The sequence below is a fragment of the Anopheles cruzii genome, chromosome 3 (genome assembly GCF_943734635.1).
Source record: "Anopheles cruzii chromosome 3, idAnoCruzAS_RS32_06, whole genome shotgun sequence".
Taxonomy (NCBI): domain Eukaryota; kingdom Metazoa; phylum Arthropoda; class Insecta; order Diptera; family Culicidae; genus Anopheles; species Anopheles cruzii.
In genome coordinates this window covers 21,295,004-21,421,708 of record NC_069145.1, presented here as the reverse complement: position 1 = coordinate 21,421,708, position 126,705 = coordinate 21,295,004, and the positions used below count along the sequence as shown (strand labels likewise).

General features: G+C 51.1%; 13 protein-coding genes across 16 annotated transcripts; 7 read left to right on the top strand and 6 right to left on the bottom strand.

Moving 5' to 3' along the window:
- Window positions 1–15,940: 15,940 nt before the first annotated feature.
- On the bottom strand, window positions 15,941–17,295 carry LOC128273005 (uncharacterized). Its single transcript, XM_053010907.1, has 2 exons — window positions 17,131–17,295; window positions 15,941–17,056 (listed from the first exon to the last, which is right to left on the bottom strand). The coding sequence occupies exons 1-2, from the start codon at window positions 17,164–17,166 to the stop codon at window positions 15,953–15,955; spliced, it is 1,140 nt and encodes a 379-aa protein (XP_052866867.1). The 5' UTR covers window positions 17,167–17,295; the 3' UTR covers window positions 15,941–15,952.
- Window positions 17,296–17,537: 242 nt separating this feature from the next.
- LOC128270040 (cadherin-89D) lies at window positions 17,538–38,833 on the top strand. Its single transcript, XM_053007443.1, has 11 exons — window positions 17,538–17,604; window positions 31,627–31,946; window positions 32,141–32,590; window positions 32,659–32,912; window positions 32,973–33,105; window positions 33,176–36,991; window positions 37,057–37,427; window positions 37,495–37,563; window positions 37,630–37,833; window positions 38,419–38,700; window positions 38,779–38,833. Exons 1-11 carry the CDS (start codon window positions 17,538–17,540, stop codon window positions 38,831–38,833), a joined length of 6,021 nt encoding a protein of 2,006 aa, XP_052863403.1.
- Window positions 38,834–39,090: 257 nt separating this feature from the next.
- On the bottom strand, window positions 39,091–39,723 carry LOC128275530 (glutathione S-transferase 2-like). The gene has a single exon (XM_053014070.1). It carries the CDS (start codon window positions 39,721–39,723, stop codon window positions 39,091–39,093), a length of 633 nt encoding a protein of 210 aa, XP_052870030.1.
- Window positions 39,724–40,783: 1,060 nt separating this feature from the next.
- LOC128272149 (glutathione S-transferase 1) lies at window positions 40,784–44,597 on the bottom strand. Of its 4 annotated transcripts, none has more exons than XM_053009903.1 (3): window positions 44,485–44,597; window positions 44,243–44,396; window positions 40,784–41,357 (listed from the first exon to the last, which is right to left on the bottom strand). In XM_053009903.1, the coding sequence occupies exons 2-3, from the start codon at window positions 44,375–44,377 to the stop codon at window positions 40,863–40,865; spliced, it is 630 nt and encodes a 209-aa protein (XP_052865863.1). In that variant the 5' UTR covers window positions 44,378–44,396; window positions 44,485–44,597; the 3' UTR covers window positions 40,784–40,862. The 4 variants fall into 4 exon arrangements, with proteins under 4 accessions (XP_052865863.1, XP_052865860.1, XP_052865862.1 ...); XM_053009900.1 differs by lacking the exon at window positions 40,784–41,357 and adding an exon at window positions 41,480–42,001; XM_053009902.1 differs by lacking the exon at window positions 40,784–41,357 and adding an exon at window positions 42,142–42,789.
- Window positions 44,598–47,213: 2,616 nt separating this feature from the next.
- LOC128272150 (glutathione S-transferase D7) lies at window positions 47,214–49,770 on the top strand. Its single transcript, XM_053009904.1, has 4 exons — window positions 47,214–47,723; window positions 48,018–48,230; window positions 49,166–49,307; window positions 49,375–49,770. Exons 2-4 carry the CDS (start codon window positions 48,031–48,033, stop codon window positions 49,687–49,689), a joined length of 657 nt encoding a protein of 218 aa, XP_052865864.1. The 5' UTR covers window positions 47,214–47,723; window positions 48,018–48,030; the 3' UTR covers window positions 49,690–49,770.
- A 1,139-nt stretch (window positions 49,771–50,909) lies between these two features.
- Window positions 50,910–51,629, top strand: LOC128270039 (uncharacterized). Its single transcript, XM_053007442.1, has one exon. It carries the CDS (start codon window positions 50,910–50,912, stop codon window positions 51,627–51,629), a length of 720 nt encoding a protein of 239 aa, XP_052863402.1.
- A 391-nt stretch (window positions 51,630–52,020) lies between these two features.
- On the top strand, window positions 52,021–53,897 carry LOC128272152 (myosin regulatory light chain sqh). Its single transcript, XM_053009906.1, has 3 exons — window positions 52,021–52,209; window positions 53,186–53,322; window positions 53,697–53,897. The coding sequence occupies exons 1-3, from the start codon at window positions 52,039–52,041 to the stop codon at window positions 53,878–53,880; spliced, it is 492 nt and encodes a 163-aa protein (XP_052865866.1). The 5' UTR covers window positions 52,021–52,038; the 3' UTR covers window positions 53,881–53,897.
- A 2,898-nt stretch (window positions 53,898–56,795) lies between these two features.
- On the top strand, window positions 56,796–59,025 carry LOC128270038 (histone-lysine N-methyltransferase Suv4-20). The gene is made up of 3 exons (XM_053007441.1): window positions 56,796–57,059; window positions 57,160–57,601; window positions 59,015–59,025. The coding sequence occupies exons 1-3, from the start codon at window positions 56,796–56,798 to the stop codon at window positions 59,023–59,025; spliced, it is 717 nt and encodes a 238-aa protein (XP_052863401.1).
- A 4,774-nt stretch (window positions 59,026–63,799) lies between these two features.
- On the top strand, window positions 63,800–80,751 carry LOC128272147 (suppressor of lurcher protein 1). The gene is made up of 8 exons (XM_053009897.1): window positions 63,800–64,001; window positions 76,540–76,691; window positions 76,757–76,828; window positions 77,852–78,017; window positions 78,173–78,290; window positions 78,948–79,037; window positions 79,126–79,388; window positions 79,853–80,751. Exons 1-8 carry the CDS (start codon window positions 63,800–63,802, stop codon window positions 79,981–79,983), a joined length of 1,194 nt encoding a protein of 397 aa, XP_052865857.1. The 3' UTR covers window positions 79,984–80,751.
- LOC128272153 (uncharacterized) lies at window positions 70,719–75,259 on the bottom strand. The gene is made up of 4 exons (XM_053009907.1): window positions 75,101–75,259; window positions 72,578–72,703; window positions 72,327–72,514; window positions 70,719–71,614 (listed from the first exon to the last, which is right to left on the bottom strand). The coding sequence occupies exons 2-4, from the start codon at window positions 72,666–72,668 to the stop codon at window positions 71,609–71,611; spliced, it is 285 nt and encodes a 94-aa protein (XP_052865867.1). The 5' UTR covers window positions 72,669–72,703; window positions 75,101–75,259; the 3' UTR covers window positions 70,719–71,608.
- A 1,991-nt stretch (window positions 80,752–82,742) lies between the features above and the next one.
- Window positions 82,743–88,062, top strand: LOC128272146 (NADP-dependent malic enzyme). Its single transcript, XM_053009896.1, has 3 exons — window positions 82,743–83,021; window positions 85,554–87,250; window positions 87,323–88,062. The coding sequence occupies exons 1-3, from the start codon at window positions 83,002–83,004 to the stop codon at window positions 87,484–87,486; spliced, it is 1,881 nt and encodes a 626-aa protein (XP_052865856.1). The 5' UTR covers window positions 82,743–83,001; the 3' UTR covers window positions 87,487–88,062.
- A 3-nt stretch (window positions 88,063–88,065) lies between these two features.
- On the bottom strand, window positions 88,066–89,051 carry LOC128272151 (uridine diphosphate glucose pyrophosphatase NUDT14-like). The gene is made up of 3 exons (XM_053009905.1): window positions 89,037–89,051; window positions 88,681–88,923; window positions 88,066–88,608 (listed from the first exon to the last, which is right to left on the bottom strand). Exons 2-3 carry the CDS (start codon window positions 88,871–88,873, stop codon window positions 88,163–88,165), a joined length of 639 nt encoding a protein of 212 aa, XP_052865865.1. The 5' UTR covers window positions 88,874–88,923; window positions 89,037–89,051; the 3' UTR covers window positions 88,066–88,162.
- Window positions 89,052–89,385: 334 nt separating this feature from the next.
- On the bottom strand, window positions 89,386–91,120 carry LOC128272148 (synaptic vesicle glycoprotein 2B-like). The gene is made up of 5 exons (XM_053009898.1): window positions 90,946–91,120; window positions 90,591–90,875; window positions 90,109–90,526; window positions 89,624–90,037; window positions 89,386–89,558 (listed from the first exon to the last, which is right to left on the bottom strand). Exons 1-5 carry the CDS (start codon window positions 91,058–91,060, stop codon window positions 89,393–89,395), a joined length of 1,398 nt encoding a protein of 465 aa, XP_052865858.1. The 5' UTR covers window positions 91,061–91,120; the 3' UTR covers window positions 89,386–89,392.
- Window positions 91,121–126,705: the final 35,585 nt, after the last annotated feature.

The following is a 126,705-nucleotide window of genomic DNA, read 5'->3' as shown; positions in this document are numbered from 1 at the left end:
TGGCCGTAACCTGGTATCTTTCACCAGAATATTGATGGTTTGAAGCTTTTTTTGCTCGATTGACAAGGGGTAACAGTAGAGATGGATTCGAAACACTCTCTCTGACCGTCAGCGGGTGATGCTGGCACGTTAATGGGTAGATGTAATAATAATCGTACTCCATCATTGAGGAGATTCTGTTTATTAGTACAATTTCGAGACTGACACATGGATTGACTGGTTTTGAACAATTAATAAGTTAACTGAATGAAAAAAACCCCATACATTCATTTGCCCCAAAGTCCCATTTTATAAACGACAGATGGCTAAATCTACTTAAAGAAATGAAATAAGTTATAATAAATAACAGGACTATGCGATTATTGACATTGCCTAACTACCCAGCACAACATGATGGGAAATATTGAAACGGGAAGTATGTTTAAGCCTTATAAGTTCCATAACAAGATAAATGGTAGAGAAAGAGTAAGAGTAATTAAGATCATTATTGATATTTGAAAAGTACGTTTCTTTCAAAAATTGCCAGAATAAAGCGTATTTAACAACCCGAAACATTCGTTCATACGGCTCATCAACGATGGCCGTAACGTGTGTTCGTAACACAACATAAAGCAAAATCCGCCCTCAAAAATCATATTTCAACCGAGAGCGGCACGTCTATTAAGAGTAATTTAAAAAGGAAATTGTTCAATCCGATAAGCATCAGAAAGGCCGGAGCGCTGGGCAATCAGCGGCGCGTTTCCGCGCGTACCATTCCAACAACATTCGGACAAATCCCTGGCCGCTCGGTGTCAGCGTAGGTTCTCAAGCGCACGTATCACCCGACGCCGACGACGAGCTGCGGTCTGTTTTGATCAGTCACACGATCGTCCCATCGAGGAAGAGATCTCCAGGGGCCCTCTAGAGGCCCTGGAGACTCTGTAGCACTTGCACCGTTCTGCCGCAGCCGCCGCCATCGTAAGTGGCCACTTCCCTCTCAATTGTTGAACGCGGAGCGGAACCTAAATTAACGAGACCGGTGACATCGGCTCGGCGTACGCTCGGCGTGGCATTTTAACGCAACGCATCCTAATGGGTGTTTAAAAGGAGTATCTCCGCTCCGTGGAGTACCGGTTAGCGGACCGGCCGTAGATGCTATCTCCAAATTCTGAAAAACCATATACACACGGGAGAACTGGCCAGGGAAGTAACCAGAGTACCCTGCCCTGAGTACCACGAGGCGATACGACCCGCTTCGAGGGGTCCAGACCGCGGTCGGCCAACAAGCCTCTCAATTACGACATTTATTCGTGCGGTCAGTGCCGGCCGTGGCACACGCACACCAGGGCCGCGGGGACGGAAGAACATCCAAACATCATAAACAGCCTGCCCGCATAATTAGACTCTATTCAATGGCGGTGCTGACATTTTTATCCCGTCTATCGCAATCAACCCCGCGGGCCGCGGTTGAGGGTGACTTCGGGCGGTGGAGTAGCATGAGTCGACTTCATGAAGCCGACCGACCGACCGAGCTCTGAGGCCGCGACAGTCCACAGTGTGCGGGATAGAGTCGATCCACCGGCACGACGACTGTACCCTGGCCACATCATAATTCATTCGCCAGCCCACCCGCTGGCACTTTTCGGGCCGGTTTTTCGGAGGGACCACACCGAGACGATGGCCTGCGCCTACGCAAGAACTTGTGGGTGTGTGTGTGTGTTTGGGTGAGTGTGGTTTGCGAAATGACAACCGCAGCTTCCGCAAAGGCACGCGCGCGCCCGACAGAAGCGGTACGACCGCACCGCTCAGGAAACTCCTCAAGATGCTGGTAAACAACAGCGTTCCACCGAATTTTCTGGCTTAGCATCCTTCTCCGCCTCACCGTACCGTATGGCTCTCTGGCTCTGCCGGTCTTTCATGTGGGCCGCCCGGAAAGCGGAAGTGCGGAATGGCATTGTTTATACGCATTTTTATGCTCACCAACCCGTCTAAACGCTCCGCAGTCAGCAGCTTCGGCGGGCGGCCGGGTGCCCGGGCGCAACGTATTAGCGGAACGGAGGAACTTGTTCACGAAGTTGGTGCCGTATCCTCTCTCTTTGTTCTTCGGCTTTCCTTCGGGCTCTCTCTCTCTTTCACCGTGTCACTCGATCTGCGTATTGTTCGGATAAAAATCACCATAATTCATCGTTTCGTCCTACGCCACGCGACTTGGTATTCGCGTGAATGGCTCCGCAAGCACGGTGGCACATTCTGAATGGTGGTCAAAATTGAGTGACGTTACCAGAGAATTACTAACCAAGTCACCATTCAGTACCTCTCTGTGTGCCTGGGTTAATCTACGTCAATCAATCACCATCAATGTCTGTAATAATTAATTAACGACGAATTTTATGATTCACCGATCAGAATTCATACACATTCATACATTTGGTGTAAGTACAGTTAATTGGAATCAAGGCCCTTAGCAAGTTGATGGAGATACGGTCTCCATTCTGAATAGTTCATACATTGCGAGTATAGCATAGTTCAAAGGCAAAGGTGTGTGCCTTCAAGCTAGAAGTTAGGTGTAATGTAAATCTAAGAACCAAACATTAAATGTATTTTTTACGTCATTCGACTGTATCATTCTTTGTTTGGTCCGAAGTTGACGAATCTTAACTCAAATAAAACTTAGAAAAGCTTATTACGATAGTCTTTCCAAAATGGAAGTAAAAAAAAGTCAACTGATCAACTGAACTAAAGTGAACTGAGTTTTGAAAATGTTAAAATGCGGGACATGTCATGTCTTTAACGAGATTTGTCAATATTTACAACCGAACAAATAGCATTCGTTGGAAGAAATATCGCAGAACCATCATCCATATGCACTCCATTGTTGTCTGAGATTCTGTCCATTGGTTGGGCCACTTGTCATCCCGTCGTGCCGTGGGCCCCGTGGGTAAGGACACTGTCGACGAAGTTAGGCACCCTAATCTGAAGCAGTTGTACCATAACTCTTCGTTACCAGGGTGCGCCTGTAATTGGTTTCGTCTCCAGCCGCAGCATAGTGACGTGCTGTGCCGTGGCGCAGCCTCCCGTACGCAGCAAGGTAAAGGTCGCGATAACTTTAATGAATTTTGGTTTCGCTTGCACGCGTGCGCTTCCCACTGCGAGCGGCCACGGCCCACAGGCCGCGGGAACAGCGAGCACATGTATGCTAATTAAATTTTAAAGTTTCTAAAATACTTTCTTATCGCCCGGACCCGGAGGAAATGGTGTGTCGCGGGAAGGCATGGCACCCACCATGGCTTGAGACCGGCCCCGGAGGCGGGCGTTTATCAACTTCTAAGCCACCTTTCAGCCGACCGCTTATGGGCCGTAGCTGAAGTGGAAAAATTTCTCTTCTCAACACACACACACTCGAGGTACAAGTGGGAAGCTTATATCTCCTGCTCTGTATAGTTAGTCTTTCTCAACGTGTCCGCCCCCCGCACACTCAAAACGGGTTGAAAGGATACTCCCGGGGCGCAAGGACGCAACTTAGACCAACCTTATTTGCATTCTAACGACAATGCAATTATTTCGTGCTAGACTAGAGACGAACCTTGTTGGCCGCCGTATGAACGAACCTAAAAAGTCCATTAAATACAAATACCACAGCAACGATGGCGGAGCCCCACCGCTCCGTTCCCAGTCCGATCCGGCTTTCGGTTTTATCCAATGTCTTAGCTTTCGCTGACAGAACATTGGCGGTGGCGAAAACTTTCCGACTACTGAGCGACGCGGTCCCTCAAAGTGTCGATTCATTTCTACACTTTGGGCGTCGACGTAGAGCGGACCAATGGAAAAGAAAAGAAAAATGTGCGAGAAAACTAAAGCAACAGCATCGCGGCAATGAAAAGTAATTATAGTTATTCTGAGCCTGAGGGCTACCTAGGCGGGGAACTACGGGCGAGGATGAAGTTGGCACTGATAAACGAGTGTCGGTTGACAATGATAAAACTCCCAGATAAACCCCCCGGTGCGCCAGAAGAGTTCCACTCCACTTGAAGAGCGCGCAGCTCACAGACGGAATGCGGAGACAAATAGCTCTCGCTCGTAGTAAATACAATTAATGAAAAGTTTATAGAATTTACCGAACAAATTATCCTAACCAAAACAGTTTAATCGTCCGAAACTATGCTCATCTATCGTGTGGACTCCGTTGTCTGGATACAGTTGGAAACGTTTGCCGAAAGCTCAAGTCGCTCATCGTCACTTTTGAAGACTGAAGCGCTTGTTGCGTCCAAAGCAGCAGTTGTTTGTAGCATTGAACTAATCACACTGATTACTATAACCATGGACCTGGTGCCGTCAATTGATGGACTAATAAGAATAACTGCCAATTATTGTGATCATTGTAATTGCAAAAGAAAATGGTACTACTGTCCTTTTTGGAAACATTGACATTGACAGACTTTTTCAGAGAACAGAAAATCACAACTTGAAGATCAATTGTAGGAAGATCCTATAACCTTTTAGCCCAGAGGAAAATGTAGCTGATCAAGTTGAATCATGCATCGTTCCTAAAGCACATGGAAAAATCTTTACCTGTAGTAACCTTTAAGGAAGTACAAACACAATAACAGTTCGATTCATATGAAAATTGTAATATAATAGATTTTCTCCAACAGCGATCAAGTTTTCCCCAAAACTTCACAAGGCATCTGACTAAGTCACATAAAAATGTTAAATTCATTATGACCAACGAACAAAATTCTCTTTCGCATGTCCTTAAAAATCAAAGCCTGATAATTGCATAGATTCCCAGATGTTTGTTTCATTTTAAGGTGATCAACTAAAGTTAGAGGGCTTTTGTAAGCGACATTGGGATGCCTATACCAACAAGTATGTAGACTGCTAGTTAATGAAATCGTTAGCAATACCTATCGTCCTTCCTCCAAGCATTTGTTTGATTCCTAAGTGGAAGTGCTGTATGCCCGTTGGTCCCTATTCTTTAGCCGTGTATTGTGGCATTTGCTTTAACATTTCTTGATCCAACACTATTTATAGATGTTTGTACGAGGGGTGTTCCGGTAACAGTGCCCGGGTTCAGAATCAAGTCCGATTAGGTTCATAACCTAGCAACCATCCAGGGATGCTTTGCTCAGAGTTACAAATTTTGCTCCTTGCGAGTAGTGGAACTACAACTAGCCCTACAGCTCTCTAAATATGAAAGCTAGAAACTTTGTTAATCACCCATTAATTTAACCTACGAGAATTTAACGCAACACCGCGGCCGGCGTACTGAAGCTACTGTTTGGTGTCGTGGGCTCCAACTTCCCACCCAGGCCTGTGCGTAGCCTGCGGAAAAGTTTTCCAAAAAGCTCGCCCAACTCTCCACAAAACCCAAAACTCTCCGCCTAAGCCTGCGGCGCCCGTCTTCCGGAAAAGCCCCGAGCCTCGCGCTCGCGAAAGCTTTCGGGCGTGCGCTCGTTTGAGAAAAGTGCGCACTTTTCCCCAATCGCACGCCCTCTCTCTTTCGCGCGCGGCCACAATTCACCGGGAAGCTTTCTCTCGCGCTCGCTGCTTTCTCGCCCCATTCCCTCTTTCGCTCCCGTGTGTGCTTTTCTCTCGAAGGCTCGCAAGCCACATTGACGCAACGCAAACGGCACAGGTGGTGACCGTGGCCCACGGGCCGCAGCATTCGCGCATCGTCAATCGGACCGATCGCACACGGCGGGCCGTGCTCTTCGACTGCAGTTTTCGCGTTTCTTCGGTTCCACGGTGTTTGTGTCTGGTGGTGAGTGCATTACGGTTCCTGAAGTGAAGTTCCCGGAGTAAGAATGCGATCGGAAGTTGGCTGCTGAGTGTGTGCGAGGCGAGGCGCAGTGATTACGCGAAACGTGGGCCGTTGCGCGAAAAGCTTGTTTGCGGCCGTGCAGTGATGCCGAAAGCCGAAAGTTCGATATTCGGTGCGAACCGGGAAGTGAAATGAAGTGATCTCCCGTTGGTGGCTGCACGACGGCGGTGCACTATTGGCACTCTGGTATTGGTGTTAGTGTTGGTGGTGCGTGTCAGTGCGTTCGGCTTAGGCCCTTGTGCGCCATTTGCATCGCTTTCTTCGGCCAGCGGCCAACACTCCAGCCAGCCAGGGCCCCAGCATTGGCCGCATCGGGCGGGAATTCAAGGCGAAAATGAGCTTCATCAGCAGGATCAGCGTGTTTCTGTTGCTGCTCCTGGCGGGCGTAACCAAACCGAATCAAGGTTAGTATCGCCCCGAAACGGGGACACGCCAGCTTCGCGCACTCGCTCGCTCACCCGCGGTGGGACCGTACGGGTGCCAAACCAGTTCTTCCCGCAGGAAGAACGCGCGCGCCACTCGTAAGTGTGTCACATTTTTCCTTTCGTTCGCGTCACCCGTCCCGGGTGCTGCAGTGACGATGGCCGTTTCCGTAAGACCTGCTCCGGGCGCACTCGCGCGTGTGTGTGCCCGGACCGGAATTGCAAACCGATGACGGCGGTGGCGACGCACTGTACTGTTATGTTTTCTCCTTAAACTGTTGTTTTTATCTTCGGGGTTCATTTGCTCGCTCTGCTCCAGGCCAGCTCCAGGCCAGCTCCACACACACGTGACCCGATTTCGGAGCCTCATTTCGGAGGCCGGGAAGCGGTTGTCACCGGGAGACGGGACAGGAAACGATGCAATAAATTGTGCGTAATTAATTGCTCGCCGACGACCACACGACGGGCCGGTCCGGCTCGCGGCATCTTCTAAAAACCCGGCGAAAAGTACATTTCGCCTGTTTTCCAATTTTCCCCGGTTTTCCCAAAAATGTGGCAATTGCGATTGCCGGGGCTTCGGTGGGCAGTCCGGTGGGCGGTTCTGGTGGCGCAACGCACGGTCGGTTCAATTTCGGAACCGGCACCACCTTTTTCACGTTCGCGCGGAGGGTCCGGCGGGCGGACGGACGGATAGTGGTGCCGCCCCCCGGCGGGAACGCTCCCGGCACGAAATGTAATCAAAATAAAATACGAAACGTGTCGTCGTGCCGAGGGCCGCGTCTGGCCAGGGTTATCCTCGTAAGGATCCTCGCTTGATGAGGCGCTACGATTGTTTCCGGCGCGGCGGCTGGTTCGTTGAACCACCACACAACTCCTTTGGATCGCACGCACACAAGAATCCTCCATCAAGAGGCCACCATTATCGGTGGCAGCGGCAAACATCATCATTACTCCAACTTCGCCAACAAAACTCCCACAAAACTCCCATAGAAAACATGGCGCGATCATATCAACCGTTTGCACGTTCCCTCTTATCGTTCCCTCCCGAAATGTGCCGTGCCGTTGACTCCGGTTGCCGTTTTTCGGGGCGTAATTTTTGCTTCTGCGCGTCTCCGGCGCGTAGCGGTGGTCGAAGGCTTAAAGCCAGGCCAGGCCCGCCGCACTATCAGCAGGTGGGAAACTAATTACTTTCTCCCGCGGCCAAAGCGGAAACACAGCCTCCCCCCGTGTTGGCCGGCCTAACGGTTCCTGCTGACCGTTGTTCTGTTGTTCTTGGCCCCACGGCCCAGCGTTCTAGCCTCGGACTCGGAGTTTCGATTCGCCTTCTCCGATCCGGTCAGGCCGAGGAGGCTGGGCGAAATTAAAATGGCCACCTTTTCGAATTCAATTACCTCTAATCATGAAGTTTACTTTCGATCGATTTCGTATCGGGCGCTCTTGTTTGGGAGTGGCCGCCGCGGACCGGTACTTCCCTCCCCCGGGGGCCGCTGCTGCTGCCCCTGCTGCTGTGCGCGGAAGTCATCCGGAAGTCGTGATAAATGGTGCGCTTTAACTCAGCGTACTTACTTGCCGCTGGTTTACTGCCGCTCGGAAGGGCGCACCAGAAACAAAAAACAAACAAACAGGGACACGTCTATGAATGGATGGAACTTACATTTTTTTACCTTTTTTGTGGGACGTAAATTTTCGCCTGGGGGGGTTGGGTTTTCGGAAAATAGATGGATTTCAGCTCATGAATACAACATGAGCGCCGTGTGCACCTTTCCGTACGTACTGTGGTCCCTTCGTGCTGCGTGAACAAATAAAAACAAACCAATTCAAGGATTCAGAATAAATGACTTTAGTTTTTACTAGGTTTCATTGAAACAAACAGGACTCCGTCGAAGCTTAATTTGCGCGCCACTTGGAATGCTACACAGCATATATTTGTGTGTGTGTGTCTAAAAACTGGTAACACTATCCGCATGTTTGCTGATTAGTTCACAAATTGGTTAACAGAAGGAACAAGAGTTCTGATAGGTTTTCCCAGGATTACTCTCTTACTGGTTGTACACCAAGAGCCGGCTAGCTCGGCCCAGATTCGTTAGCGAAATTCCAAGAACCAACATAACTGCATAACTGTGTGGTGTGCTGTGCTGCTGTTTAGTGAAGCCAATGGGGTGTTAGTTGGAAAAAAGGGGTTATAAATGAAACTTAAATTCTATTCCCTCATGTTGTGGCTTATTAATTTAGTTTTATTTCTCATCGCCGTCTCTGGAAATAGTTTTCAATCCACTCAAAACAACGTGGAATAGAATATTGACAGCCATGACGACAGTTCGTGGAATTGGTTAATACTTTTTTAACGAGCCTAGCCCAAGCCAGCCGGCTCTTGGTACCGACCTAATTAGAGAGGTCTTAGTTTTTCCCAAAACCTGTGTAAAACTGACGCCGACGGCGTAATCTTTATGGCGATGATGATGAAGATGGCTTACGGTGATTTTTATGCGACTTCGCCGATTTCATTGTCTTCCTCAGTTGATTTGATGTCGTTTAAATTACTTTCAGTGCCTGCAATGATTTGTTTTGCGAAAGGTTCTAAACCTTGAGGTTCTTAATGATTGCATCCAACAGTGAAAAACGGTTCTGGTTGTTACTTTCTCAATGATTAATTGCCCTTCTTTCGTTCTGTTTTGCGTTTGAAGTGCTAACTTGGAATCGCAATCTTCCTGTCCGATTTCGCACCATGCCATAGAACGCTTATCGTTCGGAGCTATGATGCTGCGTTAAATTAAATTAACTTCAAATCACACTTTGGAAACATGGCTGGGGCTGTTTGTCATCAACCGGAAAGGGCAATGTCTCATTTCTCGAATACTCGATCCGGTTTGGCTCTACTAGACTCTAACTCTAACAATGCCCCGTTCTGTGCCAACGAATGACTCATCCGTGGTACAGTTCGACCAGTGAGTGGGTTGCTTGCGATACATTCTGGCCACCGTCTGGCTACCCTGCCCGGAACGGTACAGAACGAGAACGCTACCCAACGGTCCACCAAACAAAAACATGTTCTAACGCCGTAATTTGTTTCGCGCGCCGCGAAAGTACCACTTACTGGCAAATACATTAATTAATCAACACCTCCAACGGGCAAGAACGGCGCACCCCCAGCAATGCTCTCGATTAAAGAATCCCGATTTCGGTACTCAAGTGCCCGGAGTTCCCGGAGTTATGTTCTACGATGGGTGGGCGATAAAACGACGGCAGAACGCGTGGGGCCTTGGGGCAGCCGCGCCAACAGCTGTTGCGATAAATAATGGCTTAAAAAGTGGAGCTAAAATAAGTAGCGCCTGGGGCGGCGGAGAAGCCCCGGTGCGCTCCTCGGCTTGTGGGCGCTACGGAGAGAAAGTTCAGATCGTGATGATTGATTCCGGAGAAGCCGGGCGAAGCCATTTGAGCGAGATCCCGGCCCGGCTCCCCCCCACCCGGGACGGGAGCGGACAGGTGTTCATAATTACAAGATATGCTACACAGTGCATTGTGTTGGCCACCCCCCGTCCCACACACACACACACACGCACAACACTCCCACATTATGGGGCTTTCCATTCTCACATTCCTGAGATTAGTATGCGCACCCGTGCGCGTATGTGTGTGTGTGTGTGTGGGTCCTTTTGTTTTCCGCGCCGGAACGTCGGGATGGTCGAGGAAAATTCGCGACGGATCCCAGCGGAGGTCCCAGCCCGGCATCATGTTGCACCCACCGGATGAGGTAGTGCGCTGCGAAGCCAATTTCTCCGTCGTTGCATTGTGCACGGCAACATATGCGCACGGGGAGCGAGAGTGAATTTGTCACAAACGCAGCGGGGACTGGGTTAATGAAATACCGCACCCAGTGCCGTGTGGCGATGCCCAAAATGGGCGCTAATGAGGTACAGAGATTAGAGCGGATAGAGCGCGCGCGTTGCCACATAATTGCGCAAAAAAGATCGCGCCAATGTGACGACGAGCGGCGTGCGCAAGTAGAATCGCGTTACTTTCCATTTTTTTCTGTGGAGGGCGCGTCGTGAGTGTCGCGAGGGGCGGCCACTTTCTTCGAGAGCACTTTTCCTTTCTCCTGTCAAAATATTTCGGCATCTTTCAGCTTCTCGAACTCCCAAATCAGCGAACGGGGCGCACGCTTCTAAGCGCCTCTTGGGCGGCGTCCCTTTCGGCTTTGTCTTAGTTTTCCCGCGGTTAATTAGCAAAGGAAAGTAAACGCAGTCCGCACCCGGTCAGGGTACGGGGGAACTCTAGGACTAGGGGCACTTTCAAGCCAACCGCTCCATCCCCCGAGGAGTGATAAGTGGCGATGGGAAGCGTTCGGCGACGTACTAACCGCCACAATTTGGGACCCTTTTACGGTGGCTGCCAGGGCGTTCACAGTATGTCGGAGTGATGATTTTATGAGTCCCAATGAGGCTCGGCCTACCTATCAAAATGTGAGACAAGTTTGACGAGAGATTTTGGTTTCGTCCCCTCGTGCGCCCGTGCGGTATACATTACCCCTTTCGGTTAATTAAATTAAGTTTAATCTTTATGTAGGGGTCGCTTTAAGAAAGATCACTTGGCCATCGGCGAAGCAGATCGTTGGCTGAAAGCGAGCAGTGCGCGAGGTACAGACTACTATCTATGAATGTACAACAAATGGACGACTGTTTGGACCCGCAAAACTATTTCAGCCGACTGACTTCACGGCGTAGGGTCATGTCTTTCGCCGCCCATTGCTACAATGTTAATTAAGGGCAGCCGTTAGAACTGGTTGAAAAGATTTTATTAAAAAGCATCATTTTATGACCATCCACTTTTTATTCCGACCGTCCATCGTTCTCACTTCATTCACATTAATTCATGAGGTGAATGTTGATTTACGTCTTTTGTAATTGCTGCGCTAGAAGTGGCGAAAGGCAGAGTTTCAATCAGCAGCATCTTTCAAAGATCATTCTTAAATTTAAAATAAACTTGGTCAAACCTCAAATTGACCTCAAATTTTTACCGGGGAAGAAGGTTTGTTTAAAAGTGAATTTTATATGTTTATATTACTATGTTTATATTATATTACTAACATTACTGAAACATTTTCTCGAAATATGTTTGTAATAAGAAAAGGCAATAGGTCTTTGCGTGGTTAGGACTATGTTTTTGTTAAATTATTATTTTGTTCTGAAATACAAACAATTGTTTTAGGAGGAAACACAATCGAAGTAAAATGACTCCTGTTTTTTTGAGCAAATTACATATTTTATTTAAAGCTAACAAAAAGATTGTGCAAATATTGAAACAAGTTACAGATAAGGCAGTGACCCGTAGAAACAATACACACAATGTCACTGATTTTCAGGAGGTACATTGTTTCATTGATTTTTGCACATGTTTTGACTGGTTTGTTAATTCATGCGGTACCAAAATAACGGAACTGTTATCTAAAGAGCATTTTTATTGACCACTTTATTGAAAATTGTTTCGTAAGTTGCACGAAAGATAGAAGGCAGACATTTGCGACCTTTGCTTTCTCTTCTTTTATTCTACCATTTCATTTCCTTGCATGTCTTTACAATGTTCTTAACGTTTTTTAGCAAACAAATGTCGTTTACGGACTCAAAGTCATACTTCAATTTAAAATTGACTATACTTTATGTTATCAACTCAGAGCAAGAAAAGTACATTTTTCCACGAATTGAATAGTCGCTGTATAAGTGTTTTAGATAAACCCATAACTGCAACCTCTTCCCAGAACGGCTGCCAGGTTGTTGTTCAGCTTGATGTTTGACGAAGGTGCTCATAAACGCTGTGGCCACCGCTCCGAACAGATGTGTTTTATATTTTCCACAGTTCAAACGTGCTCCTTCGAGGAAAAACGAAAAGATATTTTCCAACCACTGAACCGACCTTTCAATCGACCGACCGAGCCTCGTAATTACACTTTTCTCTCATCGCGTGGACGTTGGGCGTAAAATGGGAAAAAGGCGAAACGCTTCGTTTGCCTGGACAGCAAATTGGACAGCGTTTGACCCGAAAAGAAACGGCGTAAACCGCCGCGAGCTGGTCACTAGGTGGCATACCGACTAGGACACTAAATAAAGCTTCCACGCGGCTCTGGGTGGTAATTTACGACCCACCCCCCGGGGGTTGGAGAGCACGAAGACTCGAAAGCAGTTATGCCATTGGCCATCGGCTCATCGTCTCCGCCGGCCGCCAAATCAGCCACACCGAAACCCGACCGTCCGCTACGCAGGCGGACCTGGGGCCCTCCGAAAAGGACGCCACTTCTGGTGACAAATGAAAGCGGTGACCGAGGTGGCCTCCGCCAAGTGGCCCGACACTCCCCGGTTCCAAGTCCGCGCCAAGTCTAGGGGAAAATAAAAGCCTCCGAAAAAACACTGGACACTAAACAACCTAACCCGGGGACATGTCAACTCCGTGTTCTCGTAACACAAGACAACACAACACCGCCGGGTGCGTTTTGGTGGGAAAATGAAAATTAAAATCCAAACCCTCCCCAACGGGCCATTTGCCTTGGACTGGGCCATGGATTGTGCCGGAGCCAAGCGCCGACGGGGCCGGCGAAATGGCGAGACGCACTGTGAACTGGGTTAAATTTATGTACAAAACCGAAATTTGTAATCAACCGGTCCCCTCCCGGTAGGGGAAGAGAGGGACTCCGGCTGAGACTGACCAGCGTCGGACCGACCGAAGAGTCGAGTACCGCCCTGGCGAGAGGTCATAAAGAGCGGTCCCAAAGTCTGCTGGAGCAAGCAAATTTTATTATTGAAGAAGGTGTAAACCCGTGTTCCGTAAGCTGAAGTTTGTTTTGGTTGAAAAAAAAGGTTATGGCCCAAGAAAGAACTCCCGACCAGAGATCTGCTGTTCCTTTAACTTGCTGTTGAGCTGCTTGGCTGACGATGAACGATGTACTCTGCAGAACAAGCGAGTGATGTCGAATCTTTTTTACTCTTATTACTGCGGCTCTGGGTTTGCCGGTCGAAGGTGGAACACTCTTATGGAATAGTTGGAACAAATGCTTCCTTGCATTGCTTTCTTCTTTTTCGTGTAGTTCCTTTTTAATGCTGGTGAAGAACGAGCCGCGAATATTTCAATCATTATTTAAAGTATTTAATAGTCAAGAAGAATGTCTATCAATAAGATTTCCATAGAGCTTAAGGCAATTAAACTGCAAACTAACAGTCTTAGAGCAGAGTGTGTGCCTGTGCTACAGCTTCAACTTCAAGAATTCAAGAAAAAGGCTAATTTAACAAACGAAGCTACAAACATGGCGTAGAATTGACATGAATGAATCACATAAGTCTCCTCTTCGTAATATCTTTTGTGTTTTCAATTAACACTGACTTTTGAGTTGAAATAAAACCAATGCTCCGCAGTTCCAAATAGCTCTATAGAGTTGAGTTTTAAAATGAGTCCAACTAGCAGCAAAAATGAGCATCATTCTCGACATCGGTTCACTTTCTTACGATGCTTAAAAGGTGATCCACCTTAGAACTCCCTTGGTAGAATAGACTAGAAAAAGTTACTTTTTCCCACCCGAGAACGAGTGGAACCGGGTGGCGGCTAAGGGTGCCCCGGTGGCCGTTAGGCGCGCCCCGGTGCGGCACCGACGTAAGCATCGCCATCATCACGCCCGATTCACCGATGATATACGGTGGTGATGAATGAAGTTCCGCGTTCTGTGCCGTTCTGTTCCGCGGTCCGCAGGCCTTGGGAAGGCCGCCTCGGGAAAGTGCGCGCCATCGGACCACGGACAGGAAGGAAGGGACTGGGGGCTCCATGCACGTAACCATTCATCTGTTCGGTAACGATTTCTTTCCATCATCGAAACGAATTAGTTGGATGTACCTTTCCGGGTGAAACGGCCTGCAGTAACTAGGGCTCCAGTCCCTGATCAACAGGCCTCAACACGCCACGGTAAGGTTCTGCCGACCCTCTGCCCTTCATCATCCGCCAGCCTCGCTCACTGACCGGGTTTTCTTTTTTCTCACTGCTCGTGCTCCTTCTCATTTCGCTCCAGTTCAAGGGTTCATCGGGGCCCTCCGGCACTCACCGAAGGCCCCGTTAGCGCCCGGCGACGGCGATCCAGAGTTGATTTTCTTTTCCAGCCTTCGGCAGCGACGCTTCGTGCTCCGCGTCATGACCCATATCCTCCTCGGCTTCCGTTAGCGTTCCGCGAGGAAAAGCCGCGTGGCTCGCAATCTGCAAATCGATAACTTGCTCCTGACGACTGCGAATCTCGAGCTCATTTAGGATATTCCATTTTTTTCCAACCTTTTGCCCCCTTCTCTCTTGCCGGCGGAGGGAGGTCTGAAATTACGTCAATCCTGCTGGCCGGCCGTTGGAGCTGAGGAGCTACCGGTTGAGCGTCACGCAGCACACCGGAAGAGGTCTACGTTTGCGAAAATTTCCATCTGTTCCATTTGGGCCACTTAATGACATTACAATATTCCGCTTTGGATTCACCCTTGGTGTCTGTTTCGTGCATAAGATACTCACCGAGGGGCGAATGCTTTCGCATGTCTGAGAGATGAGCCAATGAGACACACAATTCTGGGCTGCTGGGTACATTAACTAAAAATAACCGACTGATGAAGTACCCTTTCGGGGTTCGTTCCGCTTCGAAAGCGCCAAGAACTGACAAGAAGCACTCCAAACCCTGTGCTCTGTGCTCTGTGATCCTTCGCTGCACAACAAGAAAGATGCATTTTAATCCGACGCGAGCACCGGCGAGCTCCATTTGATACATTCAGCCGCTGGCGCCGCATCATCACCCGCCCGGTGCAATCACAGCCCTGACTCGTTTGCAGCACAAACTGCGCAACAAAGAAAGGAATCTGGCGCTCCTTCCCGAACGGTCCGGACGTTTGTGTCTTCGGCGAGCAGAAAAGCAGCTATCAAACTGAGTCGGGTTTTGTCGTGCGCTTCCTTTAACCGGTAGAAAAAGGAAAAAATGGCCCGGATTTTAGCACACAGAAGAGATACAACTCTAAACCCAACACCGGTCCTCGGTCCCTCGGTGTTTGCCTTCCGTGCGCGCTCGGGGAGGGCAAGATAACACCCGTGTAGGTGGTGAAAATTGGGCAGCAGGACACTGATACCGATGGAAAGGAAGACTGGCACCCGACACGGCCGTCGATGCGCGCGACCAACCGACACACAATGTCTATTCAGAGGGAAAAGCGGAAAAACAGGAAGCAACACCCGGCTTCCTCTGCGTTCGGACCCCTTTGGAAAACTCCGTCCCGCGGCCCTCGGCAGCCGGAGTGCAGCCATAAAGAGCGCGCGTTGTGCAAGCATTCCGATGCCAGCCACCGACACGGCTAACTCGTCGTCGTCGGATGACCGACCACCGAACGACAGCCAGCTCAGCCCCGCCAACCTCACAAAATCGTCGTCTTCCGTCAAAATGGCCGCAGTGTCTTTTTGGTGCTGCGGTCCACTTTGGCGATATCGTCGGCTACATAACCCGAACGAGGACAAACACAAACGAGCTGGGAAGATGTGAAAACTCTGTCGCCGTGCCGTGCCATGGGAAGCACACGGGGAGGGAGGGCGCATTTGCAAACCTGAAGTGGGACACCGCTTTTTCCCGGACTCTCTCGCGTTACGAGTGTCCACATAACGCCCGTGAGGTGCCGCGGCTGACAAATGGTGTGATGAAAACGAAACCATGAGTAGTTTCGAGCATTTATTGTGGCGCTCATCGTCACTCGTAGTCCAGCATGACCCGACACTGGGGCAATACCGTCCGCAGCTCCTCGATATCATCGTAATGGATCGGGTGGAACCCGGACTGGCGGTGGAACAGGGAGCACCCATCGAAGCACAGTAGCCGCAACCGACCCAGTTTCGCACTCAGCTCGTCCAGCATCATCGATTCCAGGTGGCAGGACACGAAGATCAGCTTCTGAAGCCCGTTGGCCGGGCTTAGGTGTTTCAGGACGTCCACGGGCAGCGCAACACCGGCCAGCTCGAGGGCGGCCAGGTTTGGGAAGCGCTCCAGCCACCCGAAAATCACTTCCGCCTGGATGGAGCGGGCCGTAAAGTGGAGACACAGCCGGGACACACCGGTGATGTTCTGCGTGATGAACTCCATCGTGCGCGGTGCGTCCGTGCCGGTGGAGTGGATGAAGAAGCGCTTCAGGTGATCCACCCGAAAGTAGTGGCACGACTCGTCCGTTACCTTGATCAGCGACAAGTTCTCCAGGGCGGGTAAATTGATCGGCGGAGCCGGCGGTTTGACGTACGGATAGTAGTCGCTAATCAGCAGCAACCGGAGACAGCGCAACGACGACAGCGGTTCCAGTGCCCGCGGGTTGTTGATGTTCATCTCGGCGATCACCAGGTCGACCAGATCGACGGCGTACTCGCAGATGGCGGCCAGCATCGACTCCTTCAGACACATCCCGAGCGGAATGTACTTGGCGCGCGTGTCAACGATCTGCAACCGGCGGCCGCGCAGCAACCGTTCCGACGCGCACGACTCGATCCGGAAGTCGGCCATGTTGAAGTACAGAGAGTCGGCACTGTGCGCCAGCAGGCGTATCATCAGCTTGACGATCCGCAACCGGGCGTCCGTCAGCGGGCTGCCCAGGTTCGCCCGCAGCACCACGCTGTAATACTCCCGGTCGCTCTGCTCGAGCAGCGCGGCCATCTGTTTCAGTGCCGGCAGCGATTGGTCGAGGTTCACCAGCAGCCGGAAGCGGTGGATGTACACCGCGGAGAAGATGATATCGTACCAGTGGCGGCACACCAGGGCCGCATTCTTGATGTCCCGCAGCGTCAGGTAGTCGAAAATTTCGCACATCAGCTACGGAGACACAACAACAACACCGAGGAACTGTCAACGATCGGTGCCTCATACACAGCTGGCCGATTGCTTACCTCGAACGGTAGATCGTGGAAGTGGAGACCGCTCATTGTGTTAAATCGTTCTCCGAGGGAAGTCACTAGGACTCAACAACAGCAACCTGCAAGAACGGACACGTTTCGTAACAGTAAAAATCCTCCGGAAAAATCACGCTCTTCGGGAACTGTGAACCTCCGAAACAATGCCCAAAGCGCAAGTGCGTCAATGTCAAGTTCGTTTGACACGATCGCAGAGCGGCAGATCACGTAATGCTCGCCAGCGCGCATGTCAGGGCAAGTGCATTTTGTTTGCAAATAAAACGCTCGTGGACGGTCTTCTGGCTGTGTCGCGGCCGCTTATTACGCTCCCCACGGTGTGACGCGTCGTCTCTTCGGTTCCGCTGGTTGGTTGGTGTTTATTTTTACTTTCAATCTCGGAAACCATGGCTACGGTCGGAGGAGGCGGCGGCGACGGCGGCCACGGTGCCGGGCTCACCAGAGGGCCCGCTTGTAAACAGTTCTCATGTGCGTTGTATTTGTTCAGCTGAGCTGTCAACTTTCACGCACTGCCTTCAGATCTTCGTGATCGTTTAGAGATGACATGGACTGCGGTATTCGCTAGAATACTTTCGAGGCACCATGCGCTGAAATTCTGGAATCATTACCGGATGATACGGCACGTAGCGGATTCTTCGTCAGACTGCAATAAAATTGACACATGTCCCGGATGTTATTGACAGCAATCTATAAACAATCAGATTTATTTGCTGGGCCCCCCTTTTTTTCTACGTCTGACTTTTTGTTTAGATCATAGTCTAAGAGGGTTTTCTGATGAGTTCGTCAATTGTTCTACGTGCAGAGTACAGCGCCAGCATCGAGGATACGGTCGGAGATAACTATCCGACAAGTGTTTATTATTTAGATAGAATATTTCTTCAAGAACACTATTTTTGAGAAGTGAGTCATCTCTCGCTCATGAATTTTATCGTATTCCGAGATTATTTGAGTAGAATGCTGTGTTATTAACTGTACCTGTGTATTCGAAATATATTAATAAATTACGAGATACTCTAAAATAGTAATTCTCGTTTGAAAGTGGTTTTGTAATTTATCTGACAGCATTGTTCTGTGTCATGTGGATGACGATCCCAGGAAGGCCCTCCTGCTAAGGCACTTCAAAAGTTTCATACTTGATTATAACATTGTGAGCACGATCAGCCACAAATTAAGCCTCCGTGCTTAAAAGAGCAACCGTGGATGACTCATACCGGCATTTTTGTTTCAGGATTACTTTTAAAAGAATATCTCACCAATAAACCCCGTTTATGGACTTTTCAAAAGATTGTTCGTGTTTCAAGCATAATTTCAAATTTGTCCGCCTCAAAATCTGCACCTTACAGCTCGTGAAAAGAGTTGCAACATGCCCCATGCCGTAGCCATTATTATTATGCGATGTAATGTAATTGAAATGCAACGATAATTGTGGGCGATGCCATAGACATGAGAAACACCAAGGGCTCGGGCCCGTGTACCGGATCAATCTTTCATAATAACGGAAAATCATCGAAACAGTTTAGCAAATTTACTGCCTTCAGCAGCCTTCTGTACAATTTCTAACGCTCCGCAGACCCGGAAACGACTGGATGGATTATAATATTTATTACATGGACTGCAAGTCCGGGACCCCCGAGCACATGGGTTCTAGTGTTGCACCCGTTCCTTCACCGAGCGACCCACAGATATGGACCGGAAGTTCCATATCTCTAGAGAAAGCAGCCAGGCCAGGCCACTCTACTTGAGAGACCGCCTGAAGCACCGCCGGGTCTTGGCGGCGTGCCGGCTTAGGATACCCCGCAGCCCGACAGGATGCGGGGAACACCATTTACATTGATTTCCTCGGACAATTCAACTCGGCCGAACAATCTGCTGGTGGTGGCACACACTTCAGTACAGGACGGGCACCATTACGTTCCATTTCCGTCGCCCGGATCTCACCGGAAAGCCCATCGTATAGGCCGGCCAGTGCGTGACACACAGCCATTCGGAGGAGCCTCCGGGGTGGTGCCCGGAGTTCCCGATTTGCGTTGACATTTTGGGAACCACGCCATACGGAGGGTCCTCCAAGGGAGACGCATTACACCTCGCTGCACATTGCACACTAATGTGTTGAGGTTGTTTTTTTACTCACTTTTCCTTGTGTCGTGTCCTTGTGGTCCTTATGACGCCATCCATTAAAAGCCACGCTTATTTACCCATGAATCATCAGGCGGGATTGCTGGCGAATGCTTTCAAGAAAAGTTTTCCCAATTTCCAGCCGCGGCAAATGCGTTATGTTTTCTGATTTAATGTAGACCATTGCGTGGTTGAAAGCTGTTTGCAAATGGCGCCGAATCCTGAATCGATTGCGGGCTGAGCGAAAAACAAAAATGGGTGAGCTATTTTAAAACTGCCAAACCGACTGCGCCCTTTTTTGGAATTATTGTACCGAACAGAACAATGTGCGAATGTGCCTTGCGAGTAAACAACACACACCCACCCAACCACGGGCGGCTCTATTGTTTTTTGCGCGATTTTTGGGCCACCCGTTTACGCGGCGGTGGCCTTACACAATGTTTATTCGCTTGATTGTTGAAGCTTGAAGCGCCTCGATGCACAATATTTACGCGAAATGAAAGATCAATGGTTGATTGGATTGTGCCAAAACGAGGAGCATCAGTAGAGAGAGAGAGAGAGAGAAAAACATGTGGGGCTCCTTTTTCCTGGGGCTGGCCGATAATTCGGGTGAATTTAATCAACGTCGGCGGATGTATCAGCGGTGGCTTAATTGGCACGCGGATTTGTTGCCATCTTTTTTTTTGCCGGATTCGATCGATCGAAGCGGATCGGATGAAACCGAAATCGTGCCCGCAACCGAGTGATGCAACCGCTGGCCCGTGCCGCAGGCTCCAGGGTGCGTGTTGAGGACGCCACTAGCGCCGGGTGGAGCAGCATTAGCTCCGTTTACCATTTCGTTAGCATCCGGCAAACTGAGTCCAGCGGGGAGCGGGCAGGGACCCGAAAAAGGAAAGCCAACAGCATTGTGCAACACAATTATTGGCTTAACCCACTCTCTGTTAGTTGGCGAAGATTCGGAAGATGGTGGCGCGAATTCGGGCGACGAATGGTCGCGGATAGGCAAACACCGATGTGGCGACCAGTGAAAGGCCGAGGACCGGTCGGGAAAGGAGCAAAACGAAACAAATCGAACCTCTGTCGGAGTCGGAGGGCCCTCCGAAAAGCAGTAAAAAGCCCCCAAAAAAGCCTCTCACAAGCTCTCTCCCTGAAACACACACCCAAATGCCACTGCACCGCGACAGGGAAAAACAAACGAAAATGACGAAATAACTATAACGGGGGATAATTATGATTTCACACTTGGACGGCTGCGGGCGGCCGAGCGGGCGGATGAAGGAGTGGCTCTGATTTTCGAGTTTGTTTTTCAAGCACCCGGTTCAGTGGGTTTTTTTTTGTTCGTTGTGGGGTGTATTGCTTTGTTATTGTTATGGCATCGATGATCAAGCGCCCCGATGGAAAAGGTACACCACGGTCCGGCGTCGTAAAACAAAGCAAACCGAAGAGCTGCGCCGCCCGATAGGATGTGGTGATGATCGCAGGCTGATCGATGTGTTCGATCCATTTACGTCACGTCACGAGGAAATTAAGTAATGGCCGCTTCCCTTGCGCGGATTTATGACTACCCTTTTTCGGCCGCGCCCAAGCATTATATGACGCCGGCGAGGAAAGTGCCGCTCTCGGAGGGCGGCTTTCTAAAGGGTGATGGTTATTAAGCCCACATCGATCAACAACAAGCTGAACGATCGTGATGAATGCGCTTTCGATCAAGGGGCCCCGAAAACGGCACATTCCTGCGAGGAAAACTCTCCAGGCACAGATCCACCCACCGGCGGGTGCGCGTCCCGTTAAAGAGCGCCGTCCCACCACCCTCCCCCCCTCGGCGATTGTTTTCGCAGCCGCAGCGGCACAATTGGTTCCACGGAAATGGCGCTAAAGATTGAAAATTTTGGCCCGGCCCGCATCACGCGGTACCGCTAATCGGCCGATAAGCCATGGAAAACGGGAGATCATGTTGGGGGCGATGAGGGTTGCGTTTTTAGGGCGGCATCCCGGAGGATCTATCGAAATCGGCACGCGGGCGGCCGATGGGCCCATTAACATGGTGGCCCATCTTGAGCCGGCCGTGCGCAATTGCGGCTTCGGCCGCAGAACGAATCGCTCGCCACGGTCCTGATCACCGCACGCGGAGAGGACTATGAGACTGACCGTACTTGAACATGTCAATCGAACTTTTCGGCTCTTTGTCCTCCAACTCCGACGCCGAAAAGTTGTCCAACGGCGACCACAGGTTTATGGAGGGTAACCCACTCGATGTCACGCATTTAATGCCAGCGCGCGCGCCTCTGACATGGTGGCGTGAAATTTCTCTTCGCTCCGCCAGCTCAGCTCATTTGTTTGTTAATTTTTCCGCACTTTTTTATTTCCTATTGGTTGGCTCATCAGCCATTAACCCGCTCCCGGTGGTGGTGTTAAAACGAAGGCAGTAATGCGTCGAAAAGTTGTCGTATTGCGCTGACAGCGGGCCACTTGATGATGTCCAGCGTCACGAAGCCCTGTCTTGGGATGGGATGTCCAGGACGACGGCACTGCGGTACTACGTTGATGGCAGAGTGGCGAGTCTGACAAGGAAAACAAATCAATTTGTTCATTGTGTCATCATTTTCTGATTCAATTGGACGTTGGACTTTTGCAAAACAATAAGCAATTGGGATCCAATCCTAAAAAAGACTAAGGCCTTTCCGATAGAATTTCAGGTATTGCAGAGTTTCATGTTGGTATGTTGATTGGCATCGATCTCTGACTCATAGATGCCTCACAAATAGACTCCTTAACTACCAACAACAGGAACGCAATGAAACGTCATGCAAGGACATCGAATTGCTCATGTAACGTTTCTAGACAACGGACGGGACTTGACCAAAACTGCTCCGAAGCTAAGCTCACCCGTTTCCCAACCATGTAGCAAGTGAAAATGAAGGAGAAGAAGCAGAAAACAACGAACAAACGTTTCTGATTCCCGCGGGTGTCGTTACGCGGCTGTTTGCATTTTCCCTGCTACAGAGTGGTGCGGACATTAATCGTACACGTGGACGGGCTGAGGGGATCGCAGCGCAGCCGTGAGATGTCATCTTTTCGGCTTCTCGGACGTGTCAGACCAGAAGCAAAAACTGTATATTCACATAACGAATGACCCGGAGGAAGACCTGGGGGGCGAGTCCGGCGAGGGCTGGGTGGAGACTGCTTAAGTGCTTATGTTTTCGCTCATCAAAACAAACGCGGGAACACCCCGGGTGCCTTAATTCGTTGCCACTTCAGCACGAGATTCGCCGCAATCGTATAAATCGTTGCTGGAGAGAAAAAAGGGAAAACCCTGGGTGTGGTCCGGGTGTGTCGCGGGAGGATTGGGACCTGCTTTTAATAACCTTCGCTGCCCGGCTTGACTTGACGGTTGACGTTTGCTTTTAATTGAACGTGGTGTCGCTCGCTGGTTTACGGCAGCCTTCGTCACGCCGGACAAAGAATTGGGCCAAGAATGGTGATTCAATTGGGGAAAAAAAACATTCGGAAAGTGTCCCCATTTATGTGGGCGCGGGTTATGAAACGTTACGACGGGGTTCCGAGGTTCGGGGCTGAGTGGTTTCCATATTTATGACCCGAGCGCGGGTGAGTAATCGATTTTTCCTCGAAGACACGTAAGTGCTGTTAATTGTAAATAGCCCTATGATTCATATTTAAAAAACTGCAAAACTTGTGCACGAAAGGTTCAATAAAAAGGATTTGATAACACTAACAACATTTGAATTACGGAACAAGTCTATGGAATGATTGAGCCAAGACTGTTCCAAATTTCGGAAAGGGTCCGAAAAGTTCTTTTTTGAGATAGTCTTCAGCACATTCTTCTGTTCCTTTAACTGAAATAAATTGCATATCCCTGAACTCAACTATGGCTAACTTAAAGATAGCTTCGTTAGTTTGGGCCCATTGAACATTGGGCCAAAATTGAAATAAAATACCCAAATACGCAAAACAGACTCTGATCCTTTTGGAAACAAATGAAAAACAAAGTAATAAACAGGAAATAGACAAATTAGAGCTAGAAAAAGAAAATAGCTAAGAAGAAACTAAGAAATCACCATAAAAAAGTAAAAACTATAAATATGAATAGCAAAAGATTCGATCGCTGCTAAGCGTCTTCTTTCAGTTTGCAAAAAAGTACCATTTACATACACAATATGATTTATTTGATGCAACTGTAACTATAGGTCATATTCCGTTCCATTCCCGTGTGTACCGCATCACAAAAAAACCTCAGCACAGTGTGACTATTTTTATCCAGTTTCATCACCCGAAAACAATGGCATGTACGAAACCGCTCTTAACAGCCACCAAAAGCCATTAACAACACCCATCGGCAGCATCTTCCCAAAATGAATCTCACTATTACACTGCGTTGAATGGCGTCTTTATTTGCATAGCTGGTAAGCCTCACCCAAACGTTGAGGCGTCGTGCCACCGCAAGGGACCACCAAGGGAAGCGTCAAACCGGAGGCCACGGGGAGCCCAGGAACAACATTTGGACAGCAGCGTCGTCGTCGTCGCGTTAAGGCACGCACGCAACGTCAATTATCCACGCAACGCCCGACAGCGAAGGGCTTTCCCAGCACTTCGCATTGACACCACCGCTCGGAGCTTCTCACGGCAGCCAAAAGAAAATGGGACCCCAGCCGCAGGAAAACCCCCTTCTTTCGCTTTCTTTTCGCTGGTGGCGCGACGCTGCTTCCCGGGGTCCTTCGCTGCCGAGCGCCCCCTGGCGGGGGTCGGACTATTTGTCTTCAAAAGTTTAGTCAGCTGCGTGGCCCTGCTTGTGCGGTAGATCACTAGCCAGCCAGCCGGCCCTCTTCGTTTTTTCGGGTTGTCCAAATATTTTTCTTTCTTTCATCTCACGCTGGTTACGTGCGCTGTTCGGCGAACCCTCTCGGGAACACGCTGGAGTAGGACGCCGGCCTTCGAGGGTCGTCCGAGGGGGTTTATTAATAGAGCGTGGTGAGCATGGTAATTTCCCTGACGCGGCCTTTTTTCTGCCCCCCACTCTGCTGCCGCCTCTTCTTCCCTTCTGCGTGGCGGGCTCCGCGGGCAGTGTCTTAAGACTCCATTACTCATACGGGACCCGGGCGCGGGTACGGGCTTTTGCCGGCTGGCTTGCCCACTCCGAGCCCGCCACATGTGGTTTTGAGGTTTATCGGTATTTAATCTTAAACCGTGCGCACAGTAGCCTGGCCGGCACGGAGCAGCAGCGAGGCCACTTCCGAGGCTGGAAAGTGTTTTTGGGCTGTCCGCGATACGGCCTAATAGCCTGACCGACCGACTGGGCTTAATGTTGGGCCGGTACGGCACACACCGAGAGACCTAAATCTGGTTCGGTTTCACACAAAGAAGCGGTGTTTCAGTTGTTTTTCCCTTAAACCTAATGTGGTCGAGAATGGAAACGGGCGAAGCACTATCTATTGGTCAGGTGTTACCGAATACGATACGACCAAAGGTAATTAATCAATTGTCCAAATGATCAATGGGCTAGAACGTGAAGTAAAGGGCCTATGCATCTGCAATAAACATCCCCATATTTGTGATGTCTTTTGTTCACAATTCTCTAACAAAACCATAAAAAAGTTAATAAGTAGAGAAAATAGAAAAAAACAACCCAGAAGCCAAAACATAGAAGCCATAGAAGCCAAAACAAAACATTGAAAAAGAAAAACATTGAGACAGACATTTAAAAAACATAGGAAATCAAAACGCAAGAGAAAAGGAACAAAAACGAATAAACACATTAACTTGGAGACTCTTTATTTTCTTTAACAAATAGTTTTCCAGACACGTAACCCGCAGCTTCAAAATGAGTTGTCACACATCAACACAAACTTATTCCGTATGAGTGCACTATCTAGCGGTCTTAATGACACATCATTTAAAAGTTGTGCCAAAGTTTAAGTAAAGTTAGTTAGATTTGTATTAGAAATCGAGTTCCAGTCACGATCAAGTACAAGCTTTTACACGAGGTGGAGATCATGTCTGTGTAGTACCAATCAAGTGTCTTTGAATGTTTCTAAACATTAGTAGATCTTCGAGCAGAGTTGTTACGCTTCCACGGCGCCGATGGGCATTCTTGTTCATCTCGTTCCCATAAACTTGTCAGCAGATTGCCGATCCAGCAAGTTGTACTTCCTTCAATTGTCTGCCAAACGTTACACTTAGAACCGATGGGTTGTTAATTTTACGGCCAACGCCTCACGTGATTCATCTCGACGCACACGTTAACCCAACGACTTCCCGAGAGACCCATAAAGGGAAGGGGGCCTCTGGTTTCCTCGAAGTGCCGTATTCGGCGAACGACAACTCAATTTTTGCCAGCAAACCTCCAGCACACTCTTCTCCCGGGTCGCCTAATAACTGCCAGGCTCCAACTCGAGATTTGATTACCTTAGGCGTGCCGTGCGGTGGTGCGCATATCGCACCCGGCATTGTTTTCACCCCCATTACGGTGCTCCCCGAAATTCCCACAACTGGGTCATCAGTATGTTGCATTTTTTGCCTTGGACCCCTACGAAAATCCCTCCGTTGGAGGAAAACCCACGGACAAGAAGCGTCGCTTCCCGCAGCCTCTTGGCGTACAAAAAAAACGGTGCGCCGCTTTCGACCGGCGTCCGACGGGGCCCCACCCTACACCTTCCCTGGAGGGAAAAATGCGCACCTAAATGCTGAGCGCCACGATTCGGTGCGTGGCCGTTTTTTCCGGCCGGCACACGGTTTTTCGACGGTCGGCGATGAAGAATGTTGATTGATTGCCGGACGCGCGCGCCCAAGGCGAAGCGTATCTGGCGGCCACCGTCGATCGAGATCCGCCTGCCGCGTCTTCTGGCGCGGAGTTCTGGGAAAGTCGCCCGGGCGGAAGCGGAAGAAAGTGTAAACGAACTAATCGATTCCCATTAATTGCCACCTGTTGTTGTGTGCCGTGTGCTGGATGCAGGTCATGTGCCACGCTCAATGACCGACCACACGTCGGGCGGTGTTCTGGCCACGGCCATTAATCCACACGGAACCGCGGTGAACCGGGGCCCGTAAATCGTGATCGTGAGGAGGAGAAATTGGTACAAGGTCAATTAAACCCAGGTTTCGCAGATCTATCTGCCACGCTGATCGTGAAGCAATAAAGATTTGTGTCGAAAGATACACCTTAATAACCGGGGGGGCATTAAACGGTGCCGCGCAACGGTGGAGGAAGCTACCCGTTTGGCATCCGAATCGACATCACGCGTCCGGACACCAGTTGGTAAGCCTAATTTTAGTTATTTTCGAGCTTAAAGTAGGGTTTTCGTCTATTGATTAAGAACCCAACAAACGATGATTGTTAGCATTCGATAATTGGTTAGGTGATCGATTTTTCACCATTCGACGAGCATTCTGGTGATCTCTCGCCTACATTGCGGAAGTCTAACGTTTCTTTTGCCGTTTTTCGCTTTCTTTATATCCAATTTGTTTAGTTTTCTCATTTGTGTCACTTTTCTCAACTCTTTGGCACGATTTGCGCTTCGAGTGAGCTCTTCAAATGGAGTTCACAAACTTAACTGATTTTAGTTTGTGTTTTTGGGTTTGAACATTTCGATTTCCCGTTAGACTCTCTCAATTACTGGGCTATGGTCTACGAGAAAATAGGTTTTTCCCTTTTTTCCCGACAGGCTGTTGTGTGCCAAAACCGATTATGTTTTAGTTTCACCGATCAGCCGTGTGCTAATCTACAGTGCAAACATCGATATCCGCCACCGGCAGCTAATTTCCGGAGGGTGTGACCCACTCTGCCGCCCGGGGGGAGTCCACTGGCCCCCAACAAACGTGGTGAGGTCAACGGCGCCGAGTCCGCGCGGGGTCTAATCTAATTTGCACCATCCTCGGCCACACTCCCCAGGTGGTACTAGCCGGAGGCCGTCACGGGAGTCGTCACCGTCGTGGCGCGCTACCCTGGTAACCTATAGCCGGCGGGCGTAGCGTTCCCGTAGCGCACCGTGCAGCAGAAGCAGCAGTGCGCATCCATCGTGAAAACGTTTCCTTTCGAACCCAGCCACCCATCCGCCCCCGGTCTCCAGCCCAATTCTCTCTGGAAACGGTGGCGCTGAAAGAGAAACCGCCAGCCCTGGGCTGGAAGCGCCACCTAACGCTTCATTATCGCTGACAAAACGAACTTCCAGCCTGGGAAAAACGCAGCCACAGGTTTCTGGCTCACCCACCCACACACACACACGCGCGCGCGCACACGCACAATAATCCATAAATATTCATAATTTTCCATCGAGATTTTCCTTTCATTTTCCCGCGCCCTCCCGGCGGCGAGCGAAAGTGGCGTCGCCGAGGGTAAACGAGCTCTTCACACAGACCCCCGACGACGGGGTCACGTAGGGGGGCGAGGCGAAGCGAACAATAAAAATCCTACCCCTCCGCTCCTTTCTGTGAGCTCCCCACCAATTAATGACAATGACATCGGGGCCGGCCGGGGAAAAGGGGCACCGTTCTGCGTTTTCACGCATCTCGGTCCTTCTGTACGAAGCACACGTCGCCAGCCGGTAGGGAAGCCGACAACGGTGACGGAGGTGGAACACCTTTATGATGTTGCAAGCGTTCCGTAAACTGGGAGCCTTTCGAGACGTGTAGCAATTCTCTCTAAACAATTTTCTCTAATTTTCAATTCGTCAATACTTCAACATAGGCAAGACTATTTCGTTGTTCGAATACCTTGGTATCCGTATTCTATTGCAAAGGCGACAGACAGCCCAGGCGTTATTTGTTGGCAGATTGTTCACAGCGTGAAACGACCCGTCGTTTTTGTTTTCCTTCATACAACTTGCGGTTTCAGTTCGACGCTGGCAGAAATTTGGAAAATATTAAAAACTTATTTCCAAAGTGCTGGTGTCTTCAACTCAAACTGTACGAAATTTGAAAAACCTATTCCGTTTAAGCTAATTTCTAACACATCGTTCAATAAGTCCCGAGACTAGCGTAGAAATGGCGCTAATAATGCCATCTATATACCGACGTTCGGAAGTACCAACCTTCAGATGAGGTGTGTCAAAATTTGATGTAATTCGAAGCATAACCAAGAAAGCTATAGTGGTTAAAGTGACGCTACTTTTGCAATCCTGAAAAAATGGACCAAAGCGAGTTTCGTGTTTTGATAAAACATTGTTTTCTAATGGTAAAAAAACACTGTTCAAGCTCAGCAATGGCTTGAAAAACGTTATCTGGACTCTACTCCGTCGAAACCAACCATTTTTCGGAGGTATGCTGACTTTTATGCGGTCGTGCTGATACAAATGATGCGGAACGTTCGGGTCGGCCAAATGAGGCAGTAACTCCCGAAAACATCAAGCAAGTATTGAAAACCGTGATGGGAGACCGCAAAATGAAAGCGCACGAGATAGCTGAGATGGTGAACAATCAACTGGTAGTGCATTTACTATTTTCCATCAAAAATTGGCTATGAAAAAGGGTTTTCCCACATGGGTGCCGCGTTTGCTCACAATGGAACAAAATCCACCATGGCACAATTCAATCAAAACGATGACCAAATTCAACGAATTAGGCCTTCAACTGTTCCTCATCCTCCGTACTCGCCAGATCTTGCCCCCAGCGACTACTGGCTCTTTACGGATCTCAAAAAGATGTTCCAGGGAAAAAGATATGGCTCGATTGAGGACGTGATCGCTGCTACTGAGGCTCATTTTGAGTCAAAAAACAAATCGTGCTACAAACATGGAATTGAAAAAATAGAGAAGTGTGGAATGGTTGTATTGCACTTTAAGAAGATTATGTTGATGAATAATAAAGAATTTTGCCGATAAAATGTTGTTTTCATAGTTAGTCTCGGGACTTATTGAACGATGTGTTACCTCGATGGTTATGCTAACCAGCAGAACTGTCGTGTTCGGGGCTCGTAAAACCCACACGTCCTTCAACAGAAGCCAATGCACTCACAACGAGTGACTGTTTGGTGCAGATTTTGGTCTCGAGGCCGAACATCGGCCCATTTTTCATCGAAAATGAAGTAGGAGCCGTACCGGTTAATGTTGGCTCATTAGCTCTTCGGCGAAATTGAAGCTGAAACTTGGACGACCAGTAAACTCGACATCTGAAGACCAACTAAGAAGCTTTTTAGATAAGCCCACAAAATTGTGTTTTCATTTATCATCTGCTGTTGCTCAAAGTTCCTGTTCTGTAGCTCACTTTTGAGCTCACTTTTACCAGCCAGCCAACCAGCATGTCCTAAGCCCTCCGCAGGTGATCCACCTTCATCCCGGTACGCGGAACGCATTCCGTGGCTTTTTACTGGTAATAAAATTTCGCTTCGCACCGCGCAATATGCCCGTAATGAATTGCTTGGAGCAACGCCGAGCCGACCACCTGATCACCTGAGCGACCGTGTGCGTACCCAGAACGGACGTCCCTGCCTTGCCCCACAACACCGCCGCTCGACCGACCGTCCGACGTGTGTATGCCATTTTCATGCTCGATGAGTTGGAAAATGGTTCCCTTGTTGCTGTTTGCTGTTGCTGCTGCCCTCACGCGGGCACACGGACCCTTAATGGGGTTTTAGACCTTCTTGGAAGCGACGTGCACCTGTCGTGATCCGCGGTCGTCCGGACGACATTTGCCATTTTCCCGACAACCCGGTCTTTCGCCAACGTCGCCCAGCGCACAGTCGTAATGGGGAAATGATGAGCTGCCAACTCGCTCCCTCGGTTCCCACTCGGCCCCGACCGACCGCAGGAGCTTTTCTCCGGCACTCCGGCATTGATCATTGTTTGCTAATGCGAACGGGCGGCAGCCACCCAGCCAGCCAGCTTCACTTTCATGTGCTAATAAGCGCAGCGCGAGTAGACGTGGGTGTTTTGCGCGGGCCGCGAGACGCCATTTGCATACCGCGAGATCTGCGAGAAGTCGTACGAAGGCAACCCGCCCAAATGGCTGCCCGTCGGGATTAGTGGAGTGAAAACCGCGCGATGCCAACGAACTTGCCGCGGATAGCTCAACGAATAAATGGGAAAACGACGCCGAGACCGGGTTTTATTATATCCAACTCCCCGGTGCCGGTGTCTTGTTCTAACGAATCCCCCAGAATTCCCCGAAACGAGCTGCTGACGACGGCTCGACGGTAATCTGATTAATGAATCACTCCGGAGTGCGCGACTGCCAGTTAATGAGATAGAAAGTATCAACCACTTCTCGGGCTTGTTGTGACCCTGTCCCAATATCTCCCGCGGGGAGCACTTTCGATTCTGCGGTCAGCTAAATGGCGCAACTTTGCAAGCGCTCCCGAACCCGTCGTCGTCGTCGGCAGTCGTCTGATCTGATTAATTTCCCGGTGATAAATTGGAAAGCACCCACCCGGCCCAGCGGGACCCCAAAAGGAGGCAATCTAACACTGGGACTGTCCGCCATTGTTTGGCCCGACCGGTAGGTCTAGCTACATTTTTATCATTAGACGCGCCGCGAGTGGCGCTCTCACGATTGTTTGCCTTCGAAAGTGGTCAGCTCCGCGAGGCAGACGACCGGTGGCTTCCCCTAAACCGGCGCGGCACGGATTGTTTCAATTGGTAGCGGCAGCGTTCCGGAGACATCTCAATTTAGGCGTCCCAGTCCCGCTAGTTGGCCATTCCTGCGCGGTTGTGAGTGTGTTCTAACAGGCTCCACTTGGCCCGGCCTCGAACGGAACCTTGACGCTGATGGTGAACGGAGGTGATTAGAGTGTCGTTCGGTTCGATGTTTCCAAATTTTATTGCTCCACATTCCGCACCATCCTGACGAGCGGCCACTTAATTAATATTAATTTTATTCCCTCACACACACGCACGGGGAATTGATACGCCGTGCTGTTTGTTGCTAGAGTCTAGAGTCTTGAGTCTGTTTGCGCAACGGGATCGGAAGAACCGATTGGCTTGATGGGCCGGACAGCCTCCGTTCATCGTCGACCCCTAGCGGAGGGGACGGCCTATCAAATTTACATACCTGAAAAGGGTACCCCCACCTCCCCGGGGGGGACACCTGTGAATCTGGTGCATTCGATGGGGAATGGAAGCCCAGAAACCGGTTCGTCTACTTTGGCCGCGTTCCATTTTATTCCTCGATTTCTACTTCGAAGGTTGTGCTAGCCAATTCCGCCGCGGTCCCACCAGCTTATCCGGGCCAAATCCCCAGGATTTGCTGGCGGAAATATACGCAGCAATAAATCGCTATGCCTCACGTCCCCCGTAATTCGCTAAATCTTGAAATCGCGAAAAGAAAGTGAACTAGTTTGTGGGGCCAACATTAGAAAGGGACTCACGGGAACTGGATTTTGACACTGACGCCGATTCATTTCTCCGACATTCGCAGCCTGCAAACTGTACTCGAAGAGCAACCTGCGCACCAAGTCCGATGGCGTTCAGTTCCTGCGGCTGAAGGAGGACTTCCCGGTTGGCGGGGAGATTGTCTCGCTGTACGCGTACCCGCGCAACTCGATCCTCATTCCGCGCACAGAAAACTCGAGCGACTACGAGTACTTCAAGCTGAAGGAGATCAACAGCACGGTGGTCAGCGTGATCCTAAACCGCAGCCTGGACAGTCTCGTCGACTCGCCGGATCCACAGAGTATCCTCAAGTTTAGCGTGTTCTGCAGCGGCACCTCGTCCGCCTCGAGCATGAAGCAGGACAACGTAAGTCCGTGGGATTTGGTGCTTTGGGAGTTTTTCGGGGGCTAATTTCGTTCCGTTTCGTTTCCATTCGGGTCCGTCCGTTCGTTCGTTTGTTGTACCGCCCGCTGACACCGACTTCCAACATTGTTGGAACCGTAACCGTTGTTCGTAACGGGCCCCGCCTTCAACACCACCACGATCGTGGCGACCGGCAGCAGTCATCATTTTTTACAATTACTGTTTACATTGAAGACATTAACGATAATGATCCCGAATTTATCAATCTACCGTACGTGGTGACGCTGGACGAATCAACGCCAATTGAGACGGTGGTGTTTAATAGAATTAAGGCAATTGATCGTGATAAGCCGAACACGCCGAACGCCGACATCGAGTACGCGCTGGCGGCGAAGCACATGAAGAGCGGCGACTTCCCGTTCCGCCTCGAGGGCTCCCAGCAGCCGGCGCTCATCCTGCAGCGGCCGCTCGACTACGACGCCGGCTGGCGCTCGATGAGCGTCCAGATCGTGGCCAGCGATCGGGGCAACCCGCCCCGCACCGCCAACACTACGATCCGGGTGAACCTGCGCGACGTCGACGATCTGCCGCCGGTCTTCACGCGGCCCGCTTACCGGACGCGCATCAAGGAGTCGTTTCCGCTCACGGTAGGTGAACCGTGTGACGCCAAACCTACTACTCCCAAACTGACCACCCTCCAATCCCATTTCACCAGGGTAAGTCCATCCACGTTCCGCTGTACTTCGAGCCACCGATCATGGCGTACGATCAGGACTCGCTCAACGAAACGCTCGTGTACGCCATCGTGGCGGGGAACGAACGGCAACTGTTCTGGATTGCGCCCGAAACCGGCGTGCTGCACCTACAGAAGGAGATTGACCTCGAGGGCGAAAGTCTGCCCGACAACACCTTCACGCTACAGATCGAGGCCCGCCAGATAGGTGACCCCATGAAGAGCGCTTTCGCCCGGTAAGTGATAAGTTCCCATGCCTCACATCGTGGTGCTCACGGTTTTTGTTCATCGAACAGCGTCGAGGTTGAGGTGATGGACCTGAACGACAACGTGCCCGAGTTTGAGGTGGATCTCTATAACATCTCCATCATCGAGAACCTGCCGAAGGGTTTCAGCATCCTGCAGGTGAACGCCGTCGACCGGGACCAGGTAAGCGACCATGGGGGAGACCGGGGTTAGGAGCATTGTGACTCATTCCGCACACATTCCACACGTGCAGGGTGAAAACGCCGAGTTTTACTACTACCTGGTGGACGAGGAACCGGCCGGGGCTTTCATGATAGATCACGGCTCCGGCTGGATCGTGGTGCGGGACGAGACGTTTCTGGACAAGGAACAGCGCGGGGCACTCACGATGAACGTGCACGCGGTCGAGCGGATCGAGCAGTACGACCGAAGCCGGAACTACGGCAAGGTCCAGGTGGAGATCACACTGCTCGACACCAACGACAACACGCCCGAGTTCGAGCAGGGCACCCTGTACGAGTTCAAGACGCACTGCAACGCATCCGCGGGGGCGAAGGTGGGTCAGATCCGAGCCCGCGACCCCGACTCGGCCGGCAACGGGCAGGTGCGGTATCAGATCAAGAACGTGCGGCCCAATCTGTCCATTCCGTTCCGGCTTGACGAGACCACAGGTGACATTCGGGTGTCGGAGACGCTCACCTACGGCAAGGTGGCGTTCTTCGTGGAGGCACGCGACCAGCCCCAGAATCCGTCCGAGTCGCGCTTCAACGTGGCGCTCGTTACGATCGACATCGTTTGCCAGTCAATCGAGGACATCGAGTTCATCGGAGCGCCGTACGAGTTTTGGGTCGGAGCGGACGCCGCCATCGGCTCGTCTGTAGGCCAAATCCGCACCACCTTCGACCTGGTGGCGGACGAGGAGATCTTCTTCGACCTGCTGCACTCCTACCCGGAGGGCGTTCCGTTCGCCATCGAGGAGCGGTCCGGCATCGTGACGGTGATCGAATCGATGGCGCGCTTCAACCGGCGCTGCTATGAGTTCGAAACGGTCGTCTCGTACCTGCCCGATGCGACCGGCCACAAGAACATGGACCAACTGACACCGGAAGCGTACAACAGTCTGGAGAAAATCATCGTCACGAACGTGACCATACACGTGATCAAGAACAACTTCATGCTGCTGCGCGGCACCAACTCGACGCCGATCGAGTTCCGCGTGAAGGAGAACAAACCGAACACGCTGATCGGGCAGCTCAAGTTCCAGGACTTCCAGGAGCAGTGCGACGCAGACGAGAAGGGACTGCCACCGCTGATCTCGGTGCGGGGCGACAAGAACCGGGCCGATCGGCAAGTGTTCCAGCTGAACGGAGGCAAGAACCGGTCCCGCTATGCACGCCGCTTCACGCGCGACGTTTCCGGGGCACCGGATCCGTCCTTCGTTCGCCTCTATCCACTCGTGACGTTCGACGCAATCGCTAGCCGGACCTCGGGCAACGGCAGTCGAAGGGCGCGGAACTCTCGCAACCCGACGAGCGGCGTGCAGTATTCGCTGGTGAACAGCTACGACGTGGCCGACACGGTGCGCCTCACGAACGACGGCAAACTGATGACGATCCAGGGGCTGGACCGGGAAAAGCAGGACGTCATCCGGGTGACGATCATCGCAGAGTACTTCTACAAGCAACGCACCTTCGCCGGCATCTACCAGGTGCTGATCTTGGTGGACGACGAAAACGACAACCCGCCCACGTTCAACCGCCCATTCTACCTGGGCGTGATCGCCGAGAACTCCCCGATCGGCACGGAGATCGTGCTCAACCACCCAATAATCATCTCCGACCAAGACATCGGCACGAACGGGGACTACGAGCTGCTCCTTTCGGGCGAATCGAACTCGTTCGTCGCCCAGTTCTCCAACTCGACGCTCTCGAACTACAACAAAACGGTGGCCCACATCTTCCGTAACCTGCAGATCGCCAACGTGGACTCGGGCGAGGCGGGGAAGGGTGTGGTGCTACGGCCGGAGTACCGGCCCACGAAGCAGCTCGACTTTGGGAACGCGTCGACGTCACATTACAACATTCTATTCATGGGCCCCAACAAGCTGGACCGGGAGGAAATCGAAAGCGTGACGCTCAAGATGGTGGCCACCGATCGGGACAGCCTGCAGTCGGAGGTCGAGCTGCGGATCCTGATACTGGACGTGAACGACTGTGCGCCGGTGTTCGAACGGATCGCCATCTTCCGGAAGAGCCGCTGCGAGATGATCGAAAATGCGAGCGATCTGGAGCTGGTGTACCTGGACGAACTCGAAACGGAGGTGCTGCCCGAGTTCCTGGAGGGAGGCGGTGGTGTCGGTGGCGGCATGATGGCCGAGTTGGGTGGCCGTATAGCGTACGGGGTCGAGAGCCTCTTCGAGATGGTCCAGTCGGCACCGTACGTCGGGATGCCGCGACTCTACGATGCCGAGGCGCTGACGGTAAACCGAACCATCGGAGCGCGCCGCAAACCATACAAACCGAAGGCGCCGCCCCGTCTGCCGACGCGTGGAAGAAACGCACGGGCGGTGCCCAAGAAATCGCTGCTCAAGTTTGCGCTCCCGGAAAACGTTGACGTCGGCAAGGTGATCGTTAAGCTGACGGCCAACGATGACGACTTTGAGAAGAACTCGCGCGTCCACTACGAAATCACGGGACAGACGGAGCTGGGAAGCGGCGAGCGCGTCGGATACTTCCGGATCGACCGTCACAACGGGGAGCTGAAGGTGGTCCAGCGGTTGCCGCCGGAGAGCGACATCGGGCTTAACGTTACGGCCCGGGATGTGGGCGGCTTGTCCGATGTGCTGCAGGTCCTGTTCCGAGTGTACGACGTGAACGACAATGCGCCGGTGTTCGAGCGGCAATGGTACACGTTTAACGTGGACGAAGGCACGTACCCGATCACGGGCAAGAAGATCGGACAGGTCCGCGCCAACGACGAGGACTCGGGGATGAACGGAAACGTGACGTACATGCTGGTGCCCGAGGGCGACCGGAAGATCCCGTTCTCCATCTCGCCGTACGATGGCACGATCCGGGTGAGTGGTGAGATTGACCGCGAGGCGATCGCCTCGTACCGGTTCCGGGTGCTGGCGTCCGACAACAACTTCGACCTCAAACTTTCGGCGATGGTCGACGTGGAGGTGATCGTTATGGATCGCAACGACAACAGCCCCGAGTTTACGGCCTACGACGAGCTGCGTAACGATCGGAACGACTTGAAGCGCCTGCCGGCGTACGTGGCGTATCTGGACGTGAACGCCAAGGTCGGCACCTTCGTGAAACAGGTGATGGCCCGGGATGCCGACTTCCGCGAGAACGGAAACGGCCTGGTGATCTACTCCCTGGCGAGCCAGAGCGACGTACTGCAGTTCAGCATCGACCCAAAGGACGGTGTGGTGTCGACGGCATCAAAGTTCGCTGCATTGGCCGAGGGCCGGTCGTCGTATCAGCATCTGAACGTGACGGTGGTGGCGTCCGACTTTGGGACTCCGCCACGGTCCAGTATGGCGCTGCTGATCGTTAACCTGCAGGGTGACCCGCAGCACCAGCGGGGGTCCGCCGACGAGAAGCCACCGCTGTTCCCGTACAAGTACTACGAGATCGAGCTGCGGGAGAACGACCCGGCCCCCAGGATCATCCTAAACGTGACGCTGTCGAAGCGCTACGCCAGTGAACCGTTCCGCTGGGAGATTGTGAGTGACACGTTCGGTGACCAGTTTCGGATTGACGAGCGAAACGGGTCGCTGTGGCTGCTGCGCCCGCTGGACCGGGAGGAGCGTGATGCGTACGAGGTGAAGATTCGTGTCGAGAGGCTGCGGCGTGAAAGCCGCAACATCCCGAGCGTACTGTACGCGCTGGAAAATCCGATTCGACGGAAAACGCAGCGAGTGCAAGACAACGAGGTGGAGATCATGGTCAAGGTGGTGGACGTGAACGACAATGCGCCGGTGTTCCGCGACAACTACGGCCCGATCATATCCGTCGTCCCCGATACGGCTAACTACGGGTACTCGGTGATGAAAGTGGAGGTAAGTAGCGAGTGTCAAACCTCTGGAACCCTCCTTGTTAACGCGCACCTTTCGACCACCCGTAGGCCACCGACGATGACGCCGGAAGTAACGGGGCGGTCCGGTATACGCTGCTGAACGAACCGGCGCGCCTATTTGCCATCGACCCACTGACGGGCCAGATTCGGTTGCTCAACTCGCTGGCCACGTTCAAGGAGAAGGTGTTCGGGTTCGACGTGAAGGCCACCGATCGGGAGGGGGCCGACGATGGCCAGTCCACAATCGCGAACGTGTTCGTGTACGTGCTACACGCGCACCAAGAAGTGTGCCTCATCCTGGCCGGACTTCCGGTGGACATCGAGCGGCAGCTGACTATGATCGCCACCAGCCTCAGCACGGCCACCGGCTACGACATCCGGATACGGGCCCTCGAAAGCAACGCCAAAGTGGACGAAGCGTAAGTTCCCCATGGGATATCCGTGTGTCAAATACTCTATAGTGCTCCCTTTCTTCTTCGTTTGCAGCACCAACCTCTACCTCTATGCCATCGATCGCAAAACGAACGGGCTCGTGGAAATGTCCGAACTACAAAGGTCAGTGCGGTGCGGGAGAAGGGGACCTGTGGGGAGGATTTTTAACCAACGACACACCTTCTCTAGGTCACTTTCACGGCTGGATATGTCGAACCTGAAGCCAAATCTGCCCATCATCGAGCTAACGGAGCTGGCCACGAATGCCATCGAACCGCACTCGTTCGATTCCGGCATGAAGGGTATCGAACTGGCCACGGTCGTGATCGGCGGATTGATATTTGCCGGCGGGACGGCCACTGCTCTGTGTATTGCATGCGCGCGCTACAGGCGGTGAGTAGCGGAAGTTTCAGTAGCACGGATCAACAAAGGTTGAAGTCATGACTAATCGGAAACTTTAAACCGGAAATTGTGTAAATGAAAAAGGAATTTAGCTACCGGATTTAGTCGCGTTAATATCGTAGCTAGTTCGCCATCCTCATCAATGTTCATTTGTTCATCGTTCGCATTTGCTTGTTTCTTTTTTGCACTCATCGACAGATACACACGCTACTGATAACCACTCTCATTCTGGCCTCGAGGGTTATTTCCTCTCGCCTTTTAATCAAACTCCGCGTCCGTTAACATGACTAATGATCTACGCGACAACCGTCAAAAACCATTCTACTAACTTAATCATCCTCCCAGATGCCATTGGCTAAAACTCGCCGGCTCATTATCACAACGAGGTACATTATCTCGTTGCCAAAAAGCGCGCTGGACGAAATAATGCATCGTTTGCCTTTTTTATGCTTTGTAAATAATGCACGGAGTTATGCAATTCATTACTGATAACACGGAGTGCACGTGCCTCATTATATTTATCGCCGTTCCCTGGTCCGCTGCTTTTATAACTCCCTAACTCCTCGCCCCGTGCAGCCTTATCCCACTGCCAACCGTTGGGGGTGGCGTTGGTAGCAGTAACAGTTCCACCGAGGACGTGCGAGTGCGGAACGGCTCGCGGGTGGGGTTGGGCAGCAGCAACCACAACAACAACAACACGACCAGCAGCACCAGACCCATCACCAGCGCCGACATACAGCCCGTCATCAACCGGTCCGACTTGAAGAGCTCCATATTTCATCCCAACTTCCACCGACAGTTCGTTACCAACATCAGCACGGAGGCCGTGCCCGAGCACAGCAACGAGGGTAACAATAGGTAAGGGCGGCCAACGGCGGTCCGAGCCAGAGCATTCGCTAATCCGGTTGTTGTTGTTCGTTTGTTGGCGCCGTGTAGTGACAGCTACGAGGACTCGCTGAAAGATTCGCTCACCTCCAATACGAGCCTATGACAATCGGGGAACCCTCCCGGGAGGACCTACTACACCGCTGTACAGTTTAGACATAAGGAACCGGAAGTGTAGCGTAAGGCGGCCGCTGATGAGACGATTGTTGATTAGTTTTTAAGATAGGCAATAGTACCCGTTGAGTCCCCCGGTCACGTCGGATTCGTCATCGAAGACTGTGTAAATAAAGCTTGATTTTTATCCCTTTTAAAACATTCGAAGAAGTGTTGTTTTTATTGTGTACTTGGCCCGTTTCCGTTGCCTCACTTGTACGTACGAAACTCTTTCGCTCCGGCCACGTTCGCTGCAGCACCCGGGCATCGTTCCATCATTCCGGTGTACCAGCGCTGGACGTTCGTAAACTCTCGAAGATCGAAGCTCAACTCACTAGCCGTGGTCAGTGTGGCAAAGATGCTGATGTCGGCGATGGTCATCCGCGGTCCAGCCACGAAGCACTCAGTGCTGTCAGCCAAAAAGGTATTCAACAACCCGACCGAACGTTCGAATGCTTCCCGCTTCTTCGGATCGGGCGCGGCGTTTCCAAACACTTGCGGATGGAAGAATTCGGTAAACCGCGGATACAGGACACACGCGTCGAAGAACAGTCGCTGGTTGACGGAGGTACGTCGAAGGACGTCTCGCGGGTACCAACTGTCCTCGCGGGAGTACCGATCGCACAGATACATTAGAATTGCCCTCGATTCATGCACCACCGTTTCACCGTCCACCAGCGTGGGGATCGATCCCTGAGGATTTAGTTTTAAGTACTCGGGCTTCCGATGCTCGCCGGCCATCAGGTTGAGGTACTTTAAATTTAACGGAACATCCAATGCTGCGGCCACCATTTGAACTGCCCGGCAGGGTGACGAGCCGGGAAGATAGTACAGATCGGGCATTGGTTTCAGTTGCTCCATACTGGTTAATTAACACGCTTATTTTGGCACTGCACCGGCTGCAGTCCCGTCGTGGAGCTTATATACGGCTCGTAAAATCAACAAATGATAGCACTGAAAAAAACTCAATCCAAAAGCGAACCTTTTTTCATGAACGAATGAAGCTGGCGCGTTTCGAGTGAAGCTGGCGGGTTGATGATGATTAGATAAGTATGATTGGATAAATATAACGATACATGATAAAGTATTTAGTCCTTTTTCTTTAATGTTGTGTTTTGGTTTGTTGGATAATTTCCGATTCCTTGATTTTCAAAAGGTGTGATCCACATTCGGTCGAAGAAATGTAATGTGCAAAATGGTTCGTGTCTTGACTTGACTAGATGGCGCTAGTTACGGTACAGTTCTCCGCGCCATAGGTTCTGTTCACGGATGATGGGTTCGAATCCATAGTGAATTTCCTAAAAGGTCTCAAACTACGGTGATGAACCGTAAAAATAGAAACAATAGAAACATAAAAAAAGAAACAACATTTTTGAATTTAGGAAATGAATACACTCAACAAATCAGTAAGTTCAAATAGCAAGATAAACTAGAAAAAGGAACAAAAACGTGGCATAGCGAAACCAAAGTTCAACATCGAATAATATGGGGTATACAACAATATGTGTCTATTGCTCTAACCCCAAAACCGAACGACGGTCTCGGTCACTGCGCGTAATCAACCTGAATGATTCATACTCTCGAAGGTTTCCCCACGCGACCGTTACAGGTGGGAAGCTTAAATTGCCGGGCGAAAGACAAGAAAAAACGACAAGCCGGTGAAGGGAAAGAAAACGAGAGCAAAACCGGAATTGGGCTCCAGTTAACACAGCTACAATTTTGCTTGTACCGCGTGGTCGTGTCGTTATTGCACAGACATTTCCACCGCCGTGCGCGCCGCGGACCGCATTCCACAGACGACTTCATTCCATCGACAATTTCTACACCGCACACCGCAACATGGCCCGGCGTCGCCGGCAGTCACGACATAAAGTGAGCGAAGAAAAATCGGATTTGCAGTGTGTGTCGTAGGCCGGTGGCGAGATGTATTTCTATTTTATCGTTCGCTTTTTCGCGAGCCCTTCGTGGGCGCGAAACATAATTTACGACAAAAACTTAGCCTTAAACTCGTTGGCCCCCGCCTGGTTCATGGCGTATCCGGGTGCGTTGGCTTTGCAGCGGGCCAGCCATGCCTTCACGTGCGGATAGGGATCAAAATCGAATCCGGCCACTTCGTAGGTGGCGATCGACGCCACCAGGCTCAGATCGGCGATCGTCAGATCGGCGCCGGCCGCGTACTCGTGCCCGTCGAGGAAGGAGTTCAGGAAGCCGACGGCTTCCTCCATCTTTTTCAGTGCTTCCGCGTTGGCCGGCTGCTTGGCGAAGATCTGCGGGTACCAGTAGTCTCCGAAACGCTGGTACAGCGTGCCCATGTCGAAGTACAGCCGCTGGTTGATGACGGCGCGCTTCTGCGGATCCTTCGGGTACAGCTTATCGTCCTTACCGTACTTCTCCACCAGATAGATCTGGATGGCACGCGATTCCCACAGCGAAAAGTCTTTGTCAACGATCGTCGGAATGCAGTGCTGGGGATTCATCTGTAAACACAACAAAACCCATTCCGCGTCCAATTGATCATTACACGCCTCGCACCACACGTTGTTGGAAGTGTGCCTTTTATTTCCGTGCCACTAGTGCCATTCGCAATGTGCCGCAACAATCAGTGCTTGACTTTGTCGAAGAAAGGACGCGCCGCTTCCGCCCAGCTACGATTCGTTTCCGCGCCCGGGATGGCCCCTGCCATGCGTTTGTACCACCGCGAAACGTTCAAATACTCCCCAAAATCGTACCCGGCCACCTCGAAGGTGGTCAGCGTAGCGTAGATGCTAATGTCGGCCAGCGTCAGGCAATTGCCGCCGGCCACGAACTGTGCGCCACCGTCGAGGAATGCCTCTAGAAAGCCGAGAGCTTCCGCAATCTTCTTGTAGTCGGCTTCAACGGCTGGCGCACCTTCGAAGATTTGCGGATAGTAATAATCGCCGAAGCGCTGATAGAGCGTCCCCATGTCGAAGAAGAGCCGCTGATTCACGACCGCACAGCGCTGCGGATCGTCGCGGGGGTACAGACCGTCGTGGCCCGATCGCTGGCCATAGCGCTCCACCAGATAGCACATGATGGCCCGCGATTCCCACAGGGCAAACCCGTTGTCCACCAGCGTCGGAACACAGTGCTGCGGATTGAGCTATTGAGAATTTCACGGCAAACGTGTTAACATCTCACGTCAACATTGATTTGGGCAAACGCAAAAATCCATGCAAAAACTGTCCTCCGTCGTAGGTGGTCGTTCGTAACAGAAAAAAACGGTCCAAAAATGTGTTAAAACGAAACAAAAGGAGAGGCTTTTATTTAATACTTTGCCACACACAAATGCAAACTAAAAAAAGAATACAGTCGCGCGCTGCGGCTCCAGGCCATTGATGCGTAGTGTGTCCCAGAGTCGCGGGTTCACACCGAGGGACGTTACAGTTTGGTTTACTTGTCAAAGTACTTCTTGAACTCGGCGAGACCGGCCTCGTTGATGGCGGCCCCGGGCGCTTCTTTGCGGATGTTATCGTACCACGACTTCACGTGCGGGTACTTGGCCAGATCGAAGCCGGCCACATCGTACGTCGAGATGGTGGCCAGGATGCTCAGATCGGCAATGGTTAGGTGGTCACCGCCGGCAACGTACTTGTGCCCTTCGAGGAAGATGTTCAGGAAGTCGACCGCGTCCTGCATTTTCTTCTCGTTCTCCGGGTTGGCCGGCTGCTTGGCAAAGACCTGCGGGTAGTAGTAGTCGGCAAAGCGCTGGTACAGCGTGCCCATGTCGAAGAACAGCCGCTGATTGACAACGGCGCGCTTCTTCGGGTCCTTCGGGTAGAGCGAATCGTTCTTGGCGTACTTCTCCGCCAGATAGGTGGAGATCGCACGCGACTCCCACAGCGCGAACCCGTTGTCGACGAGCGTCGGAATGCAATGTTGTGGGTTAATCTACGGTGGCCCCACATCGGGTTTGAAGCACGAGTAGACACGATCGTCCCAGCGATCAGTGAGAGCAAACACGGGAGAAATATAAACATCCGAATAATTGGTATTAATCATTGACAGAAGGAAAAATTTTGAAGCAGAATGAATGAGGTATATGACGACTCAGGGAACAGCAAGAAAGCGACGAACAGCGGGACACAAGAAGCTGCACACGATAAGAAGCTACACATGAAGCCGTTTGTATTTCATTTCGAAATTTCGTTTAGCGATAAGACAGATGTGGCGAACGGAAGAGCTTGTTCTCCATCCATTCCCAGTTGAGATTCTAAATGTTTCGGCGGCATCTCGCGCGGTTGCGTCAATTATTTCTCACTAAAGTAACGGCCGAAGATTTTTGCCCCCTCGGTATTCTTATTAGCGGCCGGTGCGATGCTTTGCAGGTGCTCGTACCAACGGTACACGTTGACATACTTGCGCAAATCGTATCCTGCGACCTCGAAGGTTGCCATGGTGGCCAGGATGCTTAGATCGGCAATGGAATAGTGGTCCCCGCCGGCCACGTACCGTTGTCCGCCGTCGAGGAAGGCGTCCAAAAACCCAAGCGCTTCCTCCATCGCCCGCAGCTTGTCCGCATCGGCCGGCAGCTTTTGGCCAAAAATCTGCGGATAGTAGTACTCGGCGAACCGTTGGTACAGTATCGAGACGTCGAAAAATAGGCGCTGGTGAATGACGGCCCGACGCTGCAGATCCTGCGGATAGAGCCGCTCGGCCAGGCAAGCGTTTTCAGCCCGGCAGTACTTCTCCACCAGATAGATCTGAATGGATCGCGATTCCCACAGCGCAAATCCGGTTTCGTCGACCAGCGTCGGTATGGTGTGCTGTGGATTAAGCTAGGCGGAGAGGCGAAGAAGCGAAGCAAAGCAGCAATTCGCGCATCCAATTAGAGCGTCGTGTTCAGCGCCGGACACATGTGTTACGGTGGAATGCAAGTTACGATCCCAGCTCGCGATCACTGAAATCGGGGGACAAAATACAAATGACCGCAGGCAGCATGCGGGAGCACCATGAGGAAACCCGTTGCGCGGTGTCTGCAAATGGTGCCGAAATTTTCGCGGATCACAAGATGGCCGCCCGCTGGAGCGTCCCCAAGCGCGGCTCCCTTCACATGCAATGGCTTCTCCACACCACAATGACGATGGATAATTTGGACGCGACGGTTTGAGACGCCATTCTCTCTACCTCCTTCATTTTCCCATTTTTCGCACACCACATCCCTTCTAATGATTTCTAATTCCCCCCCGCGTGCGCGCGAGATGGAAGCGAACGATGCGTGGAGGAGAGGACGGACGGTGAGTTGAATTTGGATGGCAACGAATGGCACACGGAACACGGAGAGCAAGCCACACACACAAAACGAGCACACAAAAAACGAACGATCACGGGAAGCAAAACTTACCTTCAGGAACTCCGGCTTCAGGTGCTCCCCGGCCATCAAATTGGTGAGCTTCAGGTTCAGCTCCACGCCGACGGCGGCGGCCGTCATCTGGACGGCGCGGCACGGGGCAGATCCGGGCAAGTAGTAGAAATCCATCGCGCTTCGGATGCTGGATCTGTGCGCGAAACGAAAAACGCCACGCCATTAGTTGTCACAAAATTCACCGGTGGTTCGGGTGCAAAACCAGGGTCGCGATCACTCACCACAAAAAGAAAAGGCAACGATATTAAAAGGCACAAACACACACACTAGATTGCTACGACGAGCGACGGGCTGCTGCTGCGCGATCTTCAACCGGCGAAGAGTTCGGACAAACTGAACGCCGGCCGGTGGCGTGCCGCGCGAAATATACGCCGCGCCGGTTGGCGGCGTTCCGTTGTGTGCGAGATCGTCCACACGCGCCGCGTTTGGCGGTATCCGTGAGCGGACAAGCTGGCGTTTCTCCGTGTGTGGGATGGCTTTTTTTATTACGCCGGCTAATGTTGATTCCCGGCAAATATCGCAAAGGCAAAGAAAACCGTTCGTTGCGTTGAGGGTTTTGAAACTGTGCGAACCAAATCTAAGATAAGACACCTTGTCATTTGGGACAAACTCTGTGTGCGAAAATTGTGCCGGCTGCCGCCGCACCTTCGCTGTGTTGGTGTGCGGAACCGCGAACCATCCAGAAGACAAGACGCCCCAACGATTATATCTCCACGCAATCGTTCCGTCATCTTTCGGCAGCCCTTTCTCGCTCACTCCTGTGACACAAATCGGCGATGCTCTAAACACTTGTGACTTCGAAAACTGAAAGTCATCTCGCGTGAGTTAGCGGGGGGGACGCCGCGCCGCGATGTCAATGCGATTTAGCTTCATATTTTCCATACTTTCCGCTGGTTTCTTAGTGCGCTTGTGGTGGAGTTTAGTCGCCATTGGAAACGTCCTTGTTTCGGGTCCAATTTTACTCGCACTACCAACAACGCTATAGGTGGAAGCTCTACACACAGAACTAGGACCCACAAAAATCGATCTCCTCCAATGACCCGCGATGACCGATTGACCTGAGGATGACCTCGCCGCACGCACCGTTTGCTGGGCGTAATGTGAACTGGAGCAGGACCGACTGGTGGCTCTCCGACTCCGACGTGGTTCAATAATTACGCCGGTATACGCGTGTTAAACTGAACTCCGCTTTGACGCAATTTACCGCAAACGTTAGGCTTTTGGGATGGGATTGATATTGCACTTAGCTCGGGCTACTGTTTACATACGGAAAATCCGTGTAATTACAGTTGTGGTTAGGAAGGGACACCGATTAGCTTTGCGATGAGTCCCCTGCTTTTGTAGAACATCCTTTGGGGGCTGACGAAAGGCCAACCAACGGCGGCGCGACTCACGGATTGTAAAGTACCTTGAAATATCCCACATGAAAAACAAAGGTGCGAACACGAACAGGTGAATGACTCAACGAAAACTGGGGCCCAAACGGAACAACTAGTTTCGTTCGAGCAACTTCTAGATAATGAGTTTGTCATTTGTTATGGAGCACGGAAATGTGTTGAATCGATCGTAATATTGTAAATAGATACCATATTTTACTTAATTCCTTTCGAATAACAATGGGTTAGGCACACCAGACTTAATCATGAAACATTCTGGGGATTCATTTCAGAGCAAAAAAAAGGGCTTCTTCTAGACAAACAATTTTACGAACAATCTTGCGCTGCCTCCTAACGGTGTGATTGGTGAAGTGTGCCCCCCACCCCCCCGCCGTGATGTGATTTTTGAAAGAGGAAGAAAGTTTGTCCCACAACGGATGAAAGTGCTGAAATATTCGAATATTAGTAACAACAACGAAGTACGCAATATGTAGCATGCAACTTGTGTACATGTTGCACGCAATCGGCTGTATCAAAAATGCGTGTGATTTTAAATTTAAATTTCGAACAACGATAAATCATCATCATCTAATACGAGAATACGAGAATAATGATACAAAACAATAGATTATTTATTATACTTGAATGCGACCATACAAAGAAAACAAAAACGTTGAAAAAAGTTCGTCCATTCTTCCCAAAAACCCAATATGTCAGGTAAGCTCGGTCGCACTCCATCAAGATTTTTCTGATAAGGGTCAATTTCCGAAACAAAACGGCCCCCTCCGTGGCCATATAATTACCCCGACCACTGCACCAAGCACCCGTTATGCACCCTACAAAGCGGAACAACTTCCGGTCGGTGGAGGTTTCTGGCCCGAGTGTGTTGTGCTGATGAGAGTGTTTGTTGACTTTTCGTTTCATTAAACAGTAAACATCCGCTTATGTATTGATCAATTTGTTTCTTTCAGAACAGTGCCGAACAATGTTCAAATAAGAAATCTGACCGGCTGACCTATGTTGATGCAAATCCACAACCACTCGACTTCTGGCGCGTTACAATGTGGGCAGCAGAAGAATCTCAAGTGCCATGTGTTGGTTACAGTTTCATTCACCGGCAAAAGCCGACTAGGCCTGGAATGCAGCCGTGACGGTCGGGCGATTGAAAGCCGTGACGAAGCACTACGTAACCGCGTCGACCTGCGCCGGACGCGAAGGCGGGCGAACCGTGGCAACCGTGGAGACCTTGGCGTACCATAACAAAACACCATTCCATAGTAACGACTGGCCCACAAACAGAGCTCTGTGCCCTCATTTCCCTCCCCAGGGGTTCCGTGTCGCGTGTCCCGAGCCCACCTTCCCTTCAATTGATCTGATTTGATGGCCCGTGTCCGGTGGGCTGGCGGGCAGGCGTGGACGGAACTGCACCACGTACCACGTGCACCTGGCCAGACACACAACCACTCGCGTACACCGGTGGATGCGCCACACACTAGATATTGGCCACCGTAATCGACACACGGCGCCACCGGGCACTAGTCGAGCCCCATCCGTTGGCCGCTAGGGTGCGCGTTGTTATCGCGTTTGTGCAGGCGAAGGTCGAGCCAAGAATAATTTGACGGAACCGTCACCGCCGCCGCCGTCACCACCGCAGGATTTTCCGATCTGGGGCTCCAAAGCCAAAGTGCGTGCCATTCGAGTGGTCGCTCGGAAGTGGAAGTGGCTCCTCACGATTAGCGCAAGTTGTGGTTGCCTCAGTCTTGGGGAGGCCCTTCGCAAAGGCCCTCCAGTACCACCCAGCCCCGAGTTTGTATTTGTTCGGCTTCACCGTTTGAGGCCCAGTCTGCTCCGGAGACCCGGTGACATCGTCGGGAGCCCGTCGGGAGCAGCCCAATTGTGGTCCGGGTTAGCGGCCGGCCATTTTGAATCGGCCGAAACCTGTGCTCAAGTGAACGCATCCTTTCGTCTGTGCTGACGTAGTGCTTCTCCGGTGCGGGTCTGCGCAAAGGAGGAACCCCAGCTGACCGGTTCAAGCTGGGTAACTGCATCGAAAGTGTTGCCGTGATCCAGTCCAAGTTTGCCAAGTAAGCGTCGGGCGGTGTGTGCGTGTGTGTGTCTGATGCTTCCGGCCTGTGGTCCGCCCCGGGCCCCGGAAATGGTGATGGGAAATGTAAATTGGGCGATTAGCAGCGCGTGCCACTCTTGGACGGGCGTACGGCTGTTGCTTGGGTCATTAATTTAGCCCCCGACGAGCTCAACGTGGAATGTGTACATTCGGCTGCCATTTCCAACCACGCCCGGGGGGCTCCGGACATGGCCGTAACCAGAACGGCAGCGGATCGGTGTAATTAGATCGTGTCTGGATTTGGATTTTTCAGGCGCAGCCAGACGATGACCACGGTGCTGTACTATCTGCCGCCGTCGCCACCCTGCCGGTCGGTGCTGCTGCTGGCGAAGATGATCGGGGTCGAGCTGGAGCTGAAGGTCCTGAACGTCCTGGAAGGCGAGCAGCTGAAGCCCGACTTCGTGGAACTCAACCCGCAGCACTGCATCCCGACGCTGGACGATCACGGCCTGGTGCTGTGGGAAAGGTGAGTCGTCTCCCCCCGGGGGGCTACCACCCCGTGCTGTCGCTATCGATTTTCGCCGTCGAAGAGGTTGTGCGTGAGGTTGTTTTCGGTTGGTCGGTGCTGCCGGACGGAGCAAACGGTATTTTAGGAAGCGGCAACACTGTAGGACTTTTATTGGATTTGACGAACGCGCGCACGGCCCGGCGGGTTGCCGGCTCACTATTCCCGGCGACGCACGTGATCCACCGTTGATGGTATTACGAGCGTGAGAACATGATACTGGCGTGAGTAAATCAATGGCCCAACGTGGGTCCGCACGGGTGTGGCGTAACCGACCGCCCGACGGGCGGGGTGTGGAAAATGATGATTAATTACAGCATATTTTCACAACCACCCCGCATTACATCAAACGGCGGTAAAGGTGGTGGTCGTTGTGGTCTGTGGTTTGCTTTCCAATGGTATAATTCGAATACTGCTTATCCGGTGCGGTCGGTAGAACGGTTCAGGGTCCCGGGTATGCCTTCCGGCAGGGTACCGTTCGTGTTTGCGTTGCGAGCAAATGTCGGACAATCAATCAAAAAACGGGAAGAACTAAATGGCATTTCAAAAATTAAAGGGACATTTAAACACTTTCCTGTTTGGGGTGCCCTTGGTACCCAGTCGTAGTTGTAAACGGTCCATTTTATACAATGTCTCTGGTTGAAGTTGCTCACAATGTTGACCACCGTCGTGAAATCAATAATCTTTTTACGCCACGGTCGTTTAGGCTCAGGACAAGTTTCGATTTTAAAAATAAACCAGCAAAGGAAACCCTCTGCGGGGAATCTAAAGATGACGATACCTGATGGTGGTAATGAAATCCGTTGCTGTGCCTGCATAAAATTTCCTTCGTTTCTTTCCCAATGAAGAGGAACCCTTTGGATAAAGCCTATAATTGAGCCTATGATCACTTTCAGCCGAGTTATTCTAACGTATCTGGTGTCGGTCTACGGAAAGGATGAAAGTCTGTACCCGAAGGACTTCCGGTCCCGGGCGATTGTCGATCAACGGCTGCACTTCGACCTGGGCACTCTCTACCAGCGTGTTGTGGATTACTACGTAAGTACAATCTGTCGGTGCCGGGTGCCTGGCAACTCATCTGACACACTCCTGAATCTCGTTACAGTTTCCCACCATCCAGCTCGGTGCGTTACTGGACCAAACGAAAAAGGCGAAACTGGCCGAGGCTCTCGGGTGGTTCGACGCAATGCTCAAGCAGTTCCAGTGGTCGGCGGCAAACCACTTCACGATAGCAGACATCGCCCTCGCCGTGACGGTGTCCCAGATCGAGGCGTTTCAGTTCGATCTGCATCCGTACCCGCGCGTCCGTGCCTGGCTGCAGAAGTGCAAGGACGAACTGGAGGCGCACGGTTACGAGGAGATCAATCAGGCCGGTGCCAACACGCTGGCCGGACTGTTTCGGTCCAAGCTGAAGCAGTAGGCGTCCGGCGACCTGTAGCTTTCCTAACTTATTTTTTGAGCTTGTAATCCACTGAGGCCAGCCAAGCGCCAATAAACATTACCGAACCAAAACCGCATCGCATGTACTGGGCAGGTGGTGAAGAACTTTTGTTTTGTTCTGCGGAATTAGTTCTCTTCTTGAGTTAGAAATGTGATGAAACGAAACGAGCATTGGGCCACCTGCAACACCAAGGTTGAGGTAAAACAGAAATTGGTTTCTTCGCACGTTCGCGTCCGAAACCCGAAACACCTCAGCCCGGCCGAAGAAAGAAAAACACACGTCCATCGAGAACCGAAACCGATAATCCACTTCCTGCACATTAGCAGACGGGGTCCTTTGTGAAGGAAGTACGTGAGCCTTGTCAAGGTAGAGAAGAGAGAGAGAGTGAGAGAAAGGGACGGGAACGCGAGTTAGAAACTCGTCGGTTACACCATCGAAGCAGGTAGCAACCAGGATTCCGATCGGCCCAGAGACCAATTCATCAGCAGAAAGAAAGCGGGAGGAAACTACGGGACCCGTAACAACGGGAGTGGGTTATATGCTCGGGTTCATCCTCGTTTGGCCCAATATTGTACCTCTTGTTAGAGACACTTGACACTTTTGGCCGAAGAAGTCGACCGTGCCCGGCCCAAAAGCGACCCTGACCGCGACGGAGAAAAAGGACATCGGCAATCGGCAGGCCTTGCGTCCCACTGAGCCGGGACTAACCTGGGTCGTCCGTTATCTCGGCGCACTCGGAGGGTCGTAATGGTTCTGCATCGCCAGGAGGAGGTGCAGCAAAAAAACGGATCGGTCAGGATCTTGCGAAGGCCCATCAAAAACATTATCACTTGGACCGTGCACCGGCTCCGGAATGATGGATGCTGGTACCTTTTTCTGGCCACTTTCGGACGAAATCTTCTGCTTCCTGGGCACCCCTTGTCCCTTTCCTTTTCACGAAGGGATTGCCCTCTCGGTTGCCCCGGGTTAATTGCAAAACAATGTTTCGGTTTTCGAGCTTATCGCTCGCTTCCTGGAATGTGTCCTTTCGGCCACCTTCAGGACACGTGCACACATTCGTCCTCGGAGCAGGTCCTTCGCACGGTATAAGAGCAAGTGGTCGCGCTGGGCGCCCGATTCAGTTTTCGGTTGAAAGTTGAGCAGTGCGGAACGCACATTCCGAGTGCAACAAGTTACGAGAGACGAGCTTCCAGAGCACCATGCCGCTTTTGGTACTGCTGCTGATCGGTGCTGCCCTGGCCGTACCGAACCCAGTGCAACAGCAGCAACAGCCGCAACAGCAAGGGACGCCCAGCCACACGGAGAAGCCCTTCCAGCTGGAGAACCCGGCCTACGATCCGTCGCTGTACCAGAAGTTCCTGCCCCAGGATGCGGTCCAGCAGTACGTCCACGCGTACACCGGTCAGGCCAGCCCAGCGACCGTTTACGGGGCCGGTGGCCCAACATTCGACCCTGCGACAGCCTTTGCGGTCATCCCCACCGGTGGCTTCGAGGGATTCCTGATCCCGGGTCCACTCGAGAAGGAGCAACCATCGCTACTAAGCTCGATGAGGACGCTGCTGCCGAGCGCGCGATCACTCGTCACCTTCGTTGGCCGCGTAGCGTCGGTCGTGGTCGGTTCCGTCGGGGTGTTGCTGTTTGGGACGATCCTAACCTCACTCACGTGCTTCTTCACGCCGTTCTGCACGCTGTCCTTCCGTAACGCTAAGTTTCTCACGGGAGTCAGCGGAACGCCTCTACCCGGTGGAACGGGGGGAGTCCAGGAGCTGGTGGAGGCGGTCGGCGAACAGATGACGGCGGAGCGCGTCAAGCGAGCGGCCGAGTTCCTCTACACGGCGATCGATAAGTTCCAGCGGCTGAACAACGTCGTCAAGCAGGCCACCGAACGGAAGGCGAACGTGGGTGCTGCGAGAAGGTGAAGGCCGTCTGGCCGGTCGTCGTTTTGGCGCAGTTCCAACAGCCAACTACCAACTAAGTCATCGTGTCATTTCATCTGTATCCATACAATAAATCATACTTCATCTAAAACCCGTGCGTCAGCTTCCACTTTTTCCAAGGGTTCCAAGAAACACGCCAATTAGCAGCTGGGCGGGTGCGTTCGGGGGACGCGTCGATGCAAGTGACTCGATAAGGCCCCGCCTGGTCAAACATCTACATCTCTGGCCGGAGCCGGGATGCCCCAAATACCGGTAGGCCAACAGGTGTTCCAATTAGTTTGTCCTGTCGGTTGCGCATTCAAACATCCGACCAGAAAACCTATAAAACCGCCTTCGGTCGGATCGGCTGGGGTCAGAACGGACCGGAGTGTGTGCATAGGTAGTTGTTGTGATGGATTTTCTTAAGGATCTCAACCAACCGAAGGTGTACGAGCTGAAGAAAGCGTTTTGTCTGTTCGACCTCGACGGGGACGGTGTGATCAGCGAACAGGACTTGAGAAACACCTTCCTGACGCTCGGCGTGGACAAGTCCGAGTACGACATTGATCAGATGTTCGACGGGGTTCGTAATCGCCATTGAAGAAATTTGTTTGTAGAAACGAGTGAAGTTATGAATAATTCTTACTCTAAAATCACATAAAAATTTACATCTCGCATTTTAGAAATTTAAAAACATATTGATGCCTTGTTATTTTTAAAGAATATTGCAATTACTCAGAGTGCTTGTTAATTTTATATCAAAAGATTCTTTATTTCCATTGGTAGGATTATAATTAGCTATATCTGGTTACGTAGGCCTGTAGTAAAACGGTGAGGATTAGTTAGTTGGTTACCATTCACAACCTAGGTCCATTTGTTGTTTACTCACGGTAAATTTACACAAGCATTGAACACCCTTTCAAAGCACAAATGAGCAATTAGACGGATAATGCAGCAAATTTTATTATCTTTGTCCTTCATCGGAACGCCAAAATGGTTCATGGCGTTCCAACGCGTTCTGCAATCTTCGCGAGCTCGATGAAGCACATTTCGCTGTGTCCGGCACCTCGTCGGTTCTCGCTTTCCCCCAGGAACCGAGTCATTTCGAGATAGTGATCATCGATACTGGCCGTTTCCGTTCCATTCGCTGGATACTTTTTCCGGCACCGTGTTACAGCAAATGAGCCAGAATTACTGCCATTATTAGCATAACCCGGCAGAAGTTTCTTCCTGCAGCGTTTGCTTCTGCATCGGAACTTTGTTCGCCTGCTACAGGCGAGGCAAGCGCAAAATGAATTCATTTAAATGTTAAGCAGAGTTCCGAAAAAATGTACCGAACTCAGAAGAGCTTCGCGAGTGCTCTTCAGGAGGTGGGTAAAAAGGAGAAAAACTGAAATGGTGCCACCTTCCACCCCGACGCCGTGTACACCTCTCCGGTCGTCGGGACGTTACACGAACTCCATTAAAATCTGTAAATCGATCCGACAACCGTGGGGCCGGCTAACGAAGTGGACGACGATCAGCTGCTAAGCGACGACTCTTCTCCAACATTTTTGTAGGTAGTGCAGCCGCTGAACTTGGACGTGTTCCTGCTGCTAATCCTCCAGCGGGCGAACGGACTGGCCCCGCAGGACGTTATGCTCAGTGCATTCCGGATGTGGGACAAGGCCAACGTCGGCTACATCGACAAAGAGCGGTAAGTTACCGTCCGGCCGACGGCAAACGACGGCGGTACCAGATAGAGCCGAGGGAATCCGGGTCAGCCAGGACGACGGTGGCTCGGGGCACGAAAACGTTTGCCAAAAAATTCACGATAGGGTTTAATTAAAAAACTTTCCGTCGGCGGCCCTCAACATTCCCGGCGGTTCGTAGGCCAACGGGAAAGGATACGATTTGCGATATTTCAGCTTGCCCGTTTCTACGCCCAACACGCGCGTGTGTTGGTTCGCTGGCCCGCCGGCCATCGAGCGTCAGCAAAACCGGGGGCTTTGGGATGGAGTAGATTCTCGTTTGATGTTTTTAGTTATTGTTTTTCCCGGACTCTGGGACCGGGGCGCCATTTCTGGATAGGTTTATTAACGACATCACAACGTTTGGCGATCGTTTCACGCTGGGCGAGGCTCGGGAAGCGCTGGAGGATGCGGCCATCACTCGTGGACCGCAGCTGAACGCCGACGGCCAGTTGATGGAGAAGCTCGATTACATGGACTTTGCGGAGAGCATTTCCGGTTTCCAGAAGACGGATCACAAGTGAAACACGCCGGCTTTGGGGACGGATCCTTTCATGTTGCTAGTTCAATTTAGTGAATCGTCTCTGTAAGCCAACCGTATTGATAACGCAATAAAAGTGGAGATGGTATTGGAAATATTCTCAATAAAGTTTTGTCACAAAGGTCCATCTAGAGCAATATTGAAGAGTGCCAGATGGAAGAGTAACAGTTCGTCCTTGCTGCTACGTGCCCCTGTTTTGTCTTCGCCAACACGCCAAAAGGTATGAAATGTTCATTCATTTACGGCATGCTACACAAATCCATTATATCGAATTTAGATAAGAAATTTTAAAGATGGGTTGAAAAGCTGCTACTTTGAGTTAGCTTACGAATGTTTGCATTAATTTACTTTTCATTTACCTAAACTCAAAAACCCTTATTGAAGAGCACACAAAACATGGTTTGCTAATCTTAATTCGCCTGAGAGTATATACTTACTTGGCTATACTTAAACATCATGTATCCCTCAGAATTTCTGACCTAATGAAGCATGACGCTATGGAGTGGTCCGGTTGACATAAATAAAAGGACTCTAAAATGTACAAAAATGAATTGCTAAAATGCGAGAAAACACCATAAACACGTGGACAAGAAAAACCGGCAACATCTGAAAGCGAGCGAATAAAAGATGTGCATTTTTCGAAGCTTTCTGCTGTTTCCTTCTTGGCCCATCGGCCCTCGGAAACGCGATGTCGGAAGCTGCCCGGATGTGTGCGCGGTTCGCGTTTTCTTGGTCACGAATGATAATAAATTGCCCCGAAACAGAAACCTCGCCACGGCTGACAGCTCCGCTAATAGCTTAAGTGTGGCGATTGTCCAAACGCTTTTTTTTGCTACCGTTTAACCTCGTTTTATTTCGAGGGCCATTTTTCGGGCGGGGTGCCCGTGCTTTTCCCCTCGCATTAAATGATTGATTTAATAGGAGTGTTTCCTCGCCCTGGCTGCATTTGACCCTGGGTATGTTGGCCCAGACAGGCCAAGCTCAGATGCATAATCCATTCCGCTAGATGACAGGCTCCAGTATTTATTATTCAATCTCGTCCGAAAGCAAAAGAGACGTCTCCTGACCTGGAAGTTAACGCGCGCCGCGGTCATCTGGGGCTCGGAAGCTCAGTTCGCGAAGACGACGAAGAACTTCCAAATATGCACCGGCGGTGGGACTGATTATAACACAAAAATGCTTTCAGCGTTTAACTGGCCCTATGAAGCGAAGAAGCGGAGCAGTTTATGAATCCTTGGGTGGCAGCGATCGTATCGTTCTGACTTACTAACTTTTTCCTCTCGGCGGACCTCGACGGCAGGGGTCTTGGAGGTAGTGCAGTTCATTAATCAACACCGCTCGCTCTCCGCTCCAGGCGATGGCGTTCTGCGCGCCAACACCAAACAAACTAAAACATCGTTCAGGAGTCGTAGACCGCCTGGCGAATGTTCTAGCCCGAGTGGCAGTGAAATGTAGTTAATAAGCGCCAGAAGTCCATTCATTAAGATGTTTGCCAAAACGTTATCCGAAGGAGGAAGTGAGATGTGGGTCAGATAATGAAATCAGGGTATAAACAACAACTGAAAGTTAAACGATAGTAACCGGAAACTTCTTTTTTCAATCAGGCAAGTCAACGTTCGTTCGTAGAAGTTAACTATTTCTCTTTAAACTCGTGTCAGCCTTGTTCTGAAACGTGCATTAAGGATCAACCTAAAATCCTGCTGTTTTCGGTTTTTCGAGCACTGCCATGTGATTGCACGGCTTAAGATTTTGTCTACCAACGTCCATTTGAAGCACAGTTCATTGATAAAAGTGCTCCATTACGGTTGTGTATGGTAGAAACTAAATGGTGCCAGATCCCAGGCACGGATCTCCGATAGGTCTTTAAAACATCTTTAGCTTAAGGCCTTCGCTTGCAATAAGCCCGTTATCGCACGATCCTGAAAAACGTGAAAAACTCATCTGTTATTCGCCCATAGGCTGATCTACACCGAAAACCAGCCACCAAACCGAGTATTTCCAATGCATAGTCAGACAAAAGTTTTGCAGGAGTTTGTGGTGTGGTGATGGGTTTTCCAACCGCCTTTGGTCCTTTGGCTCCATCTGGCCATGGTGACCATGCATTCGGACTGGCGAGCGTGAGCGGGCTTTAGCGGAAGCTTTACCGTAAGCCGTGTCATCTCGTTGTCACATAACTCATTACAAAACCCAGCACCAGCAGACAAAGCCTGGCCTGGAGCCTGGAGGCTGCCGGAAGGAACCAAGGAAGCGTGATTCCTTTTCTTCAGTGGACCGGGAACTGTAAGCGAAAACCTTGCCCAATACCGGAATGGATCGATTGAGGTGTTCGAAAGGGATGCCGTCTGCTGGCACCGTTTCATCCGTAATTTTAATCAACTCCCCGCAATTCGACAATTGAACCTATGGTTTTCCACACTTAGCTGGCCGAAGTTTATGGTCTACGTTTTATCCTACAAACTTTCAAAAATTTTTGATTTAATATATTCCTTGTCCACGGTGAATATTTTAATAATAATAATAATAATAATACACAACGGCATTTATACACAATTTTAACATTGTAGTAATTTTTCCGTTACGCTATTTGGTGTTTTTGTTTACTTTCAAAATGTGACGTTTCAAATTTGACGTTTCGTCAGTGGATATCGAAATTGGTAAACAACCTAAGTGCGTTTACGGCTCTAGTTGCAAGTGGATGTGAATCAAGAGAACTTGAAAAATTCGAAAACGAGTGAAACGAGAACCGAGAAAAGTATGATTATCGCATCTTCTAGTAGAAATGGCCATACGTCGGAGGGTAGCCAACCGGGGTCTTTTATCGGTGACCCCAGCGGTAGTAGCGGATGCGTTCTGCGCAGAAACAGCAAGCGCGTAACGCAGGTGGTATCTGGCACGGGCATGACACCGAAAGAGCTTTCCGACAACGATGATCTGGCCACCGGTCTTGTCGTTGACACGATGCTCGGTTTTCAGACGCACAAAATGGATCTTAAGTACCGGCCACTAAAGGCGGCTCACCGGGATGAGGTTAAGAACATCATTGAAGAGTTTATTCGGACTCAGCGGTACGACCAGTGCTACCAGAAGCTACTCGCCGGCAACTGGGTGCCACCATCCGTGCTAAGTGGAAACCATTTGACCCAAAAGAGGCTGGAAGCTCACGTAAGTCTGAATGTTTGTACGAATCCTCGTGGTACTTTCGAAGCGCTCACTCGTTGGCCGCGTGTAATATGAAATATAACCGCAAGTTTGCCTCTTCCAGGTTTATCGCTATTTGTGTGCATTTGGCCAGAACTCGGGCTTTGTGATTGAGCACTGCAACCGTTACTCGCTCGAAGGTCAGAAGGGTGCGAAAATCTGCTCCACCCGCCGCTGGAAGGTGAACGAACAAATTGAGTGTCTGGTCGGGTGCATCGCCAAGCTATCCGACATCGAGGAAGCGACGTTACTGCACCCGGGTCGCAACGATTTCTCCGTCATGTACAGCTGCCGTCGGAAGTGTGCGCAGCTATGGCTCGGTCCGGCCGCGTACATTAATCACGATTGCCGAGCGAATTGCAAGTTTGTGGCAACGGGGCGCGACACTGCGTGCGTGAAAGTGCTGCGCGACATAGCGATCGGCGAGGAGATCACCTGCTTCTACGGGAAGCATTTCTTCGGACAGCACAACTGTTGCTGCGAGTGTGAAACGTGCGAGCGACGAGGTATGGGAGCGTTTGTGGCACATGTTGAAGGACGGTCCGCTATGTCCCGTAAAGTTACCACTGTCAGTGACCACACAGAAAGAGCGCGCTATGTGCTACGCGAAACGAGTAATCGTCTCAACCGCATGAAAAGTGTGACAGCAAGACGAGACTGAAACGTTTTTTTTAATGTAATAATGTTCCTTCTATGCTTCTGTAAGAGCTGACCCAGTCGTAACTATTGGAAAAACATAACTTTCCTTTAAGAGAGTTAACATCAGCCAGACTTTTAAGGTAGCTGGATCTGCTTCAACAAAACCAATAATTTCAACAACAGCTTGCGCAATGTCAAAGGAACGAGATCGTTTCATCCGTTCAGAATACACAATCTATCGTATGGATTCTGGATGCACTGGATTTGAACAAACGTGTAATTCTGCTATAAAATACGGAATAAATCGAAAAAAGATTGAAAGCTTGAAAGAAAGATTGATTGAGATAAATACAGAATTGTTTAAATTCAAATTAATATTACAAAAATGCCATGGATTCCGTATTGTTCAAAACAAACGTGCAGAAGAGTGCCACTAACAATGTTCCGTGTTTGTCCAGCAAAAAAAACAACCCACAGCGTGCCGTGTTCCATTGCTTGTTCTCTGCCTAGAAAATACTATTGACCCATTTGTGCCGAACCAAACTGCCGATTCGGTCGCAAAATCGTACTCCCCGAAGATGTTGGTCGGCCGCTGTGTGTTGTGTTGATTCTTCATGCAGCAGACCGACCGGTGCCTCCCGGGTGTTTGTGTTGCGCTGTTCTGCAACACGTGCCCGGGCCGCGTGTGTATGGTATGGTGTGGCTTTTGTGCTCATCATGCAAACCTGGCACACCGTAAACGCCACAGGGGGCCATTATGAGGCAGTTAACAACCTGTGTATATGTGTGTGTGCCCATGCAGCCTCCGTTCTCGTGTGGGAAAAAGTTGAAAAACCAACGCGACGCCTCGTTGAAATCCACCCGTCCGTGGCCGATGTCGCCCACGGTCAAGGAAAACATGGCAAAGCCTAACAGCTACGAAAAGGAATGAATGCTGTCAAAAAGAAAAAAAGAACAGAACGGTGCTTAACGATGATCCAGTTGTCGTGCCAACCGGGAGCTGTAGCTGGCAACGCACAGATGGTCAGCCCCAAGGTATCCCTGCTGTGGCACAGAAAACGTAGACGAGTTGCAGCCAGCGAGATATGATCTGGCAAACGAATTCCTCTACGTGGCCGAAGCATGCTTGGCCGCAAGGAAGTGGGAACAGTAAGCAAATCACATACCGTGCTCCGACTAGGCGTCTCCATCGTGCTCCGTCGTCGCGTCCCTTATTTGCAAGCCAGCAATCAGACGGGTGTAACACGCGCTTCATTTCTACTTTTTTTTTCTATTTGCAGGCCGGAAGTGAAAAAAAATCTCACCAAACACTGACCCGTTTCCGGTCCGTCTGGGTGTCTGGGCGGTTCTTTCCGCTTGATGTCTGCCTGCCCGTGTCGACAACGCAGAAGTAGGTGACGACCGTTATGCATCGGCGCGCGTGCACCGTTTTTAGAGCATTTATCACGCTCTCCGTTCTTCGTTCGATGCATGCGACGGTCCTGGAAGCCTGTTCCGCGCCCTCAAGATACGGCTGTCCCAACCCGGCTGGCTGTCTTGAGTCGATGGTTCGATGGACGGCGAGAGCAGAATGCTTATTACCGGAAACGGGGCTTTTTTGCAGACACCCCGGCAAGCACTCCGAGCACGGCATTTTGAAAGATTGGCAGGGCTTTGGCCACCCGTAAAACTCCGCCATTTCCGGTCAGGCAGGCAGGCGGCTGGCTGGCCGGTCGGGTTGCAGCAAATTACTCCGAATGCCAGCGCCTGGGAACCTTGGAAGCCGGAGATGCCGCCAGGAGCCGAGCCCTGGCACAACCGAAATGTGCCACAACGGATGAATGAGTTTTAAATTTACTTCCTCCGGTTATTGCCAATACAAAAGCTGTCCGCACCGAGACCGGATGTCTTTCGGCTTCCTTCGACAGCAGGCCGGGCCACGGTTTTGGCACGACAGGCCGCAGGCCGCAGGCCAGTAAACCACCGAGCACCGAGCGCGCACACGCAATCCATCTTGCTATGAAGTGAGCGCAAGGAAAAGGGAGAACGAAAATCGAGAAATATTTGATGGAACCTAACCGCCTAACCGAATACCGTGTACTCGTGTAGGCTGTAAAAGTTCCAGTTGTGCATTCTGGTGGAACGAAAAGCCAAATAAAACAACAGCTTTCTTTACCTCGCACTCGAATCGCGCGGAATTCGCTGCAAAGGAAAGCGTAACATAACACGAGCAAAGCGAAACCAAACAAAGCCCTCGGAAAGTATTGCGGAAAATCGCGAAGAAAACGAACGACCCGCTAGTGTCGTTGGGGAGTTCTAGTCTGCGCTGCAACTCCGACCTCCGTTCGACATGTGTTTTCGGTAAACAGAAGAGAGAGCGAATAAAACCGGCACACACACATAAAATCGAGCTTCGCCGACCGTCGCCGGGGCTGAAAAATGATGAAGTTAGCAACTGTGAGAGCACTCCAAGCAGCGAAAGTGGTTGTAAAGTTTACGCCTTTATTGCTCATACGAGCTCACAATGGAAATGGGCGGCAAAACGACGCGAATCCGCGGTTCGGTTCGAACTTTGTCTGCCACGGCGCTTGACGATGTCGTTCGTCATCAGTTCGAATCACCGAGCGGGTTGCGTTGCGTGGGAAATGTCTCCTCGAGCTGGCGACCCGGTACAGGTGCCTCGTAGCTGACTCGTGATTAGCTACTAATTTACTTGAGGAAAAGTTGCTGACTGCTGGTGCAAACTAACTGCTGTCGGTTTGATGGCAGAGAAGTGCCGCATTCCCGCGGCTCGGTGCTTCTGGTTTTAATTAGATTCGGAAAGAAAGTTTTGCGGCAAAGTCAATACCAACGTCGAGAAAGTGGTACAAAAATCGTTCTCAAACGAACAAACTATCGTTGAAATGTTTTGTGACGAATTGTGTATTCGAATGGCTGAAGCGTCATCGTTGCATCGAGTTCGTCATGTGGAAGGCACGAATCATGTAGAATCACGACGTAACATAAGGTTGAACGAAATATTACAGTAGATGACTCTGGTCGCGGTATATTGGGATGATTGATGATGCATTTTGAAAACAGTCTTCCAGAACTAGCAACACATTTGCCCATTTTGGTGGTACGATTGGGTCACAGGTCCGTGTGTGTTAGAAGCTCGGTTGGTTGGCTCAGGTGTTTGAGGTGCTTTTTTAATAAACAAACAACGTCTTGACTGTAAGGTTTGGCTAGTACAAATAAGCTGTGGTGGTCCGTAGGCCTGATGAATATCTTAGATGAATATGTTATTTTGGTGAGACAACGCTTAGTGCCGCACTCAAAGGCTCATGGGAATATGGCTACCATTCAGATTTGATATTAAACCATTCGATTGCTTAGTGGTGCGCGAAATGAAGCCTTGCCCCGACCAGGTCTGTGCCAGGTTCAGGATTCCATTCCATTGAGGTGCAGCAAGCCTCAGACAAACCATACCCCGTACCCGGAGACAAATGTAACCTTACTATAGTTTTATTGCCAGGAGGCAACCAAGTAATTCAATCAAACATTGAAAAGGTGTTTGTCACTATCAATCTGTGTTCGATCACCCGTACGATGTACCCATTTTAACGATATATACTTTGAATTCACTGTACCGACAACCAAACCTTGTGGAATGCTAATGTGTGTTGGTTTCACCTAACCGAAACCTAAAGACATTCAAAGTGAAGCAATCACATAATACTTTAAAGAAACGATTAAACCAATAATCTGAGGCTTTTCCTGCAATGTACATGCCTGATTTTCGTATCGCAAGTAATAGATTCTGTATAATTTCCAGTACACTATATTTGGCTCGGCGATTCATAGTTAATTTACTTTATGGAATAAGTTCAATTGCTCTTGTTTTCTGATATACGTTTTTAAAAAAACATGGGGTGTTTAAAAAAATCGGTAATTCTATGAAAATGGCAAACGAAACGAATCATGGGGTGTTGTTTTAATTTTATTTGGCAGCTTCTCAAATAGATAAATAACTAACTTATCGGCACCGTTGAAAATGTGATTACGTGAAATGTTAGATGCGTTTTATTTTTCGCCGAAAACCTTAATCCTTTCAACGTTCAACTCCTCATCCTGCCGTACCTGAAATGCTAACCGTCGCCCGGAGCGTTCGGATGTTTGGTTTTATCCTTCGCTGCATTTACGCTCACGCTTCTAACGCTCCTCGGTTCGTCCTCGACACAGACTGACCCGACCCGATTCCGATTAAATAAATGAAACAGTGTCGAAACCGTGTTTGTGGTCCTGGTGCAAGCGTAATTTGAAAAATCCAGTACACTCCCCGTGCGCTGGGAGTTGGCGGCTTCGCGCCAACTTCAAACCACGCCAGGACATTCGCCCACCGACTGGAGGCTGCAAAAGAGGACCCGAACCGAAACGGCGGGCGAACCAGCTGTGCAGTGAATCAAACCTCGGCGTGCGGCTTCGAAGGAGTTGTTTCGAAACGACCACGAACTCCCCAGCGTGACTCCAATGCTTTCCCCGTAAACACACACACACACACACACAGGGGGCACTGGGCCGAATCGGATACGGGATTGTGCCAGCATACATGCGCACGAACCGAGAGGACTTCGCTTGGCCCCGAAGTCTTTGTTGGATGCTGGAATCTGCCACCAATCCAGCCCGTCAGTCGCATTCGTGGCCGACATCGGACTGGTCGCTGGGAGTTTGTCTCGCCGAGCTTTACGTCTGTTTCCGTGTTTAGTGCCAACATTACGCGCCGTACCGGATGAGGACTTTCGCCGCTGCCGCGGTCGGTTTTCCTCTGTGCCGCGTGCTAAGTACGATCGTGGGCTGTGACGCGCTTATCTGTTTATGCAATTGCCGCAATTGCAATAGCCTCATAACGCATTCCAGCGGATGTACCGTGGACGGTGCACAATGCGTTGATTAAATTTACTTCGTGATTCGCGCGATCCTGCATCCATCATACGGAGGACTCCAGCGGGCCACCAGGAGCAACATGTGCGAGCGGCAACATAGCGGGAAGATTAAACGCGTGCACGCCGTAGGACGGCAGCGACATGTTTAATTAGCGTGAAGCAGTGTGATGATTGATGAATGAGCCGAACGAATCGCTCTGCATCGAATCGAGTGTTTGTGGAGTGCAGTTAATAATGGTGTTTTATGTGATTACAGTTTGAATAGCGGAAGCCAACGGTCCGGAAACTTTCGTGGCTCGCAGCGAAACAGTGTACACTTAACAGATGTTAAATATGTAATTTTGGTTTCATTATTGCGCAAGGACTCACGTTTTTTGTCGTCGGAGACCGTTTAAACAAATGGAAACGAAGACTACCAGCAGTGACCCGTTAATCACAACACACCGCTTGGGCTTGCCGCTACTTCTGGCGGGTTAAGGCGGGTTACAGTTGTTTCAAAATATTTATCGAACAGTTCAGTGAACATTAACGAAACATTTGCCAACGCTCGCGTTTTGCTCGCTTGCCGTGGTCTTACACAGTTCCCAACCCACTCATGGGTTCGTGTTTTCTTTCACTTGTGAAGCACCGTTCTTTTCACGGAGCATCGTGGAAAATCCCTTCGAGGAATTCAAGATCCGCCGAAAGGTTTATGGTGAACGTTGAATGGAAAAAGTGGTACGCGTATCGATGAAAGAGACTGGAGACCCGAGTGTTCATTCGATTCGTTTCCTTTTGTGTTGTGCCGGCGGAAAAGGATTTAAGGCTACACTTCGCATCCGGGCCGATTGGTTTGTCAAAACAGTAATTCCGGTTAATTTTTCAGAGAGACACGCACCCTCGGAACAACGATGAAAGAAAGACTCCGATCAGTGGATACCCAGTAACAGGCTCAAAAGCTCAGAAGCTGCCGGAGAACCTAGCACTCCCAGGAGGAGAGCCGTGCCATAACTTGGTGCTGTTGCCAGACCAGTGTTCGGGAACAACGACCGTTTGGCACGATGGCGCCTTTTGGTACTTGGTGCCTCACGATTGAACTAATATCGTAATTTGGTTCAGTCGCGTAGAAGGTAATCTTAGACCTTAGGCCAACAACAGCGACGTCGGCACACCGTGGCTTCGATAATGGAACACCCTCATCAATTAGTAAATGCGACAAATTTCGTGCTGTGCTTGCTGGTGCTACTGTGGCCGCTGCAGACAACTTCCGCGGGTGGCATCATTTTGAGCGGCAATAGCCCGATCGGCACGGGACCACCGGTGGCCGGCCCGGTCACTGGAGGAGCGTCGATTATCAGCAACAATCGCGATAAGTCCTATTTGAAAGGTACGTCTGGCTTCTGCAGCTAGCGGAGGCGCTTTATAGGGCATCCGCGTGGGTTAATGCCTCCTGACAGTATGCGCTCGGTCTGGTCGGTCAGGGGTCTGGGACCAACACCTAAGCCCTGGCTGCGCTGCTCACGGAAGCGGGTGTCACCAGGGGTCGACACCCGCACTCGAGTTCCCCGCCGCAGATGTTTTATGACTTCCGCCCGACTGCGTCGTCATAAATTGGCGAAAGTTTTCATCGTACTCCTCGGAATGAGCGCAGTTTGGTGTGCACAGGGTGAGCCTTTATCTCCCGAGTACGCATCAATTCGCTGGTCTAGTGTATGGTGATATGCGTTTTTTATGATTTGACTGAAACTAATTTGAAGCAGGAGTGACGTTCTGCAGATAGGTGAACTATGGCCCTTGGCGGCTGAACCAGATTTAATGCTGGTCCTGCCCTTTGAATAAGCTTTGAGACACGGCGTGAAATTGGTTAGAAAGTTGAAGATAGTTTGCCAGTAAACCAGACCTAAATGGTAGTTATAACGACACATAATGGTAGTAGTCTATTGTCCAACGGACAGGGTTTACTGATGGTGCGTTTTTAAATAATTTGAATAGTAATAACAGTAGTAGTAATATTATAAAAAGTCAAAATACTAATTCACATATTAATAAACTAAGTTAAATTTTGTGTGTCTGTTTAAAAACGTTGCAATATGTTTTATACATCGTATCTTTAAATTGCTCTGTTTTGAAAAGTTTGAATATAATATTAAGATTCTGGATTTTTGTACCTTCCAAACATTTAAGAAGAATTTATTTATAAACATCGATTGAACTTAAAAGAACTCCAATAAAGTACTGGCACAGGCTAATTTGCAATGTAATCAATGCGACAAAAATGAAAGTGAATCTCGGCACCTTCGGCTAGATTTTCCATAATTATGCAAATCAACATTACACTTTGCTTACCACGATGAATGAGCGCAACATGTGGTCCTAATGCTGGCCATAACGATGGCAATGGAGGACCCGTAACGCTTACACTAATGTTTGGTCAAACACATAATGTGCTAGGAACAACATGTGCAGCACCGCTAGTGGCCACACCTCCATCCAATTTGACTGCCACTGCATGCTCCAGCTCCTAGTTTCTTCGTCACAACAGCAATAGAGCCGCACTACTACTTCAAACGAAGAAGGGCGTAATTGTGCGAGTGGTCCCGGAACCAGGAAGAACGCCTCTTGCGTTTAATTTATTTTTTCGCTTTTAATTATCTTGCCGGCGTGCAATTTTATAATCAAATAGAACCGTCCCAAAACCTTACGGCACTGTAAAGGAGCGCAACCCGTCCGGCCGGCGTGGAAGAGTCGGCAACCCTTCAGCGTCGCTTACGTAGCCTCGGGATGGGCATAATTGTTCGGGCTCGGGTCGGCGCGGTCTGGATTCCGGAAAATGGAGATCGAGCAAAAGTTTGTCATGCCGAGAGCATTCGCGCTCCGGCCGCCGGCGAGGTATCGAAAGATTGGACCCCTTCGAGGGGTCGAAAACTTTTGCCATTTCCGCATCCGGCCGTTGGCCGGCTTTTTCCCACACTTGGTGCGCACGGTTGTGCTGAAAGGGGTTTGTATGACACTCTAGTCCGTAAAATGAACACCTGTCGTCTGGCAGATAGGAAAATGGACTACCGAAAGCATGAGCTACCACGAACAATGTAAAGCTCCACACGTCGGTTGTCACTCAACATATAAAATATCAGGTACCGGAAGTTAAAAGAACTCTAAATGATCACATGCTAAATATCGGTTTTTTTATTAACCATTTGTTAATTTGATAACAATTGGTAGCAGTTAAGAAGTTAACTCTTTAAGATACTTTCCGACAATAGATACTGTCCAACTTCATTGCATTAACAAGATTTTAGTTTTTAAGTTAGAGGCACAGTACGGTAGTCTTGCATAGATTATGGTCCACGCGGACGAAATTCTTTCGTTCACGATGCAAAATGTTGATAAATGCAGATTTTTCCATAACGAACGCAATTTCCTTCGCAATATTTTCAATTCATCAAGACGTGCAAATAAACATTACACGGATAGCGGAATATTGAATTTTTAATCAGGACCAACACTGGCATCAAGAGCCAATAATTTTATGTGCATTCAGAATTGAGATTCATTTTGGGGCGGGCTGCATTTTGCTATCCGGCAGATTGATTTTCAATCTCAGCTCTCATAAATCTCTTCATCAATTACGGCTAGTCGCTGATTACCTCCTTCCGTCGTTCGTTACGGCTATTTTAAAACAAATTTGCAGTCGTTTCCGGCTCTGTGATTCAGCTGGTAGTACGTTGCGAGGGTAGTAATATTCGACGAAAAGCATCAAACAAAGGATCCACGATGAACAAAAAGTTTCTCATTCATACGGATTAATTGGAACCATGCTAACCTCCGGGCACCGAAGCCTTGTCGTAGTGCAGTCGTTCTATCTCAAAGCAATAACTGCCCACATTCCATCCTAATTAATCATTCTACCGTCTGTGTTCGATACAGCGTCTCGCTGGCAGAAATCACATGGCTCGATGCATCAAAAGACCTCGTCCAGAATTGCGATACATTCCTCGAAACAGCATACAATGCATAACGGCTGGGCGAAGCGTATCCTTAGCATCGCAGGACGACCGCTTGTTTTGTCTTGCAACATTGTTGGAATGTCGGATTGTTCCTTCCACGCGCTAGGTTCGATCTTTGACGTCTGCCGAGCCGTCGAAACCATTAGCAGAGTTGTTAAACGATTTCGAATTGATTCTGGCGATACAACCTAATCATGGGCACTTACGAGCACGAACATCACCCTCGGCGATCGGATCGGTGGCGATTCTCGAAAGGTTTTGGTCCTAGGGCGAACAGATCCCTCCGAGCCAATGATTACTGTTTCCGTCGTCGACCACTCCGCTCCGTCGATTGGACATGGGCCCCAAAGCCCCGAAGGAATCCGGCGGAGAGCTAATTGATTGGCCGATTGAACTTTTTGCTGTTCGTCCTTTTTCGGTTCGCTATCATTTATCCCCGCCGGCCATCCCAGTGTTCGTGATGGACCTTTTCAGGGCCCAACCCGGAGACGAGGCCTAGAATGGCTTCCGGCGAGACTTGGCGAGCAAATTGGTTCGTTCCGAAAATGGTTCGATTCCCTCGTTTGTCACGGCTCTAGATCGAAGGGTCCACCCGTTTGGAGTTAAGAAAACATAAATACGATTGCCTCGTAGCAAACGCGAACGCTTCCGAGGCGCCTAACCGGGAACACTGAGCCGAGTTGGGCCGGTGGAAATACATAATTACATTTTCATTAACTGGCACATCGATTAGATCGCACTGTTACTGTTTTTGCCTCCTTCGGTCGGGCAGTTTAATGGTGCCCACTTTTTCACCGTTTTGGTGAGAAGTAATAGATAATAGCCGAGCTCTAATGAATACTTAGCAGCGATTGCCACTTGGTGATTAGTTTCGAACATTGTCCGAGTGGCACCATTAATTAAAGTCGGTGCCACCAACGCCAGTAACTCTGCAATCGGTCCTCTCATCTAAGATAGCATTCGGGGTTCCTCGATGACTAGGCAGCTTGATGAGGCTCTGTGATGTAATCTAGTTCTATAGCCCGAACCGTCTGATGCTCTGTAACACATTTATGACTATCCGGTGAATGTATTTATGGTTCGAAAGTGCTCTCGGATGGTTTTCTTGATCTAACCCATCGTTGACCACAGAGTATTTCGCAACACACTAGATTCTGATTGTGACAAGCAAGCAAGTTAAGCAAGGACACACATGGATTTTGAGGACTGTGATGCGCCTTACAAAAAGGTGCCAAAGTTAATGAATAAACTAAAAACGTGCTAGCAGAAAGATGTTATATTAAATGAATAAAATAACAGTCGTGCTATTCATCAGGTAGACGAGCCAAAAGACAAACAGAAGAGCGCTTTAGAATTGCACAAGACCTCCGTCAAACTTGTTAAAAATATTTTAAAATTTTGTATTAGGGCATAGCCATATTAAGCACCAGCTCAATGTTTCGCACTCAAGTTGATGCAATTTTCAAACTGACGTCTTTCGCATAGAAACCGATTAATCGGCGCAGCAAGACGGACGAACCACGTCAAACTTGTTTAACCATTTTTTTTGTAACGTAGTGAAATTAGTGGGGTTTGGCCCCTCTTTCTTGGCCACTTTGTTCGCACTCGCGCTATTCGTTGCGCAGAAGTGGCCGAACGTAAAACGTAGGGCAATTTAATCCTTAATTACACCATTCACACGATCCTTGGGATTTGCATTTGCGGGACAAACTAAATTATTACATCGCTTCATTCAGTGGCATTGGCAAAAAGGAAAAGGGCAATTGTGGGAACGCCTGTTTTATCTTGCCTTGGTCCTTCCTCTTATGCGACCACACCAAATGGCGCCATTTGTTGCATGCTTAAAGCTCTCGACGGCGACGGCGACGGCGAAGGCGACTGGGAAACTATTCTGTCGCGAGAATCCAATTACCGGCAGTTGTAATGTCGTCGGAATGCAATCCAATAAAATCATCTCCGTCTTGCCGTTTACGGTGGACGTTTTCATCGCGCCTAACGCCTCGTCGCGCGCGGCGCTATCAAATATCCGTTTCCGGTACCGCTTTGCCGGAGCTATTACCGGTGCCCGCCGGTGCTGCGATGTGGCACCTACTCTGGCACCCACAGACCAACAGCCCGGAGCGCCACAATGACCTGCGGCTGACACCGTAGCACCCCGATAATCGGTCGTTGTCGGACCCACGGTGATACGGTGGAAGGTGTAAAATCGGTAAATGGTTCAGGTGCCGTGAAGTTGCACCAGATGAGTGGACCAAATGTCCGGAAATTTATGTTGCGAACGCGATCCAATACGTGCCGAGCGCGTTCAGCGTGATGTACTACAATATTTGTCTATTTCCGCAAAACAATAGGTTCCTTGATTTGTTAAACAAAAGGGTCGTAGAAAAAATTTCCGATTGTTATGATACACAAAAGGACGGCATATGGTGTAGCTAACTAGTTACTTACTGGAGCTTTTCGAACAGGACTTGGAGCACTTGGACCAAAAGAACAATGAGACATAAGCAGGATTTGGGCCACGCCTGTTAAGACGAAAGAACGTTCGAAACGCAAAATCCAGAGATTGCTGGATCCAGCTGGAGTGTACGATCGCATGTTTTGTGCCACAGAACCAAAGGCATACCATTCCGAATTCCGGTGTTACAAACAAAAGTCTCAACACTAAGCTCTGTAGCGTGCACTCTAGTCTATTGCACCGTCAGACAGAATAACTAAGCTTCCTATGCATATTGTATTTATACATATTCGTTGAGTCAGCTGCTGGAAAGGATTATCAAGCTGAAATGTACAGTCTTTACTACCCCCCGAGCGACGTCGAAACTTCCCTCTGACACACCATCGATCAACGATCTATGTGTGGGGGGAAAAAGAAACGAAACTCAGCCAACAAATGAAGGACCATTCCGTTCCATTCCATCACGTCGTCTCCGGGCGTAGCCAGCCATACGTTGACGTTATGAATATTTGATGCTGCAAAGTGCTTTTCGTTCCGATAACACACACTTCGGGGCCCTCCTCGGCTGTGGGCATTCAGGCACAAGCCGGCGGTCCATTTTGCCGTAAACCCATGATTTCGTAACGGGCAACCGGTGTCTGTGTGTGATTGAATTTTACGTTTCATAACTTCAATTTTCAAAGCATTTGCACGGCCCCTCGGCCGGCAGCACCGGCAACTCCCACCAGCCCAACCTGTTGCATCATCAGCCATCGGTGGAACACGTGGTTCCGTCTCTAATTCGTGCCGGCGGCAATCCCACGGGCATTCGCTACCGAAGCGAACGGCGGATTTCTTCGCGATACGGGAAAAGTAATTGCTGCAGCTCGTTCGGGCGCCGAGGCCCACAAGTGCTTTCCGGGACCTCCGCAAAACTTCGCAGTGTGCGACATTCTCATTAATGATGCCAAGGATTCCGCGCCCGGGAAGATCGACGAACTGACTGTGCTAACGACTTTCACGAGCGTCTTTCGCTGTTGTTGGCACCAGCTCCGAAACGGCTCAGTGAAAGAGTCGTTGGGCGCATAATGGGGCGCACGTTAAAGCGAATTCGTTTCGGACGTTTCGAATGTTACGCGGCCAGCCATTAGGAAAGAATGTGTGTCCCTGTGTCGTGGAACGATTGCATTTTCCGGCACGGGCAGCACCCGGCCTCGGTGCGATATTAAAACCGAAGCTGGAACAACATGAAGCAAATTAAATCCAATTACGGCCATCGTAAGACATAAGATGGCGAAAATGAAAAGCATTTCTTTCTCTTCTAGCTCTTCTCAATTTCTGCGAGAAAATATAAACAATCGAAATTCCTATTCCAGACCAGTGTTGCACTGGGCCGCACAGCCTTTGAAGTAGTTACTCGACTCAATTAAATATTAAATGATTTAAAAATAATGGAAGTCGATGTGGTAGGTACTAGGTTGGGTTCGACACTTAAGGCCGCACATGGTCGCACGTTGCTGGTCGGCTAATTCGTTTAGTTCTCGTCCAAAGGAACACGACAGCTCTCCAGGGTCCCAAAGAACTCGAGAGCCATTAAACACAGTTCGGTTGGCCGGCTTCGGAAACTCCATCCACCAGAGGAAGAAAAAACTACCCAAACCCATCGGTGTAAACGATTTTATTAATTTTTTTTCATGTTTTTCGCTCTCATAACTTACAGCCTTTCGATTGTACAGAATAAAACAGAAAATATGTTACACGTACGGTAAATGAAAAGAAAAATATAGATTTTTTTGGGGTTGTGGCTTCCTTGGCATCGGTTCTTGGCGTTCCCGGAGGTACGTTTCGGTGCGTTGCTCCTTCACCCTGAAATGGCTACGGACGATTTCCGGGATGCGTTTGACGTCCATTCTCGTTCCGTTCGCTTGTCCGCTGGTGGTTCGTGATTTGTTTGTGTGATATGTCGGCAAGTCCAGGCGCCCGGCGTATGTTGTGTGTGCGTGCGTGCGTGCGTCGCCTTCTGATCTGATCTTCCCGGCATTGGCTCGTGGATCGTTTGGTGTTTCGTTTCGAGTGGTTGTGCCGAAAGACGAGCGCTCGCGTTACAAATAGTTAGTCCGTGCATTGCATTGTCGTTGGTGTCCGTTGTTGTGTGTGTAGTACTAAACCAAATTATTATTCTTCGTCTGAAGCGGGCTGAGTTTTCGCCGCTGTTCGTTAGAGAAGTTTGCCGTTCGTGGCCGCTCGAAGGAACCAAAATTGGGAACCGGGAAGTTGGTGGCATCGATCAAGTTGATGGTCTCGCGCAACCCGCAACCATCTGTCAGCCGCTCGTGGTGCGTGAGGTCGAAGTCGCACAACGAACCGAAATTGGAAACCAAAAAAACGAACAAACAAAAAAAAGGTGCTCTCTGATAGTCATCTGGCAGGTCTGAGGGAGTCCTATAGCTTCACTGCGTGTGTGATGTTGTGCAAGTTGCTGATTGGGTTGTTGTCCAAGAACTTAGGGGAAACATTAAAACATTAATGGTAACAGTGCTCTCTACTCAATGCTTAGCGCTGCGTGTGTTGCGGTGTTTGTGTTGTGTGTGCGTCGGGAAAGGAAGAAAGGAAGCAATAAAAATAGAAATTAATTAATCAATAGATAACGTCATCTGCGAGTTCCGGGCGCTAGGATTCATGAATGAAAGCTGAGACTGAACATTAAACAGTCCACGGACCAGCACCGGCGAACCACCCGACAAATGTCGTCGACAAAAATACTTTTCTCAGTCGGTCCAAAGAGCGGTCCGAATCCATTGCGGACCATTTTTCACCATTTGGACTGACAACGTCGAGCATGGCGACGCACTTTCGTCCGTCCGTCCGTTCGCTCGTTTCTAAATTGCAAACAATTTGCCCGTGCCCAAGGTGTACGGGGCGCCCGACCGACCGACCGAATTCTGGTGCCGGTGGCTTCCGAATATGAGTGGCCATCTTGCGAGTGTTTGATAAAAATAAAATGGCACCGCCACACGGCCGCGGCGGACTTATTTCGATCACCTTGAACGCATTCCTCGGCAGCGGTCGCGCGGGTCTAATGTTTTTTTCTTTTTTCGCCCATCCCCTCCTCTCGGTTTTTGGGCCGTTCTGCGGTGGGTGGCTATTTTTATGCGAAGATACTCTCCCGCGAACGGGAGACCCACTTCGTTCGGGGCGAGGACGCCTCAGTTGACTAATGGGCGATCGGTGGGAACTGATAACGGGCGGCCCCGGGGGCCAGGACACTTACTCTGGTCGAGAAGTCGCGTGCGTTGATCTTTCTCGGCGTAACTCCGTAGGTTTCCTTGCTGACTGTGTTGTAGTGGTAGCCGGGCGACTTGACTCTTTCGCAGGCGAATTTCGAGTCACTGTAGATGCTCGTCGACTCGTGCGACGAGCTGTAGGTGCGCTTCTCCTTGGCCATAATGTCCTGCGAGCCTGCGGGAGTCAGAGATATTCAGGTCAGACTCGGGCCGTCATGCCGCCGGTTCTCCGTCTTACCCTTGAGCGATTTGAGGTAGGTGTTGAAGAAGCGAGCCTTCTTGCTGATGGGCTCGTAGCTTCCGATCATTTCCAGATGTGGCTTGAACATTTTCGGTTGTGTGTGTTTGTGTTTCGCCGGTTAATCTACAATGAAAGATGAAACAGGTTGAGAGGAAGCGGACCCAAGTGCCGACGAGATGTTTATTGGCCCAACATCCAAACCAAGCCCAACGCCCTCGGTGGCCATCCAGCGCGTTTTTAATGCCATTTCAACTTTAAATGCAATCTACGACCATGGACCGAAGGTATCCTTTTACGGGAGAAAAATTATGCCCCGTTTGTTTTGGGGTTCACCGATGCTCGGAAGTCCTCCGGCGGGATGTAATTCAATGCCAAACATCCTTGGCAACATCCTCAAATGAGAAATGGGCGGTGTAACCGGGGACCGGGGCCGATAATTATGCGCCGGACGGCCAAGTTTTGCCAACAAACAAACTCTCGAACACAGCATTCGGCGTCCTAGGTCTGGTGTAACGGAGACCGACACAGACGTCCCCAACTTTTGGCTTGCTGTGGTGCGGACAACTCCATGAAGCATCCGACTACAATAGGCAAACATATGGTCGCCGGAACAATTTACGACACTGGACAAGAGCGAGAACGAGAGAGAGAGCGAACTTTACGAGCTTGTTGAAGTATTTCGTCCTTTTTTATGCTCCATTTTCAGCAAATAATGGTTTCGGTGTATTTTATTGTGCGCTGGCCCCAAAGTTCACGGCTCGGACCAACCGGGGTCGGTTGGGTGGGTTGGGTCGACGCCCCGGCACAAGAATGTGCCGGGCCACCGGGTGATTCGTCGGTACGCACAGGGTGGTTCTCTTGGGCCCGAGAAATGTGATCTTTGCATTGCCGCGGTGCAGCGTGAGCAAATTACTCACATAGCACTGCACGCCCTGCCGTCCCATCCCGACCCACCATACCCGCCTCGGCCCGGTGGTAGGCACGCGTGGCGCCTATAAGTGAAACTATTTTTAAAAAAACTATGCTACACCATCCTCACCGACGGGTCTTGCGGGTACGGTCAGCGGCCAAAGGTGTTGTGGTCCGAAGGGCAACACTAGATGCCCTTCCTGGTGCGTGTGTGTGTGTGTGGGTGCGTGGGTGATGAATCACCGGCCGAACCACTGGCGTCCTCGGCGCCCATCAGGGTCGACCACCGGGCGCTCTTGATTGCTTTTTGCGCGTGGGTCACAAAAACACAAAACGAATTGGTGCCCTAGGTGCACTTTTCCGTTATTACATTTGAGCGAATGAGCTTTTCTTCGCCCCCTCCGCGCGACCACGATCCCTACCCAGGCCTGGCTGCGGTTCAATTGCACACAGGGCGCAAGCACTTTGGCGGAAAATAACGGCAGAAAAACGGCAAGCGTCACGGGTCCCTCTCTCGAAGGTGGCCTCTCGTCGCCGGCCACCGCCGTGCGCCCCTCTCATCTAGGAGTAGTTTTCGGTCGGGACGACGACCAAATAGCAAACGAGCAGCGAGCAAAAATAAACATAATTTTTGCCACCATCAACCGTACATGAGGCACAGTGACACACATACAGACACACGAGCGTGCGGTCGCATGTGGGGAATTGGAAACCATTTTTTGGGCACTTTTTTTTGCGGTTGGTTGGCGGAATTATTTTTATGCTCTCAACGCGACTCGTGGTGATCGAGGCAGGTCGTCGCGGGGATCGCCGCGCGTCGGAGGCGACGAAAGGGCTCGATTCGGGACGAAAGGAATAAACAATTGCAGAGTGGCAACCGATTAATTGACCACTCGGACTCTCGAATACCCGCCCAATCCACAACCGGGGTCATCTCTCTCTCTCTCTCGGTCTCCGATTAACTCGTAAATTCTGTCACACTAAACAGAAGTGTGCTCAAAGGGTGGTGCATCGAGATGATTACACCCTGTCACCCTGACTCGTATGCACACGCCATTCGCAACCACCGGGACCGGGAAGATCGACGGCTCGCCGATAACCGCCATGCCAGGCGTTATGCTCTCGCTCTCGGTGCTCGGCGCGGCGCGTGCTTAGCGGTGGTAATTATTTTTAGCAACTACCCGACAGCTCAGCGGTCTGGCACAAGTACACAGCGCTCAATGGCCCCGATCCGGGAGCAACGGCATTTTCACGGTCCCCGCCGAACGGAACGGGACCCGGGAACGGGTTAAAGTTTAAATTTCCACGCCTTTCGGTTACACTCGGCCCGCGGGCTACAAATTTCGATTATTCCGAAACGAAGCGAAACATTTTGGGCACCAAAAGGCCAGCCCAATGATGCAACACAGCGCATCGCACGGTTTTTTTGGTATCTTTTGCACATCATTTTTGCTCAGGGTACTTCACATCACCGAGGCCAAACACCGCACCGAGATGGGAACTCTGCAACACTGAAGCCACGCCACAGGCTGGAGCACTAGACTTAGGGGATAGCAAACGGGCGCCCAACAGGAACAGGCTAAGGGCAAGAAGATGGTAGTGATCGCTTACGGATTCGAAAGCTGCTGCAGGCGGCCAACTGTCCTCCGTGTGAGATAACTCGAGACTGATTAGCGCGATACTGGTGAGGGTTTAAAAACCTGCGAATCCGCCGACCAACGGTGGCAGTCGGATCCTCGGGACTCTCTTGCTCGCGCTCGCTCGCACTCCCGCTCCCGTTCGCGCCGTCCCGCTCCGTCTGCCGGGGACGCCGGTGCGGGAACACAATGGCACTGATCGCTGCCAACCGCGACCGTCGGCGGCGGCCAGCCCGAAGAGTGGCCCGAAGGGGCGCGCACCGGTACTACGCGTTAGCGCAACCTGCTGGCAACCTGCTGGCACTCAGCGGCGGGCGCTCACGGAAGGCAGCCAGCCAAAACGTCATTCCGAGCGATCCGAGCCAAGGCATCGATCGGTGATCGATGGTTTAAAAATATCGCACGTGGCACCAACACCACGTCCCGCGGGAGATGTTGCGAGGCTTTGTTTTGATCGATCTGACCCTTGATTCAAGGTTCTGAAGTTCAGCCCTATCGCCCGACCGACCGACCGACCCATTGTTCTCGGACGCGATACATTATGGGCACAATATTGGGCCAGAACATGAGTGCATTCTATTTACGGGCGACCAGGCGACCGGTGGCGGCCCGTGACGCAAAACCGATCCGCGAGGTCAACCATTATCATCAGCATCTTCACCAGTAACCCGCACACACACGCACGCACACGCTCTCTGTCAATGATGGTCACGAAGTCGGGGCCAAAAATAGTCCTTTTGTTTATATCTCTTTGTCATCCATCGTCATCATCGTCGTCGTCGTCGTAGAGTTTATTTTATTTGTCTCCTTTGCATAACAACGATAACGGCGCGCGATAGCATGGCGTTGAGCGTGGGATGGCGTATGGGTACAAGTAATCCGCTATTTTAAGGCACCCGTTGGGGTGGCCACCCCACCCCTGGTCCCTGGTGCTAATCCGGTGTCATCCGATACCCGTATGACAAGCACGCTACACGCCGTATCGTTGTACCTTGGGGAGCTTAAGCCCGACCCGCACGATCAGGCCGTCCACCCGTCCGTCCGTTATGCTAAGTCCTTGGCACACAATTTATGCTCGCGCCTGAAATCAAAGTAGTACACGGCCCTGCGAACCGACCAAGGTCGGTGTTTGAAACAGTCATGGAGGCGCCTGGTGCCTCACGGAACTGGCTGGGTACCCATCCGGCGTCCGGCATCTCCCCGCTGGATCGAGCGAAGTCGGAACACCCACTGTCGCCACCGGTTCACCAACTGAGCAGCTCTAGCTCTAGTCCCGCCCAATTTAATTAACACTTACACACCGCACGTCGGCGCTCGGCTAGCCGTGGGCCATTTATTAACTGGCCGGGCTTTCGATCTTCGTTCTCCGTTCCTTTTCATACCCCCTTTTTTGGCGACTTCCAGTGGCCCAAGGATCCCAGGGACCGTGCAGCCGGCTCGTGTTCACCTCCGGCCGTGTCCGAAACGGTAGCATCGCACCGTCCCACTCGAAGCACTCCGGGCTGTTCCCGTCGAGCCTGTGCCAGCTATACGAATTTGTCGGCGATGGCGCCGAACGTGTGCAGGTAAGCCGGCCCAGACCACTACTTTCGCAAGCTCTTCCTTTCGTAACTCTTCGTCCACTCCACAGATCATATTTTCCGAGTTCCGGCTACCGTCGAAGCTTGGGCCCACCGAATGCGGCGACACGGATATCCTAATGGTAATTAATTTTCACTTAAATGCCAGCGGTCGGGTGGGGCACACCTACGCTCCGGACGGGTTCATTTATTTTGGGACAAATCTTCCGCCCAAGATCCAAGGCCGTGTTCGCCCGGCCGCGTTGTGGCAACGAAGACGGGCACGGGCTCATTGATCAACCTGCGTTGGGTTGGATTGGAATGATAAGCCCGTCGGAGGTGCTTGGGTTTTGGGGCGCCGCATCGTTTTAGGTACGGTGGGACACGGGCCTGTTAAATAATTCATTACTCTTCAGATGAAACGTGCCTCGGACCGATTCTCCTGTCGTAACTGCGGAGGAATATCCTTCTGCATTTGATTAAACGAGCAACACGCGGTGCGTGCTCTTTGTGCTCCCAGCCCTAAATCATCGCTAAAGTGCCCGGAACTGTCCTCCATTTCTACGTAATTGGATAATTTAAATTTAACAGACTTCAGACATCCACGAAATAGTGTCGAATGAAAAGTACGTCGTGTTCCGCAATTAAGCCAATCGGTGGTCGAGTGTTTGCCACAAACGTGTTGCTATTGCGTCAGAATATCCCAACTCATTCGCAGATTCGCGAGATTTGCAACCATCCTGCATTTGCATTCGCAGTCGATAGGAAATGTAAATAAGGAAATGTAAAATTTACAATTTGCTGCACAATAACAATGGGCGAGAGTTTTCGTTTTGTTGAAAACGTGCAACGCTTGGGGCACACTTGGGGCAACATTGTGGGTAGAAACAGCAGTTCCCCGGCAGTGGGAGTAACTATTTTGAGCTCCAACAGGAGGGTTGTTCGTTTTAACCTCGTTGGGTTTCATTCAAACGCAACTCGCTTCGGGCGGAGAGAAAACGATTCGTGAGCCGATTGTTGGCAAACTAGCGCCATGCATTCAGCAGCGCCCAATAATGTTCGCCATGTTTGAATGGCTGTCGAATTTGAGTTCATCCATCCAGCCGGAAGTCGGCTGGAAGACCTCTGTCGTCGCAAAGATCGATCGCTATCATCTATTTCCACAGGTCTATTACATCGTCGACGAGCGCGAGGAGCTCGTTGAAACGCTGTGCGGCGACACCCTACCGAAGCCGATCCTGTCCGAGGGCCCACGGTTGTTGCTCGAGTTCCGCAGCAGCTACAATAATACGGAAAACAAGGGATTTACCGGCGACTTTTTCTTCATCACCAGTACGTTGGAAACGCCGCTGAAAAGCGATTGATTAATGATGCGGAGGCAAACAATTCCTTATTGATTCGTTCGTTCGGTTCTTTCGCGTCTTTATTCCGGTTCCGGTGGTTCGATTGTTCTGCCCGGGCTTCGCTGTGGTGCTGGTGATCGACAGATTTCGGCATACCAACGGGGCGGCAGCCCAACCAATCGGAGTGCATCTTTCACTACTTCAGGAACGCCACCAGTCAGGGATGGATACAGTCACCCAACTTTCCCGGAGCCTATCCAAGGTTAGCGGTGTGCAAGATGTTTACGACTTGTTGGCCTTTTTGCGTCTATTTTTGTCCCTTTTTAGAACCGTGAGTGTGTGTGTTTGTGTGTGTTTAGTATCCTGCTGCCACTCGGAACGTTTGACCGCATCGATGAGCGGCTGTCAGCGTTTCGTTGGCCATTCTTCTCCATTAAGCCTGTCACGGTCCATTTTTGGCAATCCTCATTTGCTTATTACCTTAGGCGCAATTGTGGCCATGAACCTTTAACCGCTACGCCGTACCACATTCTTGAAATGCGTAGTTTTACCTTTAAAAAACATGGACAGGCCGTTGGGTCGTTCGTAAGAGAGAGAAGGTTAAGAGCATTCGGATTATTTTTCCATTTTCCAGTTATTACGCCTAATTTTGCTTAAAATGTTGGAATTCTTTAGATCTAAGAGTATTTTGTTAAAAGATGAGTAACGTAAGTCTAGAGTTTACTGAACTCGATATTCATTTTAGATAAACTTCCAATTTGATGTGCATGCTGGTACATGAAACCGAATTTAAGGATGTTTTGGTGTTTATTTGACCTTTGAAGGTTCCAGAGGTTCTGTATTGCGCTTATATTGTTCCCCCGCTCAATTGCCAAAATCCATTTCAAGTCCATTTCCGTTTCCATCATCATGCCGGCAGGAACATCATGTGCCATTACTTCTTCCATGGCGGCCCGCATGACTACGTCCACGTTCGCTTCACGTACTTCGACATTGAAGGAATTTTGCCGTAAGTAGTGGCCCGCGTCGTCGTTACCGTCGCTGGCGGAGTCGTTCAACCTGACCCGGCCCGACCGGCCACCGGCTTTCTCTTTCAGCTGCGACGAGAGCTCAGCCAGCGATTACGTGGAGTTTTCTAATTTTAACACGCGCGATCGCAAATACGCGCTGTACTGCGGCAAGTGGCGCGAGCTGGCGGTCCGCTCCGACGGCCGGTTCTTCCGAATCACGATGGCTTCAAACGATCGGCTTGATGGCACGGGTTTCCGGGCGCTCTACACCTTCGAGACGACGCAGGCCACGACGGAGACGGAGGGCGCCGTTGCCGGTGCGATGGACAAGGTCACAAGTAGGGCCAACGGTGAGTAGATAGGTAGTGCCTTGAAACTTTTGAGTACGGCGCGCTGTGGCGTGTGCAGTGTGTTGCATACTTTCAGGCGCGAAGTCAACTCAAACCACAAACCGTTGCGAAATTTTGTTTCATTTCAATTCATTTCAATTGTCGTTAGAAACGGACGTGACTCGCCAACGTTCGCTCTAAGCACACAAACACTAAAAGCACAGGTCATACAAATTAAATTATGGCAACTTTGTTTATTCGGTTGTTCGAAATATAAGCATGCACTCGGGCCACAATAACTTTCGGTACACCAGAACGGTGCCGGGGCTCGCGCCAACGACGGTTAAGCTAACAAGTGTCGCGTGGCCCGCGCCCGACCGTGCAAACAAATAAATTTATGCGCCTTACCCTGCCTCACCAAAAACGTGAGCCTCACCTGGCCGGCGTTTGGTCCGTTCGTTTTCTAAATTTGCTCCATTCCACAGATTTGCCGGTGTTGTCGTTAGGACTGTCGCTGTTGGTGCCGGTGGCACTGATTACGGTCGCGTTCGGCTCCGCAGCACCCGACGTCATTAGGATCATTGGTTTAAAGCTAATAAAATTCCTCCAAGACTGATGACAACATTCCGTCGGCCGTCTGAGCGGGGAGCACCCACGGAAACGGCATGGAAAAACCCGCCTGGCTACGGTCTGCACGCAAAATTGCTTCCGTTATCAGTTTCCGTGCCGGAGCGCTGCGCGGCGGTGGAGATGAACGCAACTCACACACCCCGGAAACATTCCACACCCGAGTGTGGGCAGAGTAACGACTTCGGGACATAAAAGTGAAGGAATGAAAGAGAAAAAGTGTAACCCGGAAATGTGGCAAACCCGGAAATGTCCGTCCCTCGGCCGTCGCGGAGGCAATCCTTTTAGCAGGAACCACGTGATTGTAGCTCATCTTTCAACATTTAATATCGTTTACAATCTGCTATGCTGATTTTATGATCTAGAAAAATGAATAGCTCTCCCATCGATGGTAAATACAATCCGGCGAAGTGTGTAGACGATTAACGACAAATTGGTATCCTTCCGTTTATAATTTTCGTTCCTTGGTTGTATTTCATTCAATTCCACGAAACGGATAAGACGGTGAAGTTTAGAATCGTAATGAAATGTAAAAAGCAATGCTCTTTTCATCCCTGCCGAATTTAGCACAATTTTACACAGTTTACAGAAATCTTAAAGTAGTGTTGTTTTTCAACTATCGTTATTCGGCAGGATGCTGCACAAACAGTACACAAATGTAAATATTGAGATATTTTCATACGAAGAGGTATAGTACAGATTATGAAAGGAATGCACAACTAAAACGAATTTCAATAAACGTGCCACATTTGGCATGCTGCACATTTGAGAAGAACCGTTTTGTAACGAAAATACTAAAATTGTAGAAGCACTTGTATTAATGATTGGTTTGGAATTCATGTACAGTAAGTATTGATTGTTGAATTATTTGAGCAACATATCCGGTCCAAGGTCTTAAATGTAGAGTCTTCGTCGGACCTAATGGCGTTTTCTCACAACGATCTCGAACTACGATCAAGGACCTTCTGGAAAAGTAGTAGAAATCGGTTTGGCTGTGACGAATAACAACACGTGCCCGCAACGAATTTACTTTTGGGTGCCCAATGCAAATTTGTTTGTGGGCAACCAACATTTTCGACTTGTTTATTTGTTTGGCGTGTTTTGAACACGGCCGCTCGTGTGAACTGATTTCTTTTCATCTCAATGGCACTTTCATGACTGCAAGTGGACTGTACCATTATGAACGTGTTGTTGATTTTCTAGTTCTCCCAAATTCGTCACCAACCACTCAACCGGCACTCCGTGTGTTTTTGCACACTTCGTGCATAATAAATCATCTTAGATAACACCATTTAACAATGCCCGAACTAAGATAGTCAATGAATTTTATCACCGCTCCATTTTACGATGCGTCATTGTTGGGCGTTCAATTAATTCGATATTCTTATCGCGTATCATCCCCCGTTAGTCGTACTGTGATTAGAATTTGAATCACGAGTAAATATGAGTCGTTATCGGACGAATGCTTTTTCGCTACCAATTGACCGGGCGATCTGTCGTGTTGATGATAAATCCTAAAGAAAAGATGCGGCGCAAGACAACAAGCTGAAAAAAGACTATACCGCCGAATGTGCGAATAATTCAAACACGCGGATCGTGACCACGGATCCGCGGATGTGGCGAGTACACACGCACACACACACACACGTCCGAAACAGAACTAGATCTCGCCGGTTCTCCCAAACAAAACCTGCGTCACCTCACGTGTTTTCTCTCGCACGCAATGTAGTCGCGTGGTATTGAACAACAATACTAACAACAATACTAACTGGCCACAAACAACAACCCCGTGATTCACGAACACATTGGGTACTTCGAAAATGTGCGTTCCGCAGAGAGTTTTGGTTTTTTATCCAAGGTCCTCACAATGCTCCAGAGCTCTGACGTTTCCGTATTTTTGTTCAAATGGCGCCCTGTACATGTGTATGTGGTCCTGCCAGCTGTGCGTTGAGTGATTCTCTCGCTCTCTGCGAACGCGCTCTCGCGAATTTTATCTCTCGCTCTCTCACAGCGCAGCATGCGCGAAAACATACGAGGACTGAACAAAAAGTTTCACGACATTTGAATTTCCGCAGGCTACGTATATCCAATTTTCGAAGTTTGGCCATTTTGGGTAATCGGTCCATTTTTGACAGCTGTTTTACTTGGACAAGATTTGGCTTTTTTTCTCTACTCCGAAAAATGGATGGCAAAGAATTTTTTTCAAATTTTGTGTGAAAAACGAAATCAAGGGTGCGGACGCATACGAAATTTTGACTGTGGCTTATGGTGAAGCTATTATGACCAAAAAGCAGCGCTTATCGGTGGTTCAAAACATTCTCAGAGGGCCGAGAAGATGTTAACGTCGAAAAGCCAAGTTTGGTCGAATGTGAACAGTTTTGCTTACAGTTTTCTTCGATTACAGGGTCGCTGTGCATCATGAGTTGTTGCCAAAGGATAGAACGGTCAATAAAAAATATTTCCTGCAAGTTATGCGCAATTTGCATGAAGCAATCCGTCATAAACGCCCGGATTTGTGGGAAACTCAAAATTAGCTGTCGCGCCCCTGCTGACAACAGTGGCTGTTTACTCAAAATAGCTACCTAACGGTACACAAAAAATCGAAAATCAGATATACGTAGCCCGCGGAAATTCCAATGTCGCGAAACTTTTCGATCACACCACGTATGCGCTAGCTCGCTCACTCGCTACTACGGGCATCTTGAGCGGATATCGAGCAGGCCATTGCTTCCCATTGACGAATACACTGCCAACCGCGGAGCTGGTTTGCCGAGGAGCGTTTTGTGGTGGTTCGGAAGCCTTTCTGCTGGTGCTGGATAACGCCGCGCGTTGCTAAAGGATCTCCACTCGCACACACACGCGCACACACACGCGCACGTTCGTATCGTTACGCGACCGATCTGTCAGCGGCGGCCGCGGATTCGTTTGCGGCATTCTTCTGAGGTCACACACCACCCCAAGCACAGCTTTGCACGCGGCTCTTGCGTCGAGAACGAAAGGACGAAAAATGCAGGCACGCACCGTTATGTAAGTATCTGGCGAATCTGGTACCGTGACTCGAGCCCCCACAACGTGGCCCTTCAGCCGCGTGGATAACCCTTCAGTGAATCGCGTGAAGGACACCGAAAACTGTGCGGTGAACGTGAATGGAAAGGACGGCCAGTGCTCCAGTGACCGTTTACCGCATTCGCAGAGAAATGGGACATCGCAATCGGGTTCGCCAACCGATCGAACCGTGTGCGTGCGTGTGTTCGAGGAAAAAGGATGACGTAATATATGGTTGAGGTTGGACTGTGGCCAAGTTTTTCACAATTGTGCAAATCCTATAAGAGTGCAGTGCTGCAGGGGGGACAGGAGAGGCGAGAAATTGTGAGCGAGAGAAAAAACGTGACAGCGAAAGAGCGAGAGAGAGTGTGGAGTTTATTTTTGCAAAACGTGTGGTGCTGCGTCGGGAGAAATTTTGCGGCCAACTGACGACGGGTCAATGTTTACATACAATTGCATTAATTGACACTCTGCAACGTGATATCCAAGCACCCGACACCTTTCGATGGCAGAACGTCGTAGAGCTCCGTCGGAATTGGGGCAGCAGAAAATCCCCACGGAACGTGATGAGTAACACTCGGCGGGCCATGTGAGCCATCTGCTGATGCTTGATAATGCACGACGTGGAGTGAAACACGATGCAATGGGAAAATTGCGCTGCCCCGTAATTGCTTCGACCTTCGGCAGGAACGTGGGGTGCTCTAACCCTGCGTCCACACTTACAGTAAATGGGGAAAAATGTATGTAGGCCCAGCAAAATTCACTCATTTTTGTTGGGCATCCGTGAGCTACTTTGAGTTGCCGTTGAGTTCCTCTTGCTTATCGGTTATTTGTACCGATTCGGGTTGAGAGGCCATATTTTTCAATTTGACAGTTGCTACGGGCAACTTTTTTCGCGGTCCAAATTTTTGGACAGCATTTCGAGAGCGGATCAGATTATGACAAAAATGGCAATAGAAAGAGAAGGAAAACTTCATTTGTTATTATTTGTAAACGTAGTTTGCTGTCAACTGTTGTTTACGTTGGTTGCAAGTTTGTGAATTTGAGAAATAAGTGCAAATTGTCCTCGGGAAAGATATGTGCGAAATGCGGAAAATAATTTGAAGAACAATTTGGTGAACAAGAAAAAGTCGTTGTTCATGTTATCCGCAGAAAAAAATGGCGAACCATAACGGAATTGTTGAGGAACCACTGTCCAGCTATAGCTACCAATGGAAGCGGTGCGCCAAAAATCTGTTGCGGTCATTCGGGTGAAATTCCGGAACCCTATTCCATCGTTCAGCTGGTCGATTAAATGTAATCCGTGGTGTGAAGCCTCCGCGAAGAGCTCTCGCGTCCACCAACGTCGTGATACACGCTCAGCATCCAAATACTGAGCGTATGCAACAAGCACAGACGCACCAACTAAACATAGTTTTCTCGATTTAGATTTGTTTTTATTATTTTTAAAAGACATTTTATTATTCGAAGAAGCCTATTCGCTGCAAAACTACAATTGGCAAAAGAATGAAATGGTGAACTGCCAAATTAAAAACATAAACAAACGAACTGTCATTTCACTCACTGGAGCTCACAGATTTGACGTCTAGAAATTGCTAGTGTGACAGCAAAAAGTTGGCCCAACTTGCTGTAAGTGTGGACGCAGGGTAACATTGCTCCAAATTGACCGACGCATCCCGAGAAATCTTGGCCTGGGACAACTCTGTCACATGACCTTGGCATGCGTTACTTTGTTTCTGATGGGCCGACGCGAGAGCAAGACGGTGCGATAGAGCGAGCTCAAGCGAGAGAGAGAGAGAGAGAGGTTTATCTATTTGACACTAACCGCGGCACCGGTGGCCTGCTCCGTTTTCGGCGGCGCACATGCGTAGAATGCGTACTAGAAGTAAACAAACGCATCGTCCCAAAGGTCACTTACCCGAGAGAGAGAGGCCCGTTATCGAATTGATAAGCCACCGGAACTGAAGAATAGCCGGAAATATGAAGTCGTTGCTGGAATCGATGGGTTCGATTGACAAAAAATTAGCACAAATTAGCGGCTGGCACCTCGCAGTGGCCTTCCTGTGTAGATTATGTAAACAAGGCCAACAGACGGGGGTTGCTAGTGCTTCCACCGTGACAACCTTACGGCGCGATTCGTTGAACAGATGCAGGACAGGGATTCTATTTTCGGGTAGAAGACATTTGATTGGTCGCTCTGTGCCGATTGTTACCGTAGCCGTGTTGCCGCGAGTGGCCGGTTATTAATAGAGCCAACACCACCAGCCGGCAGATGAGAATCGGTGGGCAAAGGCATCATGTTGATGCTTCCGAGTCTGGGCGGTATCGGTGCGGAACCTCGACCTTAGGAGATGGTAATCGAAATGTATTCGCAGTGGAACCTATCCCAAGGACCCTTTTTTACCCGAACGCGGGGGTTGCCCTTAAAGTTTGTCACCAACCGGCGCAGGAGTAGCTTATATTTAGACCGACCGACCGATTCACGTTTTGTTTTTCTCTCTCCCTCTTTTGTAGACTAAATGCCAAACAGACCGTCGACGCCCTGCGAACGCTGGTGACGGCTTCGCCGAAGAAGTCGCCTCTTCCGAGGGCGGCCACGACGGCAGCGGTGCAGGCGCTCCAGACGCGCGAGTACCATGAGGTCACGGGCGACATTATTGTGCCGTCCATGGTGCAGGGTATCGACCATCTGCGCGATCCGCGCCTGAACAAGGGCCTGGCGTTCACGCTGGAGGAGCGTCAGATCCTCGGCATCCACGGTCTGCAACCGGCCCGCTTCAAGTCGCAGGAGGAGCAGCTGGAACTGTGCCGCATCTCGATCTCGCGTTACCAGGAAGATCTGAACAAGTACCTCTACCTGGTGGATCTGCAGGATCGTAACGAGCGGTTGTTCTTCCGCCTGATCTCGGAGGACGTGGAGAAGATGATGCCGATCGTGTACACGCCGACGGTCGGATTGGCGTGCCAGAAGTTCGGTCTGATCTATCGGCGGCCGCGAGGTCTGTTCATAACGATCAACGATCGGGGCCACGTCTTTGACGTTCTGCGTAACTGGCCCGAATCGGACGTGCGTGCCATCGTGGTGACGGACGGCGAGCGCATTCTGGGTCTCGGTGATCTGGGTGCCTGTGGTATGGGCATTCCGGTGGGTAAGCTGGCGCTGTACACGGCCCTGGCCGGCATTCCGCCCCACCAGTGCCTGCCGATTGTGATCGACGTCGGTACGAACAACAAGGACCTGCTGGAGGACCCACTGTACATCGGGTTGCGGCACCAGCGGGTGCAGGGCAAAGAGTACGACGACTTTATCGACGAGTTCATGCAGGCCGTGGTAAAGCGTTACGGCCAGAACACGCTCATCCAGTTCGAGGACTTTGGCAACCACAATGCGTTCCGCTTCCTAGACAAGTACCGCAACACGTACTGTACGTTCAACGACGACATCCAGGGAACGGCTTCGGTGGCCGTGGCCGGCTTGCTGGCCTCGAAGCGCGTCACCAACAAGCGCATCTCCGAGAACACGTTCCTTTTCCTCGGTGCAGGCGAGGCCGCCGTTGGCATTGCGGACTTGGTGGTGAAAGCGATGCAGGCCGAGGGCACCGGGCTGCAGGAGGCACGCGATAAGATTTGGATGTTCGACATCGATGGCCTGCTGGCGAAGGGTCGCCCGGAAGGCCGGCTGGGTGGCCACAAGGCGTACTACGCCAAAGAGCACAAGGTCATGAAGAACTTTGCGGAAGTCGTGAAGGAGGTGAAACCGTCGGTGCTGATCGGTGCGTCCGCCGCGGGCGGAGCGTTCACGCCCGAGATTCTGCAGGCCATGGGCCAGTACAACGATCGTCCGATCATTTTTGCGCTCTCCAATCCTACCTCGAAGGCAGAATGCACGGCGCAAGCGGCGTACGACAACACGGAGGGTCGTTGCATATTCGCTTCCGGTTCACCGTTCGCGCCGGTCAAGTACGGTGGCAAGACATACGTGACGGGACAGGGCAACAATGCGTACATCTTCCCGGGTGTAGCGCTCGGTGTGATCGTCACCGGAACGCACCACATTCCGGAGGATATGTTCCTGATCGCAGCTCAGGCCGTTGCCGATCACGTGGCCGACTCCGATATCGAGATGGGCTCGCTCTACCCACCGCTCAGTGCCATCAAGGAGTGTTCGATGGAAATCGCCGTTGGGGTTACCAATTACGCGTACCAGAAGGGTAAGAATTGACAGGCTAACGGAGACAGAGTGCGGAAAAGGGCAATCAAATGTCGTATTTCTCCCCCACCAGGGCTCGCCTCCACCTATCCGGAGCCGCAGGATAAGGAGGAGTACATCAAGACGCATCTCTATAACTACAACTACGAGAGCGCCATGCCCGTGACATGGCCATGGCCGAAACCGCAGGACGTGGCCAAAACTCGGGAAATCAATCCGACCAAACTGCAGGCCTAAACAGGTTCCTGCTGCAAGACGCACCAACCCACCCACTGTGTCACCAGTATTTATGTTCTCGATCTTTGCTCATTTATTTATTTTAATCACCACCCACCGCTCGCCGATCGGACGCGGTGGGAGCTCAGCCTGTCCCTCTTTATCCTCTTTCGTTCCTTAATGGCGGAAAGGCTGTTGAAAACAGAGCGTAGTTGTAAACGATGTTCCTTTTTAGTGAAACGAAGATCGCTGACCCGGTAGTCTAATTTTCCCACGCGACCCCCAGGGTGGCGGTTCCATCGTCTTTCGATGTGTGATTTTTCGCTGGATCGCGGAACAAACCTCGCCCTCCCCTATCGGACGGTGGGTCCTGCCCACGACCACGGCGCGGCAGACGAGGTGACGATCGTTTTTATTTTAATGTGTGACCGGCCGAAGATGTGTTAGGAAATCACGTGTTACAGGCATCCAACGTCAGCGGCCGTTCCGTTTGGCTTTGTTACGTTTCAGAAACGTTATCAAATGGTTAAACGATTGGAAAAGGCGCATGTTATCAGAAATGGTGGAGAATAAATAAATTACAATGTTGTTCCGACACACGAACGAACTTGCGTTTCTATTTTATTTCCCGTCGCGAAACAAGAGGAACAACATTTGCGGCATCTTGACGCCGACCTATCACAGTGCTGTTCACAGATTAGACACCTTTCGGAGCCCGGTTCGTGAGAAACCAGAGCAATCCGAACAGAAACGACGGCGGACTGGTGATGACGGTTCCTTTCGTCGTTAGCTTCCGCGCCTCGTCGATATCGTATTCGACTACGTCGATGATTTCGTCACCGACACCGCCGCCAGCCGTCGACACCTTGTCCGCATCCGTGACCTCCGTATAGAACAGCGTCAGTTGGGCACCGGAAGTGCCAACATCGCACCGATAGCTAACGATTTCCTCCAAACGCTCCACCGCGACATCGTATCCGCATTCCTCCAGAACCTCCTCACGGGCTATTTCCGCAATCGAGAGCGGTTTGTCGATGATGCCCGCGCACAGCTCCATTGTGACGCCGATTTCCGGTGGGTACTTCTTCATATCGATACTGCCCGGTTCCACTCCGTCTCGGCTGAGGATCGAATGGTAGACGGCTGTCGGATGGCAAAAAGGGGGCCGGTTATAAGAACGGATCAACGGACCAACGGATCACTCGCATCGCTTACCTGGACGGAACTGTTTCACAAACACCAGCTTCTGGCGGGTCACGTTGAAGATCAGAATCGACACGCTATCGTGCACTTTCAGCAGGTCCCACGATTTTTGCTTTCCGTTTTGGGTGTAATGGAAGCGAAATGGTTTAACGTACGGCGAGTCAGCGGGCAACGGCCCATAGCGGATGTCGGTGATATCGTTCATGATGAAATAACGCACGATACACAGCGGCCACCAGTGAAGTGCTGGACGAGCTACGAAAATACAACTGTCCTTGAAAAGCTGAGGCGATATTGATAAAACAAATTCTTTGGAAAAATATTAGAAAAGTAGGCTTTGTAGGAATAGGAAGGGAAGAAAAAGTTACCGGTGCAAAACAAAAACATTGAGTTGACGTATCCAAACTGTCAGCACTGTCGACGTTACGCAGCGTAACGCTGTGACGTCGTAACACGAAAACTCGTAACACGCCATCTAGTTGTCAAAACTGAGACTATACGAATTGGGAATGAACTCTCTGGAATTTCAATTGAACACACACAAAAAACCGTTGGCGGTGCGCGGGTCTTCTGTCAAACTTTTTGTTGCCTTTTGCCTCGCGTCCACCTCTACCGAATGGGACGTACTTTATTTATTAACCTTTATTTTATGACTATGAACAAGATGAATTTATTTACACAGCGATAACATGATTAAGTACGTTGCCCCGCACAGGATGGGGCATCATTTTTTCGGCAACAAAAACGTTAAGGCCGCACATAGAAACAGCAACGCGGAGAGCATGTAAAACGTGATCGGGCAGTTCTGCAGCATCAGCAGACCGATGACGGCGCTGGCCACAAAACAGCTCAGGCGCCCAACCATGTTCGTCAGTGCGACGGCCATCGCTCTGAAGGAAAACAAAAAAGTTAAATACCCGCAGGACTGTAGCGAAATGGCGAACAGTGGACTCACCTGACGTTTGTGGGGAAAATTTCAACCACATTCGCATTAACGAGCATCACACAGTACCCGGCGAATACTATCTGCAGACAGAAGAGAATGGCGACCGTGTAGGAGTTGGCGATGAACTGCAGCGCAATGCCGCAAACTCCGGCAACGATGCAGTTGAACACCATCATAACCTTCTGATTGAACCGACCCAGAATGGCCGAGGTGATTAGCGCATAGCCAGCCCCGAAAATGCCTAGCACCATGGTGTAGAGGAATGTTTCGAACTGCACCTCGTCATTACAGAGATTGTCGAACTCGGTAACGATCGGCTTGGTGGCCTGCAGTATGTCACACACTTTCAGTTCCGTAGCGTTGCTGCCCTGAGAGTAGATTTGATTCATTATGTCCGGGAACCACAGCCCAAGCCCACCGTATCTGGAATGAGATCCGAAGCAAAGGCTCGTTATATTGCTGCCTTTTCGCCGAAGCACGCGGCTTTGGCCTACATTGCAAATGCTCCAATGTTGTGCACGCAGCAAATGATAAAGTAGAACAGGAAGGGCAATTTCAGGATCGGAATGGTCTGGTCCTTAATCGAACGCCACAGGCCTCCCGAACCCGGCTTGCCCCGGTTGTCTCTTGCAGTGGCGTCTTCTGGGTCCAGCCGGAGCTTCGTGACGTTATACGTGCCGCCCGGGCTGGACCGGTGATTGAGTTGGTAAATCATCCTGAGCACTTCCAACGCTTCCTCGCTGCGACCCTGTGATAGCAGGAACTTGGGACTTTCGGGGCAGAAGCAGAACGCAATACCGTTCAGAAACCCAGGCAACGTGTTGAGGATAAACAGCAGTCGCCACGGCTTAAACTCGTACGATCCACCGATCGGAATGACCCAGTCGTATGAGAGAATCCACCAGCCGACGACTGCAATAAAAGAAAATGTCACCATTGTTTGAGAAGATTCCTTGTAGGACGCCCAGAGACTCACGTGAAACATAGACAATGCCAACGCCACCCCAGACGGATGCGAAGGACAGCATTTGACTCCGTCTGCTCGGCGTGGTGAACTCGCCCAGATAGGCGTACACCGTGGAGGCGGGTGCTGCCACGCAGACCCCCGTAAGGAACCGCAGGATCAGTAGCGATACGAAACCGCTCGCCAGACAGGACATGGCTCCGAAAAACGATGTGCCAAACAGTGCGTACTTCAGGACCACCTGCCGTCCCTTCGTGTCCGCCAGGTAACCCCAGAAGTAGGATGAAAACATGGTACCTACGGTGAAGCCGGCTCAGTTGATGATGACACGTGCAAAGAGGGAACTCTTGAAAGAGGGAATACTCACCGAGAAAAACGGCCCCTCCAACGATGCCCTTCTGTCCGGCGTCCAGATCCAGATCGCACTGGGCAGCGGGCAGGATGATGCTCATGCCCATGGCCTCGTTGAGCGATGACATCATGCCGAGCCCGGAAAGGATCACCAGCACGATCTGAACCCGCCCGAATCCGGCCAACTCGAGGGCTTCGTCAAAACTGTGCCCATCGGACTGCTGCTGCTGCTGCGATGACGTTTTCCCGTTTTCCACCGTAAACACCATGCTGATACCTACGGGGGGACCTAGCACCTTACGCACATGGAATCTGGACGAAGCAAGATGGGTTTTCCACTTCATATGAGCTCGCAGCGGAGCAGGTTGTCGCGGCCACCGTCACGGGGTGTCGATTTATAACTGAGAGTACGGTACGAGCACGGCCCGCGGCTCACGGTGAGCCTGTGATTATTCAAAATCACTACGGTAAACATTGTAAGCACCTTTGGCCCTATCTGGGACGTACCCTCGTTGGCGAATTGCTGGCTTATCAGTAATGCGCGCACCATGCGTGGCGGCCCGTGAGTTAGATGAGTGACGTGCGCGAAATGTACATAAAATAAACGTGCGGCAGGACCAAGATCATGGTAGCTCCGCGCGCTCACACCATAAAAGCTGCTGGACACAATTAAATGTGGTTCATCTGGTAAAACGAACACAACCGTGTCTTAAATATTTTGCAAATCATTCGTCAAACACGCCGGTCGGTGACGACGGCCGGAGAAGGCACAACGAGTTTTCGCCGACAGTAATGCGTGGTCACAGTACGATGCTAGGGCCCAAAGACCTTAGAATTAGCTACGATTGCATCACGTTTAGAAAAAAAGGCTGAATCGATCGGAAAAGAACTCAGTGAAAGTGTCTGCAATAGGTAATGAACAACGCATCGTTTGGTATTGGAGGCAACAATCGGATAATCGAGAGTACCGGAGCGGCTGCGACCGCAGGTCAATAATCGGAGCCCATGGCTCAAGTGGTACTTATGTGAGTGCGGCAACTGAAAACCGATCCGCACCGCTACGCACTGTTGCAGAAAGCAACGTTCCTTCTAGTAAGACCTGTGCAGTGCCAGAGTAACACCACGAAAGGCACTAAAGAAACCAAAACGGATGGCTTAGAGAGCATTCTTCGCTAGTAGATCGCACAGCAATCACTTTGACAGCGCCAGTTGATCGTCAAGAATGGAACCGCAACGTACACTTAAGCACCCACAAAAGCCAGGCTCCGGAAACAAACTAAATTGTCAACAGTGGGCACGTCGACGCCGGCTGTTTCGAGGTGGTAGTAGTTGCACTCTGAATGTGTGTCGAAAGTAAACAGCGGTGCGTGCAATCAGCTGTTCGCAATCTACGCCAGCCTCGGACCCGAGCCAGCGACACCTGGCCCGGGACGAGCGAGAGAGAGAAAGCTGCTGATAAGCCCGAACCGGCTCGATTTAGCTGATCGTAGGATGATCGTCAGCCATGTTTCGGACCGATTACCTCAGTCTTGGAACGTCAAATACTGACGTCATGTAAATGGTAAACATGAATCAAACGTCACCGGAACATCACTTCCAGGATGGTGACCAATGGATTGCGATATTCTAACCCGAATGGAACTCCCGAGCGCGTCCGGCGTCCTATAAATGAGCGTTCCTAACGCGCCGTTCGTGTTTAGTCTATCTGTCTAAATAGCGTGCTCGTTATGGGGCTCGTTCCGCGAAACATGTTCGCCCGAAACCTCCGGACCATTGCTCCGTCCGAGGCTGGCCGCGCGCACTCATTTCCCAGCATCCCAATTGGCCTTCGCCACGATCATAGACCGTTTATAATAGGCGTGTCGACGGTGCATGTCCTTTCCATTCGGGTGACAAGATGTGCTGCTGGAGCGGTTGCTTCACCTCGCTCGCTCCCGCGAGCAACTCCCAGGCCCCACGGCCACCGCCTGCACCACTCCACCCGGGGGAGACGCTAATTTGCTCACCCAAACGCTGGGTGAGCTGTGTTTCCCTTTCCGCGCACGTTTGTGTTCGATTTTCCACCGAGACGGTGCGACTCTCGACACTCGTTCGATTATTGGCCGTGCACGAGCTTCTTCGGGGGTGCACCCCCCTGGGCGAAGGCGGCGAGAAAAGTGGCCAATGGGCAAACGGTAAGGATAGGACTGGTTGTGCGGTCTGTGCTGAAAACTGGGTTGGCGGACGACGACCACGGTGGTGCCACGCCACGCCACGGTCGATGTGATCGTGTGCCCTTTGCGACCAGGCGCGCCCCTAGCCCATGGGAAAAGCGGGGCTTCACGAACCGATCCGGGACCTCTGTCGTCGTCGTAGCCTCGTGCGCCACGAAACACGCCGGCGGACCAGAGATCAGCCGCGTGGCGGCAGGACTCGGCGTTAGGTCGAAGTAGGCGGAGAGAGCGCCGGAAAACTGCCACATTTCACACCACGGCCACCGGCGGTTGTTGTGGCAGCGAACTCCGTCGAAACAGACCTCTCAACATCTGGACGAGCATGCGCAGCGTTTAGATAGTCCCACAGTCTCCAGGGAGCATCCGCAAGTGGCCGCCGTGAGCGCAGGAAGATGATTTACGCACACTGCGCAAACACGCACGCACGCACTTCCGGCGGCGGTGGCCGGTAATTGAATGATTGTTCCGCAATCTGCGACAAATATTCGCCCGACATCACTTCCGCACCCTCATTGAGAGGGGTCGTTTTTCGGGTCGCGCTTCCCGAAGGGTGTTGTTTGCTTTGCCTTGCCACAGACACTTGACCATGTGGTACGGTGCGGCACTAAAACCGGCATGAGGGGTGCTGTCGGGGATTATGCGGAGGGTCTGCAGCTGTAGGATGCACCGGGCGCACTACTGGAACGACGACGATGATGTCTGATATCTTATCGGACGCCGTGTCATCGGGGTGTTCCAGTTCCACAACGGCCGGATGTGGCCGGCTACACCGTGAACTGTGCTGTCCCATCCACAAACCTGTCCGCCGGCCGGCCGGCCGACAAGATCTTAGATGAGGTTAGTGTCGCCGGCCGACACACCACCCAACCGAAAGTCCCCAGAGGTTCCCTTTTATGGCGTTCATTCACAAAAATGGACATAAAAATGCTCCAAACAATACGCGGACCCGTTAGGGCCCGCCGCCGTCGCGCAGAACGTCGCGACACGGCAGCCGGCGGACACTTCTTCGCGCCTGCTCTTCGCGTCTTGGATCTCCTGTCCTGCCGGCCAGACAGGACGCGATTTCCGTTCGCCGGCCGGTCCCGTTCGATGACTTGCTGAGGCCGGGCATCACAACAACCTGCTGCACTGGCGACGCGGATGTCGACGACTCGCGGACGACATCGACTTATATGGTAAGGACTCCTTTTCCGTTCCGTTGCACCGGGCGCGCCCGAGCATCCTTCGGACTGGGCCCTCGGGAGAACAGAATAAACACCCGGGGCCGGGAGGACGATTCTGGCGGAGCGGAACCATAAAAACTGATTTACAATCGGACCCATGCATCGCACACGGACGGACGGACCTCGCGGCGCGGTGTACGGTGCGGAGCGGGCTGAAAATAAAACAAACAGCGTAACGAGGTGGACGGAATTGGGTCAACTGACATCACCGCGGATCGTGAGAATGTGGACCACACCGGGCCGGGCCGTGCGGAGCTACCAAAAGGGATCGATTTTATTGTTATATAAACGATCCCGGATCGGTCTCGTTCTGCAGCGATGCGATCGGCGATGATTTCGATTTTAGATAACGTGGCGACCACCACACGACAATGGACTCGCGTTGGGTGTTCCGTGGGCGTTGGGCGTGTTTCATTAAGTTTCCAAATTTGCACTCTCGTACCGTGGCCTTCGCAAATGGCAAATGGTCTCAATTAATAAGCGCGTCTCATATGAAGGCGTCAGGGGAAAATGATTGTCTTCATCGAAATTACTGTATACACATGCATTAATTACGCAAGATGTTATAAATTTAATTCATTTAAGAATAAAAATGGCTTGTTTTAAACCACGTTTACTGTATGAAAACGTCATGCCTTCAAAACAGGAAAACCCTCACTGTACATTGCCATAACTGGCTTAGAATGTTCAATCGGAGATCCTTGAGTTGGCTCATTGCACTTTTGCAAAACTGATCCTAAAAACGATACTTAAAATTTGGTCAAAGCTGAAAAGGTAAAATATTTGCCCAATATATTGGCCAAAGTAGTTAAAACCACAAATTATCCGCAGTCAAAACGCACATAAATAATGCTTCAATCAAGAGTAGAACTAATATTTATTAAGCTACGCTAATTACTAAGCAGATACAAACAGCCTAAGCACAAATAATACAACTCCAAACAGCCGTTGAACATTGCCCTTAGCAATCCAGATAAATCGTATCTCAAAAAAGCACCTACAAACATGCAACTTACCACCTTGGCACAGTACGGAAGAAATGCTTGAGGTCCAATCCACACCAGCGACCTTCATCTTATCAAGTAATGTTTGCATTGCAAACAGCAGAGGTGCTCCAGTTCGTTGCTACGCCTGATAATAAGACGTTGAGGAAAATTCTATTTATAGCGCCTCCCACCAATAGCTAGTCGAGGTTAGTTAAACCGGATAAATTGGAAATTGATAGACTAATTAGGCAAGTTTCATAGACAAATAATCCTGAGCGCTTTACATTATTTTCTTTGCCCAAAACGATCAACTGCTAAATTGGTTCTAGTGATTGTACTGCATTCTACTCACTTTGCTATCATTTACTGTTCACTCACTTGGTTATATTTTGCCAAATCACTGAAGAATGTAACCGTTTCGGTACAAAGTGGAGTGAAAATTGGGGAAAAAACCCTTTACAAGCGAAAGTAACATGTCGCTAATCGCAAGGATAACGGGAACGCACGACTTTAAGTTCCTGGTGCTGTCAATTCACCGGGTCGGGTTTCCTTCCGACTTTTTTCCATTGGCTAACCGGCCAAAGACCCTTCCAGATTGCGATGTTAAACACAGACAGCTCGTAATGCTTACACAGCCACTGAGCGTGACTGTGTCGACGGATGAATTTCCTTATCGTCCGCCGTGACTTCCTCCCAACATAATTCCATTCGGTTCCACTTGGTTGTCATAATTTAACAAACTGATTCGATGTTTTCGTTCGACTTTTGCTGGACACGCCATAGTGCCGATTGGTAATCCGGTAGATAGTAATCGAACGATCCCCCACCCGGTTTCTGGGCCAACAGCTTCAACACCGGACCCCGGCGTTTCTAATTATCGCTAGCGTTTCGTATTCGCACCGATCGCTCCGATCCATAACTAGCATGATTTATGTTCGCGCACAGAAAAGTCGCGGTTCCCCCGGCGGGTGGACGTTTTAATAGCATTCGATCGCGATTTGCAATCGCAGCACCGGGGCTGGTGACGCCCGGATAAGACACATCCGTGGTCCGACCGTGCGTTCCGCTCGTGCACTGCTTGCGCCGTGCTTGCGCCCCGGCGGGCGAGCAATTAGCGCCCGGTGGACGGGGCGCGATGCTCGAATCCGGGTTACTCTCCGCCCGACCGGCCCAGTATCGGGCGGCATCGAGTTCATAATCGTGATAATCGTGCACCGTACGTCCACTTGCCGATGTGGGCCGGTCGGCGAAAGGGCACGGCCACGGAACTCGATCGTCGGTGATCGGTGGCACCGCGAGGCGTGCCACGCAGCACGGGGCCCCGAGTGGATTCACGTATGGCCGGACCTCGAATGCGGGTCCCACGGAGCTGCTGGGGGCGTCCTCTGATTGCGCCGGGTCCGGCGGAAAATGGATTGCCGGGGCAACTTTGTGTCCCCGTAACGATGTCGCCGCGATGTTGTTGATGATCTCGCGTGGACCCCGAGCGCGCGATCGGCTCCAGAATCTCGTCAGGATCGGAACGCGCGCGACGGGCAAACAAACACACGAAGCGAACGGTGAACGAAACGCTGGGAAGCAAATATTTACTCACAACCAATCAATGCACGCCAATCCGCCGTCGTTTGTCCGCCTCCCGATGGACCCCGAGCGCCGGGCCATAATAAAATAATGAAAACTTCATAAATAGTGGGTAATTTATCTAAATCCCGACGCCGCCGTCCAGCGCGAAGCGAGCCGGGCGGGTCCAGGACTTGATGGAGTCTCGAACCATCTCGGGCGAAGTCTCCCGGAGCACCCGGAGATACAGAGAGAGGCGAAGATATGAAAATTAAATGTAACAAATAAGAAACACGACAGCAAGCAATCGACAACTATTCTTTCGCTATTCGCGCGCCGTCCTCGGCTCGGAGACTCGGCCGGGTTGGGATGAGGCGCAGCCCACTCTTCAGAGCCCCCCCGTCGCCCCACCAGCAAACAAATAATGTTTAATTCGCAAACATAATGTTTGCGGGACCCGACCGAAGGGACTCCGAATGCAAACTGCACCGCACCGGGCGCACGTACGGCGAGAGGACACGGTGCATCGGAGTCGCTGCCTGCCGGACCGGCCGGTGTGCCGTGTGAGACTCATTAATTTTGAGGCTCCCTTTTTCAAATCATCGTGCATAATGGATCCGGGCCCCCTCACCGAGGGCCCCGAGTAGCCGGAACGGGCGTGAACGGGCGCTTCGAGCGGGATGTGCCAATTGCTCATCAACCGGCACCGGGCCCGGAGTGCAACCCGAATTTCGGGGTTAGGAGCGCTGCGCGGTGAAAATGGCGAAAAACGGAGGTCAATGCCCTGGCTGGCCCGGTGTCGAGGGCAGCGAGCGAATCACCCCAGAGTGTGCCGTTTTGACGAAATGGATCGCCCGGCTGGTTCATCCTTGGGACCACCGTCCCGAGGATCACCAGGCCGGACGGGCAGAACTTGACTTTGGCTGCGCCACCCTGATTTGTATGGCGACCGGAGAGGGTGCATTTGTGGCGATTTAAGGTTGCTTATCCGGGCCCCCGGAACCCCCACGGACGAAAACCCCGAGTTGATGCGGCTTTTGATCAGCTCCAGTTCTCCAGCGCGGCGCTGCCCTTAAACTTGAGGCCGCCGTGTGCGTTGAACTTGGGCGAAGAACGCATATTTAATCAAATATTCATTTATTCATTTCACGAAATGATGCACTTTTTCCCGGTTCCCCGCCGGTTTGCATCGCTGCGAGAGGCAGGGTCGGGCCATTTATTTGCTCTTCTTCCTTTTTCACCGGTCCCCCAAGTCCGGCGGCACCCCGGGCCTAGGGGCATGTCACGCACGTCCTCAGCCCTCCGGACTGAGTCCGTTATTATCACTCCCGAAGCGCCCGGTCTGAGTCGGAGAGCCACTGTCACTCGTCCAACTCGCCCTGTCCGACCGCCACTTACCGGTCAGAGTCCTTGCTGTCAATAGGGCCGATCCGTGCCATAGTTTTAGTCTTTAAGGGCCATAGCAATAAAAAACTACCGTTGGCCGGGAATTGAGTTCCCCGAGTCCGGGGGAAGACCGCGGGTCGTGACAGGACGCGACCGCGAATGTTCGGCCTCGGGTTGGATTGACGGTTTTTGACACTGCCCGCTTCTCGCACACTGCGTCGTTCGGGTCTGCTCCGGGGGGTGACAAAAATGGACAAAACTCTCCAGTGGTTGACCGGGTTCCTGGGTTCGCGCTGGCAATCGGTAAGAGTGATTACGATCGCCCAGTCTGTCAGGCAGTTTACAATTTCTGGATGGCTTTAAAACCGATCTTAGCTTGTCGAAGAATACGGTAGACACTACACTGGTCAACTGTTTCAACTGTTTTCGACACTCAAACTCGAGTTTTCGATTGCTCAATGCAGAACTAACGATGGGAAGGATTGAATAAATGGTCACCAAATCGTTGCACTCAAATCAACGAAATTAAATTGAAAAAAAAACATTCGGTGTTTATTTTAAAATATCTTATTCTGATGTTGAATTATGTTTTTCCAGTTTTAAGATAGTTCATTTGGTAGTTACATTAAAGGTTAGAAGCAATTTAATGAAGCGGACTGAAGTAAACGTGAAGATACGAAACTCCGGAATAGAACTAGTGTTTTGGCATGACATGACTCTTGAGGTCTCTAAGGTCCACGGAGTCCCAAGACTGGGTGCCCAAGAAGACTGCCCAACTTTTGACCAACGAACGGACCCGCAGTGACCGCCGCTCAGCTCAGGGCCTTCGGGCTGCTTTCGTTACAAATTGAAAAGCAAAGTGCATTCTCATGCCGATTGGCCAGTTTTTCCCGTAGCTCCCCGTAGGCCTAGGTCACGGAAGGAGCCGGCGGGACAGTCATCGCCACCGTCGCCGCCGCCACCGTCGCTGCACTTGTGACAGCAACGTGAATTTACATGTTAACTATCAACTTTAGATGATAATCGATTAAGCCCAGGCCCGGGCCCGGGCGCCCCCTGTTGGCCGCGGGCGAGTTTCATCGTTCGCGGTGCTGGTGGTGGTCAAGAAAATTGCTCACACACAACCGGCCACCCGGTACACCCGGGTGCCTCACGTTGCCTGGAGGGCCAAATTTGCGAGTGGCAATTTGTTTGCGAGCGAGTCGCGCGAGCCACCGAAGTCGTGGAGTTGCGGAGTTGCGCCCTGCGGCCACAAACGGGGTAGAGCAGAAAACCACAACAACCGTGCACACACACGCGGCTCGGTGGCTACCGTGACCACCGCAAGACGCGCAAGGCACAAGGGACGACGATGTCCAGCTCCGGGCACTCACACGGCAATCGGTCAATAAAAGGTAAAATGTCTTATTAAATGATTCACGCTTTTTTCGCGCGCTCCCCGTCGTTGTCTGCACGCTTCGCTCGCATTCCTGGCCTGGCCACCGAGGAGGGCCCAGAGGAGCACCTGCTGCTGCTGGAAGGTGGAGCACTGGCGACGCTAAATTGACACCCTCGTTTAGGTGTGCGCGAATGTGGCCCACGTTTCGCCGGTCCACGTCCGCGGTTTCGGTCCGTAAGGGTGCGAGCAGATCCCTCTCTCGTTCGTTCTCTCTCTCTCTCTGTCTGCCTTGCGTGTAACGAGCCGCGAGTGGGCAATTATAGGATGCACCATCCCTGGGGGCCCGTTCGTCCCGCGAACGGACACCGGGCACTCCGGCACGGCGCGCGCGTGTGTGTGTGTCGCATAGGCTGTCCATTTTTGACAGCAATTTGTTCACCCGTGGGCTCTCTTAATAAAGGCAGGCCCCCGAGACTCCAGGGCTCCAGCAGCGAGACAGACAGAGAGAGGACGAAACAGGAAGTTGTGCGTGATTTCACGCGGTGCGTCGCGTCGGGGACGCGCGCATCGATGAGGCTGTTAAATTGATAATTTGTGGGTAATTCAATTAAAACGCAATCTCGCCCCGGACCCGGCTCCGGCCCCGGGTGACGTTCAATTAAGTGGCCGCGGCGCGGACCCGCTAATCAAAGCCCGGCCCGGTCCATTAGAAAGGCGATCCAAATGGGCGGCACATGGCCGGTAGTTGTCGCGCCGTTGTCTTTGCCTTTACCCCGGCCGGGGGTTGCAAGGGTTTGTTTGGCTTGCAAATGATACGATCAACTTACGGCGGCGGCTGAGGCTCGGAGCTCCAGTCTGCGCCCGGAGGCTGCTCGTGAACGTTTCGCGTGTCGATAAAGTTGTTGGCTACGCGCTGATTGCTCATTATGGGTTGGTGAGGCAAATGTGTTGGTCGAAATTAGGCAAATTATGGACACTTGAGACGTGGTGTTAAAAGAGTGGTCAAGTGCATTCAGCTGTCACATTAAGTCGCCCGATATCGGGCGGGCTCGATTTTTGGTTTTCGGTAGAACTTTGTCGAACAGATTTGGGCGGCCATTTGAACCATAATGTTGCAGGTGTTGCGGCGTAACAGGAATAGCCTTAGACTAAGCAAGTTTCGCCTTGTCATTAAGTCATCGTCGCAAAGCGATGTCTGCAAGCGTACGGTCCATTGCGGTTCTTTTAGGATTTTTATTACAGTTTGTAGCGATGATGGTAATAGGGAAATGTATTTAGAACTTTAACAAAAGACCGCTTTTAGTCACATTCTTGTAACAGACTAAAATGCCTCTCGATTACAGTTGTTTGAAGCTTCCGCAGTAACATACAGAGCGCGGTTTATAAACAGAAATCAAAATCTATTTGCTACATAAAGACCAAGAATGTAACTATTTTCTTTATTCTGTTACAGAATGGGAACAAAATACCCAATCGCGACTTTTCTAAGCTACGTTTCTACGGTTCTATCTACTTGACCACAAGCTATTGCGTGTGATGGCTAAAATGCACAAAACTTCTTTTGCATCAAACAGGAAACAAACATTGTTTGTAAACAACTTTCATCAGTTTTATTTGAGCATCAGTGACCGTAAAAAGTATCTTGCGAATGAACTGTAGGAAAGCTTCAACTGTATATTTCCCCACCAGGATTTTTGTAACAATGTTAATGTACAGTGCAATTCCGAAAACAATCTTTGTTTGTTTGCACACAAGAAAAGTTATGTCGAATTTAAGTATGCTATCATACTTTTTATTATTATAAAAAAAATGTCATTGGGTAGGATGTGTAAAAGAAATTATGTTTTTTTGGGTATCATTGAAGCAAAACCAAAATCTTAGTTGTAAGGATTCAAAACACCAAACTTTTAACTGCTGCAAAACAACGTTTAGCATTCACAATGCATGTGCCATTGGATTCAGACAATTGCCACACGGCTTGGAATTTATAAACAGTACTGTGTATAACCCTCACCGTCACCATTTTACTTTTGTGATTCTTAATTAACATTCAACATCTTTAAAATGAGGTTAAAACGGTTAGATTCACACACTTTTTTTAAATATCACTCTAATGTTCACTTGATTAACGTGGTCTGCAAGACCAAAGACCAAGACCGGGTTTACAAAGCCATTGTAGTATTCAACAAGTCTAAAACAATTTATTTTAAGGTCACCGAAGCTACTATCACTAATACAAGCCAAGGTCATCATGCGGATATTTGAATGTATAGAATAGTGTTACAGCAGAACTCAAAAGTCAAACAAATCTAATGAACAACATTATTCAAAATTCATGATATTTTTTTCACATCATTTGATGATTCTTTAAATTATATTATTGTAACATTAGCCCAATGTGTCCCTTTGGCTTACTCCGTTACACCGCCCTGCGACCTGTCCCGACCGCGTCGGCAGATTACTTCCCGTGTCACTATCAATAGAAGAATATCAAATTTTCCGGATGTGGCCACGCACTGCACACACTCACACACACACACCCTCACTCACAGAGCACATTGTGACCCTTTTCGCCCGTCGGAACCACGGGTTAAGTGCGGATTGTAATTTAACCGCTTAAATACTGTTAAATTTTAAAGCTGGAAAATCATACCCGACACCCGATTGGATTACCCCTCGGCGGGGTCGGGCCGGGCCGCGGGGTGATAACAAAGGCCACTGCCCCTTGCCGTGCCGCGCCGCCTGTTTGATCGTCATTAATCCGGCAATCATCGTCCGGAACCGGGGTCCGGGGTGAGCAGACGCGTCCTGTGTGTCCTGCGCCGAGGGGTGAATCAGCGCCGGCAGTGCATCCGGCGCAACCCCTGCACAGGAAGTAGTCCCAAAACCGCACGCCCGTCCCGAGGGGTTCTCCGGCCGGGCACGCGCTCGCCTTTGGCCCTCAATTGGCCGCCTATTGTTCGCGCACGGGAAGAAGGGCCGGAAGGGCCAGCCAGGTTGCACTTGTCCATCTTCACACCAGCCCCGGGAGGACACCGGACCCGGACCGGAAGGGGATCAAGTGCTGCAACCTGCCACACGCGACGCGCCGAGCGTGGAAAGTGAAACGTTGTCTGCGGTGGCGGCGTCGGAGTGAAGATCCATCTGGCATTCGTTTTCTATTTTTATTATTTATTGTTTTTTTTTGCGATGTATCTTTGGGTGAGGCCTCGAAGGGGTGGTTCCGAATGGCGCGGTGCGATGTTGGGCGCATAAAAGCGAATGAAAAATATTAGATCGCAAACAGCGGCAGCGGCCCAAAACTTCGCTTTCAATCGGCGCACCCGACCCAGTGGCGCACCCAACGGTGCGCAGGACGATGGCCGGGCCGGGTGCGCTACTTGGAATCGGGACCACGCGGTAACGGGGCGCGGTTTCACTCGGCCGATCGTCATGGGATCGGCGGCAGCTGGCAGACCGGGGCGCGGTGGTGAGAAATCCCATCATCATCTCGGACGGAACCGCGACGGTTAATCGGATTGGAATCCGATCTCTCGATTTGGGCCTCTCGCGAGGCGCGGCTCGGCGGGCTGGCTGGCGGGGTGTTTCCCTATTGATTGATTGATCGATTTGTGGCCTTTGTGGGCGAATTGGTTTTTGGCGGTTGCGTCGATGGCTTAGGCTACTGGAACCTCGGCGGACGCGCGCTGCTGCACCTTCTGGCGCGGCCTTGCGCGGACCGGTGGATGCGCGTGTGTGCGTGCGTGTGTGTGTGTGGGCCAGGTTTTACGGAATTAGTTTTCGATTAGCCGCGCCATTGGCTCATCCTCCGCCTCGGCCATGCTTTCGTTTATTTGGTGATTTATGTAATATAGGTTAGGAGGGTTGATCAAACGGAGTAACGTGGTACGTGTGGTCCGCGGCGGGCGCGCAGACGAAACGGTAATTTGAGTATTCGCGATCCGCTTCCATCGGCTCCATTTGGCCCCGAAACGAAGGGGTGATCCGAGGGTCCGGGGAGCTCCGTTTCATCATCGCATTCCACAACGGAGCGGCGTCCGGAGGCACCCCTAGTTTCGCAAGATGACCCCCGGCCAGCGGAGATGTCGGGTGAGAGGGGCGTCTTAAGCGGAAGGCAATAGCCTTCTTCCGCCCGCTGGGCCCCGAGTGCGTCGGGCGGATTTCACAAACACAAAAAGGGTCCAGAAAGGTCGGACCTGCGGGTGGAAAAGGGGAAAATAATGCGGCTCGCGGAGCCCCGGTCCAGTGCACTAATTGTTCGGGCCCGCCCTGGGAAAAAGGGCAAACTGGAGCACCGAAAACGGCACGCGGCGTCGGTAGGGGCGACCTGCTGATCTTAATTCTCCCATAAATCTCCGCATCCGATTCGGGCGGGTTTCCGGTTTCCGTAAAAAGCTGCACTTATTTTCGCGCAGCAGCGCGCAGCTCCCCAGTCCCCGGCGTACCGATGCAACCCGGTCGGGTCGGTGTCGAGAAGCGACGGATGGCCGTGAGGCGACCCTTCGACCGTACAGCGAATCCGTACGCGGCTTCTTATCGGTCTATGGATCTGCCGTCGGAACATTACGTCTAAATAACGCAGTCCAGGAAGATGGGTCCCAGGACCAATTACCGGGACGCATTGTGCGCGGCGGCTATTAGAAGCCGCCGGTGTCGGCAGGCGGCTTCGACGGGCGGGAGGAGAAAGCGTAGCGTGGAAATCAAAAGTCATTACCGGCGTGGTGGTCGTCGCTCCGCGGGAACGTTATCCTGTTTTTCGGTGTGTCCGATTTGTCTTCGCTCGCTAGGTTGGTCGGCAGGTAGTGAAACTAAATGATGCACGGAACATATCTTTTTGAACAGTTTGTCCGTCGCTTTGTCTGTTGTATCTTCTGCGTCGCCTTGTGCATTGACCTGAATGTCTTCCTGATTTTTAAATCATATTCGGATCAGTTTGTATAAATAACTTCACCAAACGGCCCTAACTTCCGTAAACCATAAACGTGTATAGTTGGCTCTTTTGACTCTTTTTAAGGATGCAGTTTGGTTGCTACCCTTTTTAGTTCTGAAGCGATGTTATGAATTCATGGTTTCCCCGGTTTCAGTGTTTTTCCTATACAATGTTTAGTTCTTACCTCATATTTTACTCAACCTTATAATTGCCGTAAAACTGTTCATGTTGATCTTTAGGAGTTATTTAAATACTTTAAAATTATTACTGTTATACTAAATACTGTTATATTATTTAATCACTATCATTGTTTAATATCTTAAAATTCAACTTCCAACATTACTCTGTTCATTGGCTGTTTTAATCAGTATGTTTCCATTACCATTCATTCAACAAGAAATTTCAGGAATTGTACACATAAATTAGTTAGACAATAGCTTAAGCCTCCAGCGCCTGTACGCATCAACCCACGTTGCCCATGCTTCGCCTTCGGCTTCAGTCGGAAGCATAATGAAGACTTCTCCCATATCGTGCACACACATCGCGTATCGTCATCTGGTGCTGCCTATCGACCAGAGCCGCCGTTCGATCTTTCGGAACGATCCCCTGTGATCGGTTTCTCGCCCCCTCGATTCCCCTCTATTGTTCCGCCACGGATCTAGAATGCATAGCGCGCGTAGAGAAATGAAATCGAGTAGCATCACCCCGGACCCCATTCATGCACGCACCGGCCGGCCTTCTGGGGGACCTCGGCCGGCGAACCAAACGCCTGCTATTGGTCCGCCGGCACCGGAACGTCGATTCATTCTTTTCCGTTGTGGGTTTCGTTTCGGAACCCTTCCCAACCCTTGAACGCGAAACATTCTTCGTCAGACGTCCACAAGGTCACGGAAGAAAAAAAGAAACCGTCGGAAGACGTCGGTGACGGTGGAAGCGATGCTCCGAGATGACGGGCCGGTTCCGTGCGCACTCCGACTCCGATGATGATGGCCAGACCCGGCCGACGAGGAAAAGAAAATTAAAATTCGAAACGCTTATTATGATTAATTTGAATGATTCGGGGTCTTTCTAGCCCCGCAACCCCCAACGGCTATGCTGGGTGTTGGGGTCCTCGGGACGTCCGATAAGTGGCCGAAGAAGCCGCCGCGGGAAGAATGGTGTGGTCGCTGCTTCCGAGAGACACACCAATCAGGCGGTTGCCATTTTGGGCCAATGTTTTGGATTCTGCTTCCCCTGGGATGGGAACTTTCAGAGTGGATCCAGGCGGGCTCCGGTGAGCTCATCAGTATTCAGAACCGCCAGCCGACGGATGTAGAGTTCATCTATGCAAGGGTTATGGAGGTTGTTGCAATCGGTTTTGCATACGCCGACTGAAGAACCTGACCTCCACTGGTTCGTAGACTAGCATTCCCTAGGACAGGCCCTAACCGGCACGTAGCAGGCCACCTTTAATCAGACCGCCCAGTTCCAGCGAGCTATTAGAACTTCCAAGAGGTGTCTAAAGACAGTCCACGGACCATGGTGCAACTCCTAGAACGCTCGGCGGAATGTCTTCGGCGCCGAGATGCGTGCTCTATGGCCACTGGCGTCGCCTTAAAAGCCTATAAACATCAGCGCCACTAATCGACGATGCTAGAGCTTCTGCCAAACGTCATCCGCGTCATGTATGGTGTGAGATTGACACGATTAAATGGCGGCAGCCGGCAGTCCCGGGCACGACTTTGCGGACCACAAGAGACAAAGAGCTTCCCGCAAGGAACTCGGAGCCCGATAGCATATGAACTCGCGCCGTGTGTGAGGCGGGGTGTCAGCTTTCGCCACGGACGTCACGCCAGCTCATCGGCATCGTCACTTTGGCTTCGCTGAGACCCGGCCCGGAGATTGGCAAAGTTGGACGATTTAATCTGCAGATAAAAAGGATCATCCACCCGAAGTGGCGGGCCCGTAGCTCACGTAACGATCGCGAGCAAACGTGCAAACATGGCGGATGTTTTGTTGTTGCAGTGCGGGGAACGGGTGGTGGTGGGTGGCTCAAGGGTCGCCTCCCTCGTGGCGGCACAAACGATTAATTTTCTCCGCAGCTTCTCCGCGCGACGGCGACGATGATGCCGCGCCCGGCCACGGGTTGTGAAAATCAATTTCCTAGCAAATTCCATCCCTCACTAATTCGCCGCTCGTAAAACTATGAACATTCTTCCCCGCCCCACTCTGGTGCCCTCTGCTGTCACCCGGCGTTACCCGCCCCGCTCGGTGGCCGATTTGTTGCGCATTCGGTGCACGTTTTCAGCCACCCTGCCACCCGCACTTTTCGCGGCCACGTCGTGCCGGCGACGGCGAACAAATGCATCGTAAACGAAAACAGACCGACCGCCGGGCTCCTTCTACCACTCCGGGGATTGCATCGCGCAGGGACCTCTCGGGCCTCCGGAACGTGCAGTGGCCGCCGCCGTTCGCCGGAGATTTATCTCCACGCCACTATCGGGCGGCAACACGACCACCGAGCGGCGGATGGCAGTTTGTTCTACTTCGCTGACGCTGGGCGGGATGACGGGTCGCCGTTAAAATGTTGCCACGGCGATGGCGCGCAATTCGGCAGGGCCCGGCTCTGGGTCGGGCCTTTGTCGCTCCGGCACAACCCTTTGGTGGTTGCAGCAGCTGGGGAGATGTTTCAATATTTGAAAACACGTTGACAAAGTAGCCTACTTCGGCATCCAGAAGGCTCCGGTTTGATGGAGCAACTGTTTATGACTTTAGTGGTGAAATCAAATTTACACATTTTGGAATGGAATTATTCTTGAAGTAGGGTAAGTATGAGGTTTGTTTAAATTACTTTAATTTCCAACAGGGATAATTGTTACATTCACGAGCAATTCAATTTTACATGTTTTAGTTTTATTAATTTGATTATACTTCTTTGAAGGTACTGCATTTTATAAGAATTTTATATGAGCTATTGAAAATGATGACATTGATTCAATTCCTGACAAAACGGCGGAGGATAAAATCTTTGTGAGAAGTTATTCTCTGTGTCCAGATAGTTGAAGGTAGTAGCGTCCACATTATTATAGAGAAAAACTGGTGGAAATGTTTTATCGAGCTCAACAAATTGTTCTGGGATACATTCAGAAACAAATATTTTTAACAATGTAGATTTCTGACAGCTGTTAGTTGTGGAGCTTTTCAGGAAGCGTGACAGCAGTTCATTTGTTTCGTGTTTTTTGCTCTCTCGTTTTTGTAGGACCTCGAACTTTGAAGATGATTTCAACTCACAAAGAAATCAAGCTTTTATCTAATGAAATTAGATGCTCTGTTCTGATGGTTTCTCTAAGAATATTCATTTCGTATTTGTGCTATTGTTCGGTAGTGTTTCAAACGAATCAAGCGATCAATAGATACTTTACCGATAAACTTGACATCGAAGACCTAGGATGAAACTTCGATAGTTCTTCGATGTCAATGATTTATAAGTATTTTAAACCATTTTGCAAACTCCGTACTTAACGAAATCGAAACATTGACAACAGTCCATGGCGAGGTCTCTGAATATGGCTCAATCATTGCAACAAGCATAGGAAACTGTCCTACAGGATCTCGCGTATCGTCCGGCCCACGTCAGTTTACGCTAAAGTAGGACATACTTCGTACAAGTTTCAAAATCGTAGTCCAAGCGGCTCCTTTCTGCGTCAGTTCCCGGGATTCAGTCCCGAAAACAGTATGCCGAATACGTCGGAATCGGATCGGAAAATCGGTGCTGCCCCCGCTACTTTTCCCCGTACATCGGCGGCTTCGGGCGACGGCACCGGACCACTTCTCATAAATCTTCCATTTTTATCACCACGACCGACGATGAGCAGCGCCTGCCGGTCAGGCCTGGTCGGGCGGGCGAGATTCGCCACATCGATGCCAAAGCCAATTAGAAAGTTTTTGTGTCATCGACATTGGGCACCGGCTCGGGGCCCTGCCCCACCCGAGGCAGTGTTCTTCCCGGTGCTCGTTTTATGACGACTTCCCGCACAGCCCCAAAACGTCTCGATATGCATACGAATTACACCCTCTCTATTTATAGAGCGCGGCCAGCGTCAGACGGCCAGCGAGGGTTGAGCGGCCGCCTCCGACAACAACAGACGATCTGTCTCATTCTGGAGGCCCCCGACTCTGGCTGCCCTCGACGGCAAATGGACCGCGAAGCAGGGGCCGCCCGGTTGCTGTTCATCTTCATCGGCCCCGGCGGGCTTGGGTTGCTAAATTTCAAACTCCAGATCGCCGCCCTCCATCGCCAAAGGCTGCTGCTGATTGCTTTCGTAGCCAACTGCGAATGAGTTTATTGACAGCCGACGGCTGCCGGGGCTGAGGTTTATCCAACAGCCGGCCAGGAGGATTAGAGGCCGTGGTCGCAGTATCTCAACATCCCGCGGCCGCCGCAGGATTTGAGCTCTTTCTCCGGCGACTAATTGCACTTTTCACTGTGGGCCCGCGAGTACCGCGCTGCGCGAGGCGTGCTTTCCGCGATGTCGTGGGGATTTATTCGGGGGCCCCGGCGATGAATTGTTGTGTGAAATGCCTGCCAGTGCTGGCTGTGTCGGCGGCATTGTGGTGATTTTATTGATACCCCCCCTCGGCTGTTGCCTACCAGTGTTTCGGAGTTCTTCCCATCTTGCTAGGTCCGTTCATCGTCGTCCGCGTCGTCGTCGTCGTCAAGATAGCTTGATTTGAGAGTCAGGAACAAGCGCCCCTGTCATGTAGTTGCCTCGAAGCTCGAGCATCTACCGTCCGTCCGACCGGGACAGCTTCCTCCTGCCGTTGCGGTTGCGGCGGTCCCCCCCTAAAGTTGATTTGAATAGGGGGACCCTCTGAGAACGGAGCTCGCCGGGGGCGCAATCGATCCGCGGCCAGAACCCGGGCCACGCAGCCCAAAGCGGAATCGACGAAAATAAGTGATCAATAAAAGAATAACAAAACCCACGATAGTCGTCGTCCGTCCACGCCGACGGATATGGACCCCGGGTGGTGAGGATGTTCGGGGAGCGTCACCGCCCCGGTATTGGATATTGGTCAAATTCCTCCACTCCAGACTCTCCAGCTCCAGACTGGGCGGCTGTGCAGAGTGGCCACCACCGAATCCCGATGCGTTCTTCCACCGAAAACACTGGAGCTCTTCAGCCCTCCGCATGCGCATTCCGGATCGGTGGTCCGACACCAGCCTACCCTCAATTGAGTCGATCGCTGCAGCGTCGCCCTCTGGAAGTCGTCGCCGGTGGGTAAACAGGACGTAAATTTAAATCAATTTTACTTGTTACCGGCGATGACATGGCATTATCATAGTCCCACGTTAGTGCTACACATCGCCCATCGGACATCGTCTCGTCAGGTCGGACCAGAACGACCTGACCAGAGAGATCCGACACCCGGACCAGAGCGTCAGTGAGCTTCTGAAGAGGCCGAGAGAGGTCGAAAAAACAACACAGACCTGTCACCTGTGGAGTGGTGGTCCCGCGCGGACCGGGAGGGGGAGCATCGATGGTCCCGGTGTTCGTCCATCAGGGCGCGGTGGCACGGCGCTGTCGGGGCGGGCCCTGTTGCCGTTCTGTTATTATCATTTTAATATAATAAATAATTAACATTTTAGTAGATCAACTCCGCGATCAAGACGCAACGATGCTCTCTGGGTCGTCGGACCTCAACGGGGGTGTTAGGGAAGGAAGGGGTGCTCCTAGCACGGGTGGTGCTGTAGACAAAGTGTATCGGTTGATATGTTAATGAGGGCCCGAGAGTCCGGTCGAAGAAGAGGAAGATGATGATGGCGAATGACGACTGCTCCGATTCCCTTGGTCCGATCTGAGCAAGCCGATCCTTTGGGGCCGCCAGAGCCGAGTGTCATTCGCCCTCGGCTCGACTGTCCATCCGTCCGGCCCGAGGACGGTGGTCTGGAGCTGGACGAGCTCTCCGGCATCGAGGCGACGTCCGACGTCGATGATTGGAGTTGGAGTTTGTTTGTTTGCGGTCCGCGCGCTGTTTGGATGATCCACCTCGCGCTCCTCGGCAGCACCACAACCACCGGACCGGCAGCATCAGTAACGGAGGTTTCGCGCAGGTGGTTCGAACGGCGCTGGTGGTGAGCTCCTAAATTGATTAATTTGCATTTTGTGAGGTTAGGTGCGTTCGCGCAGGCTTTGATTGATTGATCTGACAGCGGGGCTAGGGCGGCCCAGATCGTGTGCGGAAGATACCGGGCCGGGACCGGCGTCCGTGTCATTCCGTGGGGGCCACACTCCCGAGTAACCGAGCCCCGTTCAGGGAGGCTTCCGTCACGCCACACGCGCGTATGGGCGTATAAATTTCAATTTTCCCTCCTGAGCGTACCAACTCCCAGGGCGGGCGTAATTATCCCAATCGAATTTGACTTATTTCACATTGCGTTCACTTCCTGTGGCCACACGGCGGTACCCAGCGGCGGGCCCCGTGACAACGCGAAGAATGTGGCGATTATGACCGGGACGACGGACCGACGGACGGACGGGCATAAGAAGGCTCGGAAGATGTTCTGACCCCTGAGCTCCTAGCTCTAGCTCCCTGGACCCCTTTCCAGGGTCAGCGTAGCGCTCGGTTCGTTCCAACTGTGAATCTGCCAACTCACGTCGGTGGGTCTAGACGCGTTGCGAATGGCTCAAGTGGCCGTGCGTGCCGCACCAGACTAGAGCGCGAGAGAGAGAACGATAGAGGGAGGTAGGAACCGGTCGAGGACACTGGACGCACGGGCTAAGTATAATAAGTGGCTTGCGTTATTTGTCGGCTCGCCTATTCTAGTCCCTGCGCCGGTCCCTGCGCAGAACCAGAATCCCTCCGGTCGGAGCGCGCCACAGAAGCGGCAGCCGAGAGGCCAGCCAGCCAGCCAATAGGTCCGGTCCATTGATTCGCTGCTCTCGTTGCGCCCTCCCGGCCCACGGCTCGCAACGCATGTTTCTAATTGGGAAAAATTAGTCGAACAATCGGTTCCGAATCCGCTATGGGAATAATTTATAGCTGTCCCGACCATCGGCGCGCCCCACGCTTTGGGTCGGACCTGGGAGCGACTTCAGGTCCGTCCACCACCACCACCATCGGTGCTATTCGCTGTCTATTCAAAGGGGGGCCTTCTTTTTTGTGTGTGCCCCGTTGATTGTTACACTGTCTCGCTAGGCGCACAGAGGGCGCACAATGTAGCTGTGTTGAGGTGCGCGGGCTACATTGCGGTACATGCGGCTCGCTCGGAATTTGCGTTCGGCCGACCCTGTTTCATGGTTCATTTTTCGCGGGACATTACCGAGAAGGACCCCGGAGTCGTGGCCGGGGCGGGCGGAAAGGGAAATTAGCCGTGAAACAATCGATCTTGCAAGTCCTTCCCTGGGACAGTGTGTTCTGATTTGTGGCACGCCGCAATGTTTTCCTTCTTTGGAACCTTCTACACTTCACTTCATGGTTCACTTGTTGCCGGATGGATTCCTTGTAGGTACTCTCGGGCGGTGTGTGCCTTGTGAGAGTTGGCGAAGGTTCTACGAGGTGTTATTATTGATAATTCACCGGTTTCTGTTTCTCGCTCTCGCCGGGTTTTGGGTCGTACTCGATCTGTGGTTCTATTTAATTTGATGAGTCGTGAATCCGGAGGTCCGTGGCAGGTGAACCTTGGGAGGAGGTTGAGGATCCTTGGGAGAATGACTAATTACCGCGCACCGGAGGCGGCAGGGCACCTCGGCGGCCCCCGGCGAACCTAGTGTGAGAGGCACAAATAATTTCAATAATTGACAGTTGCGCACCAGAAGCTCACGGGAGTCTGAAAAGAAACTGTCATTGGTGATAATTTGAAAAACATGCCGCAACAGGCCAGCGGCAACCGGTACTGAGCTGGGGCGCTCCGGTCCGGTTGATCGCATGGCTCTTCACCAGCCTCATCATTCGATTGAAGAGTTGGGCCTTTCATTTGGGCGTTTCCTTGCCGCTCGGCGGAATACCTTGGCATATACCGCATCGTGCGCCATCATTAGCCACCGAGAGATGTCCAAAAAGGTAATGACAGCCCATCTGGGTGCGGTCGGGACGAAATCTAATTAAAATACAACGACCCGATCTTCGTGGCGGTTCGGTGAAACATCGATGTTTGAAAACTAATAACACGATTCGGCCTTTGGAGGATGCTGTGGCGTTACCACCCGTTTCGGGGACCAGACCGGGCGAAGGTGTGGCGAAATGCCGTCTTTCGAGAGCGATGAGGAAATTAAATTTAAAGGTGAAATAAGAGCAACCAGCATGGGCTCCGTTGGCCGTGCGAACTAATGTAGAATGGGGTACAAAATGCGGAAAGCGAAGGAAAATAACATATGCACACACAGGATCAAATGCCAGCCAACCTGTGTCGTACGTCAGCGTGCGACACAAGAAGTCGTAACTTTCCGGACGATGTATCAAATATCAATCGGGCGGGCGGCCTGGGTGAGATCACCCAGGTGGCGTTCTGTTCACACTCTGTCATCGATCTCTGGTTTGCTATGCTCTCGCTGCAGACAACACATATTTTGGTGGCTACTCCAAGAATACTCTTGACTTGACCAACGAGTCAAACAAACGTTGCAATGATCCGCGTATCGTCGCGGTGACTTTATTTACTATACGACACCCATACTTGGGCATAGAACTTGGTAGTTGGTAACTCTGTATGAACGATGTTCGAATGCTGATGGTAAAAATTAAACTTTTGTTTGTTGTCATTAATTCTTCTCTGGCAATCATAACGGTTTCTGGCATCTGGCAATTTTGGCCCGACCTATGAATTAATATTAGCATTATGATGTAAATTTTCAATCTATCAAACAATGTTTTAAACATTATGGATCCTTTACACCAGTTATTCAAAAGCAGCAATACATTAGTCATTAAACATAAAAAAACCCAATTAAACAACCTAATTCAATTTCCTGGGCGATGTTTCCCGACATGAGAATTGAAGTAGCATCAATTAAGACACATTTAAATCAAAAGACTGCAACGCTCAAACGCAAGCGAGGAACCCGGTTTTTGGTGGGCGCCTTATTGACCTTTCTCAAGCTCTTGTTGCCCTCTTTGTTGGGCAGCTCATGATGTAACTCGATAAATCATAAAAGAGTACCAGTTGGCCCTATAAGTATTTGTTATTGTTGTACTGAAACGGCACTCGTAGGTCGGTCTCTAACGTCCGGCGGAAAATCATTAGGCTTGAGCTGGCGAAATAAAACAGGAATAATCGTCCATTTAACTTAGCGGAACGCGGGTATTTGTTTACCATCCGCTTGCCCCCTCGCGCGGTGGACCACTTCCCACGCTGCTGTGATCGCGAGGCGGCAATCCTGATGACCCGCCCGGGCCCGCCGGAATCCGTTTGCGCCAATGAAAAACGATGTCTAAGCAAACGAAAGGCTACCCTCTTGATGGGAGTTTTTTTTCCACTTCGCAAACACCAAACAAAACAAAACAAAAAATCATAAGAAAATTGCTCGAACCAGCTCGCGAACCACGGGGCCACGCGGCCGGGTCGGCTGGCCGCGATTGATCGGTGCACAACATTGTACAACGAGCTATGATCCGTGTAATGCTTTCCACTTGATGCCGCGCTTCGTTCAGCTCCACGGAGGCTGCCGTCCCCGGAGAAATGGCGGCCACGATCGGCCGGAGTGCAGAAAAAGGCCATTTCTGACGGGCAAAATAAATAGTCCTGTGTCTGTGTGTGTGTGTGTGTGGAGTGTGTGTGCAAGCGCGCGCGCGCGCCCGTTGCCGGTTGCCAATAGAAGCCGCCAATTCAGCACACGATCAACGCGCAGCCTTCGTGCCGGGTTTTGTTCCGCCTTTTGGGAGCGTTTGAAGATTTATTGTAAAACAAAACGCATTCGCACGTCCATTGCACACGTTCTTTTACACCCATCATCATCATCAACAGCAGCAGCAGCAGCAGCAGCAGCAGCAACAGTCGCTACAGCAGCCGGCATACCGGTTGGCCTCTCATCCCGACGCGGCGCGAGCATAAAAGGCGTTCTCGGCGACCCGGGACGGTTGGGAGTGAAGAGAAATTATGAAAAACGACGTTGTTTTCTCGGCGCTTTTTATTTCTGCCACCATCGCCACGGCGCGCGGTGAGTGCATTTCGTATTTTTGCATACATCATGCACCCCGGGGCTGCGGGCCCCGGGCCGGGTGGGAGCCCGGGGTGGCTTGACACGCGGCAACATATGGACAGAGCGTCTTCTCACCGAAGCGGTCGGTCGGCGGCCAGGATCGGTTTCAATCACGAATTGAACATTAAAGGTAGCCAGCCACCGCTGGCACTAATCGATCGACTACTACAGGAGTGTTTAGAAGAAATTATGCTCCGCTGCACGGCTCTCGGAGGCCATTCTGCTCGGACTCGCGATTCGTGCGGCAGGGCAGTGCACCCTTCACCGCCATGCATCGCTGTGGCCCCGATAGGGACGGAATGGGGTAACATATGGCCAGTTGCTGCACCCCATGGGCACTGCGCAGATGCCCTTTGGCCCCTCCGGTTTTCGGTTTCGCGGGGGGGTTGGCCAGGACCAGGTTTTGGGCAGGAGTTCAATCGGACCCACGGTTAGAATCGGTGTAGATAATTGGCGAGAGTTTGGCGGGCGGTAATTAGAAGTCAATCGCCCGTTGAGGGCTTTTGTTGCGGTTTGGCGCGCTCGGCGCTGACAGTTGGCAACCGAGGGCTCTCGGGTCGCGGGAAGGTCGGTGCCCTCGCCACACCGCGATTGCGATTGCGCAGGGCTGGGCGGATTGGGCGCGGATAAATCACCCGACGCCGTCCGTCGGTGCAGCGAAGATAAAGAGTCGAAAAACCATAATTTCGCGCGGCCGCCGCGGTTTCGGTTGCACCGCTTGGTTCGGTTCGGTGGAGAGTGTGGGAATGTTTTCCGGACCACAAATCGAGGTCCGGCCAGGAGGGGCGGGCTAAGGGGTCGTGCATGGCGCATTACACGTTTGATAGTATAATTTGAGCCGACCTTTCGAAAGGCCTCCGGTTAATCGGGTGGTATCGAAATGATCACTCCGTTTCTAATCGGTCTGCGTTTCGGCATTCTGCAGTTCGGCACCCACGAAAGCAATATGGCGCCGATTTGTCCGATGTTTTCGTTTCACTGTTTTAGAAGAGCGTTTGCTTGCATGTACTCACTTCTTTATTAAAAAAGGTAGATTACCAATCGTTTTTGTTTGTTTAACTTAATTTGCTGTTGGTTTAGTATTGCATCTGTGTGGGAACAGTTTTTAGGTTAATCACAGAGGTCAACTAATTTTCATACATCAGATTGCAAAAATATACATTGAAAAACTGCAATTTTAGTACAAAAAACCTAACGATCGACATAGGGGTTTTTACGGATCCCAAATAAATGTGGAACCGTGAGAATCCAGCGTTCGTCTTAAAATACATTGGAGACAAGAAAGCAATGTAAAAGGTACGATGGATGATCGTAGGAAACGTATAGCCACAGAAAAGGACCTAGATCGTAGGACGATAATAAACCCCAACCAGGGTCGACCACCACCGATAAGCCCTGCATGGATAGAAAGAGACAACAATTCGCTAATTTAAAAAAAAAATACTATATATAGGACATGGAAATTGTAGAATAAAATCAATAATCTTAGCCCGTTTAAGGTGCCTCCGAATGTTGACTACTTACATTGTTTGCACCACTCCGTCGGAACTCTTATAGCCGGAAACAATCTTCTCTCGTGGCCTACACTGACAAGAAGTATCTACCATGTCCGTCTCAGGCCAAAAGAGTCAAATAACAAACGGGCTTATGGCGGAAACTATGATTGGAACAGGTGTGTGTACGCGAGAACACTTTGGACGTCGCTCCTTCTAGCTCTAGGCTCCCTCCGTAACACCGACTAAGACAATAAGTTACATTTTTACCGAACATTCACATGCTCAAACTAACCGTTACATGGTTTAATATTTTCTTACCAACTCTGAACCATTGTCGCGATCTTCAACAACGTTTGAGCTCAGTTTTTGCAACCGAAAACTCTTAAAATCTTAATACAACATGAAGAATTTCGTTAAATCATCACAAACCACCCGGACACATCGCTCGCGGGCGCCGCGCTCTTGTGTGCCCGGAACCGGGACTTGGAGCGCGGTGTTGAGTGGTTTAATGAGCGCATTTCAGTGCGCAATTAATTAGTGCGTTCGGTGCAACGTCGTCGCCGTCGCTGCCGTCGTCCATAAAGCATACCGTGTGGTCGGTGCGGACATAAAAACGACACCCGAAACGGGTATTGTTACACGACCGACCGGCGACTGCACATTTGTCAGGACCCATTTTTTGTCCGCCGACGACGGGAAGATGCCGCCCCGTGAGAGGCCCCTCGTGGCCGGCGGCGGCCGCACACCAAAGGAGCTGGCTATTTCGCCGAAATTTGTCCGCCGACTGGGTACGTGACGGGCGACGATATGGTCATTAATTTTCATACTACGCTGCACCCCGGACCGGACCAGGTCAGCGCGTCTTCGAGCGCGTCCCGGGCTTAATTTTCGCCGGGCCAGCCGGGCCTCCGGTGCACCCCAGTGAAATTTGACAATTTCTGATCCTAATCTCGGAAATGGAACACGTTTCCCCGGTGCCCGGTGCCGGTGGTTTTGCGTTCCGTGTTCGTGGTCACCGGCTTACGGCCGGCGTTTCGGCTGTGCGCTGTCCTTCCTTTAATTATTCTTCACTCCACTCGGCACCCCTTGGAGTCTTCTTGGAGTCTTCGGCGTGTGCAGTAGTCCGATGCAACTCCGGTGGTGTCCCCGGACTTCAAACTTCTTGGACCACCTCCAGCACGGGTAGGTGTGTGTGTGTGTAGCCATTTTATTACACAAATTTTCAGACACTCTCTCGCTCTTTCCCTCTCTTTCTCGCTCTCTGTCCCGTGCAAGGAGCGCTTGTAATTGCTTGTTATCTACCGCCTGTGCGCACACATCCACGGACGGACGACGGATTTAGACATGCACCAGAGGGCTTCCGGGGGGCACCGCACGGAACCTTACTGCGGGGGGAGGGGGACCATTTCATAGCTTCGCAAGTGCACCGCTTCGGAACCGCTCCACTCCTCCGTAGAAGCCGAACTTCTGTTGCCGTTCTGCCGGGCGGACGTACGGACCCAATCGGCCCGGGCCTGGGCCTGGGCCTGGGAGTGATTATTAAAATTATACGTTGAACGGATAAATTTCAGAAGAACTGTAAAGGGGGGCCTCCCGGTAACGGCCCTCGCACACCCTGCGTCCCGCCATCCCCCTGGAGCCATCGATCGGCGATGTGTTTTTGAAGGCTTCGGCATTTCGCGCAGTGCACTTTGGTGCAGCGCCGAGGTTATGGCCTCGGCGGGCGGGTGGCAGTACCCTGCAGGTCGCCCCGAAAGCACCCACGGGGCGCAAACCCCCGCGGGCCAGCAAATGAAATCTTTCAATAATCCGATTAAAATATAATAATCATACTTGCCGCTCGGCACGGCTCGTGATCGGTTGGCCGTTCCGTTCGAGGAAGCCGGCGTTGCTCAGAGGTCCGCACCGTTCCAACGGCGCGCTATCATAAACTGTCCAGCTCGGCCAGTTCCGCAATTGCCTGCCGCTCTCTCTCTCTCTCTGGCCTTTGCTGAATATCTGAGAGCGACCTCTCCCAGCAGAGATGATCCCATTTTCCATTGGCAGCCTGGCAGCGGCCTGGGTCCGGCTGTAAAAAAATACCTTTTGCGGCCTTTTACCTTTACCGATGCCCGGGACCTTCGCGCGGGCACCAAGTGCGCTTCAGGCCCGGTTCTTGAGGCGCGCTTGCCACCTTCTTTACTGCGCAAAGCAATTCAGTCATTGGAATCTTGTCCGATCGATTCCATTACTGGTGGCTCGCTGGCTGCCGTTGCTGCCGGTCGCGGCCGCGCGGCGTGCACCAGTCCCCGTACCAATCCGCTGCTGCTGATGATGTTGTTGTTGAGAAGCTGTAGAAGTCTAGTTTCGTTATTTATGATCTCCCGGGTGATTGCAGCGCACCTCACGCGCTCCGAAACGAGCCGCGAGACAGAAGTAATGAAATATCGGCGTAACAAGTCTCGGACGGCCAGCCGGTCCCGTGGGGTGGGGTGCTTGGACTTTGACTGCAGCCCAAGGAGTCACAAGCCGGCCGTTGGACCTGCCGAGGCCCGATGAGGTGTGGTTCCGCGACCTCCACGGTGAAGAAAGTTTTGCCAGGACCAGCGCCGATTCTGATGCGAGGCAATCAAAATCCCTGACTCATTCTTGCCGGATTGCAGCCCGATCCGATCGCCGCTGTCGGGACCTTTCACTTTCGACGCCGTCGTCTTGGGCGCGCCGAAAAGGATGGGCTCGCCGCGAAAACGGGAATCCGAAAGTTGTACACAGCCGACACACGTAACCGAAAGTCCCGAAAACGCCGACCCGGAGGACCGGTCTACATTCGGCGGGTGGCCACCTTCACTTTCCACCGCCGGCATCTTAGGGGCGCAGTGATGTTTTGCCTTGGTCCTGTCAGCCTTCGGGTGACAGCCCTTAACAACTTTTACTGGCAACTTAATGGTTGAATCGAATAAAAATACATCACCCCGGCTAGAAAGGGTCCGAAAGTTGTTGTTGCGCCCGTGGACCGTGGAAATGGGGTACCAATTTTCCCACTTTAGCCCCCGAGCGGAGCTTGCGTCATAAACCGGGCCGGCCACTGGACACCCGCTGTGGCCGGGGCAAGTGCATTAAATCGCCGGATGTAAATGCACCGCGATGCCCGATTAATAGAGGATCCTTGGCCGGTCGCACCGGAACGACCTCACACGCACCCGCAGGATATCGCAGGTGGGCCCGGATGGGGATTATAAATCCGTTACAGCGTTACGCGTTCTCTGGCCCAGGTACGGGTTCTTAGGATCCCGGTCGCGATCCCGGTGCCCGGGCGGCGACGGGGTGCCAGTAATGAGCCGGTTTCCCGCCGCGATCCGCTTATCGCCGCCCGATCGGCTCACGGCATGGCGTGGCGTGGTACAACAAATTCATTAATTCCACAATTAATGTACCTGCGGGCTGCGGGTTGGATGCGACAAGAAGAACCAGCCCTGGGACTGGCGGGAAAATGTATTCGAGAACGAGCTCGACGGGGAGCGCATCTGGTGCCCTAGACGGCGGGATTTTCCGTCGGGCCATCGGTCCTTCGGGCCCCCCTTATCTCTGCCGGTGCCGGTCGCCGGTCGCCGGTCGATCGAAATACTAATTAGGTGCAGCAGGAACCATTCGATCAGCGGACTCCGGCGCTCGTTGCCGGAAATGCGACAAGCCGGGTCCGGGTTGGCGACGCACCACACGACCGGGACCGGGTCCCCAGGACAAAAATGCCAACTAACGTGGCCCGCTGCCGATCGGCCTGGCGAAGCAACGAAACAACTTCGCAATGATAACGATCTTCGATCAATCATTTCAATTCCACTTGCCTGCTTCCCGATGCGCGGCTGCGCTGGTTTGGCAGCCCTTCGCAACGTTCTCGGATGTCACCGGTTCTGATTTTGCAACTGCAGTTTCGAGCGAAGGCCGCCGGCCAGGATCGCAACGCGAAACTCCGCGCCCCGCGAAATGTATGTTAATTAATTCGAGACCCGGCGAGGACGGAAACCACCACTAATGTTCTTTTAATGTTGGTTAATAATAATCATTTAATAACGAAATTCTCGATTGCCGGCTCGCGATGATTTAATTCGGTGCGCCGGTGCATCGGCCGCCGTCGCCGCCGCCGTCGGCGCAAATGGCGTTGCGAATGTAAATTTGGCGTCATAATGTGAAGCACTTACGGACCGTTTACATTTCTCCGGACACCGGTGTCCGGACGCGGACCCAGGGATCGCTCCGGGTGTGCCTCGCATTTCTCTCCAACTCGCTTCGTCTCCATTGACGGCGCGAGTCAGATGTACGGCATCAAGTCCGTGTCGGGTCGTGTCCTGCGCTGCTCGATGCGCAGAAGTCGAGATGCACTTCGCTCCACTTCGCGCCGAAACGGTTGGCAGCATCCACGGAGCAGTACGGAGCAGAGCAGAAGCATGATGAGGATGATGATGCATCTCTTGCAGCACGCTCAGGTGCTCAGGTGCTGGTGGTGCTGCGGCGGGCCCCGGGAGTGCGTTTGCCTCGGCCGCTTTAAACGCTCCGGTGATCGACAGCAAACGTTCTTCGTTTGCCCCATTCTGACAGTGCGGCTGAAGTTTGCACAGTGCTGGACGGATAACGGTTGCACGGTGTCGTTTTACTACTTCGGGACCGCGAAGGTAGTTCTATAACAATTAAACATTCTGATATTAAGTTGCGATCAAAAGACTTGTTGCGAGCAATAAATAATTTTCAACTGTATTAACTTAAAGCTACCTATTCATGGTCCTTTGATGTAGGTCTTATATTTGCATTATTTCAATTTTTTGCTCTTCTTTGGTTCTCAAAACAGGACAGTTTAATATCAATTTGGCTTATTTTTATAGTCTTAAGTCGAATTGGATATTATTTATTTTACTTTAATTTGCTTGTCATTATTTTACTTTACTTTACATTTCTTTTCTTTACTTCACTTTACTTTGCTTTGCTTCGTTTTATTCTAATGGTTTCTTATTAAACATTACTTTAATATTTGATACCATACCCCAGACTAAACAAAAAACAATCCACCAACACTTAAGTACAGCAAAAGTTATCGAAGATATCAATCAAACAGAAAAATTTGAGTTTCAAGTGAAACCGAATAAATAGAAGTATTAAAATAATAACGAACTAAAGCTAACCAGCTGAGCAAAGCTAAACTAACGTTATCCAGCTAAGAAGAACTGATCAAACAACAATACATAAATAAACTGCAAAAAAAGAAACTATCAAAGAAGGATGCTTAAGAACATTGATTAGCACAGTTCAATAAAAGTACACTCATTTTTGATGGTATATAATTGACTAGTTATCATTGAAAAACAATCAGTTAGTTTTATTTTCATTGACGAAGTTTGTTAAAATGGAACACATTTTTATTTCGGTTATTTGGTGTTGTAACTTTTTAACCACCTTTGCTTGCCTTTCATATCTTAACCCATTTTCTCGCGCTCTCTCTCTCTGGATTTAAGTTTAATGTTTTATCTTTACAGGGCCAACACTTTCACAAATGTTATTCATGTAAACGCATTATGAACACAAACTCAATCAGTGTAGTGTCCGCGACAAAACAAGAACAAGAACCGGGCCCCGTTCCGTTGGGGTCCAAATGTTGAAATATGCAAACATTGACGTCTCGTGGACTATCTCATGGACTCCCGGAGAACGGAACAACCACTCCACTCCACAGGTGGATCCAGCTTCTTATTCGCGAGCCTCTCTTGGAGTCGCTTACATGGCACACACACACACACTCAGAGCGCGGTCGGCCAGCCAGCCAAACAAACAGACGCCAAACGAGAAGCGACGACGGAGTGTAAAGTGCATTGGACGGCACGCCGCGCCTCGGGCTGTTGGCTGCGCTGCTGCACTCCTGAGACTGGTCTTGGCTGGTCCGGGGTTCCGCTGGTGGTGGTGGTGGTGGTGGTGGTGCAACAACGGTGCAAAGAACGCTGCCGGCAAGGTAGGCCAGTTTTCCACGACTGACCAGCAGCAGCAGCAGGCGCAGTGGACAGCGCAGCAACTGGTTAAACGGTCTCCGTGAGATAGGTCCGTCAGACGGCCCTTCTCGTCGGGGTTGCCGTTTGCGGGTTAGCCGGGCGACGGGAAGGTGGACAGAGGACGGAGTGGGCGTTGACGGTGTTCCTTGACGCGCTGGGAGAGTTCGGCTGCGCACTACGAGTCCGTCGTCAGTCGCCAGCGAGCGAGTCCGTCCAGCGAGCGGATTTATGGATGCATATAATGCAGGAATGTCTTGTGAACTGCAGCAGCTGCTGCTGCTGCCGGGGACCTTCATTCATCGCGATCGGTACGCGAACGCAGGAATTTAGCACAATGACAAAGTTCCATTACGTAACATGCAGCGACTTCTTGCTGTCGACGACAACGACGAAATCGATCGATTGGCCGCGCGACGGATCGCGTGATCGAGATCCACGCAACTCCGGGGGTGCGTTCTTGCCGGCCAGTGTCGCCGGTACAATCCGGACACAGGTCACACCTTCCAGGGAGCGCACCCAGAACCGCCGGCACGGCGGCCGGGGCAATATTTTACAATCAACAAACGAAACGAAACGAATCGCCCGACCCGGGCTCGTTGGCGGTTTTTGTGGTGCTCGTCCATTCCGGTGAACTCCCGATGGGATGAAGTTACTATGTGTTTTTGCATGTTATTTGTTTGCGGCTGCGGCGAACGAGAGGCGAGAGATAAACGGGCCGGCACCACCACCAGCCCTGCGAAACCCGAGCGGATCAATTGCCTCGGATGCTCCTCTGGCCAACCACAAAAAACAGTCCAACGGTTGGACCCCTTATTATACGTATGCCAGATCGGAGGGCCTTCGGTTTCTGTGCGCGCGCGCGCCCTTTTGCTGTTCCGTTCCGTCCGTGGCAGTGGATAAAGCGAAACGATCAAAATATTAAATGAATAAGAGATGCAACAAAATAGCGCCGCACCACCATCCAGCGCCGGGTCCCGAGCTGTCCATCAGCCAACAAGCGCGGCTGCAGTTCCACGATGCAGTTTTCAACAAAAAAAAAGGACGGAAATCGTTGTCCGGTGGCGAGAATGCTCTCCGCTTCCTCCGTGGCCGAGACGCTGGGACGGAACGTGAGTCGAACACCCGCCCCGCCTGGAAGCCTTTCCCAGGCCCCAAAAAGGCCGGGGCCCCCTTCTGTGAGGCGAAATGCACTTTTAGAACCATCATCGCTTCTGATGAGCTTTTATAGCGTTTATGGTTTTCATTTATTTTAGAACCCCGAAATGAGTCCGACCGCTGTGGGTGTGTGTGTGTTTCTGTGTGCTGGGGAGGGGGAAAGAAAACCGGAACTCCCCGGGCCGGCATTCCGCATTTGCCCGGTGAACGAAGATGAACGACTTCTCGGTCGGTTCTCCCTGGTGCGCAAGCAGAACGGTTCTGATTTTCGCGATTTGCGGGCCCCGCGAATTTTGGCCGCGATTTCGAAAGTAAGAAGTCCGCGCTGATTACGGGCGAAAATTAATAACACGATCATCAGTCATTCGAATGGCACCGCGCAAATGGCGGTGCACATCAAGGTGGCAGCGGCAGCCGAGCGGCAACGGCAGCATCCTGGCCATCGATCGGTTGGACCACATTGTTGCTGCTGCTGCTGGTGGTGGTGGTGGATTAGTGAAGACGTTCCGGGACGTTCTGGAGTTCTTTGTTTTTGCACTGCGGGCGAAGATTGGCAATTGCCGCTGGGGAGCTTCTTAATTCACAAAGCGTCAGAACAGCCAACAGCCAACCGGGATACGTCGAGGTTGCATGATGATTAATCGGAGGTGCAAACACGATCGCCGCAAAGCTTCATTACTTACCCGTGTGATACTCGAACAAGGATCTCGTACATAGGAGGTTTTAAAAAAGTTTTTCAACATTTATTGGGTTGTTGTACGTACAGAAGTGTAAGGTAAAGAAAATGAAAAGAAATAACAATAAATTGAAGGGCCTTTCACTTTATATCTTCAACCAATTGGGTACTCGTTTAAGTGAAGGAATAAAATGGATTAATAATTTAGAATAGAAGCAGCATATTGCAAGATTCAGTTAAGTCTTATTGAGGCCCGACGCATAGCATATAAAAAATCAGTTATTAATTAAATCATTTATCTAGTTACTGTAAACTCTTAGTTGAGTGGTTACAACAGTGGTTATTTATTTGAGAAAACGAACACTTTAAAGGAGGAGCATATGTTAAACACATGACCACACGCCAAAACCAGTGCTCTGGGTTCGGCACGGTTTTCCCCGTTGAACGGGCAAAGTTCGTACATGACACTCTACTGTTTGCAAGCCAACAAATTTGGGAGAACCAGTCTACCGGTTCTTCCTTTGACAACTCCCTAATGCTCCTTGAAATGGAATTATTTGGTGACCCTACTGTTTGGTCGTCATCAACTTGATACGGGTTTTGAAATGAGTGCAGAAACTTTAGACATACATATTCAACATTCAAACATATTCTTTTGATTTGGATGCATTCAGACTTGCCGATAGCTTCACAAATAATCTTGAATCTACAAACTTCTGTTGTGATGTGACTGAACCGTCTCAATACCTAATGTTTAATGTCTTAAAGGACGCATTTCTGGTTTATGTTTTGTTCTTACTTACATCGTTTAAATTCTCGGGTGCTCTTTAATGAGTGAGATGACTAAGAACGACTGAAGACAAGGGCCATGTCTCATAAGTTGGAGGGAAAAAGCTCAGAAATCAAGAATGATGTATTTGTTGTCGCTCAGATGGCTGATGGGCAACCATCACCGTTCACGTCACCTTTCAAATAGTACACGCACCAGGAACATACACTACTAGGTCCCCCACCCCCCCGGTGACGGTCACCTTGACTGGGACCGCGTCATTACTGAATGGGACAAGATCCAACGGCTCGGGTCACGGCTCAATCTCTTTCTCTCTCTCTCGTTCTCTCTATGAACGGTTCATTGAATGAAGAACGATCCACGGCGATCCACGCCACCGGCGAGGCCGATCTGATGCGCCGAACATCTGTGGAATCAGTTTTATTTCCAGTTTCCCGTTCGCAGCTTCGATTCGCTAAAACCGGATGCAGTTACTTGTTTTTTTGTTTTTCTTCTCTTGCTTCTCGTGCTGCGTGCTGCAACTGCGCCGAGACCCGGGCCCGGGTATCCAGCATCGGAATGCAATGCGCTGATAAAGTCCTTTTTTCCCGCCGTCTCGCTCGATGTCGGTTGGCGATCACGCGGGGTTGGCCGGAGGGCGAACAGGGGCCAGGGTTCTTGGGCTGCTCGGTGCCATTCGCCTTGCGGTTCTTGGCGGCGGTTCTGGTCGCTTCGTTTATCATTCCCAACTTCAATCGATCGGTCGTCGATTCGGCCGTCGCCAGCGTGTATGCAGCGTTTAACAACATACATACATACAATCAATCCTGATTGCGATCTCTCCGACTCGAGTCGGGGCCACGGAGCCCCCCCCGCGGAATCGTTGGTCTGTGTGTGTGTGCCGAGGACGAAAATGCACTGTAAAGAGCCGCGGAATCGCGTAAAGGGAAAGTAAAACAAACAAACGAATCGAAACGGAAAGGGAAACAAAAACCACTAGGGAGTGGACCCACTCACACACACACACAGAAAGGCACGGGGCGCAGCCCATCGCCGATGTATTGACAACACATTAATTACCGCGCAACATTCCCGCGATCGGGACGCGATAGTCACATTATCGGGTTGCAGTGCGCGATTACACCGAACACAGTGCCGTGGTCCGCCCCACCACCCAGCGCTGCGCCCCTTGCCACCCGCATTGCCACCCAGTGTGAGCCCGAGCCCGAGCATAGAACTCGTAATTAATCGCGCCTGATAAATGTGCGTCGTCCTCGTCCAGCCGACCGGCCGAGGTCCTTGGCGTCAGCATAATTGCGCACTTGCGCCCGCCTGCGATGGTTCGCATTTTATTTTCGCATTAATTCTCATGACGCGTACCTCTAGCCAACCAGCATCAGCACCGCCACCGCCACACACATACGGCCGGCACCCTCGGAGTACGCCGAAATGGAGAACATGTTGCCGCGCGGAATGTTACGATGCAGTTTTTGCTGCTGCTGCTGCTGCCGCTGCGTCCTCGATGCGATCCTGTTCGAGTTTTATCACCGACGATCACCGGACGGACCTCCGAAACCCGAAACATGGCGACCGAGGAGTGCTAATGGCAAATGGCGAGAAGCGCAGAAAAAGCGACTAATGGAAGGGAGTAGCGAACAGATTTGGAATTTCGGGACCAGGACGATTTCAATATTGCATTAGTTTTTTGCGTTTGCATTTCTCGCGTGTAAAAGTCGGCCCGCAAGCCGGCCAAAGCCAACCCAGGCAAAGAAAGTACATAAAATGGGAAGCTCCCTCGTTGGGCTGCTGCTGGGGCCA

Excerpts from the sequence above, each read along its gene's own strand:
- LOC128273005 (XM_053010907.1), bottom strand. The coding sequence starts at position 17,166 with ATGAGCGGTCTCCACTTCCACGATCTACCGTTCGAG. Across the intron at positions 17,057-17,130 it reads TCCACGATCTACCGTTCGAG|CTGATGTGCGAAATTTTCGA; the intron begins GTAAGCAATCGG and ends GTGTCTCCGTAG.
- LOC128270040 (XM_053007443.1), top strand. The coding sequence starts at position 17,538 with ATGGCTACGGTCGGAGGAGGCGGCGGCGACGGCGGCCACGGTGCCGGG. Across the intron at positions 31,947-32,140 it reads CGAGCATGAAGCAGGACAAC|CAGTCATCATTTTTTACAAT; the intron begins GTAAGTCCGTGG and ends GGCGACCGGCAG. Across the intron at positions 36,992-37,056 it reads ACTCGGTGATGAAAGTGGAG|GCCACCGACGATGACGCCGG; the intron begins GTAAGTAGCGAG and ends GACCACCCGTAG.
- LOC128275530 (XM_053014070.1), bottom strand. The coding sequence starts at position 39,723 with ATGCCCGATCTGTACTATCTTCCCGGCTCGTCACCCTGCCGGGCAGTT.
- LOC128272149 (XM_053009899.1), bottom strand. The coding sequence starts at position 44,377 with ATGGATTTCTACTACTTGCCCGGATCTGCCCCGTGCCGCGCCGTCCAG. Across the intron at positions 43,677-44,242 it reads TGAAGCCGGAGTTCCTGAAG|CTTAATCCACAGCACACCAT; the intron begins GTAAGTTTTGCT and ends CTCTCCGCCTAG.
- LOC128272150 (XM_053009904.1), top strand. The coding sequence starts at position 48,031 with ATGACCACGGTGCTGTACTATCTGCCGCCGTCGCCACCCTGCCGGTCG. Across the intron at positions 48,231-49,165 it reads GGCCTGGTGCTGTGGGAAAG|CCGAGTTATTCTAACGTATC; the intron begins GTGAGTCGTCTC and ends GATCACTTTCAG. Across the intron at positions 49,308-49,374 it reads AGCGTGTTGTGGATTACTAC|TTTCCCACCATCCAGCTCGG; the intron begins GTAAGTACAATC and ends ATCTCGTTACAG.
- LOC128270039 (XM_053007442.1), top strand. The coding sequence starts at position 50,910 with ATGCCGCTTTTGGTACTGCTGCTGATCGGTGCTGCCCTGGCCGTACCG.
- LOC128272152 (XM_053009906.1), top strand. The coding sequence starts at position 52,039 with ATGGATTTTCTTAAGGATCTCAACCAACCGAAGGTGTACGAGCTGAAG. Across the intron at positions 52,210-53,185 it reads TTGATCAGATGTTCGACGGG|GTAGTGCAGCCGCTGAACTT; the intron begins GTTCGTAATCGC and ends ACATTTTTGTAG. Across the intron at positions 53,323-53,696 it reads GGCTACATCGACAAAGAGCG|GTTTATTAACGACATCACAA; the intron begins GTAAGTTACCGT and ends ATTTCTGGATAG.
- LOC128270038 (XM_053007441.1), top strand. The coding sequence starts at position 56,796 with ATGACACCGAAAGAGCTTTCCGACAACGATGATCTGGCCACCGGTCTT. Across the intron at positions 57,060-57,159 it reads AAAAGAGGCTGGAAGCTCAC|GTTTATCGCTATTTGTGTGC; the intron begins GTAAGTCTGAAT and ends TGCCTCTTCCAG.
- LOC128272147 (XM_053009897.1), top strand. The coding sequence starts at position 63,800 with ATGGAACACCCTCATCAATTAGTAAATGCGACAAATTTCGTGCTGTGC. Across the intron at positions 64,002-76,539 it reads CGATAAGTCCTATTTGAAAG|GATCCCAGGGACCGTGCAGC; the intron begins GTACGTCTGGCT and ends CAGTGGCCCAAG. Across the intron at positions 78,018-78,172 it reads CGACTTTTTCTTCATCACCA|ATTTCGGCATACCAACGGGG; the intron begins GTACGTTGGAAA and ends GGTGATCGACAG.
- LOC128272153 (XM_053009907.1), bottom strand. The coding sequence starts at position 72,668 with ATGTTCAAGCCACATCTGGAAATGATCGGAAGCTACGAGCCCATCAGC. Across the intron at positions 72,515-72,577 it reads CTACCTCAAATCGCTCAAGG|GCTCGCAGGACATTATGGCC; the intron begins GTAAGACGGAGA and ends TGACTCCCGCAG.
- LOC128272146 (XM_053009896.1), top strand. The coding sequence starts at position 83,002 with ATGCAGGCACGCACCGTTAT. Across the intron at positions 83,022-85,553 it reads ATGCAGGCACGCACCGTTAT|ACTAAATGCCAAACAGACCG; the intron begins GTAAGTATCTGG and ends CCTCTTTTGTAG. Across the intron at positions 87,251-87,322 it reads CAATTACGCGTACCAGAAGG|GGCTCGCCTCCACCTATCCG; the intron begins GTAAGAATTGAC and ends CTCCCCCACCAG.
- LOC128272151 (XM_053009905.1), bottom strand. The coding sequence starts at position 88,873 with ATGAACGATATCACCGACATCCGCTATGGGCCGTTGCCCGCTGACTCG. Across the intron at positions 88,609-88,680 it reads TGTGAAACAGTTCCGTCCAG|CCGTCTACCATTCGATCCTC; the intron begins GTAAGCGATGCG and ends GCCATCCGACAG.
- LOC128272148 (XM_053009898.1), bottom strand. The coding sequence starts at position 91,060 with ATGATGTCATCGCTCAACGAGGCCATGGGCATGAGCATCATCCTGCCC. Across the intron at positions 90,876-90,945 it reads TGGAGGGGCCGTTTTTCTCG|GTACCATGTTTTCATCCTAC; the intron begins GTGAGTATTCCC and ends GCTTCACCGTAG. Across the intron at positions 90,527-90,590 it reads TGGCATTGTCTATGTTTCAC|TCGTCGGCTGGTGGATTCTC; the intron begins GTGAGTCTCTGG and ends CTTTTATTGCAG.